This window comes from Drosophila serrata, unplaced genomic scaffold, assembly GCF_035046125.1.
Source record: "Drosophila serrata isolate PLE 108 unplaced genomic scaffold, ASM3504612v1 contig_382, whole genome shotgun sequence".
Lineage (NCBI taxonomy): Eukaryota > Metazoa > Arthropoda > Insecta > Diptera > Drosophilidae > Drosophila > Drosophila serrata.
Window position 1 is genome coordinate 4,816,815 of NW_028257280.1, and position 143,120 is coordinate 4,959,934.

General features: G+C 38.1%; 7 protein-coding genes across 8 annotated transcripts; 6 read left to right on the forward strand and 1 right to left on the reverse strand.

Annotated features, from left to right (window-relative positions):
* The first annotated feature begins 15,045 nt into the window (after positions 1-15,045).
* Positions 15,046-73,970, forward strand: 5-HT7 (5-hydroxytryptamine receptor 7). Its single transcript, XM_086840609.1, has 3 exons — positions 15,046-15,808; positions 62,832-62,919; positions 69,990-73,970. The coding sequence occupies exon 3, from the start codon at positions 70,370-70,372 to the stop codon at positions 72,059-72,061; it is 1,692 nt and encodes a 563-aa protein (XP_086696735.1). The 5' UTR covers positions 15,046-15,808; positions 62,832-62,919; positions 69,990-70,369; the 3' UTR covers positions 72,062-73,970.
* Positions 37,639-48,038, forward strand: LOC110186498 (uncharacterized). The gene has a single exon (XM_086840610.1). It carries the CDS (start codon positions 44,975-44,977, stop codon positions 45,536-45,538), a length of 564 nt encoding a protein of 187 aa, XP_086696736.1. The 5' UTR covers positions 37,639-44,974; the 3' UTR covers positions 45,539-48,038.
* On the forward strand, positions 47,616-48,038 carry LOC110186499 (uncharacterized). The gene has a single exon (XM_020955693.2). The coding sequence runs from the start codon at positions 47,616-47,618 to the stop codon at positions 47,979-47,981; it is 366 nt and encodes a 121-aa protein (XP_020811352.2). The 3' UTR covers positions 47,982-48,038.
* A 1,551-nt stretch (positions 73,971-75,521) lies between the features above and the next one.
* Positions 75,522-81,067, forward strand: Ctr1C (Copper transporter 1C). Of its 2 annotated transcripts, none has more exons than XM_020955914.2 (2): positions 75,522-80,004; positions 80,064-81,067. In XM_020955914.2, the coding sequence occupies exons 1-2, from the start codon at positions 79,687-79,689 to the stop codon at positions 80,643-80,645; spliced, it is 900 nt and encodes a 299-aa protein (XP_020811573.2). In that variant the 5' UTR covers positions 75,522-79,686; the 3' UTR covers positions 80,646-81,067. The 2 variants fall into 2 exon arrangements, with proteins under 2 accessions (XP_020811573.2, XP_020811572.2); XM_020955913.2 differs by having other exon boundaries at positions 78,905-80,004; positions 80,059-81,067.
* A 949-nt stretch (positions 81,068-82,016) lies between these two features.
* Positions 82,017-84,671, reverse strand: LOC110186641 (uncharacterized). Its single transcript, XM_020955901.2, has one exon. It carries the CDS (start codon positions 84,557-84,559, stop codon positions 82,058-82,060), a length of 2,502 nt encoding a protein of 833 aa, XP_020811560.2. The 5' UTR covers positions 84,560-84,671; the 3' UTR covers positions 82,017-82,057.
* A 51,538-nt stretch (positions 84,672-136,209) lies between these two features.
* LOC110186793 (uncharacterized) lies at positions 136,210-138,122 on the forward strand. The gene has a single exon (XM_086839928.1). The coding sequence runs from the start codon at positions 137,116-137,118 to the stop codon at positions 137,533-137,535; it is 420 nt and encodes a 139-aa protein (XP_086696054.1). The 5' UTR covers positions 136,210-137,115; the 3' UTR covers positions 137,536-138,122.
* On the forward strand, positions 136,225-136,951 carry LOC110186291 (uncharacterized). The gene has a single exon (XM_020955405.2). The coding sequence runs from the start codon at positions 136,225-136,227 to the stop codon at positions 136,678-136,680; it is 456 nt and encodes a 151-aa protein (XP_020811064.2). The 3' UTR covers positions 136,681-136,951.
* Positions 138,123-143,120: the final 4,998 nt, after the last annotated feature.

The following is a 143,120-nucleotide window of genomic DNA, read 5'->3' on the forward strand; positions in this document are numbered from 1 at the left end:
ATCTTATATATTAGTTTATAATGGAAACTTATAAAAACTACCCGAATTAGTTATATTTTTAATATAGAAAGAATTATAATTATTAATTATTATATTAATTATATATTAATAGGTTTCCAATTGATTTCTTCTGCATAAACCTTGCAGATATTTTCACATCTGCTCGTCAGATGTACAGCTGAAATAATGCTGTTTAAAGAATCTTTTTCCCGGAGGGGTGGGAAATGCAGATGGAAAAACAGATATGATTACCCGCGATAATTTTCGCTATTGTTGTGTCTGTCTCGATTTCGATTCGCTTATTTGCGGTGACTATAAAAGTGTTGCAATCGATTGATTTGAATGGCTTTGAAATGAGATAGTGATGGCTGATGCTCTGTTTTTGTGGCTGACTTGTGTCTGGTGTTGGCTTACTAATTGTTTGCTCGTCTGCCCTCAGATCAATCGATAGATGGGCCAATCTCCAAGGGATGCATGTCAGCGGAAAGCCTTTGTCTGGTAACAACTTTACAGACATTTTGGGCCAAATTAAATGTTAGCCGTCCGAAGACAAATCGTTTTGTCAAAGAATACAAAATCCAATTTATTCGCCTGACAATTGTCCTGCCAATGGGATCAATATCAATTGCCTGCATGTGCAGCAGCAGTAGGACTTTATTTTACGCTTGGCCAAACCAATTTCACCATGCCTTGGCTCCTTTCGATAAAGGATAAAGGCATCGAACTTATGCAAATTCGGTCAACTTGTTGTGTTTGTGCAATTTAAATGCGTTTAGCGCTTAAAAGTTGAAATCGCTTCCTATTATGATGCTATTATTGTTAGCTCGAATTTCGGTAAGCGGCTTAACTGAATTTTCCAACTGAACTGAAGAAGAATTTTCCAACAACAATGGCCTAAAACGCACAAAACAAATTCCAAACTATGTATTTACTTAAGGCATCAGGCATCAGATTGTGTTGCCATTGTTGTTCAAAGCCTCTCTCCGCTTCTCGACCGTTTTGGCAAAAAATAAGTTGACACATTCTCTGATTGTTTACAAATTTGGGCAGTCATGCAGAAGCAGCCGGTCCTTGGTCCTTGCTGCCATCGGTCCTAGGTCCTTGGGCGACACACACACACACACACACAGTCACATTGGACCTTGCCAGCGACCTCGCTTTTACTCCTTGCTCGCCAAAAACTTAATCCAAACTTTGCATAAAGGCATGTGGCAGGGATTTATATCCACTACAATATAGGTTTTTGGGTTCTGAAAACTACACTGAGATAAAGCGTAAAGTCGAGGCCAAAAATCGCAAAATATATATTTTTCCTGATGATTTTTAGATTTAGTATTTAGAATGATAAAAATATATCATAGATTTATAAATCATTTTCTAATGGCGGGGTTTGACTATGGAATATGTGATATAGTTTTTGTCTTAAATTTTTCCCTCTGTTCACAACTATATGAGTTTTTGGGCTCCTATTTTCCAGTAGGGCTCGTGTGTTAGTGTATGTGGGAAAAGTTGGCCTGGCAAGGGTTTAGTTTTTCTTCGTCCATTTCAAACAAAAACGCAAACATGAAAGCAAAGATTTAGTGCGTGTCGGCATGAACTTGGATTGTCTGCAGATGTATTGTTGCAGCCAGGTTTGTTGGATTTTCCGGGAAGACAATGATATACCAGTGAGCGGGAGTTTCTCACCAGAAGCATCTTTGCCCAATTTGGTTTCGAATTTAAGCCCAGGCCGTTGGCTAGGCAATGAATATTTATGGGTCTGAATATCCAGGATATCCCTGAGTGTCTCTAGTGGATGGAGAAACCAGGACCAGGTGTGCTGTTGGTTTTATCTCTCCGCAATGAACCATTTAGGGAGGTTATATATATATCTGAAGTTCACAAATTTGCGATTTTAAAATTAAATTTTCAACCTAGTGTGGGAAAATTATTCACTTGATTACAATTAACTTTTCAACAGTTTGGTTATTTTGTATCGCAAATAAACTAAAATTCATCTTAGGTATAGATGGATTTAAGTTCTTACTACTAACTCAACTTACTTAGTTTATTTAGTAGTAAGATCTTTTCTTACTAAAAAATTTATTAAATAATAATATTATTCAAAAACAGGAAACTTGTAGACAGCTGTGGAAACCCTAAATAACTTAATTCCAGGACTCACAATTAGTTAATCGATGGCAGCTTATTCATTCAGTCAATGGCATTTTAAGTATATAAGTGTCATCGCCTCATTAACCCTGCCTTAACCAATTCAAACCCTACACAATCTTTTCCCTATTTCCCACCCCCTCACCAAGTGATGTGCTTAACCCCAAGATCTTTTCTTAGTTAACCCTCCGCAACTACGAGGCTTTCCCCTCACAAGCATCTTGCGCCATCGACCCCCAGAAAGTAGGCAACATATTTTTCTCAGGCAGCAACAAAAATTAATTGGAAATCACAATCACGGGGGGAAAGGCAGAGTTTCACACCTGCCTTTGGATGTGGGTGTGCGTTTATGACATTGATTGCCCGCACGCACACATGGGCACTTTGGCACACACTCTATAGCACACCCAAAGGATTAATTAAATAATTTATATGTGCTTTTGTTATAGTCGTAACTTGATTAAGCCCACAGCCAGCACACACTCAAAAGCGCATAAGGTTCGCGCGTGTGACAGCCCCGGCAATGGCCTTTATATGGCAAATGGTGCAAATTGCCGAACAGTTAATGATAGACAAATGTTTGGCCAATGTTTGATTTGACTTGGCCTGAGTGACTTGGCTTGACTTGACTTCGGCCATGTCACTGACACCGAACAAAGGTTGATGTTTGGCCCCTGATTAGCTGAGATAACCGAAGGGCGCAGACACGCGATAACACGTGCCAATTAGTTGGGCGAAACACCTGAAACCTCTGTAATACATTGCGATGCCATTGCCAGATAATTGCGCCAAATGCCTTGCCAAATTTAGACAAATCTCTGTGGCCTCTAAGGGACCTCTAGTCATTTAAATTTCAATTAAATGTACTTAATTAACGAGCTGGGCAATTGATTTGATTGGAATGCTGATGGTGTTGATGCTAGCCCATTCACACCTAATTGTCAACATGAAGTGAATCAAAATAGGTTTATTCAGAGGGGTTAATTAGTGAATATTTTATCGGTACAACGAATTTAAAGGTATTCAAATCAATAAATTATAAATTCATATTCCCTTCTGCTCTGCTTAACACATCACAATCTCAGCTGAATTTATTTAAGAAATACATTTAAAATAAATAAATTATTTGGCTCTCTAGGCATCTATTAAAATACTGTATAAAGCATTATCTAATCAAGCAAAGACAGTGAGTTCAATCAAATGAACAGCAGACAAGCTGAAACCCTCTCAATCGAGCTGTGAAACTTCTTCCTCCGTCGCTGTTGACGCATTAGTGAAATGTTGTGCAAATGAAATTTTAATCAACTCGAATGGAGGAACGGAGAAGCAAATTGGTGCCTGGCCAAGGCTTCAAAGGCTTAATTAAGCCCCCGAAACGAAAGACGAAAGTCAGTGGGCACTTCCGCAGTTCACAATCCGGTGGACATTTGGCAGACTGCCGCTGTTAAAGTGCGACAAGCGGATATCCGGCCGCCGTTCAATGGAGCACAATCCAAGAGTCCAAAGAGGAACACAATGATATCAGGGCCAATACCGCCGAACTGGGCCACAAAACAGTCGAGGGGAATGCGCCAAACAAAACGAAACAAAAACCCAACAAAACGGCCAACGACAGTTGAATGGAAAATGACAAAACACGACTTGAAATTTGACGTCCTCCTCGGAAAAGTCAGGGGAGCTGTCATCTCGCCACCTTACCATTGCCATTGTTCCCGCGCCTTTTCGCTTTCCCCCATTTCCTCAGTTCCCTTTTTCCCCCCACTTTCATTCCCTTTCTCCCCCTGTTCTTGCCCCGAGAGCAGCAACATTGTTTTTAATATCCGCTAAAATTGTTGTTTATACAATGTCGCCGGGAATGAGTAGCATAGTTGTCGTCGCCCCCACATTTTCCTCTTAAGAACAGTATAGTTTTAGTACAGTGAACAAATGAAAATCACAAGAACATAGTTTTATTTAGAAAACCTTCCTTGAAAAATCTATTAATATAGATTTACATATAAGGAAACGTGTTTAAAAAATAATGTTAATTTATTTTCAATGGAGAGCTGGTCAACTTCTTTGAGTTTGTCCTGTATATGGCTTCACTTGTTTTTGCTTATTTTGTTACAATTGTTGGTGTTGCTGCTGATGCTGCAGCTTGTGGTTTTGCTTTTGGGGCTTGAGGGCAGCTCCGTTGGCGGTATTTGCGTGGGTTGAGCTCGGGTTGCCAAGCTGCAATAATGCAAATTGTAGTTGATTGCCCGCCTGCCCTGCCACACCAAATTGTGACTTAAAGCATTTGCATTTTGTCTTTTTCTCCTACGAATATTTCATCTTGAAAAGTTTACTGCAAAGGAAAATGCAAAATCAACAAAGGAAGTTAGCTTTCGGGTAAAAAATGAGGGTGCCCTTGTGGATTATTATTATTATTACAGTTAATTTGTTGAAGATTCAAGGATTTACGATAAAGAGGAAAACCAAATAAGTATCTGAAGCTTGTATTCAATTTTGTATTGGAATTATTATTTATTTTTTAGGTAATTAAACTAAATATTAAAGAAAACACAGTTTATAAAAAACATTTCTCAAACTTCTGAAAGTTTAAAGTAAAAGAAAAGAACTAGACCTAAACCCTCTCTATTTCATTTTGTGCTCTCACCTCCATTCTGCAACAGCTCTTGAAAGTTTAATTGAGAACTCTAAAATATGGACGTGTCTCTAATGCAACTTTAATGTTTCAACCAACCGCAGGATGAGGAACTGTTTAAAGTCCGTCCGAGTTTAGTTTCTACTCTGCGTGACCCATGGAGACTTTCTACATTTTGAACCGAAAAACTTCCCTTCACCAGCTGCAAGTTGTGAAACTTTTGACTTTCGCTTCTACTCTCCTTGGGGGATTTTATATGCAGGCTTTTCGGTAATTGAGTATAATGGTGCATTAATTATTTACAATTGTTTGAAATTGTAGAACCGAAAACACAAGACCGAAACAAAAGTTATAAATACTTTCAAGATTAATTAGAGCATTTGTTTCGTTTTGTTCTCACAACTTATAGAGTTATTCGACTTTTCACTGACAGCAGCTGCCCCCTTCGAAATTGAAAAGTTTTCGTTCGCCAGTTGGATAATTTTTCTTCGTTGATATTTTCCATCAACTCTTTGCTGAGACATTTTTTAGGATTTCATGAATTATTTAAAGAGTTTTCATTAAAACTAGACATTCAATTATTTAATATATATCTGTATTTTACAATGGAACTGATGTCCAAGAAGATTTCTATTTATTCCTATTATTAATACTGTTAGAGAGATTCCACTTCCTTTTGTACGACGGGAAAATCCTTGAAATTGATATACAAATAAAAGAAGAGTTTAAATGATTGTTTATAAATAGAGTGAAAAAAAGAACAACAAAACCCATTCATCAGCAACTGCGTTTAACTTTTTCTATTGTTTGTCATTAAAGGATTAAACAATAGACCCCTGACAAGCTTTGCTGTGAGTGTAATACAAAAGAATCCAGGTAATTAAGACATCCTTAAAAATAAATAACAAACTTTTGCTGGGCTAATTTTATTTATGTTATTTTCATTACTTTATTCCTAGGGTCTTTCTTTCTTTCATTTTTAATGAACAGCTTTTGAAGCCAACCATTCATTTAGTTCAGCTCTCCCTTTCACTTCACTTAAGATAACTTCACACATGTTTAAATACATTAGAATTCCAATTAAGTTAAAAAAACAAGCTTCCAAACGGATGCGGCGCATATTTAAATAGGAAAACTTCTGGCATCCTCACTTCGTAACATATACCGAATTCCTTTTGAATGTAATTTGCATATATGGGGCGAGAGGACAAGTACTTCTGGCCATATTTAACTTGAAATATTTACCAGACGACCAGAGCTCAATTTGCAGACCGAAAATGAAAACTAAAAAGGCAAAAAAGTAGAGTGGCTGGAAAATTATGCAAAGTCAGCAGAAACTGAGCGATGCTCAAATGCTAAATTGTGTAGGCCTCAGTGCGTATACTTAATTAACTACAAGTTGGACATGTGTTCTCAAAGGGGAGGCAGTCTACCATAGTCCTTTGGGGATCTAAGGGGAAAGTTTGTGTTTTGGTCTTCGTCAGACCTGATTTTTGTAAATATTTAGTTAGGTCTGGGCTTTTCGTTACAAAACTAATTAAATACTAAAGGTTCCAGTTCTAGTTTCTGGGAAGTTTGGTAAATATTGGAATAGATCCCATGAATGCAATTCGTGTGTCCTTTTATTATTTGCACAATGCTGCAAAAGCGCAAGGTGCACTTCGGCAGATTTCACCTGGATTTCAGTCCAGAATCGAAGCCTTTGGGCAAACATTGAGACTCGACCGCAAGGTAATCAAATTTTACAAATGAAATGGGAATGGGAATAGAAAGCTTGAAGCCATAGTCCAATTTGTCACTTGGCAGCCAGGTTTGCTATGGCTCTTTTGCTCCTTTCTGGGCCAACACGTCGTATACGCATTTTCCATTTGCATGTTGCATTGGCAGGCAAACATAAATGACAATTTATTGGATACGAATCGAATTGCGTGTAGCCAGCACACAATTTCAATTTGTTTTCAGTTTAGTTTCGCATCCCTGTCGCCCCTTGGCTATCTTTTAATTAAGGCAAACTTGCTGCTTTTGCTGGAAAAGGTCACTTAATTAATATTGATTATGATGGTCTTTGAACAGACTTTCATCCCGCTAATGCATCCTCCATTCATGGAGATTAATTGACCGGTTGATTATCATCCTTTAGCTTCTTTTATTCCCTTTCCCCTTTCTAGCTAATTTCGATCATTGGTTGGCTAATAAACCCAGCTCCAGATGGTCGGAGCTAGAAAAACAGCATTTAAATTGGAATTTTTTCATTTACATTTGTGGAGAATTTCCCCGACACTTGGTTGTCGAGGATGCGAGGCATTTCCCTCATTCTACCGAGAGAGGCAGACACACACAAGATGTGTCGTCCTTGTGCCAGGCATTCTCATGCATATGTGAGTGTCATATTTCATTATTTCGGCTCTGCACTGGAAAAGAAACTGAGAAAGCAAGTTTTGTACTTTAATTAATACTTTAAGAAAAATATATTTAAAATAACATCATTAAATTATCATTATCACGGGAATATTAGCATTTGCCTAATTGATGATGCCTGATTAATTATAGAATATAAAATTATTGGCATTATTTGCCTCTGTGTATTGATCACATCTGCTGGTCTGTGAGCCCGAAAATTGAGCCAAAAAATTATGCTCCAGCCTTGTTTCCTTTCCTACTCGCAAATCACATTTCCCATTATGTTGGTTTTGCCCAATTCAATTATCTGCATATATCGTTCACTTTTAAGAACTCAATTCGATTCGATTGTCTGGCAAAAGAAACCGCTTAAAATCAAGTTCTGACTGGGGATTGTTCAGCAGGTTTTGTTCAACTAATTGAGTTGCTGATTAAAGCCAAATGCTCACCGACTGGCAACTCAGCATGACACTCGCGCACCTGTGAACAAAATTGGATAAAATTCGGAAGCCATTTGGGTAGCTATTTCGATTCAGAAATCCAACTGGCTGAGACCCAAAAGCTGGCTTTGTGTTTTATGTGTTTTCTGACTTTAATTTGCCTGATTTGCGCATGGCTATGCAAATTCAGGGGCATTAAATTATTGGCTGGACAATCTGCCTGCTTTTCCATCTAGAGCGACATAAATACCGTCAATTTATGTCAATTCGATTTGCCCGACATTCACGCACTCACACTCATGCACGCCAAGGACATGAAGAGAAACAGGACTAATGCCGTAATGCCTGCAGGATTCGTTGGCCATTTTGACGAGGCCTTTTGTGACCCGGCACTTTTCCGCCGCCACCGCCATTTCCCGCATCGATGCGTGCAAATTCAATCTGCGCCCCATGGTCGCTGCAATTTGGGTTTTCTTTGGCTGTTTAGTTACAGTTTTTTATTGCCTCGATATTTGTTATATACTCGAAGCGATAAAATCGTTAGGAGCAGGACATTAGCTGTGGCAGGATGTGCCATGGCCTTTTGCTTATATTCTTGCGGTTTCATGGTGGGCGAATTTGTACACTGGAAGAATAAGATAATCAGAATAAGAGCTTGAATTTATTAAAGAATTATATTTAAAGTTGTAAAGTATATTTGCCATCATCTGTGTTCAATAGTTTATTCGATTTTTTTTTTTTTTTTTTTTCAAAAATGATCATACCAAAACACTCACAAACTTCCGCAAAGTGTAGTTTTTCGCCGCCCATTGTGATTAGTTGGTTTTTGGCTTCATGTTGTATTTATATATTTTGATTAGATTCGCAATTTCGAGAGGAGCTATTTGTAGCACGCCCACAAAGTGCGGCTGGTCATGGAGGGATAAACGGGGAAAATTCTGCGGGAAACTAGACCCGCCGGATATTACCACGTGCCGCTTGGCTTAAAGTTTACTCTCGCTTTTCCCTTCTCCGTGAAAGTTTTTTATGGCTGGCAGGGAAATTGCAAAAGGCAACCAAATGAACGTTGAGAGTGAGAGAAAGCATAAAAAGCGTCATTCAAATTAAGGACATTATTCCTTTCGCTCCCCCTCAGCATCTACACTTTCCATTTCCCCCCCCCCCCCCCTCACCTTTGTGTCCAAAGTGCGAGTGTGTAACGCATTTAAATGGAAATGTCAGCGTTGCGGAAACGCGCAACGGTTTTAGCTTTTCCTTATTCCCACCTGCCTTTTGAGTTTTACTCCTACTGTCTTTGCTATTTTTTCGACTGCTTTAATTGTGTGCAGGATATGTGAGTGTGTGTGTGTGGGATAATACGTTTTTACATTTGGCACTTGGCTTTTATGCTTCTTATTTATGCATTTCGTTCATTTATTTTTCATTTATTGTCTCGAGACATTTGCATTTCCACTGCGAGTGCGTCACGTTTAGGTTTCTTTTGCATACTTTTGAGCTGGCATGCCAAATGTTAATCATACGCCGCGTTGTCTGAAGGTAGAGCAGCAGCTCGTGCTCTAATTGAATTGCTTAGAATTGGCAGGTCAACGGCAGGCTGAGCCAAAAAATTTAAATCTCGTCGCGAAACGAGGCGCAAAAACACCTGCTTTGATCTCGGCCGTCTGATGATGATGATGGTGTTTTTCTGTTTTTCTTATCAATTGGCAGGGAATCAGGCCTGAATTCTGAAGGTTGTTGTGTGTCAGCAAATGTCAGAGGAAAATACATTTGAACTCTCGCCGAAAGCAAAATAAAATAACAACCAACAGCAAACTCTCTCCGGCGTCGGCAGTGGCGGCGTGAAATTTAATCAAATAAATTAGCAATAAAGTTTTATTTTCGCTGTCACCATCTCAGGAGCTCGGGTGTTACACGTTGCGTATACGTAATGCTGGCGTCTTTTTTTATTGGCCGTCAGCTTTTTTTTCCTGTGAGTATGAGTTTGAGTTGTTTGAGTTTCAGTTTTCATTTCAACCGTGCGATTTGCACTCACACTGGCCGTGTTTCAATTAACAATGTCAGTTTGATGTGACCCTCAGTTTGGAACTAAATTAAAATCCTGCAAAGGGGATTAGGCGGCACACATACGCACTATACCTTTGGCACACACATGTCAAGCTGTCGAAATGTCCATTTAATTAGGCTGAAATGAAGGATGTGATAAGGGTGTAGGATTAGGGGGTTTTTAAGCCAGTACCATGCTCCGAACCTAGGTTATTTATAAGCCTGCATGTCCCATACGGAATCCAACTTTTGGCACTTTCTGCCGCTTTCGAGCCAAAGGCAAAAGTTAATTGAATTTTTTATTTTTGTTTTACTTTTGGCCTGCCGAGTGCGTGACTCTCTTGAATAGTTAAAAGACGGAGACTGGGGGAAATGTGTACACAGTTTTGGCAAACACTTTGAACTGTTGCAGGAACAACACATTCACCACCATAAAGGCGAACATAAATTGTCAGCCACATAAACGATTTGAAGGCGCCAGAAGTTCTGCCAGCGATTATCAATACAATTTGCCAGCCTGTCAGAGCACATTTATCATTCAGAAATATGGCCCGAAACTAAGCGACAGCCCCGGCCATTTTACATATTTATGCCAGCGAAAGCACGCAAAATGCGAAATAACCAAAAAAGGAGAACAAGTTTACCTTCATATTTGTTTCGCATACGTTTACAACTAAATAAATAAGCAACAAACAAACGGAGAACCACAAATTCGAATGCAAATACCAGCGCAAAACACACACACACCAACGCACAGTTTGTGCTGGGCGCCCGCAAAAGTATGCAGCAAAAATTTTAAACTCATGACGCAGGCAATTTATATGCACGAAAAAAATATATATAAACCGAAATGAAACCAAACGAATCGCATAGCATCGACAATGAATTGAATACAGGAAAATCCTCTTGTTACATGGGCTGGTTTACTTAGAAGTTATGAAATTCTTGATACCCTATTACAGCCCCAGTTTTTGGAATAGTTTCTGAAGATCTTAATGAGAATAACTTACAGAATATATCACTTTTTTTGTACATAGAATTCTATAATTATATCTATAGTATCTAAAATCAAACTCTTCTATTAAAAATATACTTATTTTAATTAATTTTTTAATATTTAAATTCGAAACTAGCTTATTTTTAACATTATCCCCATGTACACAGATGAAGTGCTTTCTTAATAACAAGTTAAAACTAAAAGACTAGCCAAATGTGACTTAACCTTCTTCATTTTCTTCTTTAACAAATACCTAAGCTTTTTTTCATTTGTTTATTAATAATTAACCTATAAAATATGAATACGAGTTATCTCCGAGCAAGGTATCTTATGAGTCCCCCACATGTTTGTGTTTGTTTTCATCTCCATGCACTCCATTCAATATTCGAGTGGATATTCCCAAACGGCTGCTGGGCATCCTCGCATGGCAAAAACCCCAAAGAGTTTTAGCAAAATGAAAAATTGAAAAACGCGCTTAAAAATGCGATGATTTTGCGGTCGCCAGTTGAACTGATGGGTATCGGCGGCTTAGACTCTGGACACAAGGCGGCGGCAAAGGGCATAAATCATGGCGTATTTATCATAAATCAAATTGAATTCTCCTCAACAGGCCAACATTGCCGCCTCCTTTCCCGCCTCCATTCCGATTGGGATTGTCGGTTTTGCGGATTTTGAGGGTTCGCCCCGATGTGTTTGCTTGGCGCGCATATTTTATTTATGATTCTTTTCCAGTTGATTTGCGAATTTGTGTTGTCTCTATCTGACAGCACTTCCGTTTCTGTATCGATTTCTGATTTTTCCTGATTTGTATTGAATTTGTTGTATTTTTTCATCGGATCACTCATTGTTTCGTACATTTTTGAGCTTGGGTGGGAGTCATGGAATGTAAAACAGGTTAACCGACCGACCTGACAGCCTATCGAAAGTGACTACAAGACGACTGACATGGCATTATCAACTCGTTGACGGGAGCAACCGATGGAAACACGAGGAGCCAAGAAGTCCGAATGGTCAAAGTGATAAATGCCTGTGGAAATGGGATCTGAGAGCCACTTTTCCTTGCCGTGACCATTTGCACAAATTACTCGACAATTTTGCGTAGGCACTCTAAGAGCGAATATCTAGCAGTCATCATCTATTAGCTGAACAATAAATTCCCTTCAACATTCAACCATTCGAGTGCTAGACGGCCTCCTTTTTCAAAGGGTCAATGATATGTAAAGGTCAGTGTAGGGTCTAAGAAATCATTCAAGATATTGGATAACAAAGGGAAAGAATACATTTTAAAAATTATTTTGCTTGGAGACCTGCCAAAAGATAATAATGGCATAAAATCACTTAGCCGCTTAAACAAAAAAACTTATCTGCAGGAGTTTTATTAAAAAATTTGAGGAAAACAGTGCAAAAAATAAATCAGCAGAAAAAAACAGTTCAATTTTGAACAGATATTTATTTATAAAACTACTGATCACAGCTGATATTTTCCAATATATAATTAAGTTAGTTCCATTATGTGAGTTCCATTTAGTTTTATCTGGAGTTTAAAATCAAAATTTAACAATTAAAAGTATGCTCATTATGCCCTTCCAGGGTATTATAATTTTAGTCAGAAGCTGAAAACACAGTGAAGGAGTCATTTCTGACCCTATAAATCATATATATTCTTGATCAGCATGAAAAGCCAAATCGATCTAGCAATGTTAAAAAGAAAAAAAAATTGGTCAAAATTCTTTCATTTCTTTTGTGTTAAAAATTGTCATTGTCCAGATGTCAAAATTTGACAAAATTTAAATTTTCTTTAATTTTAAAACTCAAAATGCAGATTCGTTAACCCTAAAAAAAACTAGCACAGAACAGCTTTCCGAATTGAAATTAATGAATTTTTGGCTTAGTTATGAGTTTTTTAAATTTCAATTTGTCGGAAAAAATGTCATATAAATTATAGATAAATGTCAACTCAAAGAAAGGCATTATTATATCAGTCAGAAGCTGAAAACATAGTGAATGAGTCATAGTTCATAGTTCAGATTAAATATTCATTAAGGTAATGTAATATATCCATTATATTAATAATTTTGTAAACGCTGTGTTATAAATTATTCAAATAAATTTACCTATCGAAACCAAACCAATACCAAGCTGCGGCTGTTCGGCGGTTCTATATTTATCTGTGGTTATTGTATAAATATATCTTGCCAATATTTTTTTCCCGCACAGTTCACTCTTTAATTTCTTTTCAATTTGTGGAGCTGTTCGAGCACTTTGGTTTCGTTTTGTCGGTTCACTTTCCCGCTTTTTATGGGTAATGGAATCTGAGGGGTATATAAGGCTTACAGCTACAGTTTATTCTTTATAAACCGGTGAATTCTGCAATGATGGTATAAACCATTCGAGCCAAGAAAAGTGGCAGCTACTTTTTGGATTTGTGGCACTTAAAAAAACATTTTTTATCGCACTGTGAGGGCTTCTCTGTAGTTGGTGTAGTTACATCTGAAAATAAACAACTTCTTTTATTTTGTTCTAACCCTTTTTGTTTTGTGTTCACCAGCCAGGCAGTTGTTGCTGCTGAGTAATATTTCTGATCGCTGGTGTGCTTAATGAATTTTTGTATTTAATGAATGAACATCGTTTTTCTTGTTTCTTCCTCCTGTGTGCCTGCCTCTGTATTTTTTGTCTGTTATGTTCTGTGTTCTGTGTTCTGTGCTATGGTGCTATCCTCATATATGAATTTTTATTCGCTTCTGTTTTGCCAATTGATTGGAAATATTTCTTTTCATGTTTTTCAATTTGGAAAACCAGAAAACAAGAGTGCGCAGTGGCGGGGAAAACGAATGCCAGAGAGGGGATAGAGCAGCAGTCATTCTCAAACGAAACGCAAACCCCCTTCCCATAGGAAATCTCGGCAGCTAAGTGCTTTTGAGCGATGGCATATGAGTTCCCAGGTTGGTTTCCCCCCATTTTTGTTTAGACAATAATAATTTTTGCCATTTTATTTCGGTGAGCTGGGGGCGCTCTCGACTCGATTTATGTTCTTTGGCTGCCTGACAGCTAATGTTAGCTTATAAAGCTTTAATTTATTTTGTTTTGATTACTGCATTATTATCATGTACATAAACATGTTGCCGGACTATTGGCTTTTTCTGTTATGATGATTGCTCGAGTGAAACATTCTGAGATTTACTCATTGGATCTGTTATTATTTTGGAATATAAATTAAACTCTGGACGAATTTACCATTATATTGCCTGGTGCAGGGAGTTTACAGCAAGCTGTTATTGAGGTTCAATCTGTTTTACAGTCAGCACTTTGTTCTCTCAATTTACAGGTACTTCCCCTATCTCTCTCATGTTAAGCATATCAGTCTGAGCGCCATTTTTGAATTTTCTTGGCAGTAGACAACAGGTTAATTGAGATAAGATACAGCAAATAAATAAAATAAAATCAAATTCAAGTAATTTCATTTTTAATCATTTGTTGAAAGCTATGTTTACCATAAATACGCGTTTATTAATGCCAGATTTCAGTGCTTAAACGTTGTGTTATTTGCTTACTTAATTGCAGCCATTTGAGTACAAAAAATTACTTATTTACATACACAGAATAAACGTTTGCCATTATATTCACAACGCTTTTCGAATCTGAAAGCTTCTGTATAAACAGTGAGTTAATTATTCGCATAAAGTGCATTTTGCAAATAACAAACATTAACTGAGTCAGTCATTACCTGTATTTCCTGAACAAAGGAATATTCTCTTGAGTGCTGAATATTTCCTGCGTGTGTTATGGTTGACTTCTTTACAGAGTTTATTTTATTAATATTTTATGCATATTAAAAATTTAATATTTTCTTAAAATTAACTATTAGGTATTAGTTTTTGATACTCATATAATCTTTAACTCTTTCTCCGCTTCTAAATGGAGTGCCTCTATTATTTTTTTTAGTAACTAGCAAACGATAAGTCCGACATGACAAATATTTAACTATTACTAGTTGTAGTAGAGCAAATATTTGTAAGCTGTCACGCCTGGTATTGCAGTTCTTGACTTTTCCCCGCCAGCTTGTGTTTCATTTTCCCAACGTTCAACGCTCTAGCATGCGAGTTTCCTCTGTTAACTTTTTCCAGCATGCGATTTTCATACTAAGAATTTCACTAGAATTAACAGAACGCACTCTCTTTCTCTCGGGGAACTTGCTGAATTTCCCCAATTTGCAGACGGAGAGAGCTTGGGAGAGAGAGCTGGAGAGAGGGCCTGTCCGAGAGACCCACTGACACAGTGATAAAGCTGGGCCGGCTGATAACAGAAAGCTGTTGGGGCCCCATGCACAGGTACGAGGCACTAGGTCCGAGCTCCACGAACGCTCTCTCTCTTCGGGGACTCTCAGTCGGATTCGGAGGTCGGTCGGCAGGTCGGCGGTTCAGTCGCGTTTCCAGTCCATCTTTCACCGTGCTGCGAACAGGCGGACGGACGTGGTCTCCAATTCAATCGTTGGGCCGCCGCAGTTTCAACGCGCTCGGATTTAGATTCAGATTCAGATTCACACTCAGATTCAGATTCGAATTCGGAATTCACCAGCCTACCGCAAATATTTTAAATAATTAAAATTCTATTAAAAAAATATTAATAATAATAATATCCAACGTTCCAGTTCGAATGTGCGTGGCTAAAATAAATAAATAGTGCAAATATTTTCAGGAATTACTCAAATGAAAATACCATCAGCAAGAAGCAAAAATTAATGCTTGTGCCACTTGAATGAAAAAAATCCAATGCCATTAGTGTGTGCAAAACAAAAAAATATCTATATATATGAATAAATGTTAGCAAATATCCGAAAATATTTGCAGATAGCCATATGAATGGAAAAGTGCTCGAGAGTAAATAGGCCGAAAGTCGAAACATATCCACCGACTGAAAATCAAAAATCTTGGACAAACTTGTGCAGTTTTCGTTTTCCCAACGCTTTTCGAGTGCTATTATTAAAGTAATTTGTGCGACACTTGCCACCTGTTCGACAACTTTTGGAAAATACACACAGCACACACACAACACACACTCAATTTATGCAAACGACTTCGAGAAGAAAGCCGATCCGATCCCCAAAATAAAAACCGAGAGTGAGAGTGTCGAGAGGAGTCGTTGACCCAACGTGTAAGTCTTTGCATCCATATTATATTCTGGACTTACTCAACCCCTCAGTTTAAGACTGAACCCACGAATTTAACACCTTAACACACCGATCTTTGTTATCGCAAAGTGTTTGTCCGGGATTTAAATATAGATTTATGGCAGGCAAACATTAATTGGATTACTCGGGCAATCTTGGGGTATTGTGGATGAAGATTGACCTAGACCAAGGGGAAATAAATAGTCGAGAAAAGTGACATTTGTGTTGGGTGTCAAATTTAAGATAGAATTTATATCGCGATATAGTAAGCCGTTTATCACAAGGAGTAGGTGTTAAAATAGATGAAAGTGATATGGTTTTTCGACTCTAAAATGTGGATTGATTCTAGTTTTTCACTATGTTTTAAATGAATTAATCTCTACCATAAAAATGTGTCACAGTCTCCTCCTCTGGCTAAACTATATCCGGTGACATTTTAATAATTGTAAAACTCAAATGTAAAATGTAATTACTCTAAACAAACAAACACAATTTTGTCCTCAAGTGTAGTTTGTTTTGACTTTGTTTATTTGGAAAATATTGCGCCATACCCCTTAATAATTTTCCACCTTTTTTTTTTGGAGAGCCCTCGTCAGAGGTGCTTGAGAACTGTGAAAGCTCTCAGAGGCGATTAAGTAGCTACTGATATGCACAAAACACTTTGGCCGGGGGCATGGCTAATCAAATTACAAAGTCATATGCCGCTTGATTTAATAACTCGGTACGGTTAGGGTATACATATTTCCTGGCATGTGCCATGATGCCGCAGATGCTACCGTTTTCAGTGCTGCTGCTGCTGTTCCTGCTGCCGGGCAAATGCAGCAGTTTTATCTTTAAAGTTCGTCCAAATTACCTCCAAGGGAGGCGCACAGATGTGCACCCAACGTGCGGGTGCGGCTTTGTGTATAAATTTACACTTAACTGCAAAACAACAGGCTTAATTGCCCGAAACCAAATAAAATTCAGCATGCCAGTGGATTTGGCCGAGTGGTTACAGAAAGAGGCTGTGCCGGGACAGAGTTTTTGTGGACCATTTCGGGTACCGAGTAAATGAGGGTAGTTTGAACTAAAGTATATTCTTCTTTGATAAATTTCAGAATTCAAATTTTAGTTACATCATTGAAGTGATTACGTTTCTTACATCTACTATTGTTTCACTAATTACATCTCTGTGGGTCAAGTTTCTTTACAAAAGATTTCCATTCATAAAGAATACAATTTTCAGTCTTTCAGAGTGGCTAAAAATAAACAAGTTGTAACAAGACAAGTAAATGAAATGTACTGAGTACCTTCCGGTTGAAAATAAACTCAGACGAAACACTTGTAATTGTTTGAAATTATTCCATAGCAATTGCAGCAAATGCCGCACGCATCCTTGAACATGAAAAATGCGAGTGGCCAGAGAACGAGTCCTGCCAAAAAGATGGCAAGACGGGACAGTTCATGTGGGCACTTACACTAATTACAACGCCCGCACCGCTCGTCATTTAAAGCGCTGCCGAAAGCGGCTCTGAGTCACGGCCATGTGTTCCGCACGTGTGTGCTTTAAGTATTAAGGCGGTGACGCCTTAACAACAATATATTCTCTTCGAATCTGACACAGTTTTCCAACTGCCAACTGCTGCTCCTGCACCTCTTTCATCTATTGTAAATTGAGTCTCGGCAGCGTGGCAAAAGAAAGGAGACAGATACGGACAATGGGTCGTATGCGTAATACGCTTGACAGTTTTCCGTCTCCGCTTGTCTCCCATCTACCACTAACACACACACACAGAAAGAAAATGGCTCTAAAAGAAAATGAAATAATTGATTAACAAGGAGATTCTTTGATGTTTTGTTATTAATTTTATGAATTGAATGTTTTAAATAGGAGGAAGAACTGAAGAGATAAGGCATTGAGTACATTTTATTTATTTATTGGCAAGACTTTAAGACGGTTATTAATAGGCTGTTAGGTTATTTTAAATATTACTTTTCTTTTTGAGTTTTTTTTTTCTCAAATCTGGAAATTGATATCATTTTTTAACTTTTCTCTGTGCAGGAATGCCAGTGAGTTGCATTGTTTGTTAGACTTTTGCTTACACGCTAGGGTTGCTGCGGCATTGGAATGAACAAACGGAACGCTCAAATCAAAGGCGACAACCCGCAACAATGGAGCTGAAAATGCCAGCAGGCATTGCGGAAATATAAAGTAAACTTTTGTTTCGTCAGGATTGCGTCAGTGTTCTGTGCTATGTTGTGTTTGGGGCTTCCTAGACTCTCTAGGAATAATATTGCGCATACGCCGCGTAGCCGCTACTCACCTTTTGCGACAAGCCGCTGTAAGCGCTAATAAGCTTTTAATTAATTAATAATTAATTACTACCCACAGTCTAGCTCATCATCGGGTGGTAGGCGGCCGAGAGGTCAGTGGGTTTGTCATTCTGCCATTGTCTGGAAGCGAGCCCCTTATCGTAATGGACGAAAAGTTCTAATCGAGGCAATTAACGTGGCCAAATTTAATTTCCGTCCCTGTCGCTATCAGGCACAAGGCAAAAAAAAAAATGTATATATATATAACAAAAAACAAGAAGAAGACAAAGCGAAGCGCCTGCTTTTTATTTACAAAATATTAGTTAAGGCCCGCCATTGGGAAATCCATCATGTAAGCCCGGGATTTCTCGGTTGCATGTGTTTCTATTTGTTCCTCGCCTTACTGCTTGATCTAGGGATGAACATTCTCTATGAATTGATAAAATATTTAGCTTTTGAATAACATAAATAATATAGAAACTAAATGTGAAAAGTTTATTGTGATGTATGGATTTACTGGTATATTTGTTCTATTTTATATTTTACATGATTGAAAATATTTAAACATTCGATTGCAAGCAACTCACATCTAGTTTAGTTTATCCTTTTGAAGGATACATTATGTACTCTTTTATATCTCAATACATATTGTTATTGAATATATCGATACCTGGGTGCCATCCCTATTCTGTCTATTCCTCTATTTGTTTGCCTTTCTCTTCATTCTTTAGGCCTGATAAACGAGACCAGCTCCTCAGGTAATTTTTGTTTGGGGGGAGATTGAGGAGTTTCGGGCCTTTGCCTTTGACTGGCCATTAAGCAAATTACTTATGTTAATTAGTTGCCAAGGCTAATGAGATATCGCAAGGATTTGCAGTCCGTGATAAGTCAAATTTAAAGGCAAAGTCGGAGCAAAAAGAGAGCCTTTCCCTGATTATCCACCTTCCGCTCCAATTTAGCCCTGTTGATTTATGATGCGGAATTTAGCGGAGCACAATCTCGACTTGAAAGCAATCTAACAGTGCTCCGGGCCTCGCCATACAATGGGAATTCAATTTTCCTCCCTTACTCCCTGTGCTCTCTGTGAGTCCTTGATTCAGCAAATTGCATTTATTTGCCAGATGAATGAACTGCAACAATGCGGAGATGCAACAGTTTGCTGAAATGCAAGAAATGCGTTCGGAAAATTGTATAAATAAATAATTCCGAGTAATAATTGAGAGGCAAGGCTACTGCTGAAGGAGGCAAATCATTCAAATTGTCCTTGGAAGAGGGAAACCAATTTCGATATACAACTTCGTTCAATTGGTCAAGAGAAAGTCAAATAAATTTCCTGGATTGTAGCCCTAGGTTTACACTGAACTATTAGCCATGTAAATCCATTACACAATAATGACATTATTTGTCCCATCTCATTTACGTTTAATCGTTGGTACTTATTAAAATCCCTTTTAAATCAATTTAATCTCATGCAGATGTTTGCATTAAAATTAAAACGCATTGATAGATTTGCTAGCCTTAAGCCGTAAAATAATTAAAAACGTAATTAGCTTCATGCAATACTCAGGCATTAATGTATTCAAAATGCCTGCAGCCTGCAGGATCGAAGGAAGGGGCAACTTTCCGAAAGGGTTTCAGGTCAGTGCGCTGGTTGGGAATAATTTCATTAAAATCAACTTTGGTTGCACACGCCTGCGGTCGGCGGACAGAAGATTAATTACTGACTTTATTTGGACTGGACTCTGCTGGAATGTTACACCGACTGGACTCTATAATTCTGTATTGACACATAATCAATAGTTCTGTTTTCTGAAAAAAAAACTAATTAAGCCACCATGAATGCGAAAAAATGAATTCAAATTGCAGCGTTAATAGTAATAATAACTTCCATTAACTCCAGTGCACAATATATCTTAATTTTGGGGATAATTAATGCTTGCAATTATGTTGGGTTTCGTTGGATGTCGTTGCCTTTTTGCTTTATTTTCCACCTTGACAAAGCCCCACATTCTGCTATATATACACGCCGCACTAGGAGACGTAAACAATCCACTTAACATGCTGGGAAATACCATTTGATCCTGCCATCCATCTCCTGGGTATTGCGTATACGCAGCGTGGGTCGCACGGAGCCTTTGGCAAGAGTGTGTCACGCACATTATTGATAGGCCAACTCAATGGCCTCGGCTTCAGTTACACAGGACTCTCTCGATTACATCTTCCAGGCTCCAGACTCTGTATTCGGGACTCCCGCCCTCGGATACTGGGTTCTTGTAGCATCTGGGCAATTACGGCTCGGCTCGGTCCCTGTTTATTAAAACGACATAATTGCGAATTGAAGCCCGCAGCTCTTCGCTGTCTTGACTGCTTCAATCAACTGGATCATCAGTGGTTTGCTGCTTTTGGCACTCTTATCGTTAACCATCAGCTACATACTTTCCCTTTTGTAAAACTTTTTCCCCGGGAATTGACCGGGGAAAATTTGCATAAGAAGCAAAGAACTTTGGCCTCCCTGGAAAGTATATATATATTTTACGTTTGTTGTTTGCACACCGCGCTCTCTTCAATTATGATTAATGACCTGTAATTAAAGCCATGAAAGCGACCTTTGTCGGATACACAAATTGATTAGAGATGGACACGTGAGTGACGGCCGAGATTAGAAGCTCGCTGAAAGTTCACTAGTCAACATGATATTCAACTATGATTGAAGCCACTTGGAGTGGAGTGGAAAAGCAGATAATATATGAAGTATATATTTATTATATTAATCAGGAATTGAATTAAATGTAGATTAAATTATAATAGCTTTATTGGGAATAACAGTTCAAGGTTTTATATCTCGGTTACTTATTCGGAACTATCGTAATAAAGAGTAAGGTTTATCATTTGTATAGTTTTATGATCAAGAACTCAAGGACCTGGCCTCTGGCTGCCACATCTCCAAGTCAGACACATTATCTTGTATTAGCCAAATTGTACACACTTGAACGGAGAACCGAACTGTGTCCGTGACGCCGCTGAAGTCATTCAGCATAAATCAGGGCAGAGTCCTCCACCGACCTTAGGAGGATGTTCAAGTGTTTTGGCTTTTCATTAATTAAATTGCCAGTTGTTGGGAGCTTCGGGTCTTCAGTTCTAGCTGTAGGCCACCTTTCTGGACCGTCCGGATTGTTTATGTTTTGATTAGTGCCAAGAGCCGAAAACCGAAAACATATTTGGGTTAAGTGCAGGCTCTCAAGTCCTTCTTCAGGACTCAAGTGGTGCCTTGTTTTCCCGTCTCGAGGGTGCATTATGTATTGTATTATGTGCGGCCTGGCAATTATGTTGCTCCTGCCCCCGGCAGACCCATTAATCACGAATGTCTGAATGTCTGGCAAGACAGCCGCGAGCTCCGCCCACTGTACATTGATGGCTAATTGCACACATGGCAGGTGGTTCCGGCCGGAACACGTAAACCTAATTGTAGACGTCTTGCACTACCTGATTTTGATTGTTAGCCAGACTCAATTGCAAAGAGTGCGCCCCGTGTGCTAATTGAATTGTAATCAACTTTGCCCTGCAATTAAACGTAGCTCAGTTAGTTAAAATCTGCTTGCAAAGTTCCACTTTGGCTGAAAGCTATTTCAGTTCCATGAATAATTATCAGACTAACGAGATGAGTAATTGTATAGAGGAAATAATGAATTTATTAAGTTTAGAATAGATTTGGGATGCTGCTTATTAAATATCGATTGTAAAAATTTAAAACATTATACTATTTCAATAAAGTTTTACATAATAAAGTAATTATACACTCCGGATAAATGTATAACTTCCTACACCTTAATGCGTTCTAAGCAATCAAGTTAAATTGAATTTACAAGGCAAATAGCTTCTCATATGTGCTTATATGTACCACTAATGTTGCTAGCAATATTTACTGACCCGCAATTGTTTTAATAATATTATAAACTGTCCATTACAAACGCTGGCCAGTAAACAAGGAGGTAATCAAGCGCGGCAGGCAATTAAAAGCTTTGCTCTTCCAGCTCGACCACTTGTGCACACAAACTGCAGAGCAACAACTCCCGTTCCGATTATGCCATAATCATCGAGATGAGACGGGTTGAAATGGGTGCGATATTGCAGCTGTGGCTGCTGAATTGTGGAAATTGTGGAAAATGGCAATGGGGAAAACGAGAAAATGGTAGCCGTGGAATGCGAGTGTCAGCTGCAAGATATCCCAAAACAATGCGATTAAGCACATTACCATTCCGCTTGGCGCACTGGGCGTATGCGTAATCCGCACTAATGCAACGCCAAACTAATTGGTTCACTTAATTAATGGCAAGGGGCAAGCAGAAACGATGTGTCCATTGATCAACAGATGCCAAAGAGAGAGTTTTTCAGGGTATTTTACAGTTCACTACGCAAAGAGCGGAAAATTTAATCCATTATAAAGTTTCTTCCCTTATTACAAGAGATTTTTTTCTAAGCTAACAACCTAGTCTGCTTCTTGTATAGTAAGTTAATCATTCTGGGACTTCTCCAACCATAACTAACTGTTTAGTATATATTACTTATTGTTTTTGACTGCATTTAGCATGGAGAACTCACCTGTTTGTCATCTCTGCATGACTAACTCTTCTATCAACGCTGACCGTCCGGTCAAAAATAAACTCCCCCGCTCACACATGGTGCTGTGTAAATAAATTAAATTCAAATCTAAATTGATATAAACTATGCTCATTGGGGCTAAACAAAAAAAAGGGGGAAAAATAAGAAAGAAGGCCCGTGCTTATCGCTGTCCAAAAAAAAAATAATAATAATAAAAGAAACAGAACCAACAAAATCGCTGAGGAAAGCGGGCGCCGTTGTTATGGTGGAAAGGGGCGGGAAGAGGGCGTGGCGGGCACTTTATCGCTGCTTAATTACGTTACTGATAAGCCCACATTTTGGGCAGAGTTTATTCTTTCTTTTTCTATTTGTGTTTCGTACTTTTCGTCTTTCATTTGGCTTCTTTTTCCTATCAAAGGTCTAAATGCGGTTTTGCTTTTCTTTTCTGTTGGACAAATCTTGGCGCTTAGCTCTTGACTTTCGGAACTGCTCAGTCGAGATTTTGTTAATAAAAATTAATGGCTTCGTGATTTGTTTGGCCTTAAGTGCAAAATTTCCTTATGTGCTTAATTCTGGTTCGCCCATAGATTGTGTTTATATTGCTGCTTGTAATTTCGACCACCCAGACTGAAGGTTATACTGGAATTGGTGTTATCGCTTCATTTTTCTCAAAGTTTGTGAAATAAATGTGATTTCTTAGAGTAAAGAGTTTAATTTAAAAGTTAATTTACATTGAAAATGTGAAGTTCTAGCGTAATATTAATAAAATAATATTATATATTCTAAGTAAATCAACAACTGTTACTATTTTACTAAACTTTTTAGTCTCATTATGTTTATAGATACCGCGGAACTTTCCATTTAAAATGTATTAAATTTTTAAAGCCCTTATAAATTGGTAAAGAAATATTTACTCTTGTCTAGGGTATAAGGTATCCGTTTCCACCAAATTTGTTATTCTATGCAATACTTTTGTTTTCGCCTTTTGCTCAAATGAGGGTTAATGGGGATAATATTGCAGATTGGCTGCTGATGCTGGTATGCAGACAACGCCCACAACCGACACTAATGCCGGGCTAATTATTTATTTAGACGCTTTAATTACTTATTTATCGATTGCGCCCAGCGCGGTGGCGTATGCGTAATATCTGAAATAACCCTCAGTGGCTGGCGAACAAACAATAAAATCGCGCGAACGCAATTCGTGTTCGGTTGCCAACGGGTTGGATAAAAGTCAACGACACAATGCCAAAAATAAATATAATAACTATTTATAAATATTCCATGCGAATGATAATTGATATGGGTATTTTGGTATTTTCGAAAGATGCAGGCCGTCGCCGGCAAATAATGATTTATGCAAACACCATTTCCCGCCAGCGTTTGATGTGGAAAAGTTTTGGCCCCTGGTCATTGTTTATCCGCGCTGTCAGGGAACCCATTAGCCCATTCAATCATTTAATGGTTAACGCGCATAAATACCAAGTGCGAAAATATTTATTTGCCCTCATAAAACAGTGATATTGTTGCCATTATTTGGCCATAACAAAATGTTTACGCGGGCCGGGCATTTGCCAATTTCCCTGCTCGTTTTCCACAGCCAATTTCAGCTTCCCATTTGCATGCGTGCATTTTCCTAAAAGGTCTCCCGCATAAATAAACCGAAATGTTGTTTCGGTTAATAAGTTCTGCAATGAGTTTATATACCCTGGACGCGTTTATTTTGAAATTAGACTGGGTTTTAAAACAAATCAATTCGAGTATATCTATTTTCTGGCTAGCACACCTGGCATTTTCACTCTGTTTGTTTTCGTTGTTTGGACGCTTTTGCTGCCTTATCAATCGAATATTATCTTTATGCTTGGTTTGCCCCAAATATGCGATATTTATTTCTTCAATTAATTTAAGCGCCAGCACAATAAAAATATCTCCAATATATGTGTGACGAATTGAAATGGCAGTGAGAAAAAACTGATAAACTAATAACAAAAGTGTCTGCATATTAAAACAGCATGTTGATTGACATGAATATTTTAATTTAATTTAAGTACAGATTTGTTTTGAAAATGAAAACAAATGTCACCCCCCCCCCCCCGAAATATTTGTTTTTTGTAGTGTATGAGGGGGAGTATTTGGAAATTGTCTATACAAACAAGAGTGTATCCGAGTGTGGCTGATGCATGTGAAATACCCAAAATGGCACAACATTCTGCATGATTGATGGGCTTTATGTCCCGAGATACGGATGCGGAACTTTAGGGTGGACCGAGAACATTGGCTGTATTTGCATACACCCAAACTTTGGGTATGCAAATTGGCTTTATTTATTAATCGAATGCATTTTGTGGTCAGTGCAAATGGACGGGCTGAAATGTTTCGGCTTGGCTCTGAATATGCAAACAGGAATTTGCACTTTTTACGTTATGAAAAATGTTTAATGTACTCCACCGGAAGTGACTTGATAAGTTTTTCATAGCCACCACTCGGAAATGGTAATATTTCGAAGTAAAAAAATAAACCGTTTCTCAGCTTCCCAGTTTTATGGCAATTTAAATATTAAATTCTGTAATTTGTTGGTGAACAATTTCAGCTATCTAACTTCTCGGCTATAGTTGTGAACACTCCCCGGAGCGGCGAGTGTCACATAAATCTCGCAGCGAATTTAGTTTCCGATTTGCATTCGTGTGCGTCGTCAGGTCTCCTCCTCGCACATAATTCATGCAGCTCGACAAGCCACAAGCCATAAATTTAATGTATTTTTCAGCGTTCTGGCTTCGTCCTGAATTGTTCAGCTCCGCTCAGCGTCCTCGACCTTGTTTGGTGCTGCGTTTTGGCATCGATTTGGCTGGCAGGCTAACCGCTTCGCGTCGCCAATTATGCCATTGAAGTCTATTTATAGAGTAACGGGCGTAACTCCATGGGTAACTCCAATCACGCAACTCACCTGCAGCACCAATGGGACACTTTATCCTTAGAGCCCCACCCCTCGCCCGCTTCCTCAGCCTTGCTGCTTGAACTTCACATTCCTTTTGGCTCCACGGCGTCAGCCTTGGCTGCATTTTAATGGTTTTTATTGATTTTCAGCATTGTTTCAGCAGCACACGACCAACATGCCACCTGCCTCTAGGGCAACACCTGTGCTCTTGCACATTGAAAAATATGAAATTCTTCAAATATCTTCCAGGCATGGCATCTAGGGAGTGTTTCTTTTTGGTTTAAAGCTTTTCAGCAAGGTATTGTGACCTTTATTTGTTATATTTTTTATATAAACAACCACTATAGAGAATCAAGAAATATGTCACCAAGACTTAAGCTCTTAAATGGTAGAACTTTATCTTAATAATAATTGTGTGAAATAAATTAAATTTCTCTCAGTGTCCTGGTGCTCGTTATGAGCATTCATCGCATCAATTGGCGCGTGCCAGCGAGGTCTCCTTTCCTAAAAGCCCGCCAACATGGGTAGGACACCTGGCCTAAAGACTGGGTCTGTTGCACTCGCACTTGCGCTGACATTTGGCTTGCGGCTGCTGTCCTCGTTCCGAGCCTCTCCTTCAACCCCGGCAATCTCCTCCTGTTCCCCTACTACCTCACCTAACAGATGCCCTTCTGCTATTTAGGAATTCGCGCGCAGTTTTACCTGCGCTTTATTCGCCATGCTCTACACAAATTCCGGGTCTAATTGCTTCGTGTGGCTGTTTGAATAGAACTGAATTGCACAATAAAATTACCTGGCAAATTACACCGTACTGGCCTCCATTCAGGTATTTTTTCTTTTTGGGGCTGAGGAGGTATCGTTGCGAAAATTTCATAAGGGAAATTAAGTTCGATTTCGATGGGTTAAAGCTGAAATTAGTGAAAACCTCTTTTTTGGGTCAAAGAATCCCTAAAGTAATAAAAAATAAAATCTCAAGGTGGTACAAAACATTTAGTTGGGTATTGATTTTATTTAATTTTAGTTCCATCTCGTATTAAACAAATAATTTCATATGTGGATACCTTGTTATTTTCTGTTTCTTTAATTTCTTCAAATACTTAATAACATTTTTAGGTATTTTTCCATACAATACTTGCTATAGTTTAAAACCAACATGGGACCACATAGTCTCCTCCCCCATTTTCAACCATAAATCTTTTATTATCGTTTGAAAAGTTTTTGAAAAATCGCTTCATTGATATGTCCATGCAAGGCGAGCCATTGGGTTGAACAAATCCTGGGATAATATTTCCAAAGTTTAAGTTATGCTAAGCAGACTGAAAGTAGCCTCCTTGCAGAGTGTCCATATATCCTTGACTGGGAGAGGGAGACAGCGTATAAGCCCTGACGATGGGCACTTTACTCAATTTTTTGTCAGCCCCCCATTTCAGTATGTCCTGGAATGTGTGTTTGTGAGAGGAGTGTGTGTAGCTGTCTGACGGTGTATCTCTCACTCACTCATACTTTTGTTACATTGCCTCATGTTCCTTTGCTTTTTTCTTGTATTTTGTTGATACACTGGGAAGGAAATTTACGAACACATATTAGTAAAGGGTGCCAAAAAAGTATAAATGATTAAATTGCATCTTTAAGACACTTTATTTTAATAAAGATAATTTGTTCTGTGGGTTTAAGAACTATTTAAAGATTTTAAATCAATATGTTTCAGAGCCTTAAAGTAAGCAGTAAAAAGTAAATAACATAATAAGGACCAAATTCTGTGTTTTTTTCACGATGTACCACTGGTGCTTCCGGTGAGCACGCCCCGCTTATCAGCGCATTTTCAGTTGTTCCTCGCCTTTCTCCCCCACGCTTTTCCATCCCCGCTTTTCCAGCACCACCCACAATTTCCCCTCGAGTTCTTGTTTGCCTGTTTTGCATGTCATGCGCTTGTTTGTTTTTTGCTCCTGCTTTCTTCGTTTTGTGTTTCCTTCCGTTTTCAATTTCTTTTCTACATGTTCATGTTGTAGTACTGTGCACTCCCTCCGCCCTTTCTCTCATCATGGATTTTCTTATTTTATTTTTGCATATTTTGAGCAGTTTTCCGAATGACATTTCTGCTGGCTCATGCCTTCGAATGTGAGGAGCAGAGTTGAGTTGCCTGGGAACTGCATCTGTCTCTTTGTCAACGGAGGGTCTGCACTGGTGGGGAAGTCTTAGCCTGTAGTGTTTTGTGTGCCAAGGATTTCACTGCGAATTAATTTCTCGCCCTGTGATCTCATCCTCCTTTAATTTGCGAAATTAAGCCTGACCTGGGCCCAGAGATATGCAGTGCTTGATTGTTTCGGTTATTTATTTGTGGCAAACGTTTAATTGAATTCTAATATAATTTATGAGTCCACAAACACAAACATGACAAATATTTGCCCAATAGACCCAGAAGGCGGTCGAGCTTTAATTGGAATGCCAATGCCCGGACAATGGACAGGAGGATGGTGGCCATTGGGCATCGGGCATCAAAGTCAACTTTAACGCATGACCTGTCAGATCAAGGCCAGTGGTGCAGCAGTAATTCATAATAATACGAGTTATGTATATACATTAAATACAATAATTTATTGATTTTTCATACGAGCATAATTCCTCACGCATCCGCAAAGTCATAATGGAAACGGCCTGGAGATGACTTCCGCTTTGTTTGCCCCGATGTCAATAAAAATATGTGTTTGGCCCGGGAAAGACCCACAGTCTCGTCTGACTTCATAATCATCAACAAATCAAAGATGAGTGCGTGACCGAGGCAGAAGTTGTGATTGGAAGGGAATTATTGATGTAGCCATGGGGAGTTGCCCAAACACAGTCAGAAAATTTACAAATAGTATTTGTTTACCTATGCGGAACTAAATTATAATTAAGCAGGTAGATAATAAATTTGGAAATTCATAAAGATAGAAAATATAATGAAATAAAAGGCACTTCCTCGTCTTCCTCGTGTTCCTCGATTCATTTGCAAACTGTTAAGGTATATAAGCTTCGGGTTTCCGAAGTAAGTAAGTTAGTTAGTTTCTCTTCTTCCTTTTTCATAACAACCCTCCCTGAATAATTACCAAACGTGATATGAATTGCTTGACCAATTGAGATGACTTTTATTCTCGGTGTACGTAAGGAATAATAATAATTTCTATCACGCTGCCATCTCTGAGGCTTACAGCTGAGTGATTGACATGACCGCAGGGGGTCAAGCCAGGCGAGGAGGTGGCCAGGACATCGTCCTAATGGCCCATTGACAATTATGGCGCTACTAAATCTTGGCCAGCAGGGACACAGCTACTAAAGACCGAGACTAAAGCGAGAGGGGGGAAGAGAGAGACTGAGCCCAAGCCCAAGCAAACAAGGCCCCATGTCATAAGCAAGAGGACTTGGAGCTACAGGACTCGTCTTTGTTTGTTTGTCTTCCAGGGGGCAGCACAATAGAGGAAATGTGAGAGGAGGCGGCATTTCAGGATCCAGGGGGATTCCCGATTGAGGTTCGGCTCAGGGGTCTGCATATTATTCAATTAAAATCGCACTGCCATTAAGCTTGTACGGACAACTGTCAGTAACACGCACGCAATCAATGTCAACACGCACGCCCTTCCGCACACACATACACACTCTCAAATAGGCCAAAGGATATACGCACGCACACACTGGCGTGCGAGTTCGGTGCCAGGACGAGTTGCAAGTACGTTAATAGAACTTAGGCTCGCATAAATGTCAGCTACAAGATTTGATAGCCCCGGGTTAAAACTAAGTCCTTGCATATGCGTGTCTGGAGTGCTTGGTTGTGTGAGAGGCGAGGCAGGACTTTTCATGGCAAGTCCTTCTCCACTTTCTCTCTTTCTTTCTCCCTCTGTGCGCGCCCGAAAGCAGACTGCAAAAATTGAACAAGCTGGGCCTGCTTTAAATTTATGTGTATGTGTGTGTGCAAGGACCACAGTGTACAGTGCTTAAAGAGGAGTCTGCCTGCAAGCAAATAATTTAAATCGTATTTATTAGATAAAAAGCTCGAAACTTTTTAGTTCATTAAATAACAAAGGCTTTTTCTCCATTTAAAGTGAATTTAAAAAGTCAAATCAAATTGAATATTCAAAATGTTAATAGAATTAGCTTCAAAACTTTGCTATTGATATATAATATTTAATTTCAAAGTGTCTTCAAATTGTATTAGTTGTATAGATTAAGTTTTAAAATTCCAACTATTTTCTATAAAATTCTTTTGGTTAGAAGAAAATGCACCTCAGCTTAGTTCATTTGTTATCAGAGCTAACATTTCCGTTTAGTACCGAAAAATGCCTTAATTCTGTTTTAGGTGCTTTAACTTTATACAGCTTCGTGTGCACTCAGGTTGTGTGTGAATATATGTTGTCGTGTTTTTCCAGCTTCTAGAGCAAATTAAGATAGAGGAAAAACGCCACCGAACACCTCCACATTTTTCTCCTTGGGAAAAAGAGTTTGAGAGGCGGCAGTATGTATCCTGCCTCATCTGGCAACTCGACCTCGTAGCCGCATAGAGGAAAACTTTTTTGTCTGCTCGGTGCCTCGAAAGTTACCCAAACGCCTGGCTCCTCCTTGGGGAAAAGAACGAGCAGGGGCGGAGGGGAAAGGAAAAACTGCTGCCCCTCAATGAACTTTTTCATGGGTAGGAGAATGGAAATGGAAATGGGAACGCGAGGGGGACCTGCCTCGGCGTTAAGTGGCGCCCAACCAAGACGCAGCATCAGCAGTTGCCACGCCCCCTGAAGTACCCAGCCTCCTGGCCCACTCAGACTCCCTTCCAGCTCATGGCCTGCCTGCTGGGCAGCAGATAGCAAGCTGAGATGGTGGAAAATATATAGAGAGTGCAGGAGAAAAATGTTACACAGGAAAAATATTAATACAAATATAGTTTAACTTAATTAAGTCGTTATTTAAATCTTTAACAAATATTACTAATATATTCCTATATAAAGAAAAACTTCAATTTATTTCTTAAATAATTTCAATATCAAAGCCAGAGATTTGTAATTTTCCCCCCGTGTAACACCAGCAATGTAGCCTTATTTTTACGGCTATCGTTTCAATTTTTATGGCTTAAGTTGTTGTAAATTTAGTTAGAAGTAGAGTTCAGCTCTATCATCTGCCACTCTGGCAGTCGACAAGCTCGAAGGCTCGCTCCTGGGATCTGAACACTAGAGAGAGAGAGAGTTCGGCTCCGGGGGAATCGATATCCTGCGGCAACAACTCCGGGGCTGCGTGTCCGTCTGCCGTTCTATTAGCCGTCAGGCGGAAAATTTAATACTGTTTATTTACACAATTTTCCAGTTAACCAGGAGCGCGGTTACCTTCACTTTGAGGGTTACGTAATGCTAGCATTAAGGTCAATTCTTTAGGTTGGAATCAGTCTTTAAGTAACGCTCTCCCTCCCTTACCTTTATTTTTGTGGTTGTATGGGCTAAAACCGCATAAGATACACTAACTCACACAATATCCTCGCTTCACGTATTTCCGTTCACACTTTGTGAGTGTGTGTGTGTGGTGGGTGGTGGGGTAGGGAATACAAGTAAACAGTACATTTGTTTTAGTATTTATGCCCTGATAAACAGGGAAGACAGTCCCGACGCCCCCTAAAACCCCCCACTCACAAACTCCGGGGGCCCGTCCTGTGCGCTTAGCCGCTACGTACCTTATTCAATTTGCCCAACCAGCCAACACCTGCGAATGTTGGCACAACACCTGTCCTCCTATCCACCTGCCAATGGCAAGTAGATAACCTGCTTAACCCTGGGTGAGGTACGAATCTGATTTGTGTCCTAATTTAACGATGCCTCAAATGAGGAAGGTCGGAGAGGTGATCAGCAAATTACTGGTCAACGAGAAATGCATTAGAATGTGAAATTATATACGACCAATACCGATTTCAAGTTGACTTTGAATGGGAACAAGAAGAAGGTCTATTAATATTGATGGGACAATTGCAAAAAAGTTTTCACAAAATTCATTCATCGATTGTTGGCACAATGATAAAGACTTTAAATAAAGTGAATTATTTAAACAAAGATAAGTGAAAATAATTCAAGAAATTGTACGTGTCAGTGAGTTTTGATATCATTGTAAACCTTCTATAAACTTACTTTCAGAAGAGTTTGTTGCTAGCCAGAAAGAGCTTAAGATACACGTTATTTTTATCGGAGGTGTCATATACCAAAAGATTTTGAAATCGGGGTTAATATACTCTACTAAGGTTAACTTATTTAATGATACATAGTAGTATCAGTCTTCATTCTTAGTGATCAACAAACTAAATAATATTATTTTAAATACATTTTACAACAAATATTAAGAAATATAAACCATTGACAATTTTGACATCCCCTTTAAAGCTCGCTGACAGTAAATGGCCTGCAATCACAACATATTGAAACTATGCAATCATATTTTTTTCTACCCTGCTGCCCATAAATAAAATGTCAAGCATTTTGTATGACATTTAAATATTTTATACTGCAATACATAAAAATCTGTTCAACAGCGGTATTTAAAGATTATACCTACAACATTTACTGGATTAAAGGTGACTCTTTAATTGCAATGCTTCGAGAGTATCGCTCAATCTTTATTGGGTTTCCATTTATCGCCTTTCGTTTTCAGTACATTTATTCGAGCAATTTTGTCTGCTGTGGCAGGCTACGCATAAATAATAAAAGAACTCGGAAGCCGGTGGCCCAGCGATTTTCATGGGCCGCTCGGTGAATGCAAATGCGGAGTGAACAAAAAAAAATACATATTGGGGAGGTGGAAGAAAAGCGGAAGCTAAGCTGAAAGTCTGAGTTGCATGCACTAAGAAAAATGTCTTAAAAAATTAATATAGAAATTATATAAATCGGAATAAATCATACAAAGTAAAACAAAAATTCTTCAACAATATCTAACACTTATTACAAAACGGAAAACAATACAATGATTGGGGAAAGTTAATGTTAACTTTTAACAATTAAATATTTCCTAAGGCGCCACAAAAATAAACAGATGAATCCTTGATTTTCCTACCAATTTATATATTATTTTCGATTTTCTTTAAGTGTACTATAGTGATATAGTATAGTATGTTTGGAAAGGGAACTGACGGCTGGGAATTGTTGCGCCATGCAATTTATGCAAAATCACGTATGCCATAGCATAAAAAATAAAGCTTGAAAAAACTATAAATAATGCAACAGCCGAAATGCAATTGCAGATACAGGGGACCTAGGTATTTCCCTATATTTGGGAGCTTTAAATAAACATAGAAACAGGTGGGACGGGTGGTGGTAGCTGGTTTCAGGTGACTAGGCAAATATATATATACATATTCAAGTAGCGAGTTACGGGTAGGGAACCCACATCCATGTCGTTGACTGCTGTCAGACGGGCAAACATGGCACTTTGACCCATTTCCAGGGCAAACTCCCCGGCAGGCGTTAATCTTTTTTATGTGCAATACCATCCTGGGTCGCCGAGATTCAATATAAGATACTTTTCAAAGGGGTCAGGCCCGGGGCGGTGGGCCATGGGAAATGGCAGGAGGAAGGAAAAGCAGGCCCTTCAATTTTATTTAACATTTCGGCTGTCATTTGGTCCCGAGTGGCACTTGGTGTTGGCTTTATTGGGTTCATCAAATGGCCGACAGCAGCAGCAGCAGTCACCAGTTGGTGGCAGTTGGCATATGTGTGGCCCCACTTGGATAGTTGCCATACATACTGCGGCAAAGTGGTTTCTGGGATGGAGTCTGCCACTTTCTAATAATCCAATGATTGAGCCCCATATTCATTCGCCTTTTTCTCCATCTTTTTCTTGCAGATTCGAACGGAGGTGAGTCTTGTGAATTTGACTGCGAAACCATTTGGGATTTGGGTAACCTGGAGAGCAGCGACCGGAGCGGAGATTGGAGAACGGATTCACATTCCACTCGAGCGAAGCGCCAGAAAAATTTGACTCTAGATTAGGCCATAAAAATACGCATTAAGCTGTCTGGAAGAGATAACTTCATATGAATTTATTGACATTTCTGTACGGTTGGTCAGTCGACTGCCCACTTGTTTGTTCGTCCAAAAAAAAAAACATTCCTTCGTTTGCCGGTCGCCTGTTGGCCGACCGCCTTCCTTTGTGCCCAACTGAGCATGAAAAGGCCAACATCCGTTGCGGCTAATGTGCCTGTGGGCAGGACATGAAAAAAAGTGCCAGTTCGAGGGTCCTTTGTGTGAATGCGGCGACTGAGAAATACATAAATAAATTAGTTACGTGCCTTGGCACAACTCCTCTGTTTGGCACAGTATTTGTTATCAACTTTTCGACTGCCAGATGGAAATATAGAAATATTTTTGGCTGAAATATTTGTACACCTTGATGGGCAAATTTGATGAGTTTTGCGTGGGTGAGTGAGAAACAATTCAATTTATTTATTTGGTCACTTTCTTCAAGTGGATTGGTGACGAGTGTTGGTATAGGCATATGTACTCTGAGAGATGGAAAGTTAAAAAGGGCTTTGAGTTACTTCACCTTAAGTTTCAGAAGATTTTATGACAGAAAATTAACAGAATTTAATTATGTTCTATCTTAAAAGCGCTTTGAAATTTATTCGATAGGTTCTTACCTAGATTGTTTTTTGGTTCAAATTGATATTTTACTTCATTAGTTTTAAATTTAATCCTTTAGTTTAGGGTAAGTTAATATTTAATCCCTCATAAACCTTCTCTCGAGCACACTTTTATATTTAGTTTTTCGCAGTACCCTTAAGAGTAATTTATTTTTTGTCTGAATATGCTAACCAATCTTCGTTTACACCTTGCTGGACATATTTGACGAGTCCGTTTGGGACATATGGTTTTGCTTACCGCATTTTTAGGGAAAAACTGCTGCATTTCACAGTTGATATATGGAAGGATTTTCCACATTCCCCCCGCTTTGCTCCGGTGGCGGTGGTCGGACTTAAATCACAAGCTGGACAACGCTTAACTCTGCGGTTTTGCTTCATAAATTTTGTTTATTCATTTGTTTTTGCCTTGTTGTCCTTGTCCGGGTACGCTTTGCTGTGGTCCCCACCATTTTGTTTAATATTTTTTGTTTCTCTTTGTCTGTTGGTCAATTATTCAGACCGAAACGCTTGTGGTTTGCACAGTTGGCCGGGAAAGTGGGGCATTTAAATGGCTTAAAGGGCGTCATTGGGATGGGGCCCTAAAAGTGGAACGAAAAGAGGCGGACAGTGAGCTGTGGATGTGAACGCAACGAGACGTGTGACTGTTGACTGGGTTGTGTAAATTGCATAAACTTGGTAAATGTGCAAAAAGTGTTGCTCGCTTTTGTGCGACAACCTGGGGACAACAACACAAAACGGACTTTCCATCAACAGGTGCGGTGCCAAGAGTTTGTGTGTGTGAGAGTATGTGTGTTTGAAGGTGCAGGACACCCCACAGCAGGCAGTTCATTATGTGGCCAGGACTGTTTACCTAGGACCCTACCCTCTTATCCACTACTTGTCTCCGCCGGCTGTTTACAGTGGTGTCAGTCATTGGGTTGGTCACTCGACTGCAGCTCCAGGTCCTTGGGCGAGCTGCTCGCATCCTGTGACCACATCCTGTCTACGGCACGCCGTCTGGCTCCAGCCTTACCGGATGAGAGAGAAAGTAACAGAGCGAGAGAGACAGAGTGAGAGAGAAGGCGCCTTTTGCGGACTCATTGTTTGGAGCAGCACACTCCGGGAAAAAATGTCTTTAAAATGAGGAAGATAAAGAATAATCCAAAAATAAAATTAATTTTTAATATGACAATTATTCCTGTAAAAAAAACAGGACTCGAAATATTTGTAACTATAACTTTTTGCATAATTTTCCATACATGTATTGGATATTTACTTTTACTTTGAGTGCAGTAGCATTTATATGATTTCAGTCAGGACCAAAGCATTATAACGCCAGGACGGAGAAGCCACAGAGTTCCCTTTCCATCCTCTGTCGAAGGCTGAACAATGGTGTACGTGTAGCTAGAGGTTGTAGGTTCGCTCTGTTGTGGGGCACAAGAAATCAAGCGTAATGAAGCCCCAGACAAAAGGGACTCCCTCTCTGCCTCCATTCAACCAACCAACCAACAAGCAAAACTCAACCATTTCATCCCATTCAAAATTCAACGAAATGATAATAGATAAGCCGCTTGACACTAACACGCTTACGCACTCAAGGAGTGTGTTTTGATTTGGCCCCCCAAAGGAGCATTCCACCCTTTTTTCCCCCAAAACTTTCCACTTTTCCCCTGCTAAATACCGACCAATTAGGTCGGAAACACACGCCGTTGGGATTAGCCTCGAATTAGTTATTGTAATTGAACGACAGTTGTGTTAACGGGTCGTTTATCCCTGGGAAAATTGAGTGAAGCATTTAGAAGGTGGCAGGTGGTCAGCGGAGGACATTCGGTTTAAATCCATAATACCGAATGCTAAGTAAGTTTTAAGTGGTGAAGTTTTAAGTGGAACCCGCCAAAAGTTTTACTGAATTCGCTGGAAAAAGCAATCTGGAGAAACGAGAGCTTAGGCAATACTTTCAAAGCAACTTTTTTCTCCCCCTTCCCTTTGCATTTGGTTTTCCCTTTGGTTTTCACTATGGCCAGCCATTTACCACCGATTTAATGGGCAAGTTGTTTACTTTGACTTGACATAAATTACATACATACGTGTGCCATTAAGTAAACTAGCCGCGGGTGTGGGCGTCTTTGGTTTGTATCGGTTCTGGTTGGTTCCCATGCAATGACAATGAAAATCATAAGCTAATTGCCATAAAAAAGAGGAAATTTTAAAAGCGGAACCTTTTAGGGCTGGGCCAACGTCAAAGGCAAAGGCTAAAATCGAAAATCGCTGCAGGAAACGATGTGACGTGAGGCCTTTGTTTGTTTTGTTTAATATAATTTCTTCTTTGTATTTTTTGTGTGTGTGCTTCCAACAGACTGCTGTTCAGCAGGTTGCCCTTTGCTGTCCACAGCAGCAATAATAAGAATAACAAAAAGCATTTTCAGGGTTATGGGCGATGATAGGGACAGCAGGAGGAGGAGGAGAGACTGAGGCTGGGATCGAGTTAAGCTTTGTTGTTTTGGCCACAGCAACATCATTGAAATTGACTTCATTATTATTTTACAGTCTTGGCCTCAAGTCTCTTCTTGCCCTACCATCTTTGGCTCTGGCTCTGCTTTTTATGGCTTTTTATCAAATCTTACATTGTGGTGCTTGTGGCACGTTTTGCACTGATGGTCGTCGTGTTTGCTTATTAAAATCCATCCCCGGGCATCCTGATGCCTCTTTCTCCTTCTCTATATATCAGCATTCTATATATGCGCACTACATATAGTAGTGTGGGCAAGGAAATTCAAGGATATATAAACTGAATGCGGGCCCTGGGGAGAAATTGATATAATGCAATTTGCAACGGCCTCTTGTCTTGAGTACAGGAGAAAGCCAAAGGAACCGGCCAGAGAACTAAGTGGAGAGCCCATTAGCAGAGCAGTGAAAAGTGAAGTCATTAGTCAAGACTTTGATTACAGCTAGATTTATATATCATATGATTTTCAGCTCGATTTAGCTTAAAGGCATCAAAAATAATGAAAATCAGGGAATATTTAATGTTAAAACTATTTTTATATTTCCCTTCAAATCACTTATAAGTGCTAATAAGATAAATAAAACATAAACATAGTCTATAAAGATATTTTAATATTTATTAGCTATTGGTAGTATCTAAAAGATAAACCCCAATTTTTCGTTTAGTCTGTTAACTTTAGTTCCTAAATTAAACAAGATAAATATAGTTTTTATATGTAGACACCGCTGCAGTATTTTGGCCATTGCATTTCCTTCATTATTCGGGTGCCTTTTCCATTTTCCGAGTGTCACTTGCCATTTGTCAGTCACTTGTGCGCTCTCCTCCTTTGCACATTTCACACTATTTCACTTTCATGTTTTTCCTATTTTTTTTCCTTATTGTGTGGGTAGGGGCATTATGTAAATTTTTTATCGCCATTTTGGCGAGCTTAAGTCAAATGCTTTTCACTTCCGTTCCCTCGGCGCCCTTTCTCTTTGTTTGTTTATGAGCATTAACGCACACACACCACTTGCACATGAGCACACTCGGTGTTTTTGTTTTTTTGGGTCACTTTCAAAGCTCTTGGCGTTTTTTCAAGTGGTTTTAGCACACACTCGAAATTATTTCGTGTGTGGAATTTGTTTCTGGCGGTCGCTATCAATGCGATTAAAAAACAATTACACTTGTGACACTAATGGCGCTCACACACATTCCGCAGTGCTAAATACTCTTAATCATTTTAGTACTAGTCATAAAGAGTTTCATGCTCAATCTGTGGCAGCAATATTGAACTACAGTTTTATTACCATGAATATGAATGCTTTTTATGTATTAAAACCATAAATTTGATGAACATAAACTTTTAAAATTTTGAATAATGCGGGTCTTAGTCAAAGCTCAATGGTATTAAAATATTGATTGTTTTTTCTTTTTATAAGTATTTTATACCTAGCTACATTCATTTATTTAGCTTTCCTTGAATAATTGATATTCATGGTGTATTGATACCATGATATTTTCTTGATAAACAACCCTAACAAACACTAGTTCGATTTCATATGTTTTCTGCATGAATGTTTACCTTCTATTTATATATTGTTGTGTTTTTTATACCCTTCCAGGGTATTTTAATTTTATTCAGAAGCATAAAACGCAGTGAAGTAGTCATTTGCGACCCTATAAATAATATATATTCTTGATCAGCATCAAAAACTGAATCGATCTAGCTATCTTATGGAGAAAACCATTCTTTTCAATTTATTAAAGTTGTCAAAAAATTGGAAAAAGTTTTGAATATTTTAAAATTTTAAATGGAGTATGAGGATTTATTAACCTAAAAAAAACTAAAATAGCAATGGTATCCGAGCTAGAATTAGTGCTTTTTTGTCTTAGTTATGGGTTCTCAAAATTTCGATTTGTGGCAAAAATTGTCATATAAAAATATCATATTGCCAACTGCAAGGGTATAAACAGTTCGGCTTCCTGAGGCAAGTTTTGTTAACTTTTTTTTTATAATTTCTCAATGCGTTTCTGTTTGTGGCATCTGCGAAAAAGCGAACGATTTGTTTACATGGCAATGGCAATGGCTGCTAGCCGGATAACCACATCAAAAATAAACAAAAAATTTAAAATTGATTTTCCAAAAATCAAAATAAACAAATTCCCTTATTTTTCTGAGTTTCGTTTCATTTAGTTTTGTGTTTTTCATTTCGGAGTTTTTATTGTTGTTTGCTTGTTGCTTGCTTTAAAGCTCTTTAAATTAATTGCCCGGGGTAAATGGATACGGTGGGGAAAGGAGGGGAAAGGGAAAGCCTAATGGCCAGGCTAATGGCTGGTGGCCAACATCTTGCGGCATTATTAACATGATTGCCACGAGGACCCCTCCTGAGAGCCAAGAATCCCGAGAAGGGAAAGCTTATCAATGAATCACCAAAGCATGTGATTGATGATTGGATGTGATGAGTGTCTTCGCCATATGCCCGAGTGTGTATGTTTGGGTGCGTATATGCCGTTCCATTTTCCGCTTTTCCCTTATTTTCCACCCTCCGAATGTGGCTTCTCTGACAAGGATTAGGTGCCCACGCAGAATCCAAGTAAATACCAGGAATTCTGGGGAATGACAGCTCGCATATGCATATATTTGCACAAGTCTCCGTGTGCGTATTAGTCGCTCTAAGACAGATTAAAAGTGAAGAGCCTGCAGAAAGTTTTTCTACTCAGTCTCCGTCAGTCTGGATAGATACCCTTACCGGAATTATTTAACTCTATTGTGACTATAGTGACTCAACTTTTCCTGCTAATTTCATCTTCCGGTACATGAGCATAGAATTTAAATGTGTGTTTCACAGAAATGTCTAAGTTGAATGAGTCATTCGAACAATTACCTCTCGTTTTCCACATGTTCTATTCACCAGAAGTTAAATAATGATTCACTTTGAAATAGCTTTTTCAGAAACTTTGAAGGCCAGGTTAATTTTCTGTCATTAAAGGACATTAAGAAAACTATTTACAATAAAAGAACTTTGCAAAGCATTAAAGGTAGTACCTATTTTATATTTTAATATAAGAAATAATTAGGAACTATTTATTTATTCAAAATGAAAATAATCACAAGTTAAGAAACAGTTTTTCACTCTTTAAAAATATTCCTCAATGAAATACTTGGAATATTTTAGGAATCTTATCAAAATATTTTATATCTTACCTCTGCACTTAAGTGGTAACATTCTCTTTATAGAGGTCTCATTCAAGGTTTCTTTCTTGCCCCATTGATAACCAGTTATATCTTTGCTATCAAGGGCGATCTGAGGAAGGGTATTAACCCGTCAATATCTTTGAATTCTCAACACTTTCCTCATTCGGTTCAAGTCTTTTCTGTTTACCGACAGCAACCGCCATCATCATCAGCAGCTGCTTGAGCTTCCGCCATTTGCTCGTCGGCGGCTTCAAAAGCAGCCACGTTTCTTTACCATGGCTGGTACTGTTGATTTTCACACAGATATCCGTAAATATATATATATTTATATATACACGTCTGTATATATGCTCGTACAATTCCAGCCCCCGTCAAGAAATTCTTTGTCCTATCCTCGGAGTAGACCAAAATGTTTACACATACGCGCGATTTTCTTTTAACAATTCATCAAATGCGCTAAGCGCGCACAAAAACTTTGACACTCGACGTTTTCTGTATTTTTTCCGAGACGATGGGTGAGAAGGGAGGGGAAAAAGGCAAAGTTTTGTGACCAGGTACCCCCCTCAGCGTGTCCCGTGCGCCCATGGCTGCCATATCAATCATCGCCCAAAGTGCGTGCTGTTAGACACCTTCTGCCGGTGTAGAGGTGTAGGTGTAGGTGTAGGTGAAGGTATAGGTAAAGGTGTAGGTGAAGGAAGGTGTAGGTGAAGGTGTAGGTGGGTGTGTGCGAGGCTTTAAAATATTTATTTTACCGTGTTGAAGGCTAAATACAATAACTCAAAGTGATTTGCCAAGGCAGAAAAGAGCCAGCCATTATTTGCATGTCCTTTCGTTACGCCCGTACCATTTGCTTTAACCATGCATTATTTATTTGCCCGGGCGCAATTTATTTCGAGCACAATTTTTTTGCAGACAATCGAGTGAGGAATTTGTAGCCGACGTTGGCAATTAGTTACCATAATGGAATGGCTGGCAAATTTTAGCCGCTCGTGCAAAGTGTCTAGAAAATACCTACATTTCTACGCCAAATAACATGAAGAGGAAACCGAAAAGTTGCTAATTTAAGAACGGTTAATAAGGGTTTACTTGGTTAGATTAGAGCAAATATAATGTGGTCTAATTATATTTTAACTTTCTTAAAAAGTTCATTAAGTTTTAGAGCTTTAAATTCATACACAAGCTAACGATCCTAATAAAAAGTTAGCTTTTAGTAGCTTTATGTAAATAATATTAATATGAATATTAATGTTAGTTTTACTTTCTTCGCTTCAAAAATTTTTGAATTTAAAATCAATCTCATTTTCTATTTTCATTTTTTCCTTCTGATAGAACCCTTTTTCATTAGCATAATTATCTGCTTGGCTAGCTGTTGCACGATAATCCAAGTTCATCGTCAACATTGCGTATACGCAACGTGTGCACCGCAACGTAAATATAAGCTTAACTTTATTTATTTGCTCTGTAGCCCTGTCATTTAATTAGTATAAACAGTTTTTAGGCTCGGCCTTTTTGCTGGGTCAATAAGCTGATTTAAAATTAATTACTTATTAAATGCAGGCTAAATCCTGCACAAGTACGAATTGCAAGCTATGTTATAATATGTATGTGTGCGGTTGTGCAAGTTGATTTATGTAAATTAATTAAATAAACACCTGTGGCCAGTGGCATTTTGGATATGTGAGAAAACCTTGGGGGGGGAGGGTTGATTGCCAGCACAGTTTGCCAATTAGGATGGACCACCCGTCCCTTGGGTGGCCCCGAAAACGATAGTTCTGGGACAGTGTCTCTCGTGAGTTCGTGTAATTTGGCCCGCTCCCTAATTGCAAGACCCTGATTTATATCGAGTGTCAACTGGAGCAAGTCCATAAATTTTTTGGATTTTTTGTTTCATTGTTGTTGTTTTTAGCTTTATGCCTTTGCGTGGCAGCGTCGCATAAGGGCACCGCGTTGGCTTATTCCCGGGCGATAAGTCCCCGGTTCCTCGAAGTCTGAAGTCTGCCCTTGTAGGCAGTCGAGTGTGCGCATGATTTATTTTCATTAAAAACTTCTTTCGCGGCTCCTTAAACACTGGCAGGCGTCCCCACCATCGAAACTTTTCGCGCTCTTGCCGCGGAAAAGTGGAAAACTCAGCAGAACGATGGGGCGAAAATTTTTAATCTGCACATTACCAAGTTGCGCAGCAAAGCCCTTTACAATGAAGTCTTTGCATTGCTTATTCTCCTGCGCTCTCTCTCTCTCCCGAAAGTGCAATCATTAATTTTCGGCTTAATTTTTGGGTCCCAGCTAATAACCAAAAAAAAATTGGAATATAATTCAGAGCTCTGCTCAGCCCTGCCCCTTTTGTTGAGCTTTCAAAAAATGACTGCAAAATGTTGACCTCCGCCCCGAATCGAGGCAATTTATATAAGGTCCCAAAGACCAAATTCATTTGTTTTCCTGTCCCCCGGGAAATACATACGTGCGTGAAGTTGCACAATTGCAATGCCCCGGCACGCGATCATTAGTCAAGGAGCTGGAACTACGGCCTGACACTTGATGAAAGTTGAATGGAACAGTTGCAAGTTGCACAGTTGGCTTCCATACTTAAAAATGCCATAAAGTAAAGGAGAAATAAAAATTAAAATTTAATATTGAAATATGAATTAGTAGTCTTTAAACTAGGTCTAAATATAATAAGTTAGATATGTTGTTTTAAGACTTTGCTTACAAATAATATATTATAAAAAGGTAGTAAGATGTAAAGACAGAAAACCATCTTATAAATAACCTTTAAGTTGTACACCTTCTTTGCTTGGTTCAAACTCCACAACTCCTCCTTGTAAAAACCCTTATATAAAGTGGAAATGAAAGTTTCCCGCCCCTCATCGACAGGTGGATTGAAATTGCTTTGTTATCGCGAACCCATCATCGGTGCCATGCAATTAGTAACTGATTTAACTGAGGTAACGTCCAGCTCAGTAGCTCAGCAACATTGGTTTTTCCGTTTCCTTCCGCCATTTTCCCTCTGGAGTTTTCCGTGTACCCATTGCGTGAGTTGTCAGGGCAATGGCAAATTAAAAGTTCCCCATTTCTATTATTTGATTGCCGGGTGAGCCAAAGTGAGTTTTTATATAAATTAGTTTGGTGGCAGTGGAAACTAAAACTGAGAGAAGTGCTCCTGTCGCCTGCTAATTAGACACGAAAAAGTTGGACTTGTCCAGGTGTCAGAGATCCGTAACTTTTTCGGGGCAATTGCGAAACTTTGATGCAGCAAACTTGGACTGATTTCGGCCCCCATTGTTGTAAGTACACATCCAAACGGCATTACTGTCGGCACATATATAGAGTCCATTCTTTTGGACTACTTCACTGCGACATAATTATGTGGCGGCAATTTGCATTGCACCTTCCCTCAACACAATAACCATAAAACGGCGTAACAATTGAGCCAAAGAAACGCTAGAAACGAAGGCAAACAAAGCCTGGCCTGGGCGCAACTGTGCAGCAGTTATTTCAACACCTTTATGGCGATGTTTCTACATTTGTTAACCGCAAACGAACACTAGGAGAAAAATAATCCGAATAGTTCAATTATAGTAAATGGTGGGATTCTTAAAATTGAAATTGGGAAAGGTATAGCAATATATTCAAATATTATGTCTTGGAGTGTGACACTGAATATTACTTAGAGCTTGGCTTACTTGCTATTCCCTTTCAAAGAATTATTTTTCCAGTGCAGACATACACTCGGACATGCTAGCCACAATGGCTTGGCTTTGGCTTTTGTTGCTGGCCAATGACCAGATGAGGTGGCTCTGCGGGCACGGATAGCACCTGCCGACGGACCGAACAACCGACCGACGAACCGGCTGACATGCAAAACAAACGGTGTACGTGGAAATACATTTACAAACCGTAGATAGAAATCTAGAGATAAAGCAAATTGCTGTGCTACAAAATCGTTAACTGTAATTTACCGCATTTGAAATGTTCTCCGTTCTCCATATTCTGACCTCTCGATTCTCTTCAGGCAGTTATGAGTGCTCAAGTTGGTAGGGAAGTCGGGACTTTAATTGTATTTTTGTATTCAACGGCCCAGACAGGTTTTTTGGCGAAAATTGCCCACGTAATTGAGGCGATGTGGCATATATCGGAGGTGGATTATAATGGCTAGCACTTGAGAGCCACTTGCGAGCCCTGAATTAGGCTCTGAACGGTTGCCAGAAATGCAAATGGCGTTGACTGCAACCCACATTAATCATACGCACTGTGGCCGTCAACGCTTAATTAACTCAAAGTGCAATGCGCACAGCCAGGCACTTGAGTACAATGCCGAATTGAAAGCGTGCCAGTTTCTGAGATCAGCAAATATTAAATGATATATACTATGTATAAAGCAAGCAAACAGCCCACAGATATCGTAGTGGATGCAAATGAGATCCGGCAATCTTCCCGGACATAACTCACAGCCAGTGTCTGTGCGTGTCTGGCTGAGTGCAATAAGTTTGCGGGCAACTGTAATGTAGTGTCTGTCAAAAGTAATGAAACACCCGGGCGACAGACCTATGGGAAACACTATATTTCAATTGAAGCAGCTGCCCAGGGCATTCATCACACATAGAATAGAGACAGTGGAAGTACTCTACCCCTACTTTACTCTCTACTCTATTTACTTGTTTAAGAATATATATTTCAATCTCTGTAGAAATCCTGTGACACTGTTATTAATTCTCAAGGGATTTGTGAACTTAATTAGTTCTATCTATAACAGCAAAAGCAATGTCATAATATCAAAGCCAGCTATGTAATTTGCCACCAAGTTCCGTGCACATTGCAATTAACCCCAGCGACACCTGTGCAATGTAAATTAGCAGACAGGCTTCTGGATCCTTGGGGAAGCTTGTGTGCCCAGTTGGCCATGTTTCTCTTGCCCCAACTCTTTGAGGTTAAATGTCAGTGTTGTTTGCTCGTCATTCAAAATTCAACTTTCTAGTCGAAGGCACATTTGACCCTGTTTCCTTCCATCTAAAATTGTTTGCTTTTGCCATTTTATATGACCCGTCAACGTTCCGAGAATCGATCCTCTGGAAATGGATCGGTGCGCCGGCAGCCCGGAAGCAGTCGCCAAAGCAGCAGCTATGCCTTAAATTCCCATGGTGGCAGCAGTAGAAATCTACCCGCAGTGCAGAAACCAACAAAGAACTCTGTGGCAGATGAGAAGCCTTCTACATCTACTTCATCTCCCGCTGGAGAGGGCAAGGGTCGAAGCACTGGGGATATGTTCAAGGATATGGCTACCACGGCGGCGGGCGTGGCTGCTGGATCTGCAGTTGGTCATGCCGTGGGCGCTGGCATCACCGGTATGTTCAGTGGGCGTGGTCAGACGGCACCGGCACAGGAGGAGGAGCAGCAGAAACAGCAGCCATCGCAGCAAAAAGAGGAATCCGGAGCTAGAAATCTACAGCAGCAATATCGAAGCCATCAGCTGGTTGAGGATGGACCCTGCGCCTTCGAGCTGAGGCAATTTCTCAAGTGCACCGAGGAGAACAATGACATTTCGGTCTGCAAGGAGTTCAACGAGGCCATGCAGCAATGTCGCCGGCGATATAATGTCTGAAGAAAGCTAGAAAAATGCTTATGGACATGGAGATCACAACCTAATCCTATTTTAAATGAATCTCTGAAAGAAGTTTATTAAATTGCTTACAAAAAAAGAGTTATCAAATTAAATGAAAAATGGTAAATTAGATTAATACCAATGAATCCTTTTTGATAGGTTGGATGCTAAATCACATACAAATAATGAATATAGACAAAATTCCTTGAATGTTTTGGGTTTTATAAACCTCTTAAATGCTCTCCTGCAATAGCTATGCTATGCTTAGAGTAGTTAATTAATGAAATTACTTTCTTGGTTTTAATTTACTTTTGTCCTTTTATTATTCTTTATAATTCGTATTCCAACGATTTTTCACCAATGCCAATGAGTGTATAGGAGCAGCCTTTGCAGAGGCCAAATTAATTGGCGTTATGCGGGCAGCCATCAACAAGAACCCATCGCCACATCTCCCCACATCTCATCGGAGTTCCAGGCCATTCATCTTGCTTGCCGAAACATTATTGATGTTGATTGATTTATAAACATTTGCTGGGAATGAAGAGTAGCTGGCATTGTGGCCGGGGGGAGACGGGCCAATTAAGTTGTAGCCAAAACAATAAACAAAATGAAATTAGCATTCCGAGTCGGGTCTTTTGAATGCTCGCTCGCTCTTCACTCGAATTCTTCCCCGAAGGGATATGGGAGGAGATGACTGTGGCCCCAGCTGCTGTCACATCTATTCACATGACAGGCCGACAGAATTTTCAGCGAGCAAATATAATTTGCTTAAATATTCATAACGGAGTGAGTGGAAATTGTATATGGCTGATTAGCATGGCCCGCAAATGGCAGAGGGCGGAGGCGGTGGCGGTGGCTGTGGAAATTGGGCCGAGTTTTCCCCGAAAGCAGCATCAATCAAGCGGCATTTGCAGCGGGGCTCTGCTGTTCGGGCTGACTTTCCTCTGCGGTTGGCAATAATTTAATGAAATATTCCGTTTGCCACATGAACTCGCTGCCAGCACTCGGCATATGGATGTAAGTGTGTCGAACCTAATTCGAATTAGGCCCAAACTTTTGGCTGGCAGCTCTTCTAATTGCCACTGTGTTTTCGCTATGTTTTCATTTTCATTTTTACCCCACTCCCACACTCGAAAGGCCAAAAATAGTCAAACCGAAGAAATATTGCATGCTCGCTGCTAATTAAAGCATTTCCGCGCTGCACTCACTAATAGGAAATAGGGGTTTCGTAGAAAATATAAGTGTTTGCTTTTCCAAATACTCTTCACGTAATTTTGGTATGTGGTTTTTGCTCACAAGTGAGCAATTAAAGAGGCTTTTAGTATTGGCTTTCGGGTTGTTCACAAAGTGCTTCGAATTACTTAAAGTTAAATAGGAATGTGATGAGAATGAACGGGAGGGAAGAGAAAATGGCTCATAAACTGTAGAAATTATTTTAAAATATTTAATAGTCTTGGAATACTTACGGGTTGTTTCTGTTTTAGGCTTATACAATAAGGACATAAGGAATGGTTTATAAATATATTTGTGGTTTAATATGATTTACCAGATTATAAGGCAACACAGAAACAGAAAGCTTTCGTTCTACATTATATAAATTTGTAGTCAAATTTTTTTCAGTGTATTCTAAAGGGTATATATTAACCCCTTGTCGCCCACTCCACTGTGAATTTTTGCAAAGCGAAAGCCAGCTGGAGTCTTGTATTTGTTTTACTTTCATACCTCTCGCGTTTCCCGACAAATTCATTATGTGTTCGTAATTAGAGCGGGAAATGGGAAAAGCAAACGCAGGAGGCAAAAGGGAAAACAAATTAGAAAATTATTTTTTTCTCTCACGGCTGCAGGTCCTGCCGCCAGGTGGCGCTCTGGTGGTGTGCCGCGCACTTGGCAATTAGCCGCCTTCCCAATGCCAATGCAATATAAATTAGCTGGCAAAGCTACCAACAAAGAATACCCCCCAGAGTAGGCATCGAGATTATAAGCTACACAGGTGTCACTCTAAACTTTACTCTTTCCCTGGCAGCTAGTCACATATTTTTAGCTTGGATGACTTAAAATATTTCGAAATTTATTAGAGATGTCTCGCAGAAGTAAAAGCTGCACTCCGAAATATGTGAGGAGCAACCAGCCAGTGACCTTGGTTCCACTCGCCACAAAGGAGTCCCTAATACAGTCGGCTTCGCACTTTAATGAAGTGGCTACCCGTTCCGCGGGCGTGGCTGCAGGATCGACAGTGGGTCATGTTATCGGGGCCGGACTTACTGGATTGTTCAGAGGAAATGGTCACGGAAATAATTCCCTACACAGCGACCTTGTGGAAGATGGACCCTGCGCTGCCGAAATGAGACAGTTCCTTAAATGCATCGAGGAGAATGATGATCTCAATATGTGCAAAGAATTCAACGATGCCGTTCGCCAATGCCACAAGAGCTATAATATATAGTTGCGTTTATTATAGACTCAAGATGTATGTGTTCGAATTAAATATTTGCAAATTCAATTTGTTTCTGATATCAAACTAGAGTGAGTTAAATAACCATTTTAATATTAGGAAGAACTATGTTGGTAATTAAAATGCTTCCAAAATGTACGAAGGATAGATGCTAATCCATTTCGTGTACAAGGAATTTAATAATGCCATCCTTACTCTAATCTAGTGAACCCAAGACCCTTTTCCAATCATTTAGCATTCAACCTTGTGTCTTTGTGTCCCATTTGAATAGATTTCGGGTGGCTCCCAAATCAATTGCCGGCGAGATGTGGGTGCGCAATTAAAATGCTTTATGACAGGTCCTTGGCGTCCTTTAGAATCCATCCCTTTTTTTAACCGCTTTAAAACGAGTCCTCGGCTCGACAGCCATTGTCACATGCTCGCTGCTCCTTTGGCGGTGTTATTTTTTGCCATTCTCAGTTAATTGTGATTTTGTTTACTGACGTCCTTGTCTCTCCTGTCGCTCGACCCCTTGTCAGGGTCGCCGCTTTGTTTGCCATTTTACTTTGTCGGTGAGCCAGGGCGCATATTTACTTTAATTTTGTTTTGTTATGTTACTTCGCACCACCCACCGACCACTTTTCCCACTCAGCCACCCGCCGCCAACCTTCGTGCAATGTCAGCGTCGAGCGCGCTTCTGCTTCTCGCTTTGAGCGCCTTTGTTTCGCGTTTTTCCTTACTTTTTTTTTTTTTTTTTGGCCCCAAAACTTTCATTTCCCTTTTTTTCCATATCTGCCTGGCCTGCGCACAATTAAGCCAACGAAATGTTTTTAGCCACGTCAAGGCGACGACGAAGGCGACGTTGACACTGAGGACCCCGCAGAGAATACCCTTTTTTAATTTCAAGCATATTTTCTGCAGAACCGACTCCTTGAAGAAAAGAGCTATGGACAGATGTACAGTATAACTTTCTTACAAAGAACGAACTGAATTAATTAGGGTTGAAGATTAAATAAATGATGCTGATGATGATGATGGAAACTCATATAAATGTGGCTAATAAATAAATGTATTCTTAAATCTTACATGAATTAAATAAGTTCACTAATTGAAACATAAAAAGGATATCTTAAGCAATATACAAATTATTAAAAAAGTATTTCAGTTAAGCTTTAATTTGAATAACTAAACTATTTATTTAACATAAGTCCTCTTAGCGGCGTTCGCCTGTATTTTAACAGCGGCCTTAAACGCTTTGTCTGGCTTAATGAAAACAAATTTAATTTTTGGCAAGCACCACCAGCGGCCTAATAAATATTTATTATGTGCTCAAATTTTCCCCACCTCTCTCCCACACATACACACACATCTCGAAAAGGGGTATGTATGGCATATTCCCTCCAATCTCCCGCTGTGCCAACACATCCTGGCCAAAAAGCTGGCGATGGCAGTCAGGACACTCCCCCGCTGCGGTCACTCTGATGAGAATGTGGCCCTGAATGCAGCTCGGATGTGAATGTGACGTGTTCAGGACACCAGTCAGGTCGAGCCATGATTACGTCCAATTAAGGAGCTTTGAATTTGAAGCTAGTGCTCCAATTTCAGTTAACATTCCCCCCTTAATTGGGGTTTACTTATATTTTCGTGAGTAGCAATGGCAGTATGCATTCCAGAAAAGTCTTAAAGTTTAGGCATTAAAGTCATTTTCAGACACTCTTCCAAGTCACCCAAGTCACCCAACTTATATCTTTGTTGATATCTCTGTAAAGTCATAAATAAAAGACAAGCCATATCTGATGTGATATATGTCCGGGTAAAAAGCGAGAAGACACATTAAGAGCAATGGAAACAGAAATCGAACACAAGGCTGAGGCAGATGCCAATGCCGATGGATTTACAAATGCAGTTGCCATGTGTGGGGCAGGTGACGGACGCAACAGAAAAAAGCGTTTCATTGATTGCCTCTTTTTTGTTGTCCTGTGAGTTTTCCAGTTTTCCTTTGTCCTTTTTCCCGCCACAGCAGCTAAGAGGAGAGTGGGCGAGCGCGAAAGTGTGAAATTCGATATGGCAAACACGCATTTCACTGCCAGTCAGTCGTGTTTTAACGCTTTATTGTGGCGTGTGCACCTGGAAATATATCTTTTTGAATTGTTTATATATTTTAATTTTGAAATATTACATTATTAAATATTTTCTATTCTTATGTGAGCACGCAATACCATAAGTAATAAGTAATGCTACTTAACTAAGACTATTCTTAGTTCTTGTTCTGTTAAATTAATATGAAAGTCGACATTTTGCTCAGTGTACGTTGCTGTGGCATATATATTTTTTAGTGTGTGTGTGTATATATATGAAGGCGTGGCCACAGAAGGCAGGTAAAACGGGGAAAACCCGGCTGCGGGCAAACAATGAGAAATTGCTGGTGGTCCACCTGGTCTCTGGCCAAACACAAAGTGTGTGCGCTGTCGGCTTTCATCGACCTGAACGTGTTTAATTTAATTCTCTCCCTCGGCGCCCAGGCAACTCCCATACCGTGGACACTTTAGCCAAATCGCATAAAATACTAATAAAAATAAAATCAATTTCATAAGTGGACGGCCAGTGGGGCGTGCAGGGCAATAAATTGCATCAAAATCGTGTAACCAAATTGGTTGAATGGCCAGTAAGTGCATTAGCTGGTGACTGTTTTGTGCGATTCTGTCAAAATATCAAATTGATGTGGAACTCGTGAGGGCAGCGCCGGAGAAGCTATGCTCCGGCAAGCGCCCGGAAGCGGAAATGCATTTCCGAAAACCGGAAATGTCCTGCATACGAATTGCAAATGGAGGACTGACTATCGTCGTCATCGCAGCGTAAGAGATCTTTATGAATATGCAGGCTTTCACCCCAGTGGCTTTTCAGTAGTTGGTGATGTTAAACGAAAAGAAACATCAGATATTTATATCTTAAAATTATATGACATCATAAGTAATATCGTTAATATTCTTAAATGTCGTTATTATTTTGATATTTATATTTATCGCTTGATTTCAATGCTTCTGTCCATCGCTAAGCTAACTTCCAGCACTCTTGGTCGTATGTGGGGCAAGTTGTGGTACAGGATGTAATATAAATATTTCACAATGTATAACTTTCGGGTACTCGGAGTTCATTAAAGAATGAAAGAAGCAAATTTAAATTGCTGCTAGCCCTGCAACCTCTTTTGCCTGCTCCTTGTCCATTTGCATATTAATTAATCCTTACAGCCAAAAGGCGGCGGCGAGCCCCAAAAGCTGAAAGGTCAAAATACCAGGGCCAGGCCAAAAAACCATAAGCTGACCACCACATTGGCACACACTCACTCACACAAACCCACAGAGAGAGACTTACACACATCTGCCAGCTGCTTCATTAGATGGCGTGGCATATTCTGGCCAACAATGGCAACAGCAATAACGACGGCCAACAACAACTGAGCCAAGTTTAAGCCCATAAAAATTTAATTTCGCCTTAACAATGCTGTATGAGCAAACAATTTGCCGTCAGCCGAAATTTATCTTGCTCACTCTGCCGCCCCGCTATGTGTCACTTAAATATCAATTTAATTTCCATAATAAAGCCAGCGCCCCCGGAAAATTGGGAGACCAAGGACTCCCCCGGGGGATTTTCCCTATGATTGACAGTTTGTTTAGCCGTGAGGATTCGGGGCAAACCCGAGAAGTAGTTGATAGAACATTGATTGAAATAAGTATATCAAATATGTATTAATAGAAATGGTAATTTCAGCTCTCTTACTAAGCTCTCACATAGCCCAAAGGAAAATTGGGGAAAATGAAGTTTGTTTGCTTCTTATTAGTGAAGGAATTCGGTTGATTGCAATGCAAATAAATGCCAACTAGTTTGGCAAATCAGTTAAATGTGTTTTTGGGAAGGCAAATAATTTGATATTAATATAAGAATAATATAAGATATTTAATTTATTAACTTTAATTAAAATGAAGCAGGATAAACAAGCTCTGAATTATATTGAAATTGTTGTTTTACTTGCCAGCAAGTTTATTACTAAAGTACTGAAGGGAAAACGATAAAATGTATTAAACTCTTTTCTCCGGAATTGATGGCCTTTCAGAACCAGAAGTTTTATGTTAATTAGTTCGCTGTAAAAAAAAATTCTATAAATATTTCCACAGACTTTGTTTTTGTTAAAGCGAAAATTATTCCACTGAATATCAAACTAAATAAAGTAATAATGAGCTTTTACTTACTTTAATTTACCATGGCATTGCATTAACTTTACAATAAAAAAAGAACATAGATAATTATAAAAGCTTCTTAATTAAATTGTGACATAGCAAGTTACATTTTGAACTTATTTTACATACAAGTTTATATATAATTTTTTCCACAATATAATTTTTACAACACTAATACTTTCTTCATTTTTAATTTACTCAGTAATGGAATTAAGTTAACCCCAGTAGGGAGAAATGTATCCACGGGTATGCATGCAGAGCAACATAAAAGCAATGTGAATGAAACAATAAAAGCAAAACTTAAAAGTCCATTAAAAATGCTTAAGCGACTTTATAAAGTCGGCAGACCGCGTCAACTTGGTGACAGCCTGGGGTAGAAATGGAAAGTGGAGGTATAGTGGATGGGGATGTTGAGTGACTTTGACTGGACTGAATAAAACTCAACCGAACCCAACTGAACCCACAGATATATAGTATACACTTGAACTGCTGATATAAACCAAACAAAATAGTTTTTATATAAAATATTATTATTTTCTGACATCGCACATTAATTTCTATTATTTCTTTTAGTAAAAATACCATAAGCTTGCTCTAGTTTAATATATTTCATTTTCGTATTGCTTTAATAAATATTTGCAATGTTTAATGGTTTCTTATATTTTCTTCAGTGTCCTGTTGTGGTCGTTCACAATAAATAGAAATCTCAATTTACGATGCGTTAGTTGAGCTGCCGTTCTGGATTTGTCGAGAATGGGGTTGGATAGTAGTTACTAATGCCCCTAGCACATTGTTGTTGCTGCCTGATGGGTTGATGATGGGTGGTCGCGGGATAGTGGCATGTGGAGTGTCCTTGCCAAGGGACCTAACCGAAACCCACTCGTCTGGTCTGCGCCTCTCTAATGGCATTTGTGATGGCTGCGGTTATGGTCGCTGTCGTCGTTGACGATGATGTTGATTGGCGATTCGCCGGCGCATGCATGGATACGTTCCAGTATATGTCTCCATCGCCATCGCCATCGTCCTAATCCGGCATCCATGGAAAAGCGCTTTTCTCGCTGTCTGGTGCACACAGTGTTTATGTTGACATTAAAAACTTTGGCCACGAAACCGAAACCGAAACTTAACCGACGCATAGTTCAATTATGCGATAAAAGTTCCACTCAGGCCCTTGAAAAGTTTCGCTCGAACTGCGTAAATACGTGACATAATTTGTGGTAATGCGATTGGACTTGAACCGATGGCAAAGTACTGAATTGTTACAGACACTTCGTTCTTCTCTGATTCGAGTGACTCTTTTGGATACAGCATCCAAGGTTACAGCTTACAAGGGAATCTTGCGAGCACTTCAATTAGCGGCCACTTCCGCTCTGGTCAGTCGAGCGAATTAGCCAAGGGTCCAAAGGAAATTGCAGGCTTTTCTTTTCCTTTTTGCTAAAATTAGCGGTGGAAAAAATCTCAACCGCAAATGCACTTTCTGCGATGTAAGCTGGCTTTGATGAATTCGCTTTTCCGGCCAGATCCCCGAGGAAGCCGAGTACTTGGTTTCAAACAAAGTGAAGCCGACTCAGCTAATTGGCTCTTATGTAACTAGCAAGTGGTTCCGACTCAGTTGAACGCTGCAGGATACTAGATTGTTATCATTACTCGCTCAGCTTTTGTTAGAACCAATTTTCAGTCAACAATGATAATGGGTCTTATTTTAATTAATTCATAAAAAATTTGGACTTGGATTTAATATGTGTAAAGTCTTATTTACTTTAAGTTTGATTCCACTGAAGATCGAATGCAACTAATTCAAGTTTAATTAACTAGAATTTATGAATTATTTGATTTATATTTTTTTCAAATAAATTACATTTTAATCACTTGTTTTTTTTTAATGTGTTTATTTATTTTTATTTTCTAGATTAGACACACATTTTCAATTAATTAATTTTTAAATGTGTAATTATACATAAACATGTGTATTTAAAATTGTCTTTAATGCTACACATGTTTATTTTGTAAGAAAATGATGTAAATATTTGCGGATAAGGTAAAGGGCTTTCGCAATTTAGTTATTGCAAATAAATAAATATATTTATATTTAGTACATAAACATCGAGGCTAATGTAAAATGAATTAATTCAGAAAAATATATCAACAATGGTTTAAAATTATGCAATTTTTACTACAGAATCGAGCTGTAGTTGATTGAGCGATTTTAAAAATGTCTTTCGGAAAGAAACTTTTAATTACGTATTAAAAATTAAAAGCCAAAGAACTAGACAGCTTAATGAAAATATAAAAAATCTAATCTGATTCAAGGCAAGCGCCAAAGAGTGACTCAGTTGGCAACGTTGCGTATACGCAATGCCACTTCCGTTTGATGCTTAAAATTTAATGAGGCATTCGCTGAATTTTATGTCCGCCAAATGTGCTGCAACTCGGCGACCTTATCTCAACGATTTTTCCTCTGAAAGTGACGGCGCATAACTTTACGCAAATTGCTGCATCATTTCAGCTTCTTTTGGGTAAACTATTTCTGCCCGGGCCTGGCATAAATATGAATTCGCAAATTTACATGCCACTAAAAAAGCAACAAAGTTGTTTTTTCCTTCAGCTGCAACTATGCGGCGTTCAGCAACAAACAACAAACAAGGGACATTCTTTGGGGTGTGGGAAAACCTCTCAGAAAATAGGCAGAAAAGTCTGCTACTAAGGGATAAACCTTTGTTGCCCTGCCACCGTTGACAAGCCCGCACTTCTGTTGAGGCCCCGATGGCTCTGGTGGAACGCATAAAAACTTTTTAATTAAATTCCCCTGCCAGCCAGGAGCCACTTGTTGTCTTTGCCTGCAGCAGCAGCAGCAGCCGAAGCGATGGGCGAAGCGTGCAAAGAGTTCAGTTTGGTGACAAGTTTGCATAAAGTAGTAAAAAAGCTATTTTTATGCCGTTAAGAGGTTCGAATCACTTCGAGAAAAGAGTGTTTTGTGATGCATACTAAATAGGGTTTGAAGTAAACAAAGGTATTATAAATAAAATGTTGCACAAATAGAATATAATATGGAACAAATAAGTAAAGAAACTAATATCGGCAAGCAAAATGCTGTTTTCAATAGAATAATAGGATCGAAACGGAAAACGATCTCAACTAAGTATCCCTATATTTATCAATATTTTTAAAAGACAATTTTTTCGACAAATCAAAACATAAGAAATCTCATAAATAAGCCAAAAGTTCATAAATTTAAATTCGGAAACCATTCGTATGTTAGTTTTAATTAGATTAATTAATCTGCATACTCAATTCAAATTTTAAAAATATTCAAATTTTTTCAACTTTTTGACAATTTTAACGATAAAAATTTGAAAAAATCGTAAATTTTGCTTTTCTTCCTAAGATGGCTAGATCGATTCGACTGTTGATGATGATCAAAAATATACATGATTTATAGGGTCGGAAACGATTCCTTCACTGCGTTACAAGCTTCGGACTACAATTGTAATACACTGTTAGGGTATACAAATGGTTATTTATATTAAATGATTTCTATTTTTTCCTGTGTATTTTTCTGCTTCATTATTTTCACAGAAAGTTTTGTGTTACAAAATGTGAAGAATTTAATTTGAATTTTACAAAACTTATTGTCCAGCAAAGACAATATTTTTATGACAGCTTTGATTTTTTCCTCTGTATGCTGCGGAATTCCAACTTCATCGAAGTTGAATTTCCAGAAAAGTTTTAACTTCTTGAGGCCCAAAAACAGCTGAAGAAACTCGAGAGTTCCCACTTAGCCGACAGAATAACAATTGGGGGGAAATTAACTCAATCAAAGTGTGTTTATTGCAAAAGCATTGCAATTTCCCAGCATTGGTTTCGCTCTTGAAAGTTCCATTGAACAGCATTTAAATATTGTGTGCGTGCAATTTTCCTCTGATTTTATGCGCAGATGGGCATTGCAGCTTCTGCTCGTCTTCGAAGTCAATTTGCAAGCATTTAAATTTTGTATTTCTTGCTTTCTTCATCTCAGGACTATTTGCCATGGGCCCCGAGCGAATTCCGTTCAGCTTCTCATTGGGTTATCCCCGGACTCCGTTTTCCGGATGCGCGCAGCCGTTGCAACGTCTCCTTGGTCCTTTTCTTTCCAACATCCTTCTCGTCCTCCGGCCATTACATCCTTTGACCCAGCAACAAGTGTCTGTTTGCTCCTGGTTTTCGGGAGGACTCCTTGGGGTGGCATCTGTTGCCTCTGCGGCTGGTGTTTGCATTTTTATGGTAAACTGCCGCCGGCGAGTCAATGTTGCTCTTTGGCCCCTCAATTAAGCCAGACAGCAAGAAAAACCCATTTGCCGTCATCTGCAGTCATAGTTTTTACTCGAATTTATAAAATAAACCATACTATAGTCAGAAAAAAATATTAAATTTGATTGGTTTAACAATTGCTATGTAATAAAAACGATGATACAGATTAAATAGATGTAAATACAAAAATCTACTTTACAAATATATTTTAATCAAGTTAGTTAGTTTCTTAGCTCATTTTAAAGAAATATATTATTAAGTAACTCCTTGGTTTTTTTAATTTACTTATTTAATTTTAAAATCTTCTTTCACTTAATTGTAATTAACAGCGGTCAGCTGACCAAATTGTCCTGTAATTGCAAATGTTTTCGCTGTCTTTTTTACCCGCAGCAGGAAGGGTCAGCGTGACAAGTGGGAAAAGTTTGCTGGCCGCTGACAAGCGCTGAACTTTTCCGACAAATTGCTCGACCCAGCAGCGAGACATTCACACCTGTCGCCTGTCCCCACTGTCGGGAAAATGTACCCGATTTCCCCGCCAATCGGAGATATAATATGTACGTGTATACATACATCACTGTCAGCGGAAATTTCTCGTCTTTCCTTTTTGTTTGCTTGCGTTTGGGGCTAAATTTAGGAACATCTTTGCAGAAAAGTTTGAACAAAATCAGAGCAGAAGGTAGAAGGCAAAAGGCAGATGTGAAATAAACATGCTAAAAATCGAAAATTCAATTTAAACGTCACATTGCTCTGTCATCAAATCATAATTTCGCTCAAAGGAAAAGTGTGGGGTGGACTGCGAAGCTTTGCTGATATTCTATGCCAGAAACGTGTCTCTCGGTCTTCGGAAATCTGGTAAATGTCGAACAGTCAGTCAAAGGGGGCACTCGAAACGTGAATTTCGGGATAGTATCATGAATGAATCGACCGACGCAGCACTTTCCCCTCAATGAAAACGGTTTGGGAATGGAAACCGAATTGCATCAAGGTTGTGTGCCACTTGCCAGTTGCCAGCTTTTTGGCCAAAATCCTCAGCCAAAAACGAAAGGAAATCAGCAGCTGCCATTGATTGCGAGGCCGTTGAATGGAAAGTATTTTTGTGAATGGTCCAAATTGCAGGCCATCTAATAGAGGCAACGGATTTGGTCGGATTTCTGCCAGCCGGGCATCGAATTAAGTTGGCACCCGTTTCTTTCAAGGCTTCAATCCTTGCGAGGATTGTTGTCAGAAAAAAAAGGTGGTAAAGGAAAACTTCAACTGATGAAGAAGGCAGGAAAAATAAAATATATTTAAGAAGTGGAAAGAGTAAAGTTACTGTAACCAAAATACGACTTAACTTTTAACTGCAGTTCTTTGATATTTTAACTTTCCTTCCGGTTGATAGCTTCAATTTTCGGATTGTTTTCTTTCCTCAATAATACACTTATTCGTTACTCTGCCATTGTGATTTTCTATCAATTAATCTGCTGAAATTCGGATATTCTTCGGACGATTGCCGACACTCAAAGCCGATCGAGTTACCATTCCGTTTCCGGCCATCTGCAATTTTCGATTCTCGTATTTCAATCAAAGGCAAATATTTACATTTTTCACTTAGCCAGGCGAACGAAATGAAATGCCAAACAAAGGACACAAACTGCGCCAAGGCAATAAAGTGCGCATGGAAAAGGGAACCGAATAATTGTATTAAATAAGGAAACGAGCCACTAAAGAGCCTGAAATGGCGGCAGCCTTGAATCCTTGAAGCTCCAGTTCCAGCTGCTTGGCGGCTGGGTTGGCAGCCTGCAAAAAGAATTAAACTAATATTTATCAAAGAGATGAGCGCGACGTGCTTCAAGCTAAACAAAAGACGACAGCGAAAGCCGGCGCCACCCGGGGAAAATGAGGAATGGCCCCGGACTAAAAGGACGAAAACGAAAAGGCGCCGGAGGATGTGCAGGACGAACAGGATGAGCTGGATGATGCGAGTGAGATGCTGCACCGTCACGACAGGCTAAGGCAAGTGACGCTGTCAAAAAGCGGAATGAATGGACCCGCTCTTATCCACATCGTCCTTCGTCCTCTTACCCCCTGGTGCTTTCTGCTCTTACACTGAATAATATTTCAGGATGCATTCATTTAATGGACATTCTTTTGAAATGGCATTTAATTATGAAAGTTTGTTAAATGAAATTTATTAAGCAGAGAGTGACTACTGCTGGGCATTTAATTGTGACTTTAGTTTCCTTTAGTAACAAATATTTATATATTTACTTTATTCCAAATAATGAAATAAGAATGAAAGATATATTATTGTAACTAAACTATTCTAAAATGCTATGTTCTTGAGTTCGTCTTTTTGTCTTTCAATGATTTGTTTTGACGCATGTATTCATTGCTGAGCAATTTTTCAATTAATGATTTCAAGTAGATCTATAAAATATTTCAATTGAATTAGATCTAGTTTTTCCTGAATTTTTCCATTTCTGATTTATTGCCCAAGGTTAGACAAACATATACCCTGTTTGAGAGGAAGATTTCTTTCAGTGAATGTGTGCGGGAGTGAATGGCGCGAGAGTTGAGCCAACTTTATGCTAATTAGCAGCTGCTAACCAGCGTTAAAACTTTGCACTTAACAGGCTCGAAGAATGGAGAGTAGAGGCCGAGGGCAGCCAGCAGACGGGACATGTGTTCTAATGGCTCCAACTCTCGCTACGGAATTTACGGACTATGTGCTCTCCTTGGGCATTGTGGCTCCTCCAAATTGGATAAGTGCCGCTTTCTCGCTTTTTCGGACAGCTGGTGCCCCGGCAAAATGGACTGCGACGCAAAAATCCAGTATTTTCCAGGGGCTACGAAATCGAATACTGAGCTTAGCACCTTTTCTGCTGTTTCATTCTCGCTCATTGTGTATCGTCGTGTATATAGAATTGTATACATTAAAAAATATAGCATTTATAAGCATATATTTCGGTCTGTGTGGCAGTGGGCTGGGGGTAATTGCATTGAAATGGGAAAATAAAACGGCTATAAATATGCCCATTGTGTGCCAGTGCGATTTCAGTGCCAACAAAAGCGCACCATAAATTAACTAAATTGAAAACCATTTTGGTGCAGCGTTCTCTCAAGTCCGCCGCCACCCCCTGGGCCCTCAGTGCCTGGCAACACTTTTATATTCATTACATTTCATACCGAGCTTGGCTCTATTGTGCCCTGCATTTGAAAAGGAGACTCTAAGCTTTATTATGGCGTTAGTAATTATGTTCTATTGATTGCACTCGCTTTTTCCATTACGATCAAAAATATTAAAAAGCTGTTTGCAAGTGACTTTCACTTGGATTTAAAGGAAAATTAAGTGGTAAATGCCCCTGAAAAAGTATCGTAAAAGTTATTTACTTGCATGGAAAAGAAAATAATAATAAAAATTACTTTATTTACTAACAATCACATGTCGTAAGATGACACAGAATATTTGTTTAGAATTATTTGTTAACATTTTTCACAGTTTATAGAAAATGTAGCCAGCACTCTCGACCAAATCCCTTCCAAGCTCATCAGAGAATATAATCAGCTTGTTGTGATTCCTTGTAAGAGCATTAAAAAGCCAGCTCAAAATATTCTGCAACATTTTTGCAGTTCTATTTTTTGACTCAGATGCGCTTTCCGCTCGCTGCGCACATAAATATGCAATAGAAACTTTTCTCACGTTTTTGATTGCATTTTTTGTGCAGCGTCATAAATATTTAATGTTTACTTTCGCCAGTAGTCGGCATTCGGCGGAAGTGAGCTTCATTTTTCACCCATTGCTCATTGCCCAATCCCTTCCTTTTTTTGCTGAGATCTCTGCACATTTATTCTGGTAATGCAACCAGGAAGACCCTTTATTGCTTTTCCCTGTGACCGGCGGTAAATAAACACAATGTGTTGAGAACGCAAGCTCTGCACTAATGTCCCTATTAATAAGGACAGGGATAAGCACAGGAAATCCGACTCCAGTTGCATTGTCACTAAATGTGACCGAAAAACCACGCACGATGCACTTCATTAACTTAATTAAAAATCTTGGCAGCAGCCGCAACAGCAGTTCAGAAGCTGGAGCGTGGCAAATAGTGTATATGCGAGTGCTTCAGAGACGCCGAGTGCCAGTGCAAGTGCAAGAACCGCAAAGCGAGTCAATTCCAGCTGAGTGCAAATAATTCTCTCTTTCAGAAGTACACTGAAAAGTAATAGTACAAAGATATTTTGATATATTTAATCCTTGCAAGTATAATAGTGACTTTCAAAAGCAATATTTCAAAGAGGATCGATCGAATCATTCTTTAAACTTAAAAACACATATTTTACTTTTTCTTCTTGTAAATATCAATCAAATTCAAGTTATTTCTTCCTGTGCATTCACATGAATGCAACCCACACTCATAACGCGGCACACGGAGCGTAAACTCAATTAAAAACTGTCGAGCTGTTGCCGCCACGCCGCATTTCGCCTGATGACTGAAGTTGATTATCTTTAGCCAGTGTCAGAAAAACACACAGACGAACACATATCGCTATCCTTCTCGTTTTTCATCCCCAGGTTTTTTCCTACGACTTTCCCCAGGTTTCACCTCCCCTAGTTTTTTCTAGCTTGGCTGCATTTTTTCGCTTCCGACTTAACGCCCCATGCAAATGCATTGTTAGTTCCGTTTTTGCGGACGGTTGAGTCCATGGAATTTCTTTCAATACGTACATGAAATTTATATTTTCTTGTTACCTTTACGACTGGCAAAACCATAATTGGATTTTAAATTCAGTGGCATTCATAAATTAGCCATCTAAATGGTTTTGGAATGCACAATGTGACATAATCCCCAGGATGCTAGCTTAGTTCCCTTTTTCTTAATGGTCAGATCTCATAAATGTCATTCAGGATTCGTGTTTGGGAGATATGGACACATTAATTTAACCTTCAACTAAGCGAATCCAAAGCAGCAGAGAGAAAAATGATATGTTTGCATATTTATTAATGTTGAAAACTCACGAATTTATAAACTTTTCATAAATATCCTCGTGTGCATATTTACAGAGATTGTTTTGAGCCAATTTTTCAAAATTAATCTCCATGGCACAGCAGTCGAAAAGCCAAATAAACAACAAAAATGCAAACAATAATTATGAAGTTGTGCCAGCTATTATTTTTTGAATTCAGTTAAAAATTCTCGGAATAACAAACTATGCTTTTATTTTGTCACATTTTACGCACTGTGTGCGGGTGTGTTCTCATCTAAATGCAGAATAGAGCAAACAAAGTCACGGCGGATAGAGTGATACGAGCCGCCTTGCTGCACATACAATCTCATCATCCAGTCGCATGTCTGGAATTTTTATGTGAATACAACCCACCCACCGTATATCGTCTATATATCACCCTTTTTCCCAGCGATTTTTGCCACACACTCTGCTGCACTCTGTTCGAATGCAATGCCTACAATGTCTCAAATGCGGCTAAGCATGACGTTGATGAAGCGCATGCAACAGCTCAACTTAGTTGAAGGTTCATGGCGTGGCAGGTTGCTGATGTTGCTGTTGCTGCTGCAGTTGCTGTTGCTGTTGCTGCTGCTTTTGCGATGTTTACTGCTATGCTGCGATGTTGCTGCTGCTTTTGCTGTTGCTGTTGCTAAATTTGCTGCTGACAATTTCTTGTTAGCGCGTTGTTCATGTTGTGGTTGCGTATGCCCGTGTGTGTATGAGCGGGTGCCAGTGAGTTTCTGTCAGTGTTTCGGACGATAAATTTTCAATTTTGCAAGCTCGCTGGCAGCGCGAGTGTGTGTGCGTGCTTGTGTGTGCTTTGTTTGTGTTTGTGCGAGTGAGCGTTTTAGCGTTTCCGCCTGTTTAGCCACAGTTCAGCGCAACACAACATGGCGTATGATTGATGCCGTCTCAAGCAGACACTCGCACACAGGGGCACTGTTAAAAGAGCTAGTGAGGAAAATTATACAGGATTTCTTTCTTAAACCGATATGAGACACATGAGAAAAATTGATGACATTTATGCTTGAGATTGTATATTTTATTAATTCTTGGTTGTGATAGCTATTCAATACAACTTAATATTTTTTTCCTGTGGAAATGCGTAAGCCAGCAGACAGTGGCTTATTATATTTGTATACAAAACGATTCGTCGCATGGGTAAAGGTGGTAAAATTCATTCTAATGTCATGCTTTGATGGAGCACTTGACGTCCACCTACGCAAAAAGTAAACACGCCACTGCAGTAACTCCAAACACAAACACCTTCTCTGGCACATGCTTAACTCCCATTATGCGTTAAGGTCCTTTAATTACTGCACGCATCTCATCACTTATGTTATCTCATTCATTGCAGCATCGCGTTGAAGACGTCTCGAGAGGTTTAAGCCAAAGAGCAGCGAGCAGAAGCAAGAGAGCCACAGGAAAAGGGAATCTGGAGCTAGGTGAGTCCTTCAGCATGTTGGAAGTATTACCCTAAATAAGGAATCAGATATTTTAGCAAAAAAGTAACACTTTCTAAGATTACAAATCTAGAAAGGAAATCTAGTCTAGTCTAGAAAAAATTGTCATGTAAAAATATTGATAAATACCGGCTGAAAGAATGGTATTATAATTTACTCAAAAGATTCTCAATTTAAGAAGGAGTCATCTCCGACCCTATAAATCATATATATTCATGATCAGTATCAAAAACTGAGTCGATCTAGGCAAGCCGGGGCAAAAAATAAATTTTCGAGATTTTTTTTTTTAATTTTATAAGGGGTTACATCGTTAAAACTGTCAATAATTTATAAAAATCCCACTTTTTTTATAAAACTACTAAGAGCTAACACAGGAGTGGTTTCCGAATTAAAATTAATGCTTTTTTGACTTAGTTGTGAGATTTTTTAATTTTATTTGTAAAACATATTTTTATATAAAAACGTTGTTTAATATCGGCTCAAAGAATGGTATTATAATTATAGTCAGAAGCCTAGAAAAATGTGAAAGAGTCATTTCCGACCCCATAAATTATATCGATTTTTGATCAGCATTAAGAGCTGAGTCGAACTAGGCATGTTCGGTCATAAAATAAATTTTCAACATTTATTCAAAATTTTTTAAATCATTAAAATTATCAAGACCTCGAAATAATTTCAATGTTTTAAAATCTTAAATTGAGTATGCAGATGTATTATCCTAACAAAAACTTACATGGGATAGGTTTTTGAATTAAAATTACTGAATTTTTGGTTTAGTTATGAGATTTGTTATGTTTTGATTTGTCAAACAATTTTTTTTCACTTATCTATGATCAATTTAAACTTCGTCCCCTTATCCAATTGTAATCTGCAATGGTATACAAAGTTCGCCTCTCCAAAGATAGCTTCGTTCCTTTTTTCCAAATATGAAATAGCTATATAACTCACTTAAAAATGCCATAGCTTTATGATTTCTACAGATCATAACATTCCACGTTATGACTTATGCTTTAGGACTAATAAACCTTTGGTGAAATTCAATTTTGGCATTATTGCAAGGAAGCGAATGCATTCTGTAGTGCACTCTTGGCCCTTGGAAAACAATTCAATTAGTGGCAGCTAAGAGTCAAAGTATTCCGGCAGCCATATAACAAGATTTTATGACTCACTCGCAGGACGCTGAGCACAGGATCATGGCCAAGGAATTCCACGATGGCCAAGGCATTCTCATAAAAGTCAGTACAAGTATATTGAGTGGAAAATTGCTGGGGCCAGCTATGCACTTTGTTGTGTTGCAGCTGCTCTAGCTGCATACTATCCCCAGCAGGATTAGATTGCATTAGATTAAAGCTTTGGCATCGGCATCAGATTTCCTTTGAATCGGAACTAGGGATTAAATGGCTTCTCTTTTCTCTCACTCCCTCTCTCCCTCTCTCTCTCTCTCTCTCTCTCTCTCTCTCTCTCTCTCTCTCTCTCTCTCTCTCTCTTTGTATCTATTTCTGTCAAATCAATTGCAATTGGCCTTCTATCGGTCCTGGTGGTGAGTCATTATGTTACACTGATTGAAAAGCCCCGGACGAGTAGGTCGTATTTCCCACAAAGCCCACAAGTTGGGAATATGCCAACAATTAGCAGCTGTGAAATCAGATATGAAACGCCCACTGTGGCACACAGAATGGAAGGGAGCAGGACAATGCACAAGGACAAAGGGGCCACTTTAACTGCAAAATATTTCCGTGAATAAATGTGAAATGGTATTTTTTTATGATGATGTCACAGCGCGCCAGGGAAATAATTTTAAAACCAATAAATTGTGCGAGAAAACAGCAAGAAACAACCGACGACAACAACAGAATGAGCTATAAAATGGCAACAACAAATATTTGACTTGACAAAACGGGCATTTATGTTAGGAACATAAATTCCTTTTTGGCTGGAAATCATCGATGTTTTGCCCTCATACGGTGGAACACCATAAATAATCAAATGAAAATAACAAAAGACTGTAAGGCGCAACAACGAAACGAAATATGCAAATGCCTTTTGCAAATGGCCACGGCAAAGCGTATTTCGTGTGTTTTTCCACAGGAAGCGGAAGGAACAAGTGCGGTGGAGAGGAGGATAGGGGCCGTGCCCGCAATTTATGTAAAATTCAATGCTTTATTACATCACACACGCACAGCCGAAAATAAATCGGACTTGTGTGAGTGCCTTGCCGCTCCCATATATGCAAATCATATCACTCATACGCCCACGTGAACTTTAAATGCAAAAAACATTATCAAAAATGAAACACCAGTGAAAATGTCATCCTCCCCAACAAGAAAGAAAGTAAGAAAAAAATAACAGAACAGGAGCCAGAATGGTATGGGAATTCCTGAAGATAAGCAAATGTTTTTACATGTTTTGTGCACAAATTTTATTATGCACACAAATAAACAAAAACATACTAACACACACATCCCGAAAATGCCTACATATGCCAGGCATTTTACACGAACAGTGTTGTTCCAACACTCTCAAACAAAATTAATGGCAAACAATGAGCTGCTGCTCACTTTTTATGATTTTCTGCTGCCTACTGTCTGTGACCTTGACTTCGGGAGGAAAATGCGGAAGCAAAATGGGGTGCCATAAACGATATTTGATATTACATTTAGAAAGGATTGCCCTGTCTGACACTGACGGCTTTTCTCTCTCGAATTGGAATAAATCAGTCAGTTCTAGGAATTCACAACCGCAAATGATTCCGGCTTTTACACAAGGAAAATATTTCATTGGGAATTTGATGAGCATTTACAGAGAGTGAAATCATAGTCCTTTACAACTAAATTCAGTAGAAAAGGTTTGAATACTTTATTATATTCTAAATGAATATAAACTTACGGCGAAAAGACATATGTGTACATTTTTCTGTGTTTCATTCACACTGATTGCTTCCCACATTTTGTAGTTCGGTGTAAGTTCGCGCATAAATATATGATTCGAAATCAACGCATTCATTATTTACAACCATGCCAACGCTGTGCAAAGAAAAAAAGAAAAACACAACACAACAAGAACTGTATGGCAATGTAAACCGACAGCAGCTTTGACACATAAACATCAAGTGCGCAAGAAGCAGCAACCCCTCGGTGTCGGGATTTAGCTCCCACCGCGTTCCTCTTCAGCTGGTTGAGCCCCGAAAAAAGGGGCGCCAATGTCGACAGCGGCAATTTAAAATTGCTGGCTTTTTAACTCGCATCCATTTACAGCAATTTCGTGTGCTCTCGAGACGTGTGCGAGTCCCTCGTGTGATGTGTCAGGTTGAAATTACATCGGGTACTTGGCAAATGGCAGAATGCTCCAAGGATAACGCAGTCGAGGACCGACAACGAAGGATGAGTGCGGGTTCGTCATAAATATGCTGGATGCGAAGCATAAATTGAATGCGGAGCCTGGATGAGAAATCAAATTTTATGACTTTGTAATTGAAATGCGCTGGCGAGCATATGAAATTACCCATACGCCGTGTGAGCAGCACATTACGCATACGCCTCATGGGTCGTACAGATTTTAATCTCCGCAGTTATCCCTTAAATAAACAACAAGACCAGCTTGTCACATATGTGCGAAATAACATAGAAAAGGAAAGTAACTAAGGGAAGCAGAAGTTCATATACAGTTTGATCAGATTCTTTCGAATAAATGTATGTTCATATATCAGTTTTATATGAAATTTTTCCAACAAATCAATTTTTAAAAATCTCATAACTAAGCCAAAATTTCATTAAATTTAATTCTGAAAGCTTTTCAATGTTAGTTTTTGATAGGCTAATAAATCTGCATAGTAAATTTAAAATTTAAAAATATTCCATATTTTTTCAACTTTTGGTAATTTTAATGATGTAACCCCTTATAAAAATTTGAAAAAATCGAAAATTTTATATTTCTTCCTAAGATGGCTTGATCGACTCCGCTCTTCATGCTGATCAAGAATATATATGATTTATACGGTTGAAAACGACTCCTTCACTGCGTTTTAAGCTTCTAAAAGAAATTAGAATATCCTGCAAGAGTATAATAATATTAACTTCAAACATTGCCACCGTATAAACTGAAAACGTGATATGTAAAGAGATATTTGTATAAGGAAACAGAATTATTATCTTATTATACATGTTTAAAAGCTCTTCAGATTTAAATCGTCTTGCTCACAGTGCTCCTTTTATTTTTCGTTGGTTATTTATTAAGCTCCTCCATTTCTCTGACTGTCTCGATTTCACGGTGAGTCACTTGTTTCGTGACTTTTGCCGCTCAGCCGCAAAACTTGCCAGCTTTAAAAATGCTGTCTGTCCGTTCTGGTAAAAAACGAACGAAAAAGAGCTTAATGCGCCAAAGTGCCGGCGCCAAGCCAAAGCCATATAAAAAGAGGGACTGCACAGCGCCAAGGGGGGCAGGAGGCGGGGCATCAGACCATAAACTGCAACCATCAACAGCATTGCATTCTTCTCGAAAAAGAGTGGCTGCTGTGGGGCAAACTCGAGTGAGCTCGCTGCTTGAAACAATTGCTTGCGATATCTGCAAAAATTAAGTTTACGCTGACTGGTTTTAAAAAGCTCTTTATGCGCTCAACGCCAACTTTGCTTTTATCTTTTTCCCTGACTGCGTTTATTTCGCGAAAACTTAAGGATTTGCAGCCATAAAATATATTTTGTGTTAACTGAAGGGCCCAGCCAGCATCGCAGTTAATAAGGCAGAAGGGGTAGCAAAAATCTAAATTGAAATCTCCGCAGTAAACTATTTTCCTATTTCCAGCAAACTGGAGAGCAGTTGGCCAACTAAAATTACTCTTGTTTAGCAGGGCATCCCATGCCAATCCCCGGCATCCAACAATTTCTGATTCAGAGCCCCAACAAGTCCTGTCAGCAAAGTCGAGAGACTGCGGCAAACCTCAAGACGCTGCCGCAGAAGCCAGAGAAACTGCCAAATATTTGAAAAGTTGTGCGCTCTCGTGGCGGGAATGTCAAATATTAGGGCCAAGGGGCGGAAGGCAATCAGGAAAAAGCCGGCCCCGAGTAAGGGAAAGTTGCTCATGCAGGACGAAGGACATAAATATTAAAACCTATGAATATTTACGCCCCTGTCGGCTTTGGCAATAATACAAATAAGAGGGGCTTCCTCTCCATAAGCCTTAGCTGCCAAATCGGGCCCATAGCGCCCCGAACGATTCATAATTAAATTACATTATTTATGTCCTGTTGCCAGGAGAATTCATCCGGACAGGAGTCGTCGCAGCCTGTTGTCCGGACTGCGGGCTTTCGCCCCGGAGCTTAAAGCGGCTTACGATTCTCTGTTTGCTGACCAAATAATTGGGGCCATCTTGTCCCCCATTGATTAGCATAATTAACACCGAAAGTCGCTCGGGCGCAGAGCCGCCTGCCAAAAACAAATAACACAAATTCGAGTGCATTCGCACAAACAGTCACAGTCGCAATCACCAGCCCAGAAATGAACTCGTGCGCATTCGAATTTCGAACTGCCAGCCAATTTTCCACCACGGATGAGTTTTCCAAAAATTGAAAATACCCAATGGAATAATGTTTTGACATGGCTATTTATTATGGTACTCACTCAATTGGTTTTGCTACATTTTCGTGTTCATGTCACATTGTTTGGAATTTATGTTATGTTTGCAAACTTTGTCCCATAGAAATTTGATAACTAGTTACTGGTAAAGTCCCAGTAGGAGGAAGTTTATTTAGGTTAGTCTGTATGTACAGATTAAATAAAGGTGTGAGCTTTTTGGTCTTCTGTTCGTATGCTTTAAATATTCCTTTTTAAATTTCATACTTCGTATATTGAAAGAAAATTAATATTGCGAGTTAGCTATTTGTTTAAAGAAACATTTTACAATAAATTATATATCACTTTGTGCTTAAATTCCAAAGAATATTTCGTATAATCATTTTTGAGTTTGTATCGTTTCATATTTTCCCAAAGTCTAAACAGGAAACCATAATTATTTCTCCATTTGTTTTCTCACCTTTTTTCTGCCAGAGTTCATTGCCTTGAAGAATAGTTTTTTAATAATGCTGGGGGGCTGCTGCTTAATGTAAATGCGCTGCCGCCTTGCTTTTGTTTCGAATTTCATTCGATTTTTGAGTGTCGCGTTGGCTTCACACCTGCCGCACAGGTGTGACATCGTCTGGCCGTCTAGACGCCTCTCCCCCTGCCTCAAATTTCCTGGCTCAATTGCCACTTGGCCGCATTCAATAAATCGTACATGGGGGAAAACATTAGGCCAATGCTTTTTTTAAAGCCAAGTTCGTCGAACGCTTTGGCAATGGCAATGGAATTCAATTAGAGAGGGATGTATAAATTGGGTTCCAGGTCGCGGTTCCCTCGAATTCCTCCTCTAGAAATGACCGCAGAAATGGGGAAGAAGAGAGGAAGCCGGGGAAATGGCGAAATAAATAAAAATGCGAAACGGAAGCTGGCAACGAGAATGGAAGCAACAATGGCCGAGCCGCCATCGCCTTTTAGCTGCCCTTTGTTTATTTGTTTCGCATTTCGAAGAGCGAACAATTCAATAATCAAAAGAAGTATGAAAATTAATACAAAAGGTCTGCGGTCACTCCCGCCCGCGTCTTTTCCACAGATGATTCACGTCTGCGGTGGCTGTGGGAAAATGGGGAAAATTCTTTGCTGCCTATGCCTGACGGGTCCTGAAAACGTTCGTTTGGCGGTTTCTTTTCCCGCCGCCCTCTCTCCCTCTCTGACTCTGTTTTTATTCGCTCTGTTATTTTCCTTCTTTTTTGTTGCCGCATTGTTTCATTGTTTAAAAATTTTCCTTGGAAATTGTAACAACTGTGACCATCATTAGGGCGACATGTGCGTGTGGTAAGGTCTTTGTGTGCAGAAACGCTGAAAGGAAGAAGATGTCGTGCCCGCAGGACACAGCTTTTATGAGAATTTAAATTCAGACTTTAAGGCACTGCCATTTGCACTTTATAAATACAGCTGAGTAATGAATTTTTCGCATTTTTCTTTTTCTCTCCCCGTCTCTCCAGGCGACAATCAGAGGAGCAGTAAATACAATCCAGCAGCCCACAGAGATTTATTGAAAGAGATACCCAAGTACAAGGCATAAAAGTCAATGACCACATCAACTGGCGGCCGCAAGCATCATTTTTATTAAGCATACGCCCCCACATAAATTAGTAATCAGGCGGCGACGACGACTACGACTACGGGGCAGCTAACCGCAGGCGAAACTAATAAGACGACTTATTTTTATTGAAATTATGATTAATGATGAGTTCGGCGCAGTAAATCGCGGCACCGACACGGTGGCGTATACGCAATGATGCTGAGGGTCGCAATGACCGCAATGGGCTGGGGTTGCTCATACGCCGCGTCGGCCTGCTTTAGCTATTGAAAGACCTGCTTGATGGCTTCACCCGGCCTGGACTGGCAACGCCAACAGAGCCACCACCACCAGCTCCAGCACCACCACCACCAGAGTCACACTCACCCCGTGATCCACCAGAAACTGATCTCCACCGCCACGCTGACTCTGTTCGTCCTCTTCCTGAGCAGCTGGATAGCCTATGGAGCGGCCAAGGCCACCGTGGCTGCTCCGCTCCTGGAAAGCGAGACGGAGCCGTCGCCATCGCAGTCACAGGACTTTAACAGCAGCACCGCATTCCTAGGGGCCATAGCCTCGGCCTCAGGTTTAGGCTCGGGACTGGGATCACTGTCGCCCATGAACAGCAGTCCAATTGCCATAGTCTCGTATCAGGGCATCACCAGCACTAATTTGGGTGACAGTAATACGACATTGGTGCCCCTCTCAGATACTCCCCTGCTCCTGGAGGAATTCGCCGCTGGGGAGTTTGTGCTGCCTCCCCTGCAGTCCATATTCGTGAGCATCGTCCTGCTGATCGTCATCCTGGGCACAGTGGTCGGCAATGTCCTCGTCTGCATAGCCGTCTGCATGGTCCGCAAGCTGAGGAGACCCTGCAATTACCTGCTCGTCTCATTGGCGCTCTCCGATTTGTGTGTGGCCCTGTTGGTCATGCCCATGGCCCTGCTGTACGAGGTGCTGGAGAAGTGGAACTTTGGGCCGCTGCTGTGCGACATCTGGGTATCCTTCGACGTGCTCTGCTGCACCGCCTCAATACTAAATCTCTGCGCCATATCGGTGGATCGCTATCTAGCCATAACGAAGCCCCTGGAGTATGGAGTCAAGCGAACACCTCGCCGGATGATGCTGTGCGTGGGCGTAGTTTGGCTAGCAGCTGCCTGTATCTCATTGCCTCCGCTCCTGATCCTCGGAAACGAGCACGAGGACGAGGATGGCCAGCCCATTTGCACGGTGTGCCAGAATTTCGCATATCAGATCTACGCCACACTGGGCTCCTTCTACATACCGCTGTCGGTGATGCTGTTTGTCTACTACCAGATCTTCAGAGCGGCGCGAAGGATTGTGCTAGAGGAGAAACGTGCCCAGACGCATCTACAGCAGGCCCTCAATGGAACCGGCTCACCCACGGCACCGCAGGCTCCGCCCTTGGGTCACACAGAACTGGGCGGTAATGGCCAGCGGCATAGCAGCGTGGGTAACACCTCGCTGACATACTCCACCTGTGGCGGATTGAGCAGTGGCGGCGGTGGAGCCTTGGGTGTCGGCGTGAGTGGCGGCCATCATGGCAGCGGCGGAGGGGTGAGCGGATCCACTGGACTCCTGGGATCACCACACCACAAGAAGCTGCGCTTCCAGCTAGCCAAGGAGAAGAAGGCCTCCACCACACTGGGCATCATCATGTCCGCCTTCACCGTCTGCTGGCTGCCCTTCTTCATCCTGGCCCTCATTCGTCCTTTCGAGACAATGCATGTCCCGGCATCGCTCTCCTCCCTCTTCCTCTGGCTGGGCTACGCCAACTCCCTGCTAAATCCCATCATCTATGCCACCCTCAATCGGGACTTTCGCAAGCCCTTCCAGGAGATCCTCTACTTCCGCTGCTCCAGCCTCAATACGATGATGCGAGAGAACTACTACCAGGATCAGTATGGAGAGCCGCCATCCCAGCGGGTGATGCTGGGCGATGAGAGGCATGGAGCCAGGGAGAGCTTCCTCTAGGCAACTGCATCGGATAGCAGTCGGGAAAAGCGAATCTGAGGATGTCAATGCTAGTCGCAGGATCTTCCCCTTGGTATTCGGAAGAACAGTTCGGCCACGTAGGATCCCTAGTCTAACCTAAGCGTACATTGAGGGGTTAAAAGCTAATAGTAAAGCCAGAAAAAGTGTAATTTCCTGTCAGGGTTGAAGGTAATCCCTGGAAAAGCTTTAATATGTTATTGTCAGGGCAAAATTTCTATTATTTATTTACTTTTTATTATGATCAAACTGTACGAACTACAAGTGTTCACTACATTTCATTAAGAAATTTTAGCAGCTTACAAGATATTAAATTTGCCATTTGGATCATAGATCGGCATATTTAAGTAGTTCGAAAGCCGAAGAAGAAGGCCGCATCTTCACGAAGCGAGAGAGGAACGTGTTTATGGCCTATGTACATTGCCCAGGAGAAAATATATATCAAGAGCAATCCAAGGACTACCTTCCATCTCCCCCTCTCAATTAAGAACCCCCCCTCAGAACACCCACACATACACTCACATGGATATTTGTATGAAGTAGCGATAGTAGTGCGTATCTCTGTATATGTGCACACCACATCCCTGGCATTCGCAATAAGTGCGACATGTAGACGACTCCTCTAAATGTAACTTGTTGTTGTAATTTTAAATGTAGAACTAAGCAATCAGAGTGGTGTACACCACACACACACCATACACAAGTATAACACTCACAAAACCAAAAACATACACACACACACACGGTTGTAACTGTGACAGGTTTCTACGGTTCCTTTTATGTTTCGAAAACAATCAGCACCGGATATGAGACACAATCGTTATCGAATCTATATTGATACCCCCGAAAGAGGAAAACCACCATTTCCCCATTTGCCCCAAACAAAAGAAACTAAAGAAAAGGAAAATTTGCCAGCGTAGTTAGTTGATTTGCGATACTCAAACTGAGCCAAATATTAAATTTACAAGCTGCGAAGAGCAGACCATTAAGCCTACTGATTAACCTAGATATACTTATGTTCGTGCAAGAAGCTATTCACTGTAAATACCTAGCCAGGACACTCGAAGGTCCTGCGGCCCTGTCTATAATGATATATATATATATTATATATAATGATATAGGAAACGTAGCGTATATATGTATGTATGTGTACACTGTGCGGCTCAAGCTCAAGTGAGATGAACTAAATTGTATTTTGTAACTTTCTGCATTAGTCTTTCGTTGTATTTTGTATGAAAAGTCACGCCTCTCTGTGATACCAAACATTAAGCATTACTTTTATGTTTAGATCGAAGCTGCATCAAACGTAATACACACATACCTATACATATAGATATAGTCGACTAAGTGTGCATGTTTTTATTGTATATGTATGTAGCACTCCGCGAAGTGCACTATGATATTCGAAACAAACAAACAAACCAACAATCGATTGAAAAACTGAGCTCCTCCGCCAACAGAGGCGAGAGATAAACTATCAAACTATTTACATAACCAACACTCACCTAGAACACACACCCAGAACACACATACAAATCCAGACACCGCACACAATCATCGCCCACACATGAGAATGAAATTGAAATCGAGTATGGAAATTGAAAACGCAAATGAAAAACAAACAAACAAAACACGGCAAACGAGCATGACAAAACTAAGCGCAGCTAATTATATTCAAACCGAACTAAAGTTCATAACAAAAACAAACATCAAATATTATAATTAAAAACAAAACACAAGTAATTGAGAATAACATACGAATAAAAACTACAAAACACTTTCCGAGTGAAGCTTACAAAACTGCAAAAAAATAAACTGCATTTGAAAACTGTTTTCTTGAAAAACGTGCGGAAATTAAGGCATCAAATAAAAGGCAAAATCTATAAATGTATCATTACCGATTACTGTATTTTATGTGTTGGAAACAGGTAAAAAAAATGTTTTAAATGGCTTAAAGGTAGGTATCAAAATTGAAATTTATACATCCACAAATCTTGGAATTTCTTGAATTAACTATTTATCAGAGTAAATAAATTAAGAGGATTTTTTATACCATTGTTTTTGCGAATAATGGCTTAACCTCCAGGTAAAAGCTTTGAACTAATACTGTAAAGTGCACTACGGTGCAGGTTCTAGAACTTTTTACTCTTAAACATTGGAAATTGAATTCAAATCCTACAAAAGCGAATTGCAGCAGCTGCTGGCAGCTGAATGTCAAACTCAATGCACAATTTAACAGACTGCTGGCAGCGAAAGAAAACATCGCGCTCAGTGCGAGTGACAAGTTGGGCAAACGTGCAAAATGCCCGGAAACGGAAGCTGAAACTGTAGCCGGAGCAAAAGCAGAAGCTGAAGCTGAAGGGAACGGGGGAGAGGGGAAAGGGAAAAAGCGAAAGCGACGCCAACATGGCGTGCATATCAAAAGGCAAACACAACTAACAAACATCTGCGGCGGAAGCTCACGAATTGTTCGCTACTCTGTATGCAAATATCTGCACATTTTCTACCATTACTATTCCTATTTCACTTTTTGCCAGGCATAAACAAGGAGCATGGCGCAAGGCTTCGAGGCGAGGATTCTAAGCAGCCGAGATTCCAGGAAGCACCAACCGTAGAAAGGCACTCGAAAAAGGGTATGACAATGACAAAGTGATGCGGATCTGACGGCGCCAGTAGCAGAATCTGTTACATCACTGGAAGAAAATATTGGTACATATAATTATAATCCCATAATATATTAAATATCCGAAGCAAAATCTGTAATATTTAAACCGGAATCATACCTCAATTTTCAAGATTTTTCCAACCTTCTTAATAATTTTTTACAGAATTTTTCCTCCGTGTTCCTAAAGTTCCTGCTTCTGGCTGCCTGCTGATAAATGATGATTTTACGCCCTCTTCTCTGCACTACAAACTACATGCTGGGATGCCACTTTATGAGCCAGCCAAAAAAAAAAAAGACTCACACACACCGAGCACACAGGGCTACGCCTTCCGCCTCGGATGTCGACGGGGATATGTGTTCTCGGTTCGCCTTTGCCTTTCTCCTAAGCGGATTTTTGTATTCAAATAGCTTCGTCCTTCTTCCCCGAAAAAAAAGCTGACGACTGCAGCGAAATTCCTGCAGCCAGCGAGCGTAAAATTTATAGTAGCGTCACCAGTACTAAAGTCTGCAGTTTTACGAGCACTTTTTTCTATTAGCCGTTTTCGTGACACTAATGCGACGTTTATGAAACATCTCAAATCGGCATGAGCTGCGGCCATGTCCTTGAGAAGTTTTCAGCTTCAGCCTTTGGGGAAGGCACCGCCTGCAGTTGTCAGGCTCATGGCCGTGAAGTGTTAACAAGCACTCGCCACATAAATCAGCAGACAGCAGGAGACAGGTCCTGGGTCCCGAACAGGACCCTTTCTGGACATTCCTAAGAGAAACAATAGAAAAAAAAAATGAAACGATGGCGAAAAGGCAACGGCACGTAACAAAAAACCCCAATTGAGCTCAATTTCCTGTGAGTGGCACTCTCCACTTTCCGCCAGTGAAAAGGCCGCCAAAGTGACTACTTACGAGGACTAGATTTGTATCGATAGCGCAATCGAAAATCGATGACCCCTCCCCAGCAGCCAAATGTCAATGCTGCAAGGTAATACGACAAATTTCCAAATGTATTTGCCACAAAAAATAAAAAAAAAAAACGAGCTCGAATTTCAGCAAATGACTTTCGGTCCAATGGATGGCGGCTGCTGATGATGCCTCTTAGATCTTAGATGTTAAATTTAATAAATATCAAAGCAGCAGCTCGTTGAAATGGCAATTTAATATTTTGTGTGGGTATTAAATGGCTCAAGAAGCAGCAATACGCAATTTAATAAAGTTACAGTTGCAGGATTCGCTCACATTTTATTTACTTTCGTGACAAAAAGGCCGCAGAAGAGCAGAATGAATTTATTGCGTTCAGAAAATAAGTGCTGCGGCTTTGAGTAAACGAAAGTGCAATTATATTTAAAGCAAACATTGTTGTTTACTCAATGCGTATATGCAAGGTAGGTTAAATTATTTCGAACACCTTGAAAAATATAATGGTATTGATTATTATTATTATGTTTTCTTAATTTAATATTTAGACTGTGAATTTATTCTTAATTTATCATACGATTCAGTGTGAGAAGCAAATGGGAATATTTACAACCCATGGGGATTAAAACTTCTCAAATTTATATTACATTATTTACTATTCTTACAAAACACGCAAAAAGCAGAACACATTCGTTTGGGTAAGAAGACACGTGTGGTTGGGTGACTTTTATTAAAACTTGCCGACATTTAATTCCAGGCCAACATTGTTAACACGGCTTGTGAGCAAATATTGCGTATCCGCCGGGTAAGCCAGAGGTGCCGACAGCCCGAAAGTATGCAACACGCACACCTCGCCACTGTCGAAATGTATTCAAAACAAATTATGTAAATTATTTTGAGCGCTAACAACTCCATTTCAACATTATGCGATAGGAATCTGCACTCTTCCCCTCGTTCTCCCTTTCCCCCTGCATTGTTATAATTGTGGAAAATGTTTTATTAAATGCCGTCCTGCGGGCTTGCGTCACTGGGGCAAAATGAAGAAAGCACAGGAAAAAGTGAGCCCGAATGTCTGAGAATTTGTACAAAATTAAGTTGATTAAATGGACTTAGCAGCGCGATTACACGCAAGGCTGCCCGGGTTGGCTGGCTGTTTGTGAAATTCTCACTGCGTGCGGACCGCTTTTCTTTTCGGGTTTCCTAACACCCACACACACACAGCGAACACACCTACCCGCAGATACCCGCACACTCACACACATTTGGCAAACATTTTTCATTCCTTCTTGGAATCCATTGCTGTCGCTTTATCGAGAGGAGGTTGGTTGGCCAAGGCGAAACTAAGGCGAAACTTTGACCATTGAAATCTCGGTCTCCTGGGAGCAGTCCGCCTTAGTCTCGTTAAATGCCGCATGATTAACGCTTTGCTCCGCAAGACAATTGATAAAGAATGGAACGGAGACGGGCTCTCAAGGAGCTTTAAGCCGTGTCGGCCATCAAAGGGAATTACAATCCACGGCCAGCCAGCGACTGCAAACAATGGAATGGAGAGTGCAGCCAAAGCAAAAGGGTACACGTCGACAGGCGTTTCCCTAAACTGGATAAGGCTAAAGGCTTCCTGATTCCCCTTGTTATATGTAGTTCTTGGAAAATACAAGGAATTGCTTCAAGTTTCGATTCAGCTTAGCGTGTCAAGCTGATTCTGCGAACAAGATTTTTCAAAAATTACCAAGGATGGCTGCGACTTTTTCTGGAATTTGAACTTTATTACCTTTTCTTAGGAAACTGTTGAATAAGACTTTCTCGGGAAATATTAGTGTCACAAGAAGCAGCTTTATACATACAAATATTTTAAAAAGACTTTAACAAGAAACAAGAAAAATAAACTAATTTCGGTAAGCCAAGACAACATAAATAAAACAATAAATATTGTTATTCTTTGAAATTAAATATCTCATAACTCAGTCAAAAACGCATTAATTTTAATTCGGAAACTATTCTTATGTTAGTTTTTATTTAACTAATATATCTGCATACTAAATTTTTAAATTTACAAAAATTAAAATTTTGACAATTTTTGAAAGATTTAATGATGTAACCCCTTATAAAATTTTGAAATTTTTTTTTTTCTTCGTAAGATTGCTAGATCGATTCGGCTGTTAATCCTCATCAAGAATATATATGATTTATAAGGTCGGAAATGACTCGTTCAGTTAGAAATATCATGCAAGGATGTAAAAAACTGTGGCCGCGCTAAGAGCTTTAGAAATGTTAAAAAAATATATTTTAAATCTCCAAATACTCTCTTATTTTTAAAGGGCATACAACTAGTTTTCCTTCTTTAGTTTTTTGATTTTTCCTCTTCTCTTCCGTTTTGACAATTAAGGTCTGTGCGGCTTTGCTGAAAGCGGAAACGCTCGAGCAGCGATAGAAAAGCAAAGCATTTAATGCAGAACTCACATTGTTGCTGGCATCGTTGAGGCTTTTTGTTTTTTGTTCGTTGCCCAAAAAAAAAAACAAAAATTACAAAGCTGGGAATCCCTGAAAAAAAAAGAAACCGTACAGTGAGGCCATGCTGCGATGGCTGCTGCAAGCATTCGAAATGATTAATGGGCTCCTGCAGAAAGCAGCGGCATTAATGGGCGGTCAGCGAGGCGTTCTCAGCGACAGCTAGTGGCTTCATTTTGTTTTTTTCCCCTGTTTCCGCCGCCATTTCCCGTTTCCCTTTTCATTTTCCAGCACCGGTTGCCACCACGCTTTCCATCACGTACTCGTACACTCCTAAAAAGCCGCGAAAGATTGCAGCACGTCTGGCTAAAAAATCCTGTTCGCCAATCAGCGCCTGGCCCATAAATTAACACGGCGCATGATTAATATTAAGTATTACACAATCTAATGGCCCGCCCGTGAGCAATTGGCAGTGCTCGAGCCGTGCTCGCAGTGTACGATCTTAATTTGGCGGGTTGCCCACGCTTAAATCTTTATTAATATGCACGGTCGGAGACCGGAGGATTTTGTGCAGCTCGTCTCATCCGAGCGAGAGCCGGGTGAAAAATGGATTCCATTAGCGCCAGCAAATTTTCTTGCTTGTCCCGGGAAACAGCCCAAAAAAGTAGAGGAAAGCGAACAACAAAAAACAGTGGACAACTGCATTGATTTTGTAGCACGTGGCATGTTCTGCCCGCCTGTCATTTATGTTAATGGTCGAACCGAATTGGCATTAGGCTGTTGCCCAAACTCACGCCCATCTATATGTATTGAACACTGATGGAATGGGGCAGGGAGCGCTTGTCAGTTATATTTTATATTCAAAAAATTCGTATATTTAAACCAAAAATCTGAATATTTTTGCAGACTACCCATTCACATGTCAATCACTTTAACGAACTGAAAACTGAATAACATGCGTGGAAAATTCGTAAAAATAGTTTTTATTTATATTTATATCCATGCCGATAATCTTATCGAAATGATTGCCAATTTGACACTTAATCTTTTAGTATAATTTTCGAGTTTTTGATAAATGATCGCTAAAAATTTCGTTAATGTTGAAATCGCTGGGAAAGCTGTCAATTTATTGTTTACACAATTCAACAAGATAAATAGTCGCTGGCACCGATGTTTGATGGACCATCCGGGGTGTTTTCCAGTGTCGATGGACAGGTTCCACATAGCGAATCCCAAAGATCTCATGGATCACATGGATCACATAGCTCACATGGCTCACACAACTCGAATGGATACATGAAGGACACCTCCGATGATCTTGGCGCCAGTCACGAAGGTCATGATCAGGGTCACGGGGCTAGCAGCCATAGGCACCACGGAGATGGAGACGGTATGTCGATGGCCTTTCACGGGGGCAGTACGGAGACCATTCTGTTCAACTTCTGGCGCACCCAGTCCGCGTCGGCCTTGGGTTTGTCCTGCCTACTGGTTTTTGTCGTGGCCGTACTCTATGAAGGCTTGAAGTTCTATAGGGAGTGGCTGTTTCAGAGGAACCGTGAAAAGAGATTGGACGCCGGCAGGGATCATTATGGCCACCCGAGGCACCATAGAGAGCAGAACTACGCCTACAAACCACCGACGTACTCTTTTAGGCTACCACTCCCACAGTCGCAGCATCATCCACAGTCACATTCTCATCCACAGTCACATTCTCATGCACAGCCACATTCTCATGCACAGTCACACTCTCATCCACAGTCACACTCTCATCCACAATCACATACTCATCCACAACCACATTCTCATCCACAACCACATACTCATCCACAGCCACCGGCTCATCCACAACCACATTCTCATCCTCAGTCACCGGCTCATCCACAGCCACAGCAGCAGCACCAGCAAGGTTAGATATTTGATTAACCTTCATTCAAAGTTTAACCATGTTGTATTTACGTAGCTCAGGTCCAGATGTACGCATATCGTCAAGTGTCTTCCTCGATGCCGCCTCATCAGCATAGCGATTCTATTGGCCCTCTGTCAGCGCAGTCCTCACAGTCAATGCCGCCAATGCATCACCGCCACATGACGCATTCTATTGGCTCTCCGTCAGATCAGTCGTCTCATATAATGCCACAACATCACCATCACATGCCGCATTCTATGGGCCCTCCCTTACCGCTGTCCTCACAGATGATGCCACAGCCTCACCATAACATGCAGCATTCTATGGGCCCTCCGTCAGCACAGTCCTCACAGATAATGCCCCAGCAACATCACTTGCCGCATGGACCGGGTCATCATCACATACAGCAGGAGGAAGATCCTGAAGCTAGAAAAAAAGTGCCTTGGCGTCGACGCTGGTGCTCCCGGCTGCATCTCATCCAGACCTTACTGCACGTCCTGCAGGTGCTCATATCCTTCCTGCTAATGCTCGTCTTTATGACTTTCAACGTGTGGCTGGGCCTGGCTGTCCTTTTGGGCGCCGGTGTCGGCTACTATATATTTGGTGCCTTCAGCAACAGAATTAATGAGCACTGCAACTGAGATAAGCCGGACATATCCGAAACGAACCGAAATGATGAGCTGTCTGGTCCTGGCTAATGTGCTTTTCTAATTAAAGCAAGTTGTAAAAATCATAATGGCTGGGGTGCCCGGCCTAATTGTTAATGTTTATGGCTCGTAAAACAATGAATGCAGGCAGCATTCGCATCTTTTGCTGGACGAATAACAACGGGGCATCTGCAGAATTTTCCCTTTTTGTCTGCCAACGGACAACTGGGCGTATGAGCAATTTAGCTGGCCAAGGCAACTGGAAAACGTCGAAGAAGGGTATGATGAGAACGTAAAATTTACGATCAACTTGAATCTTTCCTAAAGACTGAAAATCGTAATAAAATTAAAAAATCAAATAAAAAATCATTAATATATTTAATATAAATCAAATTATAAGCGTTTACCATTGTATCTCATTTGAACTGTGTGTCAAAAAATATGTTATTTAATTTCATCGCTTTGCTTCTATGTATATCTAAGCGTATCTAGGAGTCGTTAAAACATTTGCTGGAAGTTTTACGCGTTATTCGGATATTTTTGTATCTGTAGGTTTATGGGACCACCCGCATTTACGAGGGTGCCCGCATTTTTCCCTGCCAGTGTGTCCTGCGTACTTGGGTCTGAGTTTGAATGCTCAGGTGAGCCAAAGAGCTAAGGATGCTGCTTATTTGGCCGTGTCTGGCACTTTCATTACACCGTAATTATGAGGGCGATAAAGCAGCCTCCTGTCCTGTTTACTTTTTGCGGCACAGGAAAACATGGAAACATTAAAGCGGACACGGACATGAACACGGCCGAGGAAATGGATATGGAAATGGATGAACTGGCGGTCGGCAGTCGCCATTGTTGGCCAGTTATCGGCGCTTCCACATTCAATTAATATTTTAATAAGCTGACTTTACGCCGTTTTCCGGACGGATAACGCCATTCGGCTTTTGCACGGCCCAAAGCGCACGATGGCTCAGAGGATGCCGGCCAGAAGTCGTTGACGATTCGGCGAAGGCAAATGTGGCCTTAATAATTTATCCGCACATGTCCGTATGAGCTCGTTTGCAAGTCTCTTGAGGTTTGGGCTCTCACCAAGTGCATGGTCGACAGCGGAACCGGAAATGCGTCGATGCATAACAGTTGTATTACAAGTGGTAAGGGGATGAGGATGCTTCAGAAACCTAGCGAGGTTTCAAGGTATTTTCCTTGCGTTGAAAATAATTTAAACCCTACATTCTCTCCCTGGTTGTTACTTATTGCAGATGATAAGTAAGAACCGAAATAGCTATTCCAGGAACCGAATTGAGTGTAGAAGCTGTGCTAAGCCAAGCCACCTTTAACGGCCATGCCAAAAAATAAATTAAACGAAATTGCTTCCGAGAAAAGCGTGGTTTATGTTGAGGAATGCCAGTTGGTTAACGAGAAGTGGTCAGGTGTACAGGCTGAGCGGAGAAGCCCATATCATTGTAGTGGGCAGGCATGTAGGTGTAAAAGGTGGCCCTCATCCCCGGGGTACACATCTGCGGCCTCATAGCCAAGTAGAAGACACGGCACACCTCCATTAATGAATCTGCAAAGCGCTTTGTCTGCCGCTTCCTTAGGCACTGGACCGCGTTCTGAAACTTCTCAGGATTTCGGAGGCTGGCATCGGCATCGATTCGTGGGACTCGAGCTAGGTTCCCCCGCATCAAAGCCATCATTTTGTCTATTATTACCTTGCTCTCACGGAAGCTCTCATAGCGTTCTCTTCGCGAGTAACGTTTTCCATATCGTTGACAGATCCACTCGATGAGATACGGCGCCGCATGGACATTGGGTAGAGTGGGCAAGACATATCGCTTGTCCTTGGCCACTTGCCGCAGACCCAAGCGTAGCATCTCCTTCATCAAGGGAAGGTTGTCGGAATCATAGAACTCCTGGCCAAAGTGCAAGCGGTGACTGCCTCGAGCGGCTTTCTCAGCCGCCTTTCTTTGCTGCATCTTTTTAAGCTCCTTGTGGAAGGTCTTTACATCCTCCGCAAAGACCCTTTTTGCAGCCTTATCCACCAGTGTGTCTATGGAACCCTCCATCTCCTCGCCACTCAAGGCGGCACTTAGGTACTGGACATCATCGTCGATGGCCCTCACAAAGGCCTCTTTTAGCCTCATTCGCTCCTCATCGGAGCGAGTCCTATACAGCGAGCCAAACAAGTCACGGTAGTTGAACTTCACCGTATTGCTGCCCGGAGGCCCCAGCTCTACAAGCTTGCGAACGTGACCAGGATGTAAGGAGGGATCTTGATTCCAGTTGGAACCATGATCTCTCCCCACATCCTCGACACTGCCGCACAAATGCAGGAACTGCATTAAACTGCTGGGACGACGATCTTTCATAGTCCTGGATTTGGATTCTAGGGCATCAAAATCGGGATCGTAAGTGTGACACTTGGCGCACTCTGGAGGCTCGAGCTGGAAATCTGGACAATTTGGTACAACGGGTCTGTCGCCCTTCAGCAACTTGACCATTATGTCCCTGAAATCTGATTTTAATTTAGGAGGTGGTATCGTTTTACGTGAATGTCCTCTGGATTTGGAACTAGACCTGGATATCGATTTGGATCTCGACTTGGATTTGGAGCTGCTGTTTGATCTGGATCTGGATCTAGATCTGGATCTGACCTTTCGTTCTGCTCCACCTTTGGACCGGTTTCTGTTGCTGGAACGCCTCCTACTTCTCCTTCTAAGTGGAAGAGTTATTGGGTCCGTTTCAACCTCTCCCATACACTTCTCGTCCCTCATTTGATCACATTTGTAGGTTTCCGGGATAAGAAATGGGTATCCTTTTGGAAAATAATTGCCGCCGGCAAAGAGGTGCTTTCGAGTAGTAGCCAGTCGTGATCTGGCTGCCAAATCTCGGAAACGCTTTAAGTAGGCGGCACTCATCTCCTCCAGCTCCTGAATAACTAGTTTTCGCCTCCGCTGCTCCGCACCATTCTTGGACATGAGAAGCTCTTCGCACCTTTTCTTCTTTAGCAGATCAAGTTTAATTTTTAGGGATTTTTCCATCTCCCGGATTTTCTGATGATGGGTACACAAGGACTCTACATCGGCGGGAGGCAGTGAAGCGGCCTCGAATGATTTGAAGATGCTGTTGATCTCCTCGGTGACAATGGACCTGACTACCCGTTTGGCCGTGCTCAAGGTATAGCTGCCAAACCATCGAGAATGCATGGAAGAGGAAGGGATCGGCTTGGAGTCCTTCAGTTGGAAGAGAAAGGCTGGACGACTCGGATGACCGGAAAGCAGGCTTGAAGAATTCCTCATCCTGTTGCCCAGATTGGGTTCTTGTTCTTGAAAGTACATAGCCAAGGGTCCCTGATGCTTGGCCCTTTTAGCAAGCTCCCTCTGGCGCTCCTCCTTCCTTTCCCTTTTTATCCTTAGTCTTCGTTGTCTGATGGCCTCGGCTTTGTCCCGATCCGCCTGAGAGGCATGCGGCAATGGTAACCAACGATCAAGCTCTTTGAGAGTTGGATTAAGGTCCAGCCAGAAGATGGACGACATTATGATCTGCTCATTTATATTGTATGAACTGCCGTGATTGGGTGACTTGTAGCACAATTCCATGAGGAACCAGAGAAAGGCGAGGTCATTGCCCTGACTGAGTTGTATTAGTAGGCGCAGTGTATCCCATGCGGGTATTGGGTTGAATCCCATTCGTTTCAATACCTTGGTGACACTCGAGGCCGTATTTTGGTCTATATCGTCCCTCAGACATTCGGACACCGATTGGGCCGCCTTCATTTGAATCTGGGATAATCCACGATACCAACCGGTCTTGTCCTGAGACAACTTGACCTTCTCCAACGAAGACAGAAGCTCTTGATTGAGACGCGTGGAGCGATCTCGCACATCCTGTCCGTGGAAACTAGGCAGACGCATATTAATTTCAGATATAAGTTTCAATTTGGTTGAAGCAAACAAACGTAAAATGCCACTATTGAAAATTAAATTTAAATTTTGGCAGCGTTGTAAAAGTGTGATGTGTTTAAGGAAATATAGAAATTTTCGTTTGGAAAAAATGTAGATTTTAAAAATTACAGTACTTAAACTATAAATTAAAAACTTTAATTTAAGTCTGTGCCCTAGAAACTGTCACAGCAACATTAATTGCTGGTCTTAAATATTTTTGGGAAACCGTCTCTCTGCCGCCAGATTAGGCCATGATCCACTCAAGTGTTTTCATCTGCCAGTGTTGGCTAAGCACTGCCACCATCGTCGACCAAAGATAAATGATTTTGCTGGCGTTTTATTTGGGGCCAGTCCGAGTGACGCCTCATCCGTATGGGGACCACACACCGCGCTCACACATCTGAGATTCGTCACACGGCGGCTGGTCCTTGGTATTAATGTCCCTGCGAAAATGGCCAAAATGCTATAAATTGCCTTCGCGTGCGAGTGTGTCGGCAAAGTGTTTGTGTCACAGTATCGTCCTTTATTGTTGCGGGCGCCGAGATTTTCGGAGGCAGAACTGATGCTCCTGCTGCTGCTTAGGGGGGCTACGAGTATATCATTAATTTATTAGCAAACCAAATAGGAATGTTTTTGCTTTCACGCACGCCCTGGCACACACGTGTTTTCCTTCGCCTATCCCCCCGCTCAAGGACTTGCTGTGTTTCGTTTGCTTTCGGCAGGAGTCTCCACACAATTAGTCCTAATGCCGGAGGGTTCGCTTCCTGTGCGGCCCCGATTTTGATATGCCATATAATTTATGACTTTCCACTGTCAATTAAATTCTTTAGAAAATGACAGTTTTGCCATTTGCTGACATCGTGATCCCCTGTTTTTGGTTCTATTTCGGTTCCTGGCAGGTCGCCATGATTTATGCACCGCCGGCTGACAGTTCTCCAGCATCTTTTCGCAGCTCCTTTTTGGGCACGAGTCCTTTGTCTCGAAGAGGTTCGGCTAGTTTTGCCCTTTTTTTGTCAGTATATTTAGGTTACAGCTATGTGAAGGATAATAGAAGTGGTTTCAAATAGAAATAACTTAAATATATTAAGAGTCTTTGAATTTAACTTGGAATTGAATATTTTATTTAACTTTAAACTATTGTTTTATATATTGTGTCTTGGAAACTTTCCCATAACTTGAACTAATATCTTGTGCTTAGTTGTAACTATTTTTTCCCCTGGTCTCGTCCTGCGGCATCCTCGACACGTGGCCAACGCCTGCAGAGTTGTTTATGTTAATGACCCGAACCGGCTTAGGAGCCCCGTCCTCAGGATCCTGGCAATGTGGCGATTGGCATGTGTTCCTGCTCATTGCGAACGGCTTTTCCTGCTGGCGGGTGCCAGATCTTAATAATAGATATGCTCGCATTGTCAGGTGGAACTTATCGCATCAGGTATATATCAAGGAAATTAAAGTGGTTCCTTGACAACTTTTCCCTTTTTTTCTGTGGGCTTTTGGTTTTCGGCTTACTATTTGCGGATTGCGTGACCAAGTTGCTGGGGTTGCTGAAATTGTTATAGTTACCGTCAACGTGCCAGAGAAGGGGCCCACATAAAATGAATGCCCCTGGATTTATGGCAGCTCATCGGTTATTGATGTCGTTCCCTCCCTAAAAAAATATGTACACATAAATGAATTGAGGCACTTTTTAATATCGCGCATGGCTTGGGATGTATTTTTTCCCCCGTTGGGTTGCCCGAATTGATAAACTTTTCTTTGGAAAAGGGAAGCGATTAATTCGAACGTCGAATTCGGGTTGCAATTGCTTCTTTTCCGTCAGTTTCGCTTATTTATAGAATGTAGTTTCGTCCTTGCTAAAGTTGGGCATCCAATCAATCATTATAAGTTCTCTTTATTGCCAGGAAAAAATGCTACCCACTACAGAGTTTCCACCAAATGACCAATAAGGCCAAATGGTGAACACATATATTGATAAATAAATGTATTTTCCTGATTAAAATTTATTTGCTGCAAATAATTTATTTCATAAATATAACAAATTCTGGCTTTATCAATGAAAATATAAATTAGAGATGCTATAATTCAATTATTTTTCCGTAAAAAAGACTTTCATTAATCCAGTTATAAATAAAAAAAACAAATAGAATAAATTTAAGTAATTTCCTGAAGTCTTCAAGCCAACTTTATAATATGATATCTTCCAATAAAATTAGAAAAATAAAAGAAAAACTGTATCGCCAAGGACTTCAGATAACTCGCATAAAATTCTCTGAAAGTAAAATAAATACAATTCAAAGGGATTCAATGTTAGTCCTAAAGGTTAAGAGTTCATCTGAAATGTGGGAAATATATTTGGTTATCCAGATCCAGTTTTCCTTCCTTTTCCGCACATGTTTCTTCTTTTGGCTTTGGGTTTTGCGGCTTGGTCCGTTCTTAAATCAGATTTTCGCGCCTTTTGCGGCTGAACGCGTCCGCTGTTTTCCTTAACAATTTGCGCTCCACTGAATCAGCAACTTGGGCGGACGACCCTTCACCTATATACAAATACATATATATATACATACCAATATATACTCCACAGATATAGGAGGGAAAATCGGTAGACGACTGGCAAATGCCGCAAGCCAGGCTTATGCTAAGTCGCTCTTCCGTCCTGGCTTTATGGCATCACGTGCGCAGGCCCGACTCGAGTTGGGATTAAAAAATATATGTTTGGGAATAGCTTGCGACGCACTCAACTTATCTGGGCGGAACTAGGAGACAACGGGAAGCGTATTGGAACTGCTTGGAAAAACTGTTGCTCAGTACGTGTATGTATGTGTATGTTTGGATTTTCGAGAGGAATGTCTCTCTCCCTTTCTTTATCTCGGTATCTTGCTCTCCTGACAACTTCATATTATTTGAATACACCGGAAAAGAACAGTAAGATTAATTCCGGATGCATTGATATTTCATACACTTTTACTAACAAATCAAATTGTAAAAAATGCATAACTAAGCCAAAAATTTTTTAATTTCAATTCGGAAACCTTTCCCATGTTAGTTTTTGTTAGGTTAATAAATCTGCATACTCAATTAAGAGGTTTAAAAGATTCGAATTTTTTCGAATTTTTGACAATTTTAATGATGATGAACCCCTTGTAAAATTTTCAAATTTTGAAAAAATTTTAAAAATTTATTTTTTGACCGGACATGTCTAGATTGATTCAGCTGTTTATTCTGATTAATAATATATATGATTTGTAGGGTCGGAAACGACTCCTTCACAGCTTCTGATTAAAATTATGATTCGTTCCGGGGGTATAATAACACAGGTGCGTATACGTAATTTTATGTGAAATTACCTGCAAGGGTATACAAAATCCCAAGCAATGAATTTTGTTGAATAAATGAATCGAACAAAACGTAGGTGCTATTAGTAGCTAAATATAAATCACATTTCACTGTAATTATTATCAGTTTGTTTTTGTTTCTAATTTTTAAGAGTTGTTTTCTTATTGTGTACATCTGAAGGGAGAGTCGCATGTAGCTGTAAAAGTGAAAGCATGTTCGTATTCCGGCGCATATTTTTTTACCCCTTGGCGTAATTTAACGAGCTCCTAACTTTATGTTTGTTTGTCGTGTACACATTTTGTTTTTATTGGGGCTCGAGAGCAGCACCCATGCTTAAGTGAAACATTTTTAAAGGCGGCTTCGCCGTCTCCCCGGCAGTTTTCGTTTCGGTTAATGCGAAAAAACACCAAAACACGAAAAAAACGGGAGTACTTTTGCAAAATGGGGGCATAAGAATAATAACTGGCATTTGCTCCTCAGAGCCTGCTTGTTGCTGTTGCTGTTGCTGAAGCTGAAGCTGGAGCTGGAACGGATGCCACCATCGTCCTGACTCCCACTTCCGATCCTGTGGTTGTTGCTACTGTTACTGGTTACTGGTTACCCGGGACCCCAGGGCTTTGGCAAATGCACGATGCTTAACTTTTTCGCCAGAAGAAGTTCTGTGTTCTGTTTGCTGTGCGCCATTTGTTTATAAATTTAATTTGTCTTAGGCAAAGGCACAAAAAACACACCGAACGACGACTTGTTGACTCATGAGGGTGAAGTTTGCATTTTTCTTTTGCTTTTCCGCCTTTAATTTTCAGCTGGCAAATGTGTTTTGCATATTTGGTCAGGATTTAATGCAGAGTAAATGGCGATTCATAACCGAGTTAGCAATGTCAGTAAGTGGCTGCTATTCCAAAATTTATGAAGGTGCCAATGCTGACTCGACATTTTTTTCAAAGCCAGACGTCAATTTTTATTCACAGAGCGAAAAAATAGGTTGTTAGATATATTTATTATATTGTGAGTCCCTTTACTATAGTATACTTAACAGTATACTTTTTTAAGAAACTTTTATATTACATTTTTTAAGTTGAAAGTTCAGTTTAAAATTATTTTCCTTTGTGCATGCATTTCGCCGCAAGAATGATTTGTAATATGCAAAAATTCCCATGCACCCACTCTTTGTGTCTTGGTCTTTTATGCGTTATTGAATTTCACTTAAAGGCAACTCATGCTTGCTTATTTACATTGTCTGAGGCCGCTGGAGTGTGTGTGGAGGGAAATGCCACTCGAACCCAGTCCTTGCCTGGGAAAGGGAAATATTTTTGGCATGTGTCTGGCCCGCTGGGAGAAACTCCTGAAAATAATAATAATAATAATAATAATATTCAAGTGCGATGCCTTCGAAAGTTTTGCAAAAAGTTTGGTATTAAAAATACATATGATGGGTTAAGTGATGACCGTTTACTCATTATAAAAAACAACTTTGGCTAGAGCAGGGACTGACATTGAGGTGTCGGGATAGTTGGATACCAATTAGGTCAGTTTCCATTATACCGGGGTTACAGGTTGCCGGACACAGGATTCACCGGGCCACAATCACCAACGGCATACGAAATGCCGGAGCATAGTTTCGGGCCAATTGACAGAAGAAGCGTCAGGATGACACGACCATGGCAAATACAGCTCCCACGTGTGGCGATCTGTGTAGTCAAACACTCTACACACAACCCCCTTTTGGACCCCAAAAAATCCGCAGCCACTAAACAATTGCCAAACAAAAACACCCACACTCGCACTTTCGTGTGCACTCATTCGCTCTGGATGGACGCCAAAAGGTTTCGAGTTTTCTATTTTCAGTTTTCACAGTTTTCACTTGGCAGTTGGCACTGGCAGCGGCAGGCGGCGGCACTAACTGAAATTAAACATGAAAAATGCAGCATTGTGAGGGGGCGTCGAGTTGGCACACTGCAAAAACTTTAAACTCTCAAAAATGGGATTCTCTTATGATAGAATGACAAGAGATACAGAAGTGACAGTGTCAATTTCTATTTAATGTTGGAATTCTCTTTGAAAATAGCTTAAAACGTTATATTCAAGTGATTATCTGAATGCATTATTCCCTTTCTGGTCTTATTTTAATCTGCTTAAGATTTACCCTCTATATTTGGAAATATTTTCCTCTCTGCACCCGTACGAGTGGCTTTCAGCTGGTGTATCAGTTGGCAGTTGGTTCTGGCCAAAGGAAATACTAGGCGATAGCTAAATATGTCTACAGACCGTGTTAGCTGGGGTGGCTGGGCTTTCGCTGATGGCTCCAAATTGTAAATTATGCAGCACGCCAAAATTTGAAATGCAAACAAACTAGGCTAGGAACACAGAGGCAAGCCCGTGTGGGCAATGCGCTAGATTGAATAATGGGAATGGCACTGGCAGTGAGAATAAGCTGGATTCGTGTGTTCCCGAAAACAGATTCACCCATTAAATTATTGAGCATAAATCTGGATGGCTTCAAGAAGTTTTCCAGTGTAAGTCCCCATGGTTGTATCAGTTTGGTTAAATTACATTGACACATGTTTGGCTACCACTAAAGCCTGCATGTTTCGCCAATTATCCTTGCAGTTCGAAGACAATGGCATGTCGATATTCCTAATTAAATTAGGTTGTTATTTTGCTATTAGGACAGTTATTTGGCTGTGCCCAATGTATCTTCAATTTACGGAACATGGTTGTTAATTAGGGAAAATTTAAATAAATTTATAAAGTAAACTATTATTAATCTTACAAAAGTAAAACAATTTATATATACTCTTATTATGATTTTCGGAACACCCGGTCCACTTTATTTAGCAACAACTCTGAGAAAATGCACTATGAGGCATAAATAAAAGCTAGCTTCGGTCATTTTGGCCACAAAATATGTTTGTCCGCAATGTAAATCACAAGTGGCAAGTGGCTTTCTGGCATTCTGCGGAGTGGCAGAAGATTGCCCAAAAAGTGCTCCCCGGTTGGACGGCTGATGCCTCATAATTGCCACCGAATGCACATTAAAACGGAAAGTGCCTTCCACCGTGAGGGGCAAACTATCTGCAGCTGGGGTTTTCGGCTGCCCTTTGTTCCATTTCCGGTGCACAATGTTGTATTTTATAATCCGGCATCCTGGACAGACGCCCCCGGCTCCCATGTAATCAACTTGCTGAATTAGCATTATAAATGCGAAAATGTGGAAATGCGGAAAGTTAGATAAACGCTGGGGGGTTGTGGTCAAAAAAGAGGGGACGTCGGGCGTGGGTGTGGCTGGGCGCCAAGTGGCTCATTAGCTGGCACTGCGTGAACTGCACTTAATGTGCTCGGTTTGCAATTGTTTTTTTTTTGTCTTGTTTGGTACTCAGCTCCCGGGGTTGCACTTCATTGTAATGAGCTTCTCCGCAAACCGGAGATTTTCTCAAAAATAACAGTGCTGACAAGGTGTATGTTTATCACATACATATGTTTTTGTTTTACACGGGTTTTAAGGTGGCATCAATTTAAGACATTTTTTTAATTATCTAAAACTGTTGTTCCTAATTTGTGTGATATTTCAGAAATTTAATTACGACAAAATGGAATTTCAAATATATAATTACATTGTCTTTTGGTAATTATTCATTATACCCTTGCAAGATTTCATCATTATTGTCAGAAGCTGGCAACGTAGTAAAAGAAGCTGTTTTATAGCATTAATAGTCCCAAAAAATTACGTATACGCACAGGTGTAAATATAGTCAGAAGCCTGAAACGCAGTGAAGGAGTCGTTTCCGACCCAATCAATCATATATATTCTTGATCAGCAGGCAAATCTTTCTAGCTATCTCCGGCAGAAAAACAAAATTTAAAAAAAATTTAAATTTTTACAACATATATCGAGGTATCCAATAGCCCAATGGCAAATATTCCTATACATATATTCCTTTCCAGCTTTTAATTAGGTAAACAGTTCTTCATTATTTAATTAATTTATTGCTTGTAGCAAGCAAATGTTGTTTTTTTTTTACGGGAATATAAAGCATCCTGAAGAAAACCAAATCCAGTTTATTTCATACATTAAAATCCTTTTTTGGGCATCTCTGTCGCTGCCCCCGAAAACCACAACCACCGCAATGGCCCCATTAAGGACAATAGATACAGTTGCAAATGGAGACAAGGATACAGATGCATAAATAAGAAGCTGACAAAGAAGCCGCAGCAGCTGCAGCTCGGCGGAATGTCAACGAACAGACATGCAAATTCCAGTTGGCCAAACAAAAAACAGAAAACAGAAAACAACTTAACTGGCAGGGAACTGGGACATAAAGTAAAACCAAGATGCCCGCAACCTCGCTACTTTGTAAGAAAAGAGCGAGCGTGAAATAGCGCCGGTCAGCGGGGGAATTGGAATCGAACCAAAGGACATAGGACATGGAAATGAACATGGACAGGGGGGCATGAGCAACCTATCAGGCTTAAGGCTTCATTACAGTTGTCACTCGCTTACTCTCGGTCCGTCTGATCCCAGATGAGCAAATGGCACTTCAGGCATACCGAGTGACCAGGACAAAGCAAGAATTTCAGGAGGCAGGACACGACTAAGCAAAGAAAATGCTACAAAAAGGGGGAAAAATGCAGTCTGCTTTGAATCAGAATCACAGAAGGGAACACTGCGAAAAAATAGGCCAGGAAAACAGCTAGAGATATGAAGATTGAATTCCAAGTTCAATCCTGTTAAAATTACATATAAAATTATTGAATTATTTATTCTAGCTTTTTGTGAAATATAATAATTCTCTCTGTTTATTTTTGAGGTGTATTTTGTGTAAATATACCATGGTGTGACTGTTTTGCCGCCATTCTGGCCTGGTCTGGCCTCGCCTGCTGGTGTGTGCGATGTTGAAAGATGTGCGTGAGCACCCAACCCGAGCACGCCACGAAGAGCGGAAATGCTTGCTAAATTGCAAGCGTGGGCGGAGGCGCCGCTTTAAAAAGGTCACCAGTTCACCAGTTCGCTGGTGTGACACGCTCCGAACGGCAGAAGGCTCAAGTTTTAGATGGCACAGAAAGTCAAACAAACACACACAAGTTTACTCGCTGCACTTGAACGCCTTGCCGTCGCACGTTGCGTATACGTGATGTTTGCATTGTGCTGCCCTAGAATCCAGCTGGATTCGAAAACTAAGTCACCAAGTCGGCGAAGGAAGTACATTATGGGGTATTCCCCAGGTATTTATTTTAGCCTTGACCACTGCGCAAAATGGTACTTAAATTATTTTAATGCATTCCAAGTTATTTTAGCCCTTTTGTCGCCGCCGAAATGACACAAAGAGATATATATTTAGCAAACTTTTGTGGCACGCAGATGGTAAATGTCCGGTCCGACCGAAGTTTGGTTTCCGGAGTCCGGACAATAAAAGCAACATTGTTGCCACAATGAAATGTCCTGTCATACGGAAAGTGGCCAACTTGCGAGAATGTTGAACGCCTCTCGGCTGGCGAAGCGAAAACAAGTTTTCTTTGGAGAGTGCAAACTCTTTCCCATTTTCACTTTTCCTCTTGCTTACACTCTTCCTGTGTTTCTTTTTTCTTTTGGTTTATTCGGTATTAGCCAAGTACTGGCAAGTAGCTGGGCCGAGAAAAGGACACACACCCTTGGGCGAAATTTGTGCTGCTCTTAAAAGCATTTGTCTGGTCGAACAACAAAAGATACGAGCTCAGCACCGACGACCCAGAGTCAATTTTAAAAAGTGCCACAGCGTGTAATGTTCCCATATCCCTTTTGGAAGAATAAGGAAATAGAGGGGAATATACTTTGGATTATGTTATCGGGGAGGTTGAGCATATATACACACGCATAATTAGATTGGATCCATCAGGCGGAGATTCAAAGCAAACGAAATTCAATTATGAGTATTTGCCATACCAATCGAGTAATGAAGTGATCAGGGATTGGCTGGATGAAGGACTAATTCTCTAATCATTTGATAAGATTTATTGACTCTGCAATGGGTTTTGTAGAAATATATTTCCATCATCATAGAATAATCTGTATAAAATACTAAAGATCAAGCCTAATTGAATCAATCGCAACAGAAAGTTAAATAATAATAAAAACACCACTGATTGTGGAAGTGTAAAGAATCACCTGAATAGGTCACGTGTAATTGATTTCCACTCTCACACAATAAAATCCGCTTTAATTAGCATGATTTGAATGCAAATTGCTGCCGCTCATCGATGTTGACACATTTATGAAATGTCTTTAATTGCTTAATCATGTTGAAAATAAAAAAATAAAAAACAGAATGAGTATCATGCATGCATTTGTTTATCAATTAAGGCTCATGCATTTTTCAATAGTGCAATGTGCAATTATGTGTCCAGCAACAACTCGCACTGTCCTAATGGCGTGGAATAATTCATTGATTATTGATTTAGTGGGGAGGGATGGGGCAGTGTGTAATTGAAATGCAGGAGTACGTGACTGGGAGAGGAACTCGCCTTGCCTTGCCTTGCGAACGTATCTGGCCCCGGAGTGCACTTGAGTGGCGAAGTTATGGTCCTGGACTAGGCAGAACAAACAGTAAAACGGAGGACAGACACCCGCGGAATTTGAAATGAGTTTGGTGGCGAGGAAAATCATCCCCTAACATCCCCCTGTTTTGTGGCCTAATGCATCCAGGAGTCCCATCGTCCTCTCGTCTGGAATCCAAAACAAAAGTCCGACTCTGAAATTCGCCATAAATGCGGAAGTGTGCGCTTCACTTGAAACTTTTGCTGCACAAGGATACAACAAAGGACGAACATGAACCCACACGATGGCGGGAGTTTGGGCCAAAGTTTTGGCTTTTAAATGGCTTTTACTTTTTTGCCGTATGGCTCCCAGTGGCGTAATAAAACACAAAGGTAAATCGAAGTAGAGCCAGCTGCCAGCAGTAGCATCCGACGTGGTGGTCACCTGTATACCTATATGTACCTGAAAGTACCTGCTCGTAAAATTCCCGTATCGCAGATGAAGATGTGGCCTCATAATCATCAGCACTCGGCTGCAGCAGGACGAACAATGAGCCCAGATTGGACAAAGTTTTCTCACCAAATTGTTATTAATTGAGCTTTATAGTTTTTCGAAGCGAACTTCGTTAAACATTTACCTCCCTGGACGGCGATGCCATCGAGTGTTCGTAAATGTTAATAGAGTTTGCTGAATAATGCATCCATCAGGGAGATGCTAATGACACTTTCAGAGGCGATATTGAGGGGCGGAATGCTAACGAGGTAAGTGGACACTTTGACAAAATACGAGTAGCACAATTTTCTACAATGAATTGATTCTCTTTAACAAATTTTAAAGGAACTTTTGGTATTCTTTGTTTATCTAACTTTTCTTTACCTTAATTTTATTTTTATCTTATTTCTGTCACTGATTTATTTATAAACAATTTTGATCTTTATGCTAAAAGAGGTATTAGGTATTATGATACTTATGTTACTTTATTTTTATAATTACGCTTTTTTTCCTTGGTCTGTATAAACGCAAAGCAAATCGGCATTCTCCTTTGGAGTCCAATGGTTTGAATGGCGGCTTTTTTCTTGCAAATTATCTCCTCTAGGAACCTTCTCGTATCACAATGGTCTGGGACATAATCTAATTTCGGTTTGACGTGCCGGCAATTTCAATTCGACGGACTGGCCCCGCACGCATGTGTATGTATCCTGAATTTCACATCCTGGGCGCGCCCTAATCCGCCCCTGAAGGCGCTGCCAATTTTCGGCGCCGTGTATTAATCGAGTTTAGGGCGGCCGAGACTCGTTTGCCTTTTGTGAGGGACCAGCGAATGAACGAACCAGCAACAATGAAAGCGGTCACAAAGGGCTGCGGCCTCGTATTAACCAGATGAAGGTTATTTCATTTGCTTTTAATTTAGTTCGGGCTGGGACCGGGCTGTTGGTAACAAAAAGTTGCCATGTCCTTTGTGAGGCTACCTGTTGCTTTGGGCGGTTCTTGGGCTTAAATCGCAATGTAATCCCTTCTGATTTCTTAAGACCAGCCCACACTAATTTTTTAATGCCCCAAAAAAGCAAAAGGTATGTATGAGAGGGACAAAGGACAAGTCCAGGACCCAAGGGCAGGGACACAGTTGCTTTCACAAGTGAGAATTTTGTTTAGTGCGGAAAACTCTCTCTTTTCCTGGCCTTCCCTCTGGCTATGTGTGTATATGAGTATGGAGGCAGTGTGCAACTAATTAGCCGAATTGCGTACACAATGGAAAATTGCGGTTAGTGGAAACAATGGAAGTTGCTGCCAGCCAGGCTCATTAATCGACTCTAATTAGGCATGTCAAGGAAGCCGGACTTCCTGTTGACTGCATCCTAGCATATATCTTAATGGCCACACTCTACACCGCTCTCCATTGAAATTCTGACCAGAGAGAGGGCATGGACACACTGCAGATACATCCAAGTAATTGAAGAGCCAAGTTCTCAAGCAGCAGAAAACCACATAGATTGGTGGGGAGGCGTTAATGCTGTTTTGGCCTAGTAATTGGCGGTGATTTTCAAGTGCCAGTCCCGGAAGCATAGAGGCTTGAAACTGGAAATGACCTCTGGGCCTGGTACATCCATCACAGATCGCATTGAAACCACAACTGGTAGGAATACTTGTTTGGCCACCAACCAACGAGCTTCCACGACAAATGGCCAACGCATTGAACCTTCAAGTGGTGCCCGCATCAAAGGTATAGGGCATTCGTATACTGAAAGAAAAGTACACTTTTACATTACAATTTCAGCTTATTGAAGAAACTACTCATAATGATTGCTTTTCAGGAAAAAGGTTTATCTCTAAAGAACAATAATAAATAGCAAACTTTTCCCCTTGCTCTTACCATATCTTGGTAATTTATTGATTTTCCTCAGTGCATCGATGAAACGAATTGGCCAACAGGCAGAGAAATAGAAGCAGAGCCAGAAACAGGAGATGGATACCGGTCTCGGATGGAGTTGAGATTGCTTTCGCTGGAGCGTGGCATTTGGCGCTGCTGGCCAGGGTCTCCTCGACCCAATGCGGGCATTAGCCACGGCCCCATCATTCCTGGCAGAGGGCATCACTCAACGTTGGAGTTTCGAGCGATTTTGAGTGGCAAACTGTGTCGATAATCAATCAATGTGCATGTTAGTCAGCCCCCGGTCCTTCGCCACACCATCCGCTCCTAGCCGATACATCAGCTGAATATTCATTTAAGCCATTCCGGCTAACAACATCTTTCCGCAGGTGTTTTAGCCCCAACGCCCAAGTTTGCAGGCAAATAAACAGCGGCCAAGATGAAGGGTTTGCTTTGAGACGGCGGGCTAAGAAATTGATTTATTTTGTTGGCAAAGTTCAGCTTCCCCTCCTTGAGTAGCAACAGCAACTGCTCGAGAGCACTTCCATTGTTCAAGGACTTAATGAGTGAAACTTTTAGCAGATTTCTGCCGGCCACTGGCATTATTCATTTGGCACTTCTCCCATCCTGAAGCCTGGCTCCGCTCCTCGAGCTACGCAAATAGCGTCCGTATCTGTTTGACTTCCCGCCAAGATGTTAGCCTTCCGCTGGCATCTTTGTCTGATTTCGTAGTTTCCCCTAACAGGACCAAGATCCTGGTGTGGTGCAACAGAAATTTACAGTGGTAGCCAATTTCTTTGAGATGAGGTATTCGTTCCTAAATACATTTTTTTTATAAATATTTGAATATCCTTCCGGAGTATTTTCATTGTGTTCAGAAGCTTGTAATTCTGTTAAAAGTCATATCCGACCCAATAAGGCATATATATTCTTGGTCAGAATGAACAGCTGAATCCATCTAGACATGTCTTGGGGGAAAATAAATTTTTGAATTTTTCCCAAAATATCAAAAAAAAAGATAAGGGGTTACATCGTTAAAATTGTCAAAATTTGGCAAAAAATTTAATTCTTTAAATTCAAAAACTGAGTATGCAGATTTGCAGCTTTTCGAATTGAAAATAACTCATTTTTAACTTAGTTATGATGTTCGAAAAACACTGAATTATTAAAAAAATTGACTGTTTTTATGCCATTTTGTAGGTTTTTATAATTTGAGTCAGAATCTTTTAACAGCATCAGCAATCGCAGTACGCAGATTTGTTAGCGCTTTAAAAACAAGCTCATAACAGCTTTCCGAATTAAAATTTATGCAGTTTTGTCTTAATTATGATGTTTAAAAAACACAGATTTTTTATAAAAATAGCCTGTTTTTATACCTTTTTTAGGATATTAGTATTAATCAGAAGCTTAAAACACAATGAAGGAATCATTTCCGACCCTATAAATAATATGTATTCTTGATCAGAACGAACCGCTGACTCGATCTAGACATAACTTGTGGGAAAATAAATTTTACCATTTTTTCCATAATATCAAAAAAAAGATAAGGGGTTACATCGTTAAAATTGTCAAAATTTGGCAAAAAAATTGAATTCTTTAAATTCAAAAACTGAATATGCAGATTTGTTGGCGCAATAAAAATTAGCACAGAACAGCTGTTCGAATTGAAAATAACTCATTTTTAACTTAGTTATAATGTTTGAAAAACACTGATTAATTAAAAAAATTGTCTGTTTTTATACCATTTTGTAGGTTTTTATATTTTCAGTTAGAATCTTTTAACAGCATCAGCAATCGCAGTACGCAGATTTGGTAGCGCCTTAAAAACAAGCTCATAACAGCTTTCCGAATTAAAATTTATGCAGTTTTGGCTTAATTATGATGTTTAAAAAACACAGATTTTTTATAAAAATAGCCTGTTTTTATACCTTTTTTAGGATATTAGTATTAATCAGGGGCTTAAAACACAATGAAGGAATCATTTCCGACCCTATAAATAATATGTATTCTTGATCAGAATGAACCGCTGAATCGATCTAGACATAACTTGTGGGAAAATAAATTTTACCATTTTTTTCAAAATATCAAAAAAAAAGATAAGGGGTTACATCGTTAAAATTGTCAAAATTTGGAAAAAATTGAATTCTTTAAATTCAAAAATTGAGTATGCAGATTTGTTGGCGCAATAAAAATTAGCACAGAACAGCTGTTCGAATTGAAAATAACTCATTTTTAACTTAGTTATAATGTTTGAAAAACACTGAATAATTAAAAATATTACCTGTTTTTATACCATTTTGTAGGTTTTTATAATTTTAGATAGAATATTTTAACAGCATCAGCAATCGCAGTAAACAGATTTGTTAGCGCTTTAAAAACAAGCTCATAACAGCTTTCCGAAATAAAATTTATGCAGTTTTGCCTTAATTATGATGTTTAAAAAACACAGATTTTTTATAAAAATAGCCTGTTTTTATACCTTTTTTAGGATATTAGTATTAATCAGAAGCTTAAAACACAATGAAGGAATCATTTCCGACCCTATAAATAATATATATTCTTGATCAGAACGAACCGCTGAATCGATCTAGACATAACTTGTGGGAAAATAAATTTTACCATTTTTTCCAAAATATCAAAAAAAAGATAAGGGGTTACATCGTTAAAATTGTCAAAATTTGGCAAAAAATTTAATTCTATAAATTCAAAAACTGAGTATGCAGATTTGTTGGCGAAATAAAAATTAGCACAGAACAGCTGTTCGAATTGAAAATAACTCATTTTTAACTTAGTTATGATGTTTGAAAAACACTGAATTATTAAAAAAATTGCCTGTTTTTATACCATTTTGTAGGTTTATATAATTTGAGTCAGAATCTTTTAACAGCATCTACAATCGGAGTACGCAGATTTGTTAGCGCTTTAAAAACAAGCTCATAAAAGCTTTCCGAATTAAAATTTATGCAGTTTTGGCTTAATTATGATGTTTAAAAAACACAGATTTTTTATAAAAATAGCCTGTTTTTATACCTTTTTTAGGATATTAGTATTAATCAGGGGCTTAAAACACAATGAAGGAATCATTTCCGACCCTATAAATAATATGTATTCTTGATCAGAATGAACCGCTGACTCGATCTAGACATAACTTGTGGGAAAATAAATTTTACCATTTTTTCCATAATATCAAAAAAAAGATAAGGGGTTACATCGTTAAAATTGTCAAAATTTGGCAAAAAAATTGAATTCTTTAAATTCAAAAACTGAATATGCAGATTTGTTGGCGCAATAAAAATTAGCACAGAACAGCTGTTCGAATTGAAAATAACTCATTTTTAACTTAGTTATAATGTTTGAAAAACACTGATTAATTAAAAAAATTGTCTGTTTTTATACCATTTTGTAGGTTTTTATATTTTCAGTTAGAATCTTTTAACAGCATCAGCAATCGCAGTACGCAGATTTGGTAGCGCCTTAAAAACAAGCTCATAACAGCTTTCCGAATTAAAATTTATGCAGTTTTGGCTTAATTATGATGTTTAAAAAACACAGATTTTTTATAAAAATAGCCTGTTTTTATACCTTTTTTAGGATATTAGTATTAATCAGGGGCTTAAAACACAATGAAGGAATCATTTCCGACCCTATAAATAATATGTATTCTTGATCAGAATGAACCGCTGAATCGATCTAGACATAACTTGTGGGAAAATAAATCTTTACCATTTTTTTCAAAATATCAAAAAAAAAGATAAGGGGTTACATCGTTAAAATTGTCAAAATTTGGAAAAAATTGAATTCTTTAAATTCAAAAATTGAGTATGCAGATTTGTTGGCGCAATAAAAATTAGCACAGAACAGCTGTTCGAATTGAAAATAACTCATTTTTAACTTAGTTATAATGTTTGAAAAACACTGAATAATTAAAAATATTACCTGTTTTTATACCATTTTGTAGGTTTTTATAATTTTAGATAGAATATTTTAACAGCATCAGCAATCGCAGTAAACAGATTTGTTAGCGCTTTAAAAACAAGCTCATAACAGCTTTCCGAAATAAAATTTATGCAGTTTTGCCTTAATTATGATGTTTAAAAAACACAGATTTTTTATAAAAATAGCCTGTTTTTATACCTTTTTTAGGATATTAGTATTAATCAGGAGCTTAAAACACAATGAAGGAATCATTTCCGACCCTATAAATAATATATATTCTTGATCAGAACGAACCGCTGAATCGATCTAGACATAACTTGTGGGAAAATAAATTTTACCATTTTTTCCAAAATATCAAAAAAAAGATAAGGGGTTACATCGTTAAAATTGTCAAAATTTGGCAAAAAATTTAATTCTATAAATTCAAAAACTGAGTATGCAGATTTGTTGGCGCAATAAAAATTAGCACAGAACAGCTGTTCGAATTGAAAATAACTCATTTTTAACTTAGTTATAATGTTTGAAAAACACTGAATAATTAAAAAAATTGCCTGTTCTTATACCATTTTGTAGGTTTTTATAATTTTAGATAGAATATTTTAACAGCATCAGCAATCGCAGTACACAGATTTGTTAGCGCTTTAAAAACAAGCTCATAACAGCTTTCCGAATTAAAATTTATGCAGTTTTGGCTTAATTATGATGTTTAAAAAACACAAATTTTTTATAAAAATAGCCTGTTTTTATACCTTTTTTAGGATATTAGTATTAATCAGAAGCTTAAAACACAATGAAGGAATCATTTCCGACCCTATAAATAATATGTATTCTTGATCAGAACGAACCGCTGACTCGATCTAGACATAACTTGTGGGAAAATAAATTTTACCATTTTTTCCATAATATCAAAAAAAAGATAAGGGGTTACATCGTTAAAATTGTCAAAATTTGGCAAAAAATTTAATTCTTTAAATTCAAAAACTGAGTATGCAGATTTGTTGGCGCAATAAAAATTAGCACAGAACAGCTGTTCGAATTGAAAATAACTCATTTTTAACTTAGTTATAATGTTTGAAAAACACTGATTAATTAAAAAAATTGCCTGTTTTTATACCATTTTGTAGGTTTTTATATTTTCAGTTAGAATCTTTTAACAGCATCAGCAATCGCAGTACGCAGATTTGTTAGCGCTTTAAAAACAAGCTCATAAAAGCTTTCCGAATTAAACTTTATGCAGTTTTGGCTTAATTATGATGTTTAAAAAACACAGATTTTTTATAAAAATAGCCTGTTTTTATACCTTTTTTAGGATATTAGTATTAATCAGGGGCTTAAAACACAATGAAGGAATCATTTCCGACCCTATAAATAATATGTATTCTTGATCAGAATGAACCGCTGAATCGATCTAGACATAACTTGTGGGAAAATAAATTTTACCATTTTTTTCAAAATATCAAAAAAAAAGATAAGGGGTTACATCGTTAAAATTGTCAAAATTTGGAAAAAATTGAATTCTTTAAATTCAAAAATTGAGTATGCAGATTTGTTGGCGCAATAAAAATTAGCACAGAACAGCTGTTCGAATTGAAAATAACTCATTTTTAACTTAGTTATAATGTTTGAAAAACACTGAATAATTAAAAATATTACCTGTTTTTATACCATTTTGTAGGTTTTTATAATTTTAGATAGAATATTTTAACAGCATCAGCAATCGCAGTACACAGATTTGTTAGCGCTTTAAAAACAAGCTCATAACAGCTTTCCGAAATAAAATTTATGCAGTTTTGCCTTAATTATGATGTTTGAAAAACACAGATTTTTTATAAAAATAGCCTGTTTTTATACCTTTTTTAGGATATTAGTATTAATCAGAAGCTTAAAACACAATGAAGGAATCATTTCCGACCCTATAAATAATATGTATTCTTGATCAGAATGAACCGCTGAATCGATCTAGACATAACTTGTGGGAAAATAAATTTTACCATTTTTTCCATAATATCAAAAAAAAGATAAGGGGTTACATCGTTAAAATTGTCAAAATTTGGCAAAAAAATTGAATTCTTTAAATTCAAAAACTGAATATGCAGATTTGTTGGCGCAATAAAAATTAGCACAGAACAGCTGTTCGAATTGAAAATAACTCATTTTTAACTTAGTTATAATGTTTGAAAAACACTGATTAATTAAAAAAATTGCCTGTTTTTATACCATTTTGTAGGTTTTTATATTTTCAGTTAGAATCTTTTAACAGCATCAGCAATCGCAGTACGCAGATTTGTTAGCGCTTTAAAAACAAGCTCATAACAGCTTTCCGAATTAAAATTTATGCAGTTTTGGCTTAATTATGATGTTTAAAAAACACAGATTTTTTATAAAAATAGCCTGTTTTTATACCTTTTTTAGGATATTAGTATTAATCAGAAGCTTAAAACACAATGAAGGAATCATTTACGACCCTATAAATAATATATATTCTTGATCAGAACGAACCGCTGAATCGATCTAGACATAACTTGTGGGAAAATAAATTTTACCATTTTTTCCATAATATCAAAAAAAAGATTAAAATTGTCAAAATTTGGCAAAAAAATTGAATTCTTTAAATTCAAAAACTGAATATGCAGATTTGTTGGCGCAATAAAAATTAGCACAGAACAGCTGTTCGAATTGAAAATAACTCATTTTTAACTTAGTTATAATGTTTGAAAAACACTGATTAATTAAAAAAATTGCCTGTTTTTATACCATTTTGTAGGTTTTTATATTTTCAGTTAGAATCTTTTAACAGCATCAGCAATCGCAGTACGCAGATTTGTTAGCGCTTTAAAAACAAGCTCATAACAGCTTTCCGAATTAAAATTTATGCAGTTTTGGCTTAATTATGATGTTTAAAAAACACAGATTTTTTATAAAAATAGCCTGTTTTTATACCTTTTTTAGGATATTAGTATTAATCAGAAGCTTAAAACACAATGAAGGAATCATTTCCGACCCTATAAATAATATATATTCTTGATCAGAACGAACCGCTGAATCGATCTAGACATAACTTGTGGGAAAATAAATTTTACCATTTTTTCCAAAATATCAAAAAAAAGATAAGGGGTTACATCGTTAAAATTGTCAAAATTTGGCAAAAAATTTAATTCTTTAAATTCAAAAACTGAGTATGCAGATTTGTTGGCGCAATAAAAATTAGTACAGAACAGCTGTTCGAATTGAAAATAACTCATTTTTAACTTAGTTATAATGTTTGAAAAACACTGATTAATTAAAAAAATTGCCTGTTTTTATACCATTTTGTAGGTTTTTATATTTTCAGTTAGAATCTTTTAACAGCATCAGCAATCGCAGTACGCAGATTTGTTAGCGCTTTAAAAACAAGCTCATAACAGCTTTCCGAATTAAACTTTATGCAGTTTTGGCTTAATTATGATGTTTAAAAAACACAGATTTTTTATAAAAATAGCCTGTTTTTATACCTTTTTTAGGATATTAGTATTAATCAGAAGCTTAAAACACAATGAAGGAATCATTTCCGACCCTATAAATAATATATATTCTTGATCAGAACGAACCGCTGAATCGATCTAGACATAACTTGTGGGAAAATAAATTTTACCATTTTTTCCAAAATATCAAAAAAAAAAGATAAGGGGTTACATCGTTAAAATTGTCGAAATTTGGCAAAAAATTTAATTCTTTAAATTCAAAAACTGAGTATGCAGATTTGTTGGCGCAATAAAAATTAGCACAGAACAGCTGTTCGAATTGAAAATAACTCATTTTTAACTTAGTTATGATGTTTGAAAAACACTGAATTATTAAAAATATTGCCTGTTTTTATACCATTTTGTAGGTTTATATAATTTGAGTCAGAATCTTTTAACAGCATCTACAATCGGAGTACGCAGATTTGTTAGCGCTTTAAAAACAAGCTCATAAAAGCTTTCTGAATTAAACTTTATGCAGTTTTGGCTTAATTATGATGTTTAAAAAACACAGATTTTTTATAAAAATAGCCTGTTTTTATACCTTTTTTAGGATATTAGTATTAATCAGGGGCTTAAAACACAATGAAGGAATCATTTCCGACCCTATAAATAATATGTATTCTTGATCAGAATGAACCGCTGAATCGATCTAGACATAACTTGTGGGAAAATAAATTTTACCATTTTTTTCAAAATATCAAAAAAAAGATAAGGGGTTACATCGTTAAAATTGTCAAAATTTGGAAAAAATTGAATTCTTTAAATTCAAAAATTGAGTATGCAGATTTGTTGGCGCAATAAAAATTAGCACAGAACAGCTGTTCGAATTGAAAATAACTCATTTTTAACTTAGTTATAATGTTTGAAAAACACTGAATAATTAAAAATATTACCTGTTTTTATACCATTTTGTAGGTTTTTATAATTTTAGATAGAATATTTTAACAGCATCAGCAATCGCAGTACACAGATTTGTTAGCGCTTTAAAAACAAGCTCATAACAGCTTTCCGAAATAAAATTTATGCAGTTTTGCCTTAATTATGATGTTTGAAAAACACAGATTTTTTATAAAAATAGCCTGTTTTTATACCTTTTTTAGGATATTAGTATTAATCAGAAGCTTAAAACACAATGAAGGAATCATTTCCGACCCTATAAATAATATGTATTCTTGATCAGAATGAACCGCTGAATCGATCTAGACATAACTTGTGGGAAAATAAATTTTACCATTTTTTCCATAATATCAAAAAAAGATAAGGGGTTACATCGTTAAAATTGTCAAAATTTGGCAAAAAAATTGAATTCTTTAAATTCAAAAACTGAATATGCAGATTTGTTGGCGCAATAAAAATTAGCACAGAACAGCTGTTCGAATTGAAAATAACTCATTTTTAACTTAGTTATAATGTTTGAAAAACACTGATTAATTAAAAAAATTGCCTGTTTTTATACCATTTTGTAAGTTTTTATATTTTCAGTTAGAATCTTTTAACAGCATCAGCAATCGCAGTACGCAGATTTGTTAGCGCTTTAAAAACAAGCTCATAACAGCTTTCCGAATTAAAATTTATGCAGTTTTGGCTTAATTATGATGTTTAAAAAACACAGATTTTTTATAAAAATAGCCTGATTTTATACCTTTTTTAGGATATTAGTATTAATCAGAAGCTTAAAACACAATGAAGGAATCATTTCCGACCCTATAAATAATATATATTCTTGATCAGAACGAACCGCTGAATCGATCTAGACATAACTTGTGGGAAAATAAATTTTACCATTTTTTCCAAAATATCAAAAAAAAGATAAGGGGTTACATCGTTAAAATTGTCAAAATTTGGCAAAAAATTTAATTCTTTAAATTCAAAAACTGAGTATGCAGATTTGTTGGCGCAATAAAAATTAGCACAGAACAGCTGTTCGAATTGAAAATAACTCATTTTTAACTTAGTTATAATGTTTGAAAAACACTGATTAATTAAAAAAATTGCCTGTTTTTATACCATTTTGTAGGTTTTTATATTTTCAGTTAGAATCTTTTAACAGCATCAGCAATCGCAGTACGCAGATTTGTTAGCGCTTTAAAAACAAGCTCATAACAGCTTTCCGAATTAAAATTTATGCAGTTTTGGCTTAATTATGATGTTTAAAAAACACAGATTTTTTATAAAAATAGCCTGTTTTTATACCTTTTTTAGGATATTAGTATTAATCAGAAGCTTATAACACAATGAAGGAATCATTTCCGACCCTATAAATAATATGTATACTTGATCAGAATGAACCTCTGAATCGATCTAGACATAACTTGTGGGAAAATAAATTTGACCATTTTTTCCAAAATATCAAAAAAAAGATAAGGGGTTACATCGTTAAAATTGTCAAAATTTGGCAAAAAATTTAATTCTTTAAATTCAAAAACTGAGTATGCAGATTTGTTGGCGCAATAAAAATTAGCACAGAACAGCTGTTCGAATTGAAAATAACTCATTTTTAACTTAGTTATAATGTTTGAAAAACACTGATTAATTAAAAAAATTGCCTGTTTTTATACCATTTTGTAGGTTTTTATATTTTCAGTTAGAATCTTTTAACAGCATCAGCAATCGCAGTACACAGATTTGTTAGCGCTTTAAAAACAAGCTCATAACAGCTTTCCGAAATAAAATTTATGCAGTTTTGCCTTAATTATGATGTTTGAAAAACACAGATTTTTTATAAAAATAGCCTGTTTTTATACCTTTTTTAGGATATTAGTATTAATCAGAAGCTTAAAACACAATGAAGGAATCATTTCCGACCCTATAAATAATATGTATTCTTGATCAGAATGAACCGCTGAATCGATCTAGACATAACTTGTGGGAAAATAAATTTTACCATTTTTTCCATAATATCAAAAAAAAGATAAGGGGTTACATCGTTAAAATTGTCAAAATTTGGCAAAAAATTGAATTCTTTAAATTCAAAAACTGAATATGCAGATTTGTTGGCGCAATAAAAATTAGCACAGAACAGCTGTTCGAATTGAAAATAACTCATTTTTAACTTAGTTATAATGTTTGAAAAACACTGATTAATTAAAAAAATTGCCTGTTTTTATACCATTTTGTAGGTTTTTATATTTTCAGTTAGAATCTTTTAACAGCATCAGCAATCGCAGTACGCAGATTTGTTAGCGCTTTAAAAACAAGCTCATAACAGCTTTCCGAATTAAAATTTATGCAGTTTTGGCTTAATTATGATGTTTAAAAAACACAGATTTTTTATAAAAATAGCCTGTTTTTATATCTTTTTTAGGATATTAGTATTAATCAGAAGCTTAAAACACAATGAAGGAATCATTTCCGACCCTATAAATAATATATATTCTTGATCAGAACGAACCGCTGAATCGATCTAGACATAACTTGTGGGAAAATAAATTTTACCATTTTTTCCAAAATATCAAAAAAAAGATAAGGGGTTACATCGTTAAAATTGTCAAAATTTGGCAAAAAATTTAATTCTTTAAATTCAAAAACTGAGTATGCAGATTTGTTGGCGCAATAAAAATTAGCACAGAACAGCTGTTCGAATTGAAAATAACTAATTTTTAACTTAGTTATAATGTTTGAAAAACACTGATTAATTAAAAAAATTGCCTGTTTTTATACCATTTTGTAGGTTTTTATATTTTCAGTTAGAATCTTTTAACAGCATCAGCAATCGCAGTACGCAGATTTGGTAGCGCTTTAAAAACAAGCTCATAACAGCTTTCCGAATTAAAATTTATGCAGTTTTGGCTTAATTATGATGTTTAAAAAACACAGATTTTTTATAAAAATAGCCTGTTTTTATACCTTTTTTAGGATATTAGTATTAATCAGGGGCTTAAAACACAATGAAGGAATCATTTCCGACCCTATAAATAATATGTATTCTTGATCAGAATGAACCGCTGAATCGATTTAGACATAACTTGTGGGAAAATAAATTTTACCATTTTTTCCAAAATATCAAAAAAAAGATAAGGGGTTACATCGTTAAAATTGTCAAAATTTGGAAAAAATTGAATACTTTAAATTCAAAAATTGAGTATGCAGATTTGTTGGCGCAATAAAAATTAGCACAGAACAGCTGTTCGAATTGAAAATAACTCATTTTTAACTTAGTTATAATGTTTGAAAAACACTGATTAATTAAAAAAATTGCCTGTTTTTATACCATTTTGTAGGTTTTTATATTTTCAGTTAGAATCTTTTAACAGCATCAGCAATCGCAGTACGCAGATTTGTTAGCGCTTTAAAAACAAGCTCATAACAGCTTTCCGAATTAAAATTTATGCAGTTTTGGCTTAATTATGATGTTTAAAAAACACAGATTTTTTATAAAAATAGCCTGTTTTTATACCTTTTTTAGGATATTAGTATTAATCAGAAGCTTAAAACACAATGAAGGAATCATTTACGACCCTATAAATAATATATATTCTTGATCAGAACGAACCGCTGAATCGATCTAGACATAACTTGTGGGAAAATAAATTTTACCATTTTTTCCATAATATCAAAAAAAAGATTAAAATTGTCAAAATTTGGCAAAAAAATTGAATTCTTTAAATTCAAAAACTGAATATGCAGATTTGTTGGCGCAATAAAAATTAGCACAGAACAGCTGTTCGAATTGAAAATAACTCATTTTTAACTTAGTTATAATGTTTGAAAAACACTGATTAATTAAAAAAATTGCCTGTTTTTATACCATTTTGTAGGTTTTTATATTTTCAGTTAGAATCTTTTAACAGCATCAGCAATCGCAGTACGCAGATTTGTTAGCGCTTTAAAAACAAGCTCATAACAGCTTTCCGAATTAAAATTTATGCAGTTTTGGCTTAATTATGATGTTTAAAAAACACAGATTTTTTATAAAAATAGCCTGTTTTTATACCTTTTTTAGGATATTAGTATTAATCAGAAGCTTAAAACACAATGAAGGAATCATTTCCGACCCTATAAATAATATATATTCTTGATCAGAACGAACCGCTGAATCGATCTAGACATAACTTGTGGGAAAATAAATTTTACCATTTTTTCCAAAATATCAAAAAAAAGATAAGGGGTTACATCGTTAAAATTGTCAAAATTTGGCAAAAAATTTAATTCTTTAAATTCAAAAACTGAGTATGCAGATTTGTTGGCGCAATAAAAATTAGTACAGAACAGCTGTTCGAATTGAAAATAACTCATTTTTAACTTAGTTATAATGTTTGAAAAACACTGATTAATTAAAAAAATTGCCTGTTTTTATACCATTTTGTAGGTTTTTATATTTTCAGTTAGAATCTTTTAACAGCATCAGCAATCGCAGTACGCAGATTTGTTAGCGCTTTAAAAACAAGCTCATAACAGCTTTCCGAATTAAACTTTATGCAGTTTTGGCTTAATTATGATGTTTAAAAAACACAGATTTTTTATAAAAATAGCCTGTTTTTATACCTTTTTTAGGATATTAGTATTAATCAGAAGCTTAAAACACAATGAAGGAATCATTTCCGACCCTATAAATAATATATATTCTTGATCAGAACGAACCGCTGAATCGATCTAGACATAACTTGTGGGAAAATAAATTTTACCATTTTTTCCAAAATATCAAAAAAAAGATAAGGGGTTACATCGTTAAAATTGTCAAAATTTGGCAAAAAATTTAATTCTTTAAATTCAAAAACTGAGTATGCAGATTTGTTGGCGCAATAAAAATTAGTACAGAACAGCTGTTCGAATTGAAAATAACTCATTTTTAACTTAGTTATAATGTTTGAAAAACACTGATTAATTAAAAAAATTGCCTGTTTTTATACCATTTTGTAGGTTTTTATATTTTCAGTTAGAATCTTTTAACAGCATCAGCAATCGCAGTACGCAGATTTGTTAGCGCTTTAAAAACAAGCTCATAACAGCTTTCCGAATTAAACTTTATGCAGTTTTGGCTTAATTATGATGTTTAAAAAACACAGATTTTTTATAAAAATAGCCTGTTTTTATACCTTTTTTAGGATATTAGTATTAATCAGAAGCTTAAAACACAATGAAGGAATCATTTCCGACCCTATAAATAATATATATTCTTGATCAGAACGAACCGCTGAATCGATCTAGACATAACTTGTGGGAAAATAAATTTTACCATTTTTTCCAAAATATCAAAAAAAAAAGATAAGGGGTTACATCGTTAAAATTGTCGAAATTTGGCAAAAAATTTAATTCTTTAAATTCAAAAACTGAGTATGCAGATTTGTTGGCGCAATAAAAATTAGCACAGAACAGCTGTTCGAATTGAAAATAACTCATTTTTAACTTAGTTATGATGTTTGAAAAACACTGAATTATTAAAAATATTGCCTGTTTTTATACCATTTTGTAGGTTTATATAATTTGAGTCAGAATCTTTTAACAGCATCTACAATCGGAGTACGCAGATTTGTTAGCGCTTTAAAAACAAGCTCATAAAAGCTTTCTGAATTAAACTTTATGCAGTTTTGGCTTAATTATGATGTTTAAAAAACACAGATTTTTTATAAAAATAGCCTGTTTTTATACCTTTTTTAGGATATTAGTATTAATCAGGGGCTTAAAACACAATGAAGGAATCATTTCCGACCCTATAAATAATATGTATTCTTGATCAGAATGAACCGCTGAATCGATCTAGACATAACTTGTGGGAAAATAAATTTTACCATTTTTTTCAAAATATCAAAAAAAAGATAAGGGGTTACATCGTTAAAATTGTCAAAATTTGGAAAAAATTGAATTCTTTAAATTCAAAAATTGAGTATGCAGATTTGTTGGCGCAATAAAAATTAGCACAGAACAGCTGTTCGAATTGAAAATAACTCATTTTTAACTTAGTTATAATGTTTGAAAAACACTGAATAATTAAAAATATTACCTGTTTTTATACCATTTTGTAGGTTTTTATAATTTTAGATAGAATATTTTAACAGCATCAGCAATCGCAGTACACAGATTTGTTAGCGCTTTAAAAACAAGCTCATAACAGCTTTCCGAAATAAAATTTATGCAGTTTTGCCTTAATTATGATGTTTGAAAAACACAGATTTTTTATAAAAATAGCCTGTTTTTATACCTTTTTTAGGATATTAGTATTAATCAGAAGCTTAAAACACAATGAAGGAATCATTTCCGACCCTATAAATAATATGTATTCTTGATCAGAATGAACCGCTGAATCGATCTAGACATAACTTGTGGGAAAATAAATTTTACCATTTTTTCCATAATATCAAAAAAAGATAAGGGGTTACATCGTTAAAATTGTCAAAATTTGGCAAAAAAATTGAATTCTTTAAATTCAAAAACTGAATATGCAGATTTGTTGGCGCAATAAAAATTAGCACAGAACAGCTGTTCGAATTGAAAATAACTCATTTTTAACTTAGTTATAATGTTTGAAAAACACTGATTAATTAAAAAAATTGCCTGTTTTTATACCATTTTGTAAGTTTTTATATTTTCAGTTAGAATCTTTTAACAGCATCAGCAATCGCAGTACGCAGATTTGTTAGCGCTTTAAAAACAAGCTCATAACAGCTTTCCGAATTAAAATTTATGCAGTTTTGGCTTAATTATGATGTTTAAAAAACACAGATTTTTTATAAAAATAGCCTGATTTTATACCTTTTTTAGGATATTAGTATTAATCAGAAGCTTAAAACACAATGAAGGAATCATTTCCGACCCTATAAATAATATATATTCTTGATCAGAACGAACCGCTGAATCGATCTAGACATAACTTGTGGGAAAATAAATTTTACCATTTTTTCCAAAATATCAAAAAAAAGATAAGGGGTTACATCGTTAAAATTGTCAAAATTTGGCAAAAAATTTAATTCTTTAAATTCAAAAACTGAGTATGCAGATTTGTTGGCGCAATAAAAATTAGCACAGAACAGCTGTTCGAATTGAAAATAACTAATTTTTAACTTAGTTATAATGTTTGAAAAACACTGATTAATTAAAAAAATTGCCTGTTTTTATACCATTTTGTAGGTTTTTATATTTTCAGTTAGAATCTTTTAACAGCATCAGCAATCGCAGTACGCAGATTTGGTAGCGCTTTAAAAACAAGCTCATAACAGCTTTCCGAATTAAAATTTATGCAGTTTTGGCTTAATTATGATGTTTAAAAAACACAGATTTTTTATAAAAATAGCCTGTTTTTATACCTTTTTTAGGATATTAGTATTAATCAGGGGCTTAAAACACAATGAAGGAATCATTTCCGACCCTATAAATAATATGTATTCTTGATCAGAATGAACCGCTGAATCGATTTAGACATAACTTGTGGGAAAATAAATTTTACCATTTTTTCCTAAATATCAAAAAAAAGATAAGGGGTTACATCGTTAAAATTGTCAAAATTTGGAAAAAATTGAATACTTTAAATTCAAAAATTGAGTATGCAGATTTGTTGGCGCAATAAAAATTAGCACAGAACAGCTGTTCGAATTGAAAATAACTCATTTTTAACTTAGTTATAATGTTTGAAAAACACTGAATAATTAAAAATATTACCTGTTTTTATACCATTTTGTAGGTTTTTATAATTTTAGATAGAATATTTTAACAGCATCAGCAATCGCAGTACACAGATTTGTTAGCGCTTTAAAAACAAGCTCATAACAGCTTTCCGAAATAAAATTTATGCAGTTTTGCCTTAATTATGATGTTTGAAAAACACAGATTTTTTATAAAAATAGCCTGTTTTTATACCTTTTTTAGGATATTAGTATTAATCAGGGGCTTAAAACACAATGAAGGAATCATTTCCAACCCTATAAATAATATGTATTCTTGATCAGAATGAACCGCTGAATCGATTTAGACATAACTTGTGGGAAAATAAATTTTACCATTTTTTCCAGAATATCAAAAAAAGATAAGGGGTTACATCGTTAAAATTGTCAAAATTTGGCAAAAAATTGAATTCTTTAAATTCAAAAACTGAGTATGCAGATTTGTTGGCGCAATAAAAATTAGCACAGAACAGCTGTTCGAATTGAAAATAACTCATTTTTAACTTAGTTATAATGTTTGAAAAACACTGATTAATTAAAAATATTGCCTGTTTTTATACCATTTTGTAGGTTTTTATAATTTTAGATAGAATATTTTAACAGCATCAGCAATCGCAGTAAGCAGATTTGTTAGCGCTTTAAAAACAAGCTCATAACAGCTTTCCGAATTAAAATTTATGCAGTTTTGCCTTAATTATGATGTTTGAAAATCACAGATTTTTTATAAAAATAGCCTGTTTTTATACCTTTTTTAGGATATTAGTATTAATCAGAAGCTTAAAACACAATGAAGGAATCATTTCCGACCCTATAAATAATATGTATTCTTGATCAGAATGAACCGCTGAATCGATCTAGACATAACTTGTGGGAAAATAAATTTTACCATTTTTTCCAAAATATCTAAAAAAAGATAAGGGGTTAAAATTGTCAAAATTTGGCAAAAAATTGGATTCTTTAAATTCAAAAACTGAGTATGCAGATTTGTTGGCGCAATAAAAATTAGCACAGAACAGCTGTTCGAATTGAAAATAACTCATTTTTAACTTAGTTATAATGTTTGAAAAACACTGAATAATTAAAAATATTACCTGTTTTTATACCATTTTGTAGGTTTTTATAATTTTAGATAGAATATTTTAACAGCATCAGCAATCGCAGTACACAGATTTGTTAGCGCTTTAAAAACAAGCTCATAACAGCTTTCCGAATTAAAATTTATGCAGTTTTGCCTTAATTATGATGTTTGAAAAACACAGATTTATTATAAAAATAGCCTGTTTTTATATTTTTTTAGGATATTAGTATTAATCAGAGGCTTAAAACACAATGAAGGAATCATTTCCGACCCTATAAATAATATGTATTCTTGATCAGAATGAACCGCTGAATCGATCTAGACATAACTTGTGGGAAAATAAATTTTACCAATTTTTCCAGAATATCAAAAAAAGATAAGGGGTTACATCGTTAAAATTGTCAAAATTTGGCAAAAAATTGGATTCTTTAAATTCAAAAACTGAGTATGCAGATTTGTTGGCGCAATAAAAATTAGCACAGAACAGCTGTTCGAATTGAAAATAACTCATTTTTAACTTAGTTATAATGTTTGAAAAACACTGATTAATTAAAAATATTGCCTGTTTTTATACCATTTTGTAGGTTTTTATAATTTTAGATAGAATATTTTAACAGCATCAGCAATCGCAGTACGCAGATTTGTTAGCGCTTTAAAAACAAGCTCATAACAGCTTTCCGAATTAAAATTTATGCAGTTTTGGCTTAATTATGATGTTTAAAAAACACAGATTTTTTATAAAAATAGCCTGTTTTTATACCTTTTTTAGGATATTAGTATTAATCAGAAGCTTAAAACACAATAAAGGAATCATTTCCGACCCTATAAATAAGATGTATTCTTGATCAGAATGAACCGCTGAATCGATCTAGACATAACTTGTGGGAAAATAAATTTTACCATTTTTTCCAAAATATCTAAAAAAAGATAAGGGGTTACATCGTTAAAATTGTCAAAATTTGGCAAAAAATTGGATTCTTTAAATTCAAAAACTGAGTATGCAGATTTGTTGGCGCAATAAAAATTAGCACAGAACAGCTGTTCGAATTGAAAATAACTCATTTTTAACTTAGTTATAATGTTTGAAAAACACTGATTAATTAAAAATATTGCCTGTTTTTATACCATTTTGTAGGTTTTTATAATTTTAGATAGAATATTTTAACAGCATCAGCAATCGCAGTACGCAGATTTGTTAGCGCTTTAAAAACAAGCTCATAACAGCTTTCCGAATTAAAATTTATGCAGTTTTGGCTTAATTATGATGTTTAAAAAACACAGATTTTTTATAAAAATAGCCTGTTTTTATACCTTTTTTAGGATATTAGTATTAATCAGAAGCTTAAAACACAATAAAGGAATCATTTCCGACCCTATAAATAATATGTATTCTTGATCAGAATGAACCGCTGAATCGATCTAGACATAACTTGTGGGAAAATAAATTTTACCATTTTTTCCAAAATATCTAAAAAAAAGATAAGGGGTTACATCGTTAAAATTGTCAAAATTTGGCAAAAAAATTGAATTCTTTAAATTCAAAAACTGAATATGCAGATTTGTTGGCGCAATAAAAATTAGCACAGAACAGCTGTTCGAATTGAAAATAACTCATTTTTAACTTAGTTATAATGTTTGAAAAACACTGATTAATTAAAAAAATTGCCTGTTTTTATACCATTTTGTAGGTTTTTATATTTTCAGTTAGAATCTTTTAACAGCATCAGCAATCGCAGTACGCAGATTTGTTAGCGCTTTAAAAACAAGCTCATAACAGCTTTCCGAATTAAAATTTATGCAGTTTTGGCTTAATTATGATGTTTAAAAAACACAGGTTTTTTATAAAAATAGCCTGTTTTTATATCTTTTTTAGGATATTAGTATTAATCAGAAGCTTAAAACACAATGAAGGAATCATTTCCGACCCTATAAATAATATATATTCTTGATCAGAACGAACCGCTGAATCGATCTAGACATAACTTGTGGGAAAATAAATTTTACCATTTTTTCCAAAATATCAAAAAAAAGATAAGGGGTTACATCGTTAAAATTGTCAAAATTTGGCAAAAAATTTAATTCTTTAAATTCAAAAACTGAGTATGCAGATTTGTTGGCGCAATAAAAATTAGCACAGAACAGCTGTTCGAATTGAAAATAACTCATTTTTAACTTAGTTATAATGTTTGAAAAACACTGATTAATTAAAAAAATTGTCTGTTTTTATACCATTTTGTAGGTTTTTATATTTTCAGTTAGAATCTTTTAACAGCATCAGCAATCGCAGTACGCAGATTTGGTAGCGCTTTAAAAACAAGCTCATAACAGCTTTCCGAATTAAAATTTATGCAGTTTTGGCTTAATTATGATGTTTAAAAAACACAGATTTTTTATAAAAATAGCCTGTTTTTATACCTTTTTTAGGATATTAGTATTAATCAGGGGCTTAAAACACAATGAAGGAATCATTTCCGACCCTATAAATAATATGTATTCTTGATCAGAATGAACCGCTGAATCGATTTAGACATAACTTGTGGGAAAATAAATTTTACCATTTTTTCCAAAATATCAAAAAAAAAGATAAGGGGTTACATCGTTAAAATTGTCAAAATTTGGAAAAAATTGAATTCTTTAAATTCAAAAATTGAGTATGCAGATTTGTTGGCGCAATAAAAATTAGCACAGAACAGCTGTTCGAATTGAAAATAACTCATTTTTAACTTAGTTATAATGTTTGAAAAACACTGAATAATTAAAAATATTACCTGTTTTTATACCATTTTGTAGGTTTTTATAATTTTAGATAGAATATTTTAACAGCATCAGCAATCGCAGTACACAGATTTGTTAGCGCTTTAAAAACAAGCTCATAACAGCTTTCCGAATTAAAATTTATGCAGTTTTGCCTTAATTATGATGTTTGAAAAACACAGATTTTTTATAAAAATAGCCTGTTTTTATACCTTTTTTAGGATATTAGTATTAATCAGGGGCTTAAAACACAATGAAGGAATCATTTCCAACCCTATAAATAATATGTATTCTTGATCAGAATGAACCGCTGAATCGATTTAGACATAACTTGTGGGAAAATAAATTTTACCATTTTTTCCAAAATATCAAAAAAAAGATAAGGGGTTACATCGCTAAAATTGTCAAAATTTGGAAAAAATTGAATTCTTTAAATTCAAAAATTGAGTATGCAGATTTGTTGGCGCAATAAAAATTAGCACAGAACAGCTGTTCGAATTGAAAATAACTCATTTTTAACTTAGTTATAATGTTTGAAAAACACTGAATAATTAAAAATATTACCTGTTTTTATACCATTTTGTAGGTTTTTATAATTTTAGATAGAATATTTTAACAGCATCAGCAATCGCAGTACACAGATTTGTTAGCGCTTTAAAAACAAGCTCATAACAGCTTTCCGAAATAAAATTTATGCAGTTTTGCCTTAATTATGATGTTTGAAAAACACAGATTTTTTATAAAAATAGCCTGTTTTTATACCTTTTTTAGGATATTAGTATTAATCAGGGGCTTAAAACACAATGAAGGAATCATTTCCAACCCTATAAATAATATGTATTCTTGATCAGAATGAACCGCTGAATCGATTTAGACATAACTTGTGGGAAAATAAATTTTACCATTTTTTCCAAAATATCAAAAAAAAGATAAGGGGTTACATCGTTAAAATTGTCAAAATTTGGAAAAAAATTGAATTCTTTAAATTCAAAAATTGAGTATGCAGATTTGTTGGCGCAATAAAAATTAGCACAGAACAGCTGTTCGAATTGAAAATAACTCATTTTTAACTTAGTTATAATGTTGGAAAAACACTGATTAATTAAAAATATTACCTGTTTTTATACCATTTTGTAGGTTTTTATAATTTTAGATAGAATATTTTAACAGCATCAGCAATCGCAGTACACAGATTTGTTAGCGCTTTAAAAACAAGCTCATAACAGCTTTCCGAAATAAAATTTATGCAGTTTTGCCTTAATTATGATGTTTGAAAAACACAGATTTTTTATAAAAATAGCCTGTTTTTATACCTTTTTTAGGATATTAGTATTAATCAGGGGCTTAAAACACAATGAAGGAATCATTTGCAACCCTATAAATAATATGTATTCTTGATCAGAATGAACCGCTGAATCGATTTAGACATAACTTGTGGGAAAATAAATTTTACCATTTTTTCCAAAATATCAAAAAAAAGATAAATTAAAAAAAAAATTAAAATTGTCAAAATTTGGCAAAAAATTGAATTCTTTAAATTCAAAAACTGAGTATGCAGAATTGTTGGCGCAATAAAAATTAGCACAGAACAACTTTTCGAATTGAAAATAACTCATTTTTAACTTAGTTATGATGTTTGAAAAACACTGATTAATTAAAAAAATTGCCTGTTTTATACCATTTTGTAGGTTTTTATAATTTTAGATAGAATATTTTAACAGCATCAGCAATCGCAGTAAGCAGATTTGTTAGCGCTTTAAAAACAAGCTCATAACAGCTTTCCGAATTAAAATTTATGCAGTTTTGCCTTAATTATGATGTTTGAAAATCACAGATTTTTTATAAAAATAGCCTGTTTTTATACCTTTTTTAGGATATTAGTATTAATCAGAAGCTTAAAACACAATGAAGGAATCATTTCCGACCCTATAAATAATATGTATTCTTGATCAGAATGAACCGCTGAATCGATCTAGACATAACTTGTGGGAAAATAAATTTTACCATTTTTTCCAAAATATCAAAAAAAAGATAAGGGGTTACATCGTTAAAATTTTCAAAATTTGGCAAAAAATTGAATTCTTTAAATTCAAAAACTGAGTATGCAGAATTGTTGGCGCAATAAAAATTAGCACAGAACAACTTTTCGAATTGAAAATAACCCATTTTTAACTTAGTTATGATGTTTGAAAAACACTGATTAATTAAAAAAATTGCCTGTTTTTATACCATTTTGTAGGTTTTTATATTTTCAGTTAGAATCTTTTAACAGCATCAGCAATCGCAGTACGCAGATTTGTTAGCGCTTTAAAAACAAGCTCATAACAGCTTTCCGAATTAAAATTTATGCAGTTTTGGCTAAATTATGATGTTTAAAAAACACAGATTTTTTATAAAAATAGCCTGTTTTTATATCTTTTTTAGGATATTAGTATTAATCAGAAGCTTAAAACACAATGAAGGAATCATTTCCGACCCTATAAATAATATATATTCTTGATCAGAACGAACCGCTGAATTGATCTAGACATAACTTGTGGGAAAATAAATTTTACCATTTTTTCCAAAATATCAAAAAAAAGATAAGGGGTTACATCGTTAAAATTGTCAAAATTTGGCAAAAAATTTAATTCTTTAAATTCAAAAACTGAGTATGCAGATTTGTTGGCGCAATAAAAATTAGCACAGAACAGCTGTTCGAATTGAAAATAACTCATTTTTAACTTAGTTATAATGTTTGAAAAACACTGATTAATTAAAAAAATTGCCTGTTTTTATACCATTTTGTAGGTTTTTATATTTTCAGTTAGAATCTTTTAACAGCATCAGGAATCGCAGTACGCAGATTTGGTAGCGCTTTAAAAACAAGCTCATAACAGCTTTCCGAATTAAAATTTATGCAGTTTTGGCTTAATTATGATGTTTAAAAAACACAGATTTTTTATAAAAATAGCCTGTTTTTATACCTTTTTTAGGATATTAGTATTAATCAGGGGCTTAAAACACAATGAAGGAATCATTTCCGACCCTATAAATAATATGTATTCTTGATCAGAATGAACCGCTGAATCGATTTAGACATAACTTGTGGGAAAATAAATTTTACCATTTTTTCCAAAATATTAAAAAAAAAATAAGGGGTTACATCGTTAAAATTGTCAAAATTTGGCAAAAAATTGGATTCTTTAAATTCAAAAACTGAGTATGCAGATTTGTTGGCGCAATAAAAATTAGCACAGAACAGCTGTTCGAATTGAAAATAACTCATTTTTAACTTAGTTATAATGTTTGAAAAACACTGATTAATTAAAAATATTGCCTGTTTTTATACCATTTTGTAGGTTTTTATAATTTTAGATAGAATATTTTAACAGCATCAGCAATCGCAGTACACAGATTTGTTAGCGCTTTAAAAACAAGCTCATAACAGTTTTCCGAATTAAAATTTATGCAGTTTTGCCTTAATTATGATGTTTGAAAAACACAGATTTTTTATAAAAATAGCCTGTTTTTATACCTTTTTTTAGGATATTAGTATTAATCAGAGGCTTAAAACACAATGAAGGAATCATTTCCGACCCTATAAATAATATGTATTCTTGATCAGAATGAACCGCTGAATCGATCTAGACATAACTTGTGGGAAAATAAATTTTACCAATTTTTCCAGAATATCAAAAAAAGATAAGGGGTTACATCGTTAAAATTGTCAAAATTTGGCAAAAAATTGAATTCTTTAAATTCAAAAACTGAGTATGCAGATTTGTTGGCGCAATAAAAATTAGCACAGAACAGCTGTTCGAATTGAAAATAACTCATTTTTAACTTAGTTATAATGTTTGAAAAACACTGATTAATTAAAAATATTGCCTGTTTTTATACCATTTTGTAGGTTTTTATAATTTTAGATAGAATATTTTAACAGCATCAGCAATCGCAGTACACAGATTTGTTAGCGCTTTAAAAACAAGCTCATAACAGCTTTCCGAATTAAAATTTATGCAGTTTTGGCTTAATTATGATGTTTGAAAAACACAGATTTTTTATAAAAATAGCCTGTTTTTATACCTTTTTTTAGGATATTAGTATTAATCAGAAGCTTAAAACACAATGAAGGAATCATTTCCGACCCTATAAATAATATGTATTCTTGATCAGAATGAACCGCTGAACCGATCTAGACATAACTTGTGGGAAAATAAATTTTACCAATTTTTCCAAAATATCAAAAAAAGATAAGGGGTTACATCGTTAAAATTGTCAAAATTTGGCAAAAAATTGAATTCTTTAAATTCAAAAACTGAGTATGCAGATTTGTTGGCGCAATAAAAATTAGCACAGAACAGCTGTTCGAATTGAAAATAACTCATTTTTAACTTAGTTATAATGTTTGAAAAACACTGATTAATTAAAAATATTGCCTGTTTTTATACCATTTTGTAGGTTTTTATAATTTTAGATAGAATATTTTAACAGCATCAGCAATCGCAGTACAAAGATTTGTTAGCGCTTTAAAAACAAGCTCATAACAGCTTTCAGAATTAAAATTTATGCAGTTTTTCCTTAATTATGATGTTTGAAAAACACAGATTTTTTATAAAAATAGCCTGTTTTTATACCTTTTTTAGGGTATTAGTATTAATCAGAAGCTTAAAACACAATGAAGAAATCATTTCCGACCCTATAAATAATATATATTCTTGATCAGAATGAACCGCTGAAGCGATCTAGATATAACTTGTGGGAAAATAAATTTTACCATTTTTTCCAAAATATCAAAAAAAGATAAGGGGTTACATCGTTAAAATTGTCAAAATTTGGCAAAAAATTGAATTCTTTAAATTCAAAAACTGAGTATGCAGATTTGTTGGCGCAATAAAAATTAGCACAGAACAGCTGTTCGAATTGAAAATAACTCATTTTTAACTTAGTTATAATGTTTGAAAAACACTGATTAATTAAAAAAATTGCCTGTTTTTATACCATTTTGTAGGTTTTTATAATTTTAGATAGAATATTTTAACAGCATCAGCAATCGCAGTACAAAGATTTGTTAGCGCTTTAAAAACAAGCTCATAACAGCTTTCAGAATTAAAATTTATGCAGTTTTTCCTTAATTATGATGTTTGAAAAACACAGATTTTTTATAAAAATAGCCTGTTTTTATACCTTTTTTAGGGTATTAGTATTAATCAGAAGCTTAAAACACAATGAAGAAATCATTTCCGACCCTATAAATAATATATATTCTTGATCAGAATGAACCGCTGAAGCGATCTAGATATAACTTGTGGGAAAATAAATTTTACCATTTTTTCCAAAATATCACAAAAAAGATAAATAATATATATTTTGATCAGAATGAACCGCTGAATCGATCTAGACATAACTTGTGGGAAAATAAATATTTACATTTTTTCCAAAGTTTTAAAAAAAGATAAGGTGTTACATCGTTAAAATTGTTTAAATTTGACAATAAAAATGAATTTTTTGTATTGTGAAACGTAGTATGCAGATTTTTTAACCTTTCAAGAACTAACATTTTTACGCTTTTCGAATTAAAATGAATAAATTTTTGGCTTAGCTATGAGATTTTTAAGCTTTAATTTGTCTCTAGAATTGTAATATAAAAAGGTCTATAATTTCTGGTTCAAGGAATGCGAATATTTGACGCTACGGTATAATCAATTTCCGATACAAGTCTATAATTGAATTAAAAACTGCAAGGGTATAAAAGCTTTTGCTTCCCCAATTTATATTACTTTACCTAGAAATACAGTAACGCAAATGTTATCCTTGGAAGGGTTTTGGTAAGTGTATGCCGGAGTTACCTGCCCTTTGACCAGTTCAAACAATGTTTGCTTGTTCACGGGCTGAGTTGAAAGACAGCAAAGTGCTTTAGACAAGAGTGTACAAAGGCTAACTAAAAAATATATAGGTACATATAACAGTCGATAAGAGTAACCATAGCCACTTTGCACCCTAAAACACAGTTGCCTGTCCTCGCTAATCCCGGCTCCGACTCCTGGTTCCGGCTCCGGCTCTCAGCTGGCGTAAAAGGCTGCAGCAATTTATTATGATCATTTTGAATAATTCATAAAATGCGGCCTGCCCGGACCTGGGCTATGGCTCCTTCAGTCCTCTTAGTGTATTAGTGAGCCTCGGAGCCTCGAATGCAAAAAGGTCCTTCTGGTTGGTCCACTTCGCCGCAGACACATGACAAGTTGAGCCACCGGGGGACAATATCACTTTGCCACCGTCTCCATCTCCATCTCCATCTCGGTCTCGGTCTCGGCATGTGCCACAAGGGGCGGCCAGGATGTGTAACTGAATTTGTACCCCACTCTCACAGACACACGTACCACACTCACAGGGGCTATATACGTGTGTGGCATGCATCGTTTTTCATTTTACGGATTTATGATGAAGATGCTTTTAAAACGTTTCAACTGCTATGCTCTATGCTGCCAGTGTCACTTTGGACTTTTGGCGAGTCCTGCCTTTGCTCTTCCTTTTGAGTGACCCAAAACGTGGCGAAGGACACGGAGAAACCAGGCCAGAGGCTTAACTCGACTCTGAAGATCTCCTTCACTTTAATTTAATGAACTAGGAAAGAGATATGAGAGATTATTAATGTTGATATATCATTTGCTTATAAAAGTACATAAATTTAAACTTTTATGTTTTTATATAAGTTGTATGGAAAACATGAAAACAAAGTAACAGAAATAAACTTCTAGGGAAAATAACCCTTTTACCTCTCACATAAATCAGCTCGAACCCAATATACCCTTAACGCAGCTACAAAAAAAAAGGGAAGGAGCATGTAAGCTGCGTTGAAATCTAATTTGTAGTCCTGCCCCTGACCGCAGAGACCACAGATACCGCCGGTCCCCCTCCCGAAGGCATCCAGTCAACCCAAAATGGGTTTTAGCTTCCGATTTGTGGTCGTGGCAGGAACCAGGCAAAACTATACACCTGTCGAAGACTCGAATCCGAATTGCCAATCCCCCCACTCAATGGCTCTTTCACGGAACGCTGTCCCAGCCGCTGCCATTTCCCTTTCGCTTTCTCTACGTTTTATTTCTTTCTCGGAGTATTTTTTTGGCAAGCGGATTATGACCGTGATCTGGCTAGGTGTTCTGTTGCGTGTGCTGCATCGTGTAGCTTTAGTTTCACTTTGCCAACTGCATCCTTTCCCCATGCCCATGCCCATGCCCATAGCCAATCCGAATCCCCATAGAGTCCATGTCCTGTGCCCCCTGCCACCCGTGTGTTTGCTAACTTTCTGGTTTGCTCCTGGTTATTGGTTTATGGGTCCCTTGTGGTTCCTGCTCGGTGTGTCATTAATTTCAGTGTTTTCGCATTCCTGCATCGCTCGAATAACATCCTCCCCCCACTGGAGGACAACGTATCACTGTGAGGAGAGACATAGGGAGGGGATCGAACTTGCATACGAAATCCATTTGGTTTTGCATATTTGACGTATTGGTCACTGACCGAAACTGTTTGCATTTGAATTTTAGTTCATTGTCAAATATTAAAGTGTTTCTGTTTTGGAATTTTTAATATTTTTTTTTTATTTTCTGATTGTTTTTCTCTGAATTCTTTATAATATTATCTAAAAGTGTATAAAATTAAGGAAAAAACACAATTAAATGATAAATATCCCCTAAATGAGAATCTGTATTGTAAGTGAAATCCCGTTATATGTTACTATTGGACATAGGAATCGTTCGTTATTCGTTCTTCGTTATTAATCTAATAAAAATTAACATAGAAGTGATTTCCGAATTAATATTATTGCTTTTTTGGCTAAGTTAAAAAGTTTTTAAACTTTGGTTTGTTGAACAAATTGTCATATAAAAATATAAATAATATTGCCTAAAAAAGGTATTATAGTTATAATCAGAAGCTTAAACGCTGTGAAGGAATCATTTCCGACCCTACAAATCATATATATGTATTGTTGATAGGCATCAATAGCCGTGTCGATTTTTTTACAACCATTTTTTGTTTTTCTTTATTATAAATGAAAGAATTTAATAAATTAAATACTTTTCATGATTCATTAATGGTTTATTGCGCGACATAACAATAAAGACTGATATGAAAATAGTGGAAAACATGGTTAGAAGCACACTTTTAGATCTACGCTTGCGTCTCTGCTAAAGGTTTGCTTCCGTGCTGTTCTAAAAATTGTTGTGAAAACAGTTTTCCATGCTGATTTCACTTTAAGAAAGTAATGCACACGCATTTCTAATTTTCTTTTGTTCAGTGACAAAAACTGGATAATGTTTAAGGGAGACAGAAGCTCTTGGCTTCAAAGCTCGGCATAAGATGGACAAAATCTGAAAGCTATAACCATTTTATTTAAATAAATTTATTCAAAATTATCTAAGTTTTTTTTTTAATATTATATACAATAAATTCTGCCTTATTTAGCCTTAATATTTTATTATATTTATATTATAATATAAAGATAAAGAACATGCTGTACGGATGTTTACAAATATACTGCATAAAATTCCCTCATATTTTAAACAATTATTATTTTCATTTGGTTAAGACTTTACGAATTCTTATTTGTTTGCTAAATTTTCGATCTTGAAACAAAACATGGCTTGGCCTTTGGCGAGGAATGCTGCGTCGCACAAATTACATTAAAAATGCAAAAATTCATAAATTCATGACATGTCGCCGCTGCGCCCCCATGTCCCCCATGCCCATCTGCCATTCCCATCCTCCATCCCCCATTCCCCAGCCTCCTTTGTTGCTCCTTCTGTTGTCCTTTCGCTTGTTACATGGCATTCCTCTTGGCAAAACAAAATGGCGCCTGGCAGGAGATGGCAAATGGCAGTCCTTGGCAGCTACCCCCTTCGCAGGCTCCCCCCTTGGAAGCATCCCCCCCGAAGCTCGACTCGAGTTAATTATTCATGCAATGTCGTTGGCAGAAAGTGCGAAGGCAGGACAACAGGAGGAGAAGGGGAAGCGGAGGCAAGGACCCTTTTTAATATTTATGAACACAACCGATTCTCTAATTATAATTAGGAATTGAAAAGTTAGCACAAAGCATGGCAACGCAACAAAAGTTTGTGTGCACTGAATCATAATTAAAGGGCGGGGACAGGGACTCCCTCCCAGCCAACGCCAAAGGGGGGTTGTTGTTCCTTCTCGGCAAATGGCGCTCTCAATCGCAGTTTAATGGCGACCCTCGAGTTCCGCTTAAAGATACTGCTACTACTTGGAGTATCTGTGAATATCTGGGAGTATCTTTAACTGTGACTCAGCTCGGCAATTCCGGACGTGATGATTCTCTGCCGAAGCCACTCACGTTCCACTAGCTGGTGGAGCGTGTCGCAAGGATTTCGGAGCTCAGCCTACGCACAAAATATTGACACGATTTAATATCTTGTTTGTTACGTTTTTGCCGGCTGAGAACCCATTCCCATTTGAATATCCCTAATCCTATGCTTCCTGCCCATCCTGCGCTGCTCCTTTTCTAATTACCCAACAACTCAGGGGCGTAATGAAGCAGCTCGTGGCGCGATTTGCTCTACGTCACGCCTCAATTTCACCCAAAAATTGAAAAAATCACCGAGGAAATTCTAATTTGCCCCCACGTCTATTTGTGGCAGAGCGATCGTATTTCAGATGAAACAATTGAGCGAAGGCGAGGGCGTGAAATTGATGCCAATTATGGAACGGCCGGGGAATTTCTTAATTTTTATTAAGTATCTTAAGCCCCACTGAGAGGAAAAAGTGTAGACGAAAGAAGCGTATACTTTAATTTAACAAACAAACAATATAAAATGAAAGCCTTTTCAGTGATAATCATATCAAAAATGATGTTATTTAATTTAAAACTAATATCAATATATGCATATAAGCCTCACAAGAGCAACTTTTGCCTGAGAAAATGTTGTATACTGAATATTTACAGAAATATAAAAAATATAGCAAACATATTCCCCAAATTAATCACTTGATTATGCATACCAGATGCATAATATGTAGGTTTTCCTCCAGTGTCGGGTTGTCATCTCTTGCGGCGGAACCTGCCATCTCGTCGGAATCCACTCCACTTGATCAGCGTCTTCTCCGGATGATGGGCAGATTACGAGGGCGCTTCTATTAATAGCGGACATCGGGAGCAAACGAACCCATAAGTCAAATCGAACCGAGAACGGACCCGGGAGTCGGGAGACGGGAGTCCAAGGGACCGGAGGCGGCGTCTGGTCCCCCCGTTCCGCCGGCTGTCTCCGTCTTTGTCCGCTCTGTTTTTTAGGGCTTAAGGGGCTTAGCCAGCTCGACAAATGGAGCAGCGGAATTCGCTCCCGGTTTTCCATGTCCCGTGCTGGAGCACTGTTTTATGTTTTAGCTGCAACTGCTGCATGCTGCATGCGGCATGCGGCGTGCAACATGCAACGTGGGCTTAAGTGGGCTTAACTCGCTGCAGCATTTTATTTTTGGCCCGCCAGGCTGCATTTTCGGAGCATTTCCCTTGCCTCGGCCAGTTCATAATTCCCGCGTCGACTGCAGTTGATTTTCCTTTTCTATTCCTTCCGATTTTCCCTTAATTTTGTCTCAAGTTCAGCGGGGGTTTCCCCGCCTTCCATCGTTACTCTCGCTTTCCTCCGTTCGCGCCATTAAGTTAATGCTGCAAATGTCCTTGCCGCAGCTCCTTCCTTCGCCTATTTCCGAAATTAAAGTGTTTCTTCGCGACATTTACATACGGCATTTAGCAAACATATGGCTGCGAGTAACTTCATTTATTTCGAGGCATCCCCGGCCACCCCGTTACACAAACACTGGGCGCAATATCCATAAAATGCGCAGATAACCATAAGTCCTGTTTAAGTCGCATGTTCTGCGACCATCAGGGCAGGGGAGAGTGTGCACTGGCAAAAATAGGGTGGAGGATTGCTAAATCTTGTTGGAGATTTAAATTCAAACTACTTATGATTTGTTGTTTAAAATATAAGTATTTTCAATCTCATATATCTTAAGAAAAATATTTAATAATTAATGGAAACATACATATTTATTGACAACTAACTCACTGAATCCTGCTTAAGGTACATCCAAAATTCATGACAATCCCTTCCTCTTATTAATGATATTTCTTCTCACTGCACGTATGTGACTGGGGTCCTTCCTTCCCCAGGACCCCCAGTGCCTGCCCCTCTTCTTCCTTCGCTGTGTGAGTTCATCTACATAGCAATAAAATAAAAGGCGCTGGGCGCTTCTCCTTCTGCGGATGTTGCTGGCAAAGCATTAACCTAATTTTATATACATTTAATTTTATTTTATTTAATTTTAACACACACACACAGAAGTAACCGAGGGTCGGTTGCTGGGGAAAATGAAAATATATCGAATTTTCCATAGGGGTGGAAAAATCTGTATCCGGATATGTGTTCACTATTCGCTACTCCATGCCGGGCTCCTTGGACAAACGTGATTATCCTGGCGACCAGTGTCAAGTGCATTCGCGACCAATCGTAGGGCAAACGAGGCAGCAGGATTTTGCGGATTTTTCCAGCTGAAACTTCCCTCCGGATCTCTTTTTTTTGTTGCCACTTTTCAGCCTTTTCCGCTTTTCCAAACCGCCGAACCCCTCGACAATTTGTGCGACGCTCGTGCGCATATTTCATAACTTTTCGCATAAGCTGCCCCAAGATAAATGTGCACGGAATCTACACACAAATCGAAAGCTGCATGGCAACAGCAGCTAAAAAACAACAAACAGAAACACCCAAAGGATACACTGCAATAAATATTTGAATATGTTTCGGAATCTATGAAGCCTTAAGCCATCAAATGTAATCTATCATTCATAGGGAAATATTGATAGCTCTTCTTATGTTTTTAGCATGAACTTACTCTTGTTTGTTTCATTATTCACCACATTCTATATATACATTTTTTTTAGAGTGTACTCCACATCAGGGAAAAGTGTAGCCAATTTAGAAGCGATTTTTGAATAACTCGACTTGCGAGAATTGTTCGTGCGCCGTTTAGACTTTCTGAACAAGATTTATACAGCAAATGTGTTAACTTGTACATCATTTGATGGAGTTACAGGCCTCCTCCCTTTTGATCCCGTTCCCCCTTCTGTTATGGCTTTCCATCTTTTTGTATTTTTGTTGTGTTTTCTTTTTGCAGACACAAGTTTTTTGGCCAAGCTTTTTTATTTATGGCAATTGGATTTGTGAGTTATGTTTTTTATGTCTGCTGGCCGGAGGAGAAGCATGGATCTGCGAAACTTTTGCCCCGAGGCGTGTGCATTCGAGAAATCTAATTTAAATGGAGTCTGCCGAGTTTAATGGCGGCGCATTATGTCCGCTTTGGTCAGTTTTATTGTTTTCTTGGGCTTTGTGATGAATTTGCATCTAAATCGAATGGACTCTCGGTCGGACGGTTGGTCCATTAAAAGGAGTAAGGGAATTCCTGTGGTCGCATTGAATTAGCATAATCGAGGGACTCTGGGGATCAGCTGTGTGGCTTATATATATATATGTAAAAATATATATATTTAGATTCCCACTGGTCCGAATTCAATTTAATTTTAAATATTTTTCTGCATTCCTTTCGCTGGCCAATGGAGATTCATAACCAGTACGGCTTAAGGTGAATGTCTCCCTGTTTGTGAATTTCGAATGGAAACTAGCAACGGTTTCCTCAGCATACATTTTCCCAGCTACCCTTTCCATTTTCCAGCTACCCTTTCCCACTTTCCCATATAGTAAAGGACTGTGCCATCTACGAGTAACTTTTACATTTAAATTTTCATTAAGTATTCTGCATACGCATAAATAAGCTTGGAACGTGCTCGAAAGCACACACAGCTGAATGCAGCACATACACAGGTTGCAGGGATATGCAAAAGGATGTGCATCCTGTGGGCCAAGCTGACACAACAATCCCTTTGTTGTCCCGCCCACAAAACAAAAAAAAAAAACAAGCGGGCAAGCAGATGCAGATTTTCGGGTGGCGATGGTGGGCCCCAAACAAAAACATGAAAAGTTTGCAAAAATAAATTTATATTATGTTCATAAATTCATAGAGCCGCTGGCACAGCCAGAGCCAGCAAAAAGGACTTTGGGCGGCCCATTACACACAAACACACTCACACACACAACCGCGCTGGGCATGTCCTGGCCGTTTTTGATATGCAAATTTCAACAGTGTTGCCTCCTCCGGCTGCGTCAACACCGAAAATAACAGCCAATCAACTGTGGCAGGACACGGCCAGGATGGTTGGGATGGCAAGGATGGCCAGAGCAAGGGGAGAGCAGAGCCTGGCACAGGATGTAGGCCTGGTCATGGCGTAACTCGCAGCAATCCTTTCAACATGCCGGCCTGCGCGACTCACCTCTCCAGCACTCCTCTCGTCCTGCGGAGGCCATTAAAATCATCACACACCTTGGACAAAGGGTTGAATGCTGTGGCAAAGGGGGGAACAAGAGCGGAGAGTAGGAGCAGGCAGGAACAGGGCTGTGGCATGTTTGCTGTTTGCAACGTCCACACAAGGATAAACGAACTGAAGAGGCTATTAACCACGGCAACTGGAATACCTTAACACGAAAATGATGTAGATTATGAATACATTTAATAATTTATATATTTTTTTATTTAATATAATATATTTAATATCTCTTATTATAATAATAGCTATATTATGACCTTATACATATGCATATACGATTCGAATAGTTCATTTCATCAATTAAAGTATTTTACTCTTTACATTCCTCTACTTTAAGCACTTTATATGTAACTTATCATAGTTTTATATCCTTTGAAATAGATTACGATTGCTTTTCAAATTATCAAATAATTAAATTATCATATTTTAACATTTAATAATAGCTTTAAAAATGTATTTTTCAATACCTCCCTCTACTAACAAAAATAATTAATCTTCGTAAAAGTCACAAACTAGATGTAATAGCTGTGATGATAGTTGGTCCAAAGGGCAAGAAATGACAATAGCAAGGATGCTATCGATGGTCCTGCTCCTGCTCCCCAACTCTTGCCGCCCGTCTACACTCTCCTCTCTCCCCACACCCCTCCTCACACACCCTACCGAAGTGTCGACAATGTTGCTTCGAAAATATTGCCACCGCAGCAGCACATTTCATGTTTGTTGTAGCCCGGCTGTAGCTCCGCTCTTTCTGCTGCGTGCATTTATAAATTATGCTGAACATGTAAAGTGCCATTTTGAATATGAAATTTGATGCTTTTTTAAGCTAGGGCAGCCTGACCAAGAGCACCAAAAGGAGCAGAGCATCGTCCATCCTCCGGGCCTGGAAAATAATGGTGGGACTAAATGTATGGAAATGGGCGTGCAGGCGACAGACATGCCTTTGTTGACTCGGCCATATTTTATGAGGGAGCCGGGCACTGTTTTCTCATATTTTAATTACTTGCAGAATGCAGTGGCCTGTGTGGACTGTGGACATTTTTTTCCATCTAATTTGGCTCCATCCATACGATATATCAGACGAGCCGCCATTTGTACTCATTTGCGGAGGGGTCCGGGATCCGCGTTGCAGCTAATGGTGAGTCATGGCTGCAATTGCGCTTAAGCCAAATTGCATTTTGGCCTACTCCCACCACTCATTCTGGCCGGAAAAAAACAAAACGCAAACAAAAAAATACGAGAAAAGGTCAGAAAATCAATCGGCCCAAAAGCGGCCCGGCCAAGGCAACTAATTCATTTAAATCTAGCAAAATCTGAGAAAATCCCTGGCAACGACCTTCGGGATTTTAAGAGATTTCACGAATGTCAACCGAACGCTTCAGCGCCAAAAGCGAAAGCATCTCGCCGGAGATGGGAGCGGACAGCCGGACAGGCCGGATGGCCGGACAAGGAGGGAAATGCGGACGGCTTTTCCCTCTCCGCCAATGTCCCGTCCTGGCCACGTTAAGCTAAGCAAGCAAATCACCCGGCCGCGCAACCCGTGTGAGCTTTTGGCTAAAATAGTTGGCAACACCACATTAAACAATGCTGACACACAGGCAAACCATGCACAGAAAAAATAATATCAGTAGTACTAAAATGTCTTTAAAGATACATTTTAACAATTTATTTTAGATACTTTATGATTGCGAAACCTAAAATGACATAAAAAGAACAAACTTTTTTTATAAACTTATTTAATATCAAATTTATAATATTATTCGAATATATGATATTTCAAAAGCTAAAAAATAATATGTATTAATAAATAAATAATTTTTCCAAAAGGTTTTAATTAAAATTTTTCAAGATTATCTTTCTTTATTATATATTAATTATAAAGATAACTAATATGAGTGCTGAAACCTCTCACAAGATCTCATGTTCCCAAACCTTGGTTTTTCATTTATCATAGTTTTCCATTTAAATAATCGACTAGAACAAACTTTAGAAAAATTAAAAATTATTAAAACATTATGTATATATCCCTATATCTTTTAGTGTACAGGAAGAGAAAGATACAGAGAGTGAGTGGAGGACCCATAGCCGTTGTGCGTGCGTGAGAAAATGAGGCAACAGCAAAAGTCGCAGAACTTTAGCAATTTGAAGCTAATATGTTGACAATCTAGCCAGGACAGAGTAGACGAGAACGTGGACGAGGACGAGGACGAGGTCCTTTCCCCAGTGACACCATCTATGGTTATGTGTATTTAAGTCACTGCCAAAGCCGCGAGGAGAACAAGAGACGAAGGCGAAAAGGAGCAGCAGAGTTAGTGATGAGATCCACTCGCCAGGCACTGTAACCACATGGATAATGATTTTATTTAGGAATATATATAAGTATATAATGAAATACTAAATTTTTATTTTTTAATTTTTAAGATATTATTTGGCTGACGAATTGAAAATACCTTAGCTCATTATTGTACCCTTGCGAGGAAATATAATTTCATTCAGAAGCGTGGAACACAGTAAAGGAGTCATTTCCGACCCTACAAATCATATATATTCTTGATTAGAATTAACAGCCCATAAATTGAGTATGCAAATTATTTCACCTTACAAAAACTAACATAGGAAAGGGTTCCGAATTAAAATTAATGCATTTTTGGCTTAGTTATGAGTTTTTAAAACTTTGATTTTCCGGAAATAATCATAAAATATATGGATTCAAGAACTGCGAATATTTTAAGCCCAGTAGTGAAACGTTTCCGACTTGATCCTATAATTCAATTACAATTATTCCAGAGTTAATTTCATTTCGATTAAATAATGAAAAAGTCTTTGTAATTCCCTCTTAATTACTTTAATTATAATCACTTTAGTTTTCCTCAAAGTGGATATGCTTCGGAACTAGGCAGCCTCAAAAATCTAATAGATTTAAACTATATTTCTTAAGAGAAAATATACCATGAAATAATTTAAATTTTGTTAAATAAATACTGCGTTTTCTTGCTCACCTCTAGCCTGCAAATATTTTATTGACAAATTTCGGGGTCTGTATGCGTGCTTCTTACCACCCAACTCATATGAGTAACACAAGGCTCCTGGGAATGGGGCGTAAGAATGCGAATGAAGAGGGCGTGGCTGGACGAGGAATCCGGGGACAACTCGTAAAAAGTGGATTTTACTGCTTAACTCGGGCACATCAAATGAAACAAATGGAAAACGCACACAACGAGCAGAAAACCCGGAGAAAATTGGCAGCAGGAACGGGAAACGGGAACGGGACGCACGGGTTTTCCATTTAAATTCACTGCATATTCGCTGACTTTTTTTTTGCATAAATAAAATAAAATGCAATATTTTCCGCTGCATTTCCGCTGGCAGTGCTGCTGTCTGCACAAATCCCTCGCACAAAAGTCAGCAATCAAAACAGATTAAAATATGATTTGACAGCTCCGAAAACAAATATAAATGCACGAATGCGATCTGGCGCCAGCGATTCCCTTGCAAGTTTCAGCATCAGCCGATTTCCGTTGGCATTTCGATATTGTTTCCATATTTAACTAGAGCCCCCCGTCAGGGCTTCGGATATATCAGATATATCTTTCTGGGACGTAAGCCTCGATTGTGCGATTGCCGCGTGCCTGGAATTTTTATCAAAGCGCCGCCACTGCCTGATGCCTATTAAAAATTTAAATCAATTTTCAATATGGATTCCATGCATCCGAATCGCATATCTTTGGCTGACACTTTTGTTTTATTATTACAATACCCAGCCGGCTCACATCCATTTGCGAGTTAAGTTCATATGTCAGTGCTATCTTGGAAATGGATGGCGAAATTCGCGGCTTTTCCCGCTTTGTGTTTTATGCCGCCTTCCAATTCGCGAACACACCTGATCCCCCACCCCACAGCCTGGCTGCAGGTTATTGCAATTATCAGTTAATAAGGGCCGCGGGGGCTAAGCGACTAACTGACTAACTGACCCCAGATATACTCAGATTTGTGCAATTAGCCGGCCACAACCTGCATGCATATACACCCATCGTTCGCAGCTCACTGAGTGCGTAAGTCGCCAAAGCCCGAAATTCCGGGCAATAATTAAATTATCATTAACGATGGTGGTTTAGCACGGTCCCTTGAACAGCAATTAGCAGGGGCGCCGACGAATGGGGTTGAGTTAGTGGAAAACTAAACAAATTAGCACTCGTATCCCTTACTTTACTTTTCTTTACTTGTATTTTATTATTAGTATATTTAAAATTCGTATTTGTATTTTAAATACATGCATTAAGTAACGCACACATGTTATGGTATATACTTATTTTCCAAATGTCTTTTGGGAGCCTTGAATTACAGATTGTGTTTGGCCAAATCTCAGAGGAATAAACTTTGATAAAGTCACATTTTTAAGGGATAAGTGGAGCCAGCAGCTCCAGTTGTACGAGTCACAAGTCATAAGAGTATTTCATAAAATCATTACACTTTAATAATTATCAGGACCATCAAGGGAATGGTTAAATATATAGGTCATTGAAATTTTTCTAAATATGATTACATAACAATAATAACCTGTTTTTTTTTAAGATTTTATACTTTATTCCTGGTCAGAAGCCACCAACAAGGTCAACAAGGTACTTAATTTCCAGCTAAGTTTAGTAAATTCTTGTTTTTAAAATCCATTATTAAATTATAAACATGCTTTAATTATTATTTCTACCATTTTAAATATACTTAAGTATTTTCCATTGGAAACCCCCATCGAATGTTTTCCGAACTCGTTCCCTAAAAATATAAAAGCCCCGCCGCAAATCACAGATTTGTGCTTTCGAGGACTAACAAATTGGGAAAATTGGGAAAATATGAAAAGCTGAAACCGAAATGCCGCTAAATGGGCTCGAAATGTAATTGCATTTGCATTCGCAGCGAGCACAACTGTACCCAGGGCCTAAGTGAGGGCTATGTGCGCTGTGCAAATCCACGCAAAATACCAAAATTCCTGCCGGGCTGGACCCAAATCGAGGAGTGGAGCGGGCTGAAGTGTGCTTAAATTCTCATTAGACGCATTAGTGGCGCTGACCAGCAGCCGCCAGCACCTGCACCGCCCTCCCTGTGGCACCTGACCATGCCCGAAATTCAATAATAATAATTGATTGCTTATTACAAGCGCTCTACATATGTGTCTCAAATTTATTGTGGGCGCGGGAAGGGGTTGCCGGGGAGGGACATTTGCTAATATTTACGCATTAGCTATGCGCACCCCTAAGCCACCCTGTAAATGTAGTTGTGAGCGAATGCACCTGACCAACCACCGGCCCGAAAGAGACGGAAGTCGTCATTAAAGTTTAATGTTTTCATTTCGCTTTTGTGCACGCAACAATTTTAATTATTAACTTTATTATTATGCAAAATCACGAATTACATTAGAATCACTTTGTTATGCCGATTTGGTTTACGGTCTCTTTGAACGAGTTCGAGTGAATTTTGAATTATTTCGAATAGATGATGATGTGGCATTTCCAATCAGGCCTCAGACTCCTATTTCCCCCCTGTCTCTCTGTTTCATCTGCAGCCACAATAATTAAGCCCTACGGAGTTCCATAATTAACTAAAAGTAATAACAAAACAATAAAGTTTCCTTCGGACAGACGAAGTTGATATACTCTTTCGCCTTGCAATTGAATTATATGGTCTACAAATCAAATTTTTAAAAACTCATACCTACGCTAAAAGTCCATTAATTTTAATTCGGAAAACATTTCTGTGCATACTTAGATTTAAATAATAAGAAATTCAATTTTTTGTAAAATTTTGAACATATTCAACGATGTAACCTTTTATAGAAATTTAAAATTTTGAATAAATTTCAAAAATTTATACTCGGCTTTGAATTCTGATCAAGAATATATATGGTTTAAAGGGTCGGAAATGACTCCTTCTTTGCTTTTTATGCTTCTGACTGAACTCCAGCATTATACAAATATATATTCCAGAGAGGTCACTTGAGAGAATTTAATTCAAGATTGTGTTTACCAAAACCCCACAGAGACCGTTCTGGGAAAACACAATTCTCAAGTCCCGATAAGTGGCCCCTATAAAGGCGACTGCCCCGATCGGTGCAGCTTCAGTTGAAAAGGAAAACGCGCCATGAAAACTCTGACTATACAATTTATATTCCTGCTGATCATCGGGTTCTGCCAAAGTATGGCTAAAGCTCAACAATCCCTCTCAATTTCGGATTTCGGTACCCAGATACCCACCGACATTCTAATCATAATATGTGTAATTCTGATGACCTGCATCTGGTTGGGATGTACTTACTTCTTGGCCAATCGTCATCAGAAGTCGGTGCAGCACCTCCAAAACCAGTTGGATGAACTATGGCTCCTGGAGGCCAAGCCCTCCGTGTGGCCACATGTTCCATTCATTCCAAATCCCCGCGGGGAGAATCCACCGGAGTACATACCACCGAAAAATCCACAAGAACAGGAGCAAGAGGCCAAGGAGGCCATGGAGCGGGCCGAAGTAGCTAGGGCGTATCTGGCAGCCAAAAGCAAGGATAAGTTGGAAAATATTAATTCCACAGACACAATAGAGTTATAATTTTAATATCTAAATTAATGAACTTTTAATAATGAGGGAAATTAAAAGAGAATTATGAAAACTCCGTCAAACTATGCTGTGACTTAAATATTTCAAACTAACATTTATTCCAAATTAAGAAGTGAAATAAATGTTACAATTTTACCATGAAAACACTATAAGTTTTAAATTTCATTAGACTTGTTAAGGCTCTTATATCACTAACTAATTGTTAAAACAACACATTTTAATTTTTTTGTAGTACTAATAAAATATAATTTCTAAGCTAAAATCAATCGGATACAGAACAATCTTTAATTAAATGAAATGATAATGATATAGTTTTAAATTTTATATCACGCAGTAGCTTTTGACTTAGCCTCAAATCTAGTGAAAACTTCCAAATTGATTTCGGGATATGCATGATATTCGTACCTTGATTTGATAGTGGAGTTGATGTGCGATATGTTGGCCCGTCTGACAACCGCCTGCCTGCTGGCTCACCTGCTCCTTCTGCCCTTGGAGGCTTCCGCCTCTGTAAACTGCTCCAATGCCTTGACCGATGTGGCCGCCTGCGGAAGCTTTAGTACCAACGGATGCTGTGCCAAGGGATGCATACGGAATCCAAGAGGCAGATGTGTCCCGGAACAATGCACCGACACCTGGAGCCCCTGGCTGTCGCGGCCCGTGACCATGAGCTGCTACTTCCACTGGTTCCTGGTGATCTTTGCTGGGATCATTACCATGGTGATGACAGTCCTAGTGTTGTGCAATGTGGGCTTTGAGGTGCGGAGTTACCTACGCCAGCGAAGGCACCGGCGTTTCACACCCTTCCGGGACCTGAGCGGCATCTCCATAGGATCTACTCAGTGCTAGGACACGTGTGGGAATCGGAAGCCCGGCCTCGGATTCGATGGGAGATGGGAGCTGGAAGATGGAAGATGGGAAGTGCCTGAGGGATTTACCATAATCTGCAATACATTAGCGGCAGCTTTGCTCTGGCTTCCAATTCAATTCTTTGGGTATCTCGGGCCAAAGCCATGTAAATTACGATTCGCCACCTCGGAAATCCTATTAGTAGTTAAAACCTGATTAGGAAATACTTGCGGCTGGTTTGGGTTCGCCTTCGGCACCGGATTGGGCTCCTCGGCGGGCTCTCAAGGCAAATAATAATAAATGGCTCACATGCGAAATGCTTTGTGGATATGTCCCCTTCGGGGTGACAACTCCAGTCGAAGGTGGTGCTCCCGTCCGGAGCGAGTCAAAGGTGCAATAACCCAACCGAACAGGGCACATAAAACTAAATGGCTGCGGGTCCCCAGCCAGCCCCCATCCTCTCAAGAGCCAGCCCACCTCAGTGGCCATTGCGGTGCAGATAACACACGTCGGAGTACAGTCGCCGGTACACGAATAATACTTGTAGTCTGGAATTATTGATTAAATACATTATAAATTAATACAAATAGATTTTTTGTAAGAAAACTAAATAGTCATCTATTTTTTACATTTTATATCTTGGTCAGTTATTACTTGCTTTGAATTACAATAATTATACTAATCAAGAAGATAGCTTTGCTATGTCTCCATGTGCCCCCTAAAAACACCTTTCCTAGAAATATATCTTCTATTCTTTAAAAAGAATTTATTAAATGGTAATCTCCAGGTTGGAAATGTGCAAAATTCTTTGATTTATTTGTGCATCCAATGCTGTTTGCCACACTCGGTGTGTGCATATATAAATGTATATATTTTTTTGGTATAGCAGAAAGTCGGCGAGGCGTGCAGCCAAAGCTAAACGCGCTGCCAACCGCGCAGAAAATGAAATGGAAAATATGGCTGGAGGGAAAAAGGGAAAATAAAAAGGAAATAAACGAGCCAAAAAGAAAAGCTTAGCGAAAAGGTCGTCCTCTTTCCATGCGCCATGTGCCATGTGTGTATGTGTTTGGGTTCCCGGGCAGCAGATTTAGAGGTTGCTTATGTGTGATTTAGTACAGCATGCGCGAATATGGCGGCGATAATTCTTTAAAAATTGGAAATTGTTTTCCAATCGATTTCGCATTTAGCCAAAAAGCACTCAACACAAAGACATGGCATTCGAGAGCGTCAGAGTGGGATGGCGGAAAAATAGAGCGAGGCGACGCCACTCGAGTGTCTTTTATAAACTTGTGTAGTGGCCTGGCCCACACACACTCAGGCACACACACATAACACTCTCACAGATACTCACCCACACACTCACCCACGGTTGTGTGTATTTATATTTTATAAAAATGTATGAAAAATACAATATTTCGTTATTTTTCACCTGGCTGCAGCTTTGAAAAGGATTTGGCAGCTGAAATCATGGATTTGGATTTGGATCCGGCTTTGGCATTGGCTTTCTCTGTAGTTTGTTTATTTCCCTGGCTTGTCAAGTGAAAAGCGTTTTTTTTTTTTTTGAATAATGGAAAGGGCAAAAAGAAAGGGTTTTTTGGTCCAACTAAAAACGTATGCGCAATTAAATTTGATCACTTGTAGAGTCAGTAAAGAAAATATTTATATAAAGAAAGGATTAAGCTTGGCGGAATTTATAAAATGAGATTTGGTATTGTTTACCATTCGATTTAGGAATATGTTTACAATTTATGGTATCAAGTATAGCTTCTTGTAAGTATCTATATTAAGCAAATATAGTTAGTGAAGTATCTTATCATTTAATTAATTCTTTCTCTTAGTCTGTATATTTTAGGAAATTATTATTGGTAAGAAATATAATCGGAATTCATTACCAATTGTCTTACCTTTTTTTTCTCTCTGCACAAAAGACACACAGGACTCACAGGACGAATCAAGGCTGTTTGACTCCTTTTAACCACATCAACCGCCCATCCTCATTCATCCAAGTTTATATAAAAGCGATTCTCATTTCTTGATGCTCGAAGGCAACCGAAACATTTACCCCATTGTGTGTGTGGGTGTGCGTCGCGTACAATGGGCACAAAAGGTTAGATACACATACACACCCACTCCTGCAATGGCAGGGGGCGTTTTTGGGTTTCCTCTTTGGGGTGGACCCAAAAAGCACATCCTGCGAGCAGAGGGGTTGGGCGATTCGTGACATATTTTATTTGCACAATGACAATACGAGTTGCTCGAAAAGGAACCGGGAGATGGGAGGGAGACGACACCCGCAACCCGCCATTACACAAACACACCCTCGGCCTCGTCCTGTAACCCAGACCAGGACACAATTACAGCTACAGAGCCGAGATACACACATACAGAGGACACACGCAGTGGCGCACAAAGTAGTAAAATAAGTGCAAAGGATAATGCGAATTGAAATGACAAAACCCGGAATAATCATTGGCTCCACACTCTCAATGATACAAGCAAGGACAGGGGTACGCAAGGAGGTGGAGTCCTTTCGATGGTGAGACTGCGAATGGGGTTACCAGAGGAAAAGGGCATACCTTTTAGCGTTTTGCCGCCGGCACTTCTTTAGCATTTTATCAACACCAAGACTGCTCTATAAAAAGTTAGTATAGCAGATAAAACAAAGCAAAGCAAAGTCACAAAAATCCAGTATAAGTACGAAATTACTAGAATGTTTTAGAGAGCAAACGGGAGGCCTTTAATAATGAGTATGTGTATGTTTCCTGTTACTACGATCTTTGGTTTCAAGAAATGGTTATTTATTACCTAACCAAGAATTGTATATAAATTACAATACAGTAAGAGCAACTCATTAAGTATTATTTTAAAATCAAACTGCTAGTATTTATCAGACAAATGTATTTAACCCCAAGCAAAGTCAACCCCCATTAGAACAACCTAAGAAATAGCTTCTCACTCTTCCCAGGCACTCCCCCCCAGCTTTTATTTATGCCTTTTAAGTAAATTAAAATTTACTCATTTTGTTGCCAAGTCCCGAGGATTGCCACACACCCACAAGCAGGCATCAAATCGCGCGCATGACAATATTGTCAATTTTATTTGCCGCCATTTTTATTGCAATCCGGCTGTCCTGTCCCCTTCTGGTCGACGGTATCCTATAATTTTGAGCTCCTTGGGCGCCGTTCTATTCCTTCTATTCCCGGGGCCATGGCTCGTAAAATATTTTTATGTATTTTTTATTTACCCAGAGCTGCCATGCATGACCCCAATATGAAGGAGTCCCGGTCTCGGGTCGGGTCGGGGGCCACTGCAATTGGTCCTGCAAGGCTCGCAACATCTCCTTCTTTGGCCTCGTTTTAATGTGCGCCATTTTATTTGCCACAAAACCGACACACGGCGCCATTAAAAAGCCATAAGCGTTGAGCCTTCAGCTTCTGTTGGCCGCCCGCTTTTGAAGCTTTTGGCTCCATTTTCCTTTTTGGCCGGACTCGCGCTTAGGCGTTATTAGAATTTCCCTGGCTGACCTTGTTTGTGGGCCATAAACCTTGCTGCAGCGGCAAACATTTTGATTACAATTTTTATGATTTCCAGGTCAGGTCAGAATTTGGCATCATAAAATGGCCAACAAGTAAATTTGAAATAAATAAATAAAGGCCAGTCAAATATGAGATGTGTTTTATGGGCGGCCATAAACGGGGCCACTAACAGCTGGTACGGGCGTTCATTGTTATTATCTTCATTTTTGGGCAATTATTCAGATTTCCTCAGTGAAAACTTCATCCCCTGCGTTTAATGAGGCTTAAAGCTCCTGCCTGGAATTTAATTTTTAATGGCCAAGTCCAAGGACTCATTAAGCCATAAACCCTTTGACTAAGCAGGTGCCATAGATTCTACGCCTATGTAGCCATAGTAGGCATAGCTCCAGTGAAAGTCAACCAACTATGGGGGATGCTTCTGTTGGGGGGAACTCCAAGCCAGAACCCGAACCCAAACTGTGCCTGGAAGATAAGAGTGTCGAAGATTTATTGCCAACGCAATGAGTTAAGAAAGACAAGTACCTAAGGGAAAAATCCAGCAGCCAAGACGATGATGACGATGATTACGATGACGGGTTGGTATGTAGCAAAAAACAAAGAAGCGGGGCCAACAATAATAATGATGGAGCTGCCGCATACTGACAAAGTAAATGATGGGAAATCATCCGCCGGAATGGGGGCCAAACCAGAGGAGCAGAAACTTGACTGGTTCTCTGATTGTCTCTACATAAGGATGAACTGAGGGGGTTGCCACTTCAAGAAATGGGGACGACATCAGCAGCAGCAGCAGAAGGAGAAGGAGCAGCAGGCAAATACTGGCTGACAGCATGCGTTGTCTTAAGACAGTTTCAAGATGGCGTTTCTCCTGCGCGGAAAATCGGGCCATCTCCAGAGATGAGAGGTCGCGAAAAGATCCTGAAATGCACTAAAAGAAAAAGATATGATTAAAAATTTCACAAATGTTGAACAATACATAACAAAATGTGACTTAAGACATAATATTTCAACTGCATTGAAGATAGTTACCACTATTGGGAAATTTTCATTGCATTTGAAATCATAAGTTTCTAATAGTATAACCAATGGTTTTTTAAGTGCTTAAACTTATTAAAAACTTTACAAATATTTCTCTTTATTTACTTATTTTATTGAAACATATTTCTGTGCGTGAGTCACACTGTTATCGCTGTACTTCCCCCCGTCGAGCACGTATAGGAAGTTGATTTTAATTGCGGCTCATCCATTATGCGGCTGGCTGTGCCGGCTGCCTGGTTGACGGCCTGAGCTTGATTAACAATAATTAGGCTCGGCATTAATTACGCCGAAAAGTTAATTGCGCGAGTGTGTTCATGGATACAGAAATGAGTGGAGACATGAAGACCGTCGGCAAAAAGTTCCGAGGATAACAAATTTCGATTTCAACTTTACTACTATTCATTTAAGCTCTGAAATTTGCAGGAAAAAGTTTAACAAATAAACCTTAAATACACCATACATAGATTTTCATATGTTTTAACTACATTGGGTTATATAAAACAACAAAAACAGAAAGTTAGCTAACTTCGGGAAGCCGGAGTGTGTATTCTCTTGCAGTTAACCATAGGATCATGGGTTAGTACGTTCAATCCATCATAACTAAGCCAAAAATCCACTAATTTCAATTCAGATATCTATTCTGTGCTAGTTTTTGAAAGGCTAACAAATCTGGTTACTAACTTTTATAATTTAAAAAAATCATTTTTTTTTTTTTTAAATTTGCCAAAATATAACAATAATTTAACGATGTAACCCCGTATAAAATTTTCAAAATTTTGAAAATAGCTAGATCGATTCGGCTTTTAATGCTGATCAAGAATATATATAATTTATAGGGTCGAAAATGACTCCTTCACTTATTTTTAAGCTTTTGACTGAATCTTAGAATACCCTGAAAAATTTCGTTCTGTTCAGTTTACATCTACCTAGGATCCATAAAGAGTTGTATCCTGAGCCTGGCGACAATAATAGAGTTCCTTAAACAGCTGGATGGCAACTTATTAACCCTTTGAC

Coding starts and splice junctions, on each gene's coding strand:
- LOC110186499 (XM_020955693.2), top strand. CDS start 47,616: ATGTCTCGCAGAAGTAAAAGCTGCACTCCGAAATATGTGAGGAGCAAC.
- LOC110186641 (XM_020955901.2), bottom strand. CDS start 84,559: ATGCGTCTGCCTAGTTTCCACGGACAGGATGTGCGAGATCGCTCCACG.
- 5-HT7 (XM_086840609.1), top strand. CDS start 70,370: ATGGCTTCACCCGGCCTGGACTGGCAACGCCAACAGAGCCACCACCAC.
- LOC110186498 (XM_086840610.1), top strand. CDS start 44,975: ATGACCCGTCAACGTTCCGAGAATCGATCCTCTGGAAATGGATCGGTG.
- LOC110186793 (XM_086839928.1), top strand. CDS start 137,116: ATGTGCGATATGTTGGCCCGTCTGACAACCGCCTGCCTGCTGGCTCAC.
- Ctr1C (XM_020955913.2), top strand. CDS start 79,269: ATGTTTGATGGACCATCCGGGGTGTTTTCCAGTGTCGATGGACAGGTT. Junction 80,005..80,058: donor ACAGCAGCAGCACCAGCAAG/GTTAGATATTTG, acceptor GTATTTACGTAG/CTCAGGTCCAGATGTACGCA.
- LOC110186291 (XM_020955405.2), top strand. CDS start 136,225: ATGAAAACTCTGACTATACAATTTATATTCCTGCTGATCATCGGGTTC.